Source organism: Nelumbo lutea, chromosome 4 (assembly GCF_056320005.1).
Source record: "Nelumbo lutea isolate HS-2025 chromosome 4, American lotus-T2T, whole genome shotgun sequence".
Classification (NCBI taxonomy): domain Eukaryota; kingdom Viridiplantae; phylum Streptophyta; class Magnoliopsida; order Proteales; family Nelumbonaceae; genus Nelumbo; species Nelumbo lutea.
Window position 1 is genome coordinate 15025187 of NC_142687.1, and position 101450 is coordinate 15126636.

Below are 101450 nucleotides of genomic sequence, written 5' to 3' on the forward strand. Positions count from 1 at the left end.
CGAGCACATGCTTCCAGTTGACCTGGAATGAACGATTAAAAGTCTTAACGGTGTTGGATGCAATGCAGTAAATTGGTTGTCGAAAAAGGATGAGATGGGATGGGATTGGATGGCAAGAGAAAATTTATTTTATTAAATTTATCATGTATTTGGTTGTTGAGATCAATTATCTTAACAAATTTCTTTTCTTGAATACGAATGCTAAAAAGCATTTGCCAGAGATGATAACATACATTTGTCGTAGATCTAACGTAGGGTTTTAGATTTGAGACACCAATATACATTCATCGGAGACAACTACCGGTTGGTTCAGCAGATCTAAGACATATCTAATATAGGGCTTTAGATCTGAGACGACTGCTTCAACAGAACTAACACATGATTTTAGATCGGAGACGACAATGATGGGGTTGTGGCCGTTGGAAGGTCGGAGCTCAGAGATGATGACGAAGACGATGGGGTAGTGACTGTTGGAACTTGGAAGCCTGGAGCTCAGTTAAAATGATGGAGACATGCCTCTCGACAATATTTTTGCACAAAGCTTTTGGTATTTTCGTTTTTCAACGGGGTCCACCTATCAAATCCCTAAATTTGTAATATGGTTTCTTGTTGCATCTCACTATTTCACTCAAAACAAATGTAAGAAATGAAGCATGTGAAGGGAGTATTCTTCTTTTATCTTCCAACAGACTATTAGGGTTCTTCTATCCTTCAAAGTCCCTCAAACGCACCCATGTTTGGTGGCACCAATGGAGAGAGAACATAAAGGTCATGTTCATTATTTATCCGGGTAAGTGATATTCAAGAAAATAATGTTTTCAGGGTCTTTATGTAAATCTTAAAAAAATATGTACAGATTTATTAATCAATGGGATTTGCAATCTTATAAATTGTAAAGTTGGGTTAATTTTACATCTACAAATTTACCTTCTAATCGAATAGGATTTTAATTATAATAGATGTAAACACGAATTCCAATAAAACATATATCTTTTTTTTTATCAAATGTTTGAATGCAAATTTGTATTAAAAAATATATTTTCTATTGATGTACTTTTACCTATATATTAAAAAATATATTTTCTATCATTTATCCATACATAAACGCAGCCTAAAGACTAAAATAGCAAATAGTGCTTAAAAGGGAAACAAGTTATAACTAGAAGTACACAAAGTTGGATACTTGGAATTGGAAGTTTTCAATTGAAATGAATGAGCAAATGGATTATCTTTGTTTTTGTATTCGGATAACGCTATTATGCAGGTAAAGGATTCCTGGGCAAGAGTTACATCATTATATGGGCAAATTGCAGTGAGGAAAAAGTAGATTCTCTCTCTCTCTCTCTCGTTTGAATAAACGTCTCAAAAGAAAACTATTTCTTGCACAAAAGTGATCCCTCTTCAGTCCAGTGTCTCTCTTTCAACCGTGACATCCGGATCAGGTACATAACAAATACACACACTAATCAAATATCAGCGATGTAGCCAATAATGTGGTGCCCAACTTCTAATATTTTAGCGTGAGGACAAATGTGTGACTGTGGTATCAGTAGTTCCACTCCAACTCCAACTGTCTTAACCCTACTAAAGCTAAAAAGAACAGAGCATCTCTACGCAAACTCAGCACAGATCCCCAAGTAATTGCAATATACATTGTTGTAGACATAACAACCAGATATTTAATAGAAGAAAATAAAATATAGAAAGGGTCAACTTTTTTGAACAAAAAGAAAAAGATCAACAACAATCAACTATTAACTTTTTGAACAAAAGCAACTTCATGTCTGTTCTGAGTAGTCAGCAGGAGCATTTTTCGCAAGACAAATCGTCAAATCCTGAGTTTCTCTCAAGTAAACAATGGTTCTGTAGACCTGGCTCACAAATCATTCCCACTACTCTCATCTGATTCCCAGGCTAATCAGCAGACTTGGGTTAGGCAAACCTATTTGGATGATAATAATAATAAGATTATAGCTGAAGTGCTGAACCCCAATAAAAAGCATAAGCCACAGACCTATTGAAGAAAAATGAATAAAACTAAACTAAAGAGGAGAAGCCACAGACCAAATTTCGATGAGGAGAAATTTGGGTCATTTCCTCCCTCTCTTTCGTGTTTATCAGTTTGTAGTTCTTTTTGTTTTTCGGTTTAAAGCATCCGTAGCTATTTGGTTACTCTCAAGTCGAAACTCAGATGAATGCATAAAGGACCAAGAATTTTAGAATGCGAAATAAAGCAGTAGATTAATTAGGCATCGGTATCAAGCAATGAAATGCCTTGACCCCTGCATTTCAGAATGCAGCAACATAAGGTCCGGTGTTCAGCTCTTTGACTGATGATCAACAGGGTTCTTTCCTGGTTATTAGTATTCCCAACCTCTACCAAAATAAGACCCACCAATCTACACATCCTACAGTCCAAAGTTGAAACTGCATGAATCTCGGCAATTACATCTGTTGATAAAGAAGACAAATGGCTTTCTTGCCAGTCTGCTACCAGTACTTTAAACTTCAATTCAAGCTCACAAATCACTATTCGGTTTTTTTTTTTTTTCCTGAATTTGTACTTCATGTTTGATCATCACCCCATACAGAGAGCCTCTTTCTTAATAACAGGTCGAACAGAATACGGACTCAATTTCTCCTTCTAGTTTCATTCAATGCGTTAAGCCGATCAATTTAACCCATATTCAAGGCAAATACTAGAATGGGAAGGGGAAGCAGAACACACGCTATAAAACAACATTGCAACAATATTTCATTGGTTTGTGATGGTCCGCAAACTGGTGCTCCCAGTTGGAGGATAGTTCGAAAGTTGGATTGATGAGGTCGGTTGCCACGTCATGTAGGTTACCATCTTGGACCTTGGTCAGGTCGGTGAAGTGTTCTGTAGGAGGTCAGCCCTCCAGCCGAGGTCCTTGGTTTGTTCCTGTGAGGTCTCCCGTCTGCTCCACTAAGGTAGGTGCCTATGCCGCGTAAGGCTATGTTCCTCATCAGTCCTATCTGAGGTGATGCTGGGCACTCCTCTCTTGCTGTGCGAAGTGCATTTGAGGTAGATCCGAGGTGAATCTGATGTGTGTCTAAGGTGCGTCCCAGGTGATTCCGACTGACATGGTAAAGATACATCACCATCAACATGACAACAAGGTGTTATCCAACGGATCAGAAGTGCCACAATGTGCAACATTATTGAAGGGCCAATTGCCCCTCATCATTTTGTTTACTAAATTTTTATAAAAATATTACATTACAAAAAAAAAATGATAAAAGAACAAATTATCCTAAATTATCTATAATTCCTATTTATCCTCTCCCCCATTTTTTACTTATATCATCTATCAAAAGAAAGTTTGAATTAAAAAAAAAAATCAAAATTATTCAAATATTCTAACAAAATTATATAATAACTTTGTACTAACAATATAAATTATGATTTTTTGGATTATTCAATTTAAATGTTATTCAATGTTTCAAACAATAAAAATATAAAATAAAAAAAAACATTATTTAAATATTTCAGTAACTAAATATCTTAAGTAACAAAATATTAAAAATATCTAAATAATTATATAAAAAATATTTTATATTCTGTAATAATTTTAAAATAAATAAAATTCAAATAACTAAAATTTTAAATTATTTTATATCTTTTTAAATTCTTAAATAACTGATTAGTTTAACTAATGAAATATTTAACATAACTAGATTTTGAATAGTTAAAATAACGAAATTATTTAATAAATCAAAAAAATATATATTAAAAGTAGAAAATTATTTATAATATAATATCCAACTTAATAATAATTTAAAATTTAATTAATAGTGAAATTATGTAATAATAGTATAAATCATAATTTTATGGATTATTAAATTCAATAAATAATTAATATTTTAAATTTTAAATAATGATATTTTTTAATTAACTAAAGAATAGTGTAAATTACTAATTTCACTTACATCAATTAATAATTCTAGAAAACAACTTTTGAAAAAAAATATATTTATTATTAATAATTTTAAAATCTTTATCTATATTTATTATATATTTATCTATACTAAAATTAATATTTATTGTATTGTCAGTATTTATTTATTTATTTGTGATAAATATATTTTCAATAATTATGTATAAATTTATTTTTGCTTTGTAATTTTATAGAAATTTTTCAATATTTATTTCAGATTAAACTATTTATTGATTAATTTAATATATTTTTAGTATTTATTTTATTTTTTAATTATTGTATTTTTATTAGTTATTTATTGTATTTTCATCATCGATATATTTTCAATAATTGTATATTTTTTCTATAAATTTTCAATAGTTATTAGAGATTAAACTATTATTATTTATTAGAGATTAGATTATTATTTTATCTAAAATAAGGAGTGTTCATGGGTTGTGATGTAACCGTTTTCGGCCACGTACCAATGTTTTTTTATGTAAAATTTTTTGGCAAAGTACCTTGTTATTCGACCCGGTGGTGGCGTACCTTAGTGACGAGCTACTTGGTGGCGAACTGCCTGGTGGCGAACTGCCTTGGTGGCGAACTGCCTGGGGGCGAACTGCCTTGGTGGCGAACTGCCTAGGGGCGAACTGCCTGGGGGCGAACTGCCTTGGAGGCTAACTCCCTGGTGGCGAACTGCTTGGGGGCGAACTACCCGGTGGCAAACTCCCTGGTGGCGAACTGCCTGGGGGCGAACTGCCTCGGAGGCTAACTCCCTGGTGGCGAACTGCCTGGGGGCGAACTGCCCGGTGGCAAACTCCTTGGTGGCGAACTGCCTGGGAGCGAACTGCCTTGGTGGCGAACTGCCTGGGGGAGAACTGTCTGGGGGCGAACTGCCTGGGGGCGAACTGCTCGGTGGCGAACTCCCTGGAGGCGAACTGCTTGGGGGCGAACTGCCTCGGAGGCTAACTCCCTGGTGGAGAACTGCGTGGGGGCGAACTCCCTGGTGGCGAACTGCCTCGGAGGCTAACTCCCAGGTGGCGAACTGCCTGGGGGCGAACTTCCCGGTGGCGAACTCCCTGGTGGCGAACTGCCTGGGGGCGAACTGCCTCGGAGGCTAACTCCCTTGGGGCAAACTGCCTTGGTGGCGAACTGCCTGGGGGCGAACTCCCTGGTGGCGAACTGCCTGGGGGCGAACTGCCTAGGGGCGAACTGCCTTGGGGCAAACTGCCTTGGTGGCGAACTGCCTGGGGGCGAACTCCCTGGTGGCGAACTGCCTGGGGGCGAACTGCCTGGGGGCGAACTCCCTGGTGGCGAACTGCCTGGGGGCGAACTCCCTGGGGGCGAACTACCTGGGGGCGAACTCCCTAGTGGCGAACTCCCTACTAGGCGGTCAATGCCTTAGAGAATGTTGGGGCTCCCTGGTGCGGCGTAATCCGACTGCCCTCAGCATGAGGCGGTCTTCTTTCCTTTGTAGGCTGCGGGAGATGAGGGACCTGCGAGAACTTCATCTTTTCCTCCTCTTTGTAGGTGGCGGGAGCTGAGAGACCTGGGAGAACTCCATCTTTTCCTCCTCTTTGTAGGTGGCGGGAGCTAAGGGACCTCCGAGAACTCCATCTTTTCCTCCTCCTTGTAGGTGGCAGGAGTTGAGGGACCTCCGAGAACTCCATCTCTTCCTCCTTGTAGGTGGCGGGAGTTGAGGGACCTCCGAGAACTGCATCTCTTCTCCTTGTAGGTGGGGGGAGCTGAGGGACTTTCGAGAACTGCATCTTTTCCTCCTCTTCGTAGGCGGCGGGAGCTGAAGGACCTGCGAGAGCTGAATCAGAGGTCCCGGGGGTACTTTCCCGGTGGGGGCTCTCCGATGCTTAAGTTAGCACTCTTATTGTAGAGAGCTTTGAAGATAATATGAGAGAGCTAGAGAGCAGGGTTACTTCCCTTTTCTTTTCCTCCTCCTCCCCTTTGAGGGGTGAGGTATTTATATACCGGAGTCTTTGCGGGTTAGGTGGGTGAAAAGCCTCCAAACGGTAAGACTCGTCGCATCCGGTCAGAACCGGGGTACGGTGGTGAACTCCTCGAGGTCGTCAGGCTGGCGCTTGTGTCAGGCGGCTTGGTCGGCGCCTGGGCCGGGTTGTCAGAGGGGTGCCTAGGTCAGTCGGCGGGTCAGTGTTTGGGCCAGGTCGTCAGGACAGCGCCTGTGTCAGTCGGCGGGACAGTGCCTAGATCAGGTCGTCAAGCTGGCGCCTGTGTCAGTCGGCGGGTCAATGTCTAGATCAGGTCGTCAACCTGGCACCTTGGCCGGATCATGCGCTAGGCTGGTCTAGGTCGGCCAGGTCGCGCAGGCCATGCACAGTTCGCGCAGACCGTGTGCGCGCCGTGCAATTCGTGCGCGCCGCACGCAGGTCGCGCAGGCGCGTGTCAGGCCGCACGCAGGTCGCACCAGGCCGGCCAGACACGTGCCCGGGTGGGTCACCAACTTCGTAAGTTTGTTGGCTGGGTGTTTTCCTAGTTGTCACGAGGTGCCATGTGTCACAATTTTACTGGAGGGCCAAATCTGCCCTCATCAGGTTGGTTTGGCTTGGTTAAAGGCTATTTGGGCAACCAAATCAACCTAATTAGGTGGGGAGTTGGTTACCTATAATCGATTGGCCATCAATGAAAATCAGCTTGGTTTGGGTCAATTTTTTGTTTGGTTGTTCAATTCAAAAGATTTATTTAAAATTTAAATTTAAATTAAAAAATTATAGTGGTATTATTAAATATATATATATATATATATATAATTTAAATTTGTAATATAAAATATTTTAGACTAAGAAATATGGGAATTTTACCACTTTTTCATATTAAAGATTTATATTAAAAATATAAAATATTAATATTTATCTATCATCAGGTCATTCAATTTTGGTCAATTTACAAATGGTCAAAGAAAAACTGATCCAAACTGGTCGGGTTGGAAAATTGTTGAGCCAAACCAACTAGAAATACTAGAAAACTAACTAACTCGGGTTGAATTATTAATTATTTAAAAATTAAAAAAAAATCAAAACAATTGTATACTTTTATGTGTTTCTATTATTTAGCTTCCACTTAATAAATTTCGTATATCGCATGGGTCCCCACTAGTTCATGAAAGTTTTTTAGTATGGTGAACCTAGCAGGCCCAACTCAGCCCATTTATCCAACCCAAGTCCAGCCTAGGCCCAAACCCAATCCGAATATAACAATTTTCAGTTTGGACTCAAGCCCTAGGTACAATATTTAGGGTTGAGCCTAAGTTGACCTTAAACTCAACCAAACTCACCTGACTTGCACCCCTATGATATTGGAGAGACATGATATTGACCAAACTTGTAACCAATGTTTAAATATTGATAAACCAACGTGCAAAAAATTGTGTATCAGGTGTTTTGATGTTATAAAACATCATTTTTTCTATTTTTTTCCTTTGAGATTTTAACAAGGGTTGATTTTGATAATATTTAACATTTAAAAACATGTGCTTTTTGAAATGTTTTAATTAAGAAAAAGCCATTTCAGTAACCTCCCGATATGATACAATATGACCCACCTGTTGAAATTTTAAACCTTGCTGTAACTAATCAGCCGATATAATAAAAATGGTAATTTGTAGTATTTTATCAAAATTCATGGGAGTTTTGATTGGTAAAAACTTTTCCAATATCGTCTTTTTGCAGCAGTACAGATTTTTTAAGAAATACTAAAGAACCATTACTTTCTTGTTGTATATATACCAATGGTCAACCTAATGCTAATTCTACACAATAAAAACATTAAAAAAGTGAATGAAATAGGCCAATTAGAACACCTCTCATCTCGAAGTCATTGGATTGGATTAGGGTTAGATTGGAAGTTCTGCAACTTTTGGTTGGTCAAGATGATGCTAGTTTCCTTTTACCTTCATAATTCTTCTTAAGGTGTGTCCTTTTTTTGGATTTTGAAAGGGGAAAAAGTGGTCAATGGGATTTTGATTCCCATTGACCAAGAATCTATGTTCATTTTTTATATTAATGCTGAGATTAGGAAAAGTTTATTTTAGTAGATATCACTTACACAGGTAAGTGATACCCATCTCCTAGGTGGGTGAATATCTTTTCCATTAGGGGGAAAGTTTTCAACACTTGAATGGGACAAAAATGCCCTTTTAAATAATGGATTTTTATGATTAAAATGGTCATTTCCTTTTTTTTACCTATGAAATAAAAGAACATGGGTAATTACACTTTCCCAGGTCAATGTTTCCTTGGAAAAACTTACCCAGGTAATTGCATTTACTTGGGTAAATATCTTATCGAAAAGCGAATGGGGCCTTAAGTTGGGTTGGAAGTTGGAAAAGTCGGTACGTTAGTTGGTTTGTTTTAGGAAAGACGTGGATTTGATTCATGTTACCATCGGCTTTAGGGAAGGGGTTATCAGTGTGGTGCTACACTACTCAGTGATCTTTATGGGGAATTCAGGTGTATATCACCAAATAGCAAAAAAAAAAAAAGGTGGCCCCAAGCTACTCAAGCTCGGCTCAGTTTCAACCGAGGGGGTTATCAATGTGGTGCTACACTACTCAGTGATCTTTATGGGGAATTCAAGTGTATATCACCAAATACCCAAAAAAAAAAAAAAAGAGTCAGTCATAGGGGTGGCCCCGAGCTACTCATGCTCGGCTCGGTTTCAACCGAGCTCGAGCCCAATTTAGAGGTTTGATTAACAAATGAGCCGAGCTCGAATATATATATATATATATATATATATATATATATATATATATAATTTTTTAAAATATATAATAAAAATATTATAATTCTTATTTTTAAAAATATTAAATAAAAAAAATTATATATAATTTTTTTCTCAAATTGAGTTCGAGCATACATTGGCAAGCTGAGATTGAACCTCGTACTATTTGGCTCGGCTCAGCTCGAATCCACCCCTAGCTAGTCATAATACCTCCACGCCAAAGAATGAGTACAAATATCTCTTACTTTTGTCTCTAAATCTGTGTTTTGTTGCAATGCAAATTTGGACGCAGTTCAACTTTGCTATCATTTAATTGTATTTATTATTTGCATTTTTACTTGATACAAATTTTTTTATTTTTTGTCTCTTCTTTTCTCATTGGCTGTGCAAATTTCACAACCCCAAAGTTGATGCAAAATTTGCACTACCTTCCCACTACCTCAATTCTTTTTCTTATAAGTAGGGATCACATCACTTTCATCCTACTGTGCTACATGTATTCTCTTTCATTTAAAGCGAAGGTTACTTCATTTTACTTGTAACAAAAAAAAAAAAAAGCCAAACTCAAATTTAAAACCAAAGTGAACCAGAATATACATTCAGCCCTTTTGCACTCGAATGAACTTAGACTAGCGCAAATGGAACCTGTACTGCAACCAAACGAAGCCTAAAGAAAAAGGATAACTATTTTTTTATAAGGTAGGAAGGTATTTGGTAAGAGAAGTCTGATTCCTCGATTCCACTTCCTCACATTGCCACATCAACCCATCTGACATGAATCATATTCGATAAGTCAATTCAGAAAATTCCTGGGAAATTTCACAAAACTCCCAACGAACTTTCACTCAAACCGCTATTTTTTTTTTTTTGTTTTCTATCAAACCAAACATGGCTTAAATAAATTGGCCACTCCCGTTCTTCATATTTAGAGGCAATTGTTAAATGAAAGTTATTGAAGTAATGTTTTTGAACTGTTGTTGACTTAGGTAGCTGAATCATTCAGCCAAGAAATCAGTTTCATTTTATCTCAAATTCAGTCTTTATTCAAAAACTGTTGAATTGGTAAACGAACTTTTGAATCATCAATCTATTCAATAATTTTGATTATTTTTTATTTTTTATTTTATTTTCATTAAAACAAACCATTACATTCGAACCGGACAGTCAAACTATTGACCCAGAAGCCAATGGCCAGAATATTTCTGATTTCAAATCGGTTTTTAAAAACATGGCAGAGTGGCAGAGGCCAGAAAGATGTTATAACTTTTAGATAAAATACCATATCAACATTATTTCGCCCAAATTTGGCGATTCCCCAAAAGCCACAAAATCAATTAGTGAGGAAGTAGAAAGCAAGAAGCAAAAAGCAAGATTCGAGGAACCAATATTCATCTTCCCAAACTGCCATATAAAAAGTAGAAAAATCATGTTACCAGACTAACACCAACCAGAAGGCGGCAATTAGCTTGTTGCCAAGGTCTTTGACCGGTTAGAGCGGAGACTTGGGAAGAATCTTAAATACATATTTAAAATCCAAAATCATGGCCATGTATCTCACCAAGAAGTCGCCTCGTTTAATTCAAGACGGGCCCATGATAATACATCAAAGGTTTTAATTTAAGGGTAAAAGATTTAAGACTTCTTTTATGGCTGACGAACACCTCCCTTGATCCGTTTGACCATGATAAATGTATTAGGGTAAAATATATTTTTTTTTCTTAAAGTTTCTGACAATCATAAAAATTTCTCATTTAATTTCACTTTATCAAAAATCTTTTCTGAACTTGTAAATAAATCAATAAAAACTTCCCTTCAATTATTAATTCAGACGGAAAACCTTAGATCGGTGCATCAATATTTTTAAAATACCCATTTTGCTCTTTTATAAATTTCTCTCTCTCTACTGACACTCTCTCTAGAGTCAAGTGACGCTATTTCTTTACACTTTCTCCCCCCATCTTCAAAAGCCACACTTCCCCGTTCCCCACTTCTACGTCTCTCTCTCTCTCTCTCTGAGCCTTCAAATGCTCCATTTTCCTTGACGTTATGAAATCTCCGGTAAGCTTATGCATCGGCATTACTTACGACCAATCCAGCATCCAGTAATGGCTTGATAGTGCCAAAAGTAGAAAAATATTTTTTGTTATAATGGGTTTTGCACCAACTTGAGCACCACTGATGAGTTGTTGAAGCTTAAATTAGGGTTTCAGCAGATGGGTTCCCATCATATTAAGGTTTTTTTCACCCTCTACAAGTGCTGCCGCTGAAACAACCGAATTGAAGCAGAAAACAGAGGACCAGTCTTAAGTCGGGATTTTCAACATACCTGAACTGGTAGCTCCTAAAAATGGCTCTGACAATCTTTTCCCTTTTTCAAAATACAAATTCCCCTTCATGAGTGTATCCCTATTCCCATCCGCTCCTCCCCTCTCTCCATTATAACTTTCCGATTGAGATTTCAAAAATCAAAACACAGAACCCTCCCGTTCTCTTTGCTTGATATTAAAAATGAAAAACATAATAAACACAACCCCGATTTCTTCACCAAAAAGAAGCCAAAAAGCATCCACCACCCACCATTACATATATCTCTCCCTCCCTCCTTGTTTCATCATCTCTCATGCTTTCTCATTTTTTCCGGACAACAGCAACGGATGCCATCTCTCTCTGTGAGTAAAACAATAAAGAGAATATCCCTTATAATGCCGGTGCATAAACTTACCAGAGATTCCATGACGTCGAGGGAGATGAGGCATTTGAAAGCTCAGAGAGAGAGAGAGAGATGGGAGACGGGCGTAGCTTTTGAAGCAGGGGAAAGAACGAATCCAAGTGTGAGGAAGCAGCGTCACTTGATTCCTACAGAGAAGGTAATTTACAAAATGTTTATAAAGGAATATATAAAGGGTAAAATGGGTATTTGAAAAATATTGATGCATGGGTCTAACGTTTTTCATCTAAGACAATGAAGGGTGGTTCTAATGGAGGTTTTTGTTAAAGTGAAATTAAAAACATTTTTATGATTATCAAAAACTTTAAGAGACTCTTTGTTCGAAGCCAAACCTGAAACCCCAATCGTGATTTGGTTGTCTCTTCCAACTCTGACACACTCTTTGCGGTTATGGTTTGGAAAAAGGAAGAACAGAGAAGCAGTCAGGAGGAAGTTAGAATGAGAGAAGATGATTTACAGAAAATGGAGTTTTCTTACAGACCCAGTATCCATCTTGGATTCCATCGTTGCCACTGTGGAGTGTGGTCTTCGTGAACTACCTTTTCGTCGATAGCGATCCATTCGTTAAGCCAGAGCAAAGGAAGCAAGAGACATCATCATCATCCACAAAGTATACAAATGGGATGACAACGGTTATGCCTTTAAACCATTCGTTTGAAAGACGGAATACATGCAGTGATGGACGGCTGAGATCTTGGCGTACCAAATCTGCATACAAAGAGAAAAAGAATGCACAATATAGGATTGGAGACACTATCCCATGGAAGCAAAGTGCCATAAATGCTAATAAGAACATTGAAGTATAATTGTTTGGTTGAGTGAGTCAATCACTTGGTCATCCAATCTAGATCGGGTCAAATGGTCAAATGGATATCCATTGACCCAATAAGAACTGGAATTTGAATCCAGAATAATCCAAAGTATCTTCATGCATAAAAATATTTTCAAATAAACAATTAAATAAATTTATTTTTATAGAAAATAGATAAATAGATAATAATTAAAAATTAACGATTGTGTGTGAGAGTATTGCACGAAAATAACCATAAAATAATCATCTTCCATCAACATGTCGCTTGTCACATGGCCACCGGATATTCTAACATGTTGAGTATCAAACCAGGGCCTATGACCACTCTACCAATACCATTATGCTAGGCGTGGAGTTGCAGCTCCTAACATATGATTAAACAAAGTCGAAGTTTCAGGACCAAAGCTTTCGTTGAATCCTCCATGGGTTGTGTTCAAAATCCTGATTAAAGCCTTTATAACTGGAATGGAAAATATAGGTTTTTATTCTTCTTCTTCCAAAACAAAAAAAAAAAAAAAAACCTAGTAGTCTCTTAGCACCTAACATCTCCTCTTTCATTCTTTCTTCTTTTCCCTTGCTTCAATGAAGGGAGAGGTTCTCAAACCATCCCATCTCAATTTTTTCCCTATGTTAAAATTTAGTGGTTTTATTTAAAATTTTAAAAAATAATAAAGGTTAAAAACAACTTTTTAATTGATTCTATTAAACCTAACGGCATTCTATTAATTCTGCCAAAGGAGATTTAAGTCCTATCATTAATCCTAGGGAAGGTGTAAGTAGTTATCAACAACCTCAGGGGAGGTTTAACTCTTTTACGCTTAATTTAATTGTGGTTGCACATCAAAGTTTTTATTGTATACCCCATTTGTCTACCAGAAGAATATAAATTTATTTATTTATTTTTATTCATAAATCATAATTGATAACAAGAAAATAAGCTGAAGCTTCTAAACAGTGAGAATACTTTTTAGGCCAAAAAAAGCCCATCAGAGCATGCCTATGGCTAAGCCCGGCCCAAATTTGTTAATTTTGAACTAGTTGGTTAGGTCAGGCTTAAATCGCACTTGGGCTAGGGAGACAAATGATGGTGTTTAGCTTGTTTTCCAGGTAAATAAGATAAGGACCATTTTAACCATAAAAAATCATTATTAAAGAGAGTAATTTTGTCTCATCCAAGTGCTAGCAATTTTTCCCTCTGATAGAAAAATTAATTATCCACATGGGAGATAAGTATCTTTCAGAGGGAAAGTAAATTTTCCGTAAACCTAATATAAATTTGAACAAAAAAACATGAATATCTTAGTTAATAAAACCAAAATCTCATTAATCAATTTTCCTCCTCTCAAAATCCAAAAAACAAACGGGTCCTAAAATGCTTTGCATTGTGATGTGTATCAAACTATCTAACAGCAGCGTTAAATCATAGCCGGCAATGGTTAAACATGTTCAGTTTTCGAAGATACAAAGTTTGTACAAGTTTCTCCTCCTTCACTTTCCTTTCCCTGCCCTTTTACTTCAATCTAAACATAACCTAAGTATTTAAATATTGTGTTTTTTATTAAAATTTGTTCTAACAAATTATGTTATTAAGATCAGGGTTGGATTTTTCTACTTAAACGATTGCTCAATTTGGGAAGGGTAGAAAAATGCAAATATAGACATATACGTATATATATTCTTCCCAAACCTGTTCGTTTACTCTGAAGTCTCACATCTTATAGTGTAATAATTACATTAAGATATATATTAGTATTGGTGAACTTTTTATTTCCTCTGAACTTTGAACACAGAGAATATTGTTCTTAATTCTAAAAACTATCAAATATCCATTCTAACCCCATATATTAGAGTTTTTATTTGTTTTTCCTTTTTTGCATTATTGGAAAATAAAAAGTTGTATAATTACACTTTAAGAGATAAGAGATAAGAGGAAACTGATGGTGTGCAATCTGAATGCTCTTAACTAGAGGGCAGCTTGGACGTTGGTCCTTTTAGTTGGCAAGTCAAACTGCAAGAGAAGAATGCTAAAAGGACTCAGGGTGGCTTACTCTATCTGAGTGCTCTGATGCTTAAGTTAGTAATTGTGTACGAGTTAAATGCTTGAAAGCTAGAAAGTTATTGAACAATTAATAGCACATACCTTGTCACGTTGGGGTTGGTGCTTTTATATAGGTGAGTTGTCGTAGGTCTTACAAAACACCTCCAAGATCCCCGATCTGTGCTACTAGGAATTTGTTCCACACTTGGAGGTAGACTTCGTATGAGCTGATAAGACTTATCGAGTCCTGCCCGATCCGCGCATAATGAGGATAAGACTTATGAATGTACGATATAATCCTAGAGATATCGGAGACAACTAACATACTTCTAAAAGTGAGCTATGTGTTACCTCGGCAAATCGGACCACCATAAGCTGCTTGAACCTCGGTCTTGACCAAGGTAATCGAGCTGACCTAAGTTGCTAAAGTGGCAGGAAATGCTGAATTATCATTCAGTCAGCATGTCACTTCTATTTATTTATCCGCATACTAGAAGGTTTCCCTAAGAAACCAACAACCATTTTTTAAATTAAAAGAGTCCTCTAAAGAGTGTTTACAAGTATCAACATGAACCATGACCCCTACTCTTACTTTATGTACGGCAATATAGGGACCACACTAACGGTGTTGCCTGCCAAAAACAAAACCCACCTGTCACCCATTACTAATTTTCAAATACATTGGCATCGACTGATTGATTCATTCATCTATCACATGGAGTAACAAGGTAATAAAAGGAAGGGAAACTAAGGCGGCGTTTGTTTTCAATTTAAATACCGATGGGTGTAAAGCTTCACTTCTCATCTATGGGTGTTCCTTTGGCTTTGGGGGCATCCACAAGCAGTCAAGCACAGCCACCATGAGCCGGAGTTTTTTGGGCTGACTCCATCGTCCATCGATCAGCTATTGACTTCCTTCTCTTCCTTTTGCCGGTCAATACACGAATTCAGAATTTTCAGACTCCCGTGTGTAGAAGGCAGGAGGGGCCTCTTTGCATTGCCGTTTCACCACACCCACAAATACACTCATTAATTTAATTTTTATCTTTTAAAAGTCAAACTGTCCCTTAAAAATTAAGGCTCTGTTTATACTTTGGATTGGACAGAGATTGACTTTAATGTTCACAAGACTATGTTTACATCTTGATCCTGTTTACACCTTCCCCAATGTAAGGCTGTAAGAAATTGTACAAACAATATGAATATGGGACAGGATCTGCTCCTCACACACATGGGCATCTCACAAACACATCTACTATGCATTGGGAACATCTCCCATGTAGTATGAGAGATGTTCGTGATGCATGGTAGGATGAGCGTGTGAGGCACGCTGTTTGAGGAGTAGATCCGATCTCAGTAAGCACTGAAGCCGATTTCCTTTGAACGAACAGGGTGCACGGCAGGTCCATTAACCATGTCATAAAGAGCATGTGACTCTGTGATTTTACACCTAACTTGGTTCATTAACCATGTCTCTGGTTCAAATATTGAATCTTATCCAAACGCAACCTAACTTATCACACTCTCAATCTCTCCTTACAAGAATAAGTATCTGGGGGCCATCGCAATTCGCAAGCATCATCGTTTCTAAGTTGAGAATCGAGATGCATCGACTGAGCCTTCTCGTCATCGTCTCGGCCTGGTCAAGACAAACATGCAGCTTCGAAGCTTCCCCCACATCAATTATTCAACCAAGCTCGTCGTTCCCCCAATTGATTGATTCATTGATTATAAATTCCAATTCCTGTTTAATTGTACGTTGAAAATAAACCGAAACCCCAGAAACTACCCTTAATTTGAAACCTATACACCATTCATTAAGACCCGAACAATCAGAAGAGGAGAAAGAAAGAGGATCAAACACGTCATCTTCCTTTGGCAGGTAGGCAACAAAGAACAAACCCGTCTTCTAGTCTTTCACCCTTTTCTTCTTGTCTTATATTTGTAACATTTCTCCGTTACTTTAAACCACCCAAAGACTCTGGATTATTCCTCAATATCCCATACCAGTTTCGTGATTCTCTCTGCTTGGTTTTGCTGCGTCTGGGATCTTCAGATTAAAGGGTGGTATATTGTATTATCATGGAGTTCTTCAACAAAGCTCGGGCGATTAGACTCCGAAGCCACCTCGGGAAGTACCTATTAGCCGACGACGATGAAGAAACGGTTCGGCAAAGCCGTAATGGCTCCAGTCGTAAGGCGAGATGGATAGTGGAGATAGTCCAAGGGAACAGCCACCTGATGCGACTCAAGAGCTTCTACGGCCAATATCTGACCGCCTCCGACGAGCCCTTCCTCCTGGGGATGACCGGAAAGAAAGTACTCCAGACAACGAAGTCGGACGCGTCGATTGAGTGGGAGCCCATTAAGGAAGGGTTTCAGGTGAAGCTTCGGACACGCGGCGGGAAATTCCTGCGCGCCAACGGTGGTACTCTACCTTGGAGGAACTCCATAACTCATGATGTTCCTCATAGAACTGCCACTCAGGACTGGGTGTTGTGGGACGTCGATGTTGTCGAAATACCGGAATTCGAAGCCCAGTCGTTCTCCGATTACCAATCACAGCTATCAACTCTCTCTTCGCTCTCGCTGTCGGATGATGTGATGGGTTACGAACCTGGTTCACCCGAGTCCACGGCTTCCGCCGATCAGATTCCAAAACAACTAACCAGCTCGTGGTCGACGGTCTCAGCGACTGAGTCCCTCCAATCCGCATCTTCGAAAAAGGTTAGATGTCTACTCTCTCTCTCTCTCCATTAAACCCCTTACTGTTTACCTTTTTTTTGGATCTCTCAAACAGTACATTCTGTCGGTAGAATCAAAGAGAACCTCTTAATCAGGATTCAGATAATTCAAGAATTCTGATAGAAAGCGCATTTATGGCTTGACTTTATGGAAACTGGGCAATAAATTGCTTCTGTGTAACAGCCGTTACTGTTTCATCTATAAGAAGCCATTACTATTTCGACCACTACAGTTATTGCCGGTAGCTTGATTCAGTTCAGCCATTCAGGAAGGGAGAGGTTGAGTTGAGTCCACATCTCTATTAATAAGGTGTTAAAAAGCCTCTGTTAACATTTCCTTTTCTCGAATTTTCTTCAAACCCTTGCCTCTTCTCCACCCAAAAACCCTCCCCTCTTCGATTCTCATTAGACTCTCAGCAGCCTTCATTCAAGCAATGAATTAATTAAGCCAAGTAAGTGATTCAACTAACCATTTAATGAAGAAGAAACCGTACCGAATCCGATTGCATAATGGTGTTTTGAGTGGGAGGTAACAAGGAAGAATAATCTGATTGTTTAATAGAGGAAATCTGGGATTCAAAGGGTGTCTTTTAGGCTGTGTTTGGTTTGGTTGCAGTGCAATATTTTATTTGCACTAGTATAAATGCTTGGGAGTGCAAATAAAAATAATGCAAATTGTGGTTTAATTTTGTGTTTGGGTTTTATTTTATTCTATTTCAGGTCTTATTTTATTTCATTTGTACTGCAATCAAACAAAATAAAATAAATTGAAATAATTTGTATTATTGGCTTTGCATCACTTTGCAACCAAGCACAGCCTTAAGGGATAAATTTTCAGTTTCCTAGTTCTTAAGAGACTTGTTTAATGGTAGTAGTTTCATGGTGCTGGTTTGGTCATTTTAATTGCCCCAGTTATTTTGGGGCATTTAAGAAACAGATGTCATAAAATGAGTGTGGCCCAAATGAAAATGTTGTGAAGTTTGTGAAACTAGGAATGGTAAAATTAAAAACAAAGCCATTAAGAATCAGTTGTAATAGGTGATAAAATGAGAAAATGTAGATTGAGATGATTTGGTCACATGCACAAATACCTTTCAGAAAAAGTTCAGTTAGAAATTGAAGAAGGTAAAAGAGCTAGAGGTAGACCCAAAAAAGTTTGCATAAAAATTATAAAAAATTATTTAACGACCCATAATTTAACAATAGATAATGATCATGTTAGGAATCATCACTAAGATCAGAGACTGGATGTGCAAAAGAAGAAGAGGTGAGAGGGCCTTAGATGAAATCTCGTACTTGAAGCTCCGACAGTCAAGTTAGTGTTAAGAAGAGAAAGGTCCCGAGACATCTGATGTGTCTTAGGTGCAATAAATGTGTAGAATGAATATATCCTTAGGATTTCATGGTTACTTTTATATATGTGGGATTGTTTGTCGTTTTGATCTAAATGTGGCGGTAATCCTTGAGACACCTATTGGAGAAGGAGAAGATCAACATGTCTCGACACGCATGGGAAAAGTCTAGATCCCACCTTCTCTTGTGGCTGATGAGGTGGATAGTGTGATGTTGAGTGGCCATTGTCATCGATCTCTACACATGATTCAACTTGACAATATGTGCTTTTACCAAGCTGAACTTAGACGAATGATGTCAAGGCATTTCAAGTAGGACCGAGGTTGGTGGATTCTGAGGTGCCACCTACGCTTTGTTTTTTGCCACGAGTCAGGATCTTAATAACAATTAGATTGACATGGACATGATACTAAATATATAGAACAGAATGGTGAAACAAGATTCATGTAGCCGGCACCTTAAAAGATGGAGCATGGTTTATATAATGAAGAATTGTGGGAGAATGACTAATGAATGAAGGTGAGAGATAAGCCAATGGTTATTACGATTCTTTTGATTGAAGCTTGGAGTTTTAAGATTGAAGGATTTTCCTTCAAAAATCGAAACATGAGTTGGACAATGTATATGAAAGGGATGGCAAATGCTGAAGATTAGTCAACTAGCATACTTGATTTGTGCACAAAGATATTAAATGAACCACACTATGGAATTGGAACATAGTTGGATCGAGCTGGTCGGTTCTGACGTAGGAGAGAAATAGAATATTTGAATGGCAAATGCTATGGTGGGCAAAAAGGGTTTTTTCATATGGCATGAAAATAAACAGGAGCCAACACACAAGGAGCATTTGAAAAAAATTTTTGACACCTCTCCTTTAAAATACCTCCAATCTCTATTGAAAAAGATTAAAAATCATTGAACATGCCATCCCACAGCATATCTCCACCGTATATTGGAAATATCTCCCATTTCCTCCGTTGATCGCATGAGAGATATTCTCAATACACGACCTGGATGTGCTGTGGGGGCGGAAATGTGAATCGGCATGCTTTCTGCCACACCCCCACCCTCGCCCTCGTGAATTGGAATGCCTTCTGCTTACACCTTGATACAATGCGTGATGCTACGAAGGTTACAACTTACAACGGCCTCGGGTGAGATGGAGCGCGTGACAACCTTGTAAAATCTAATTCCTTCGAGTCTTCGAGCAAAGTTAATATGGCATACACTATGAAACAATGTAATAAGTGGATCCTGATTTGTCATTTATAGCTGGTCCCACACAGAGTTCTATATTTACGGTGTATGTAATCCGAATTCATAGGGCCAAATCTTCTTGCGCTGAGAGGAACACGTGGATACACGTCAGTTTATTTATATAAGTTGCATAGATAATCGTAATTGGTCACGAGGAATTTTTGTTTTTTTTTTTTTAAGTTGTTGTCACATGGGATGGGACCACCGTATACTAGGCCAATTCGACGATCTAAGACCGGTTGGGCACGATACCTCCAGAAAGATAAATAGGAGGGAAGGGAAATAGTCCTTTTCACGGTCAATTTAAAGCCACGTCGCCCTACTTTGAAACATGGGAGACGTGGCCTTTTTATCCATCGTCAAAAGGACCATTCCCCCCAGCATATTCTTTCATTTTCCGCAAGCGAGTAGAGTCTAGAGAGAGAGAATGGGGACAGAGCATAGCGGAGGTCGGAGGAGTCAAATGAAGACTCGAAGGAAGGTGGTGAGAAGTTGAGAACTAGAACCTCCAGATAAGGCCGACCTTCTTCCTCAATCATTCCGCCCTCCTTCACTCTTTGTCAAACCTAACCCATCATTCAATTCCTTGTCCGGAGACGCGTTTTCTTTTTCTGGGGCATTTACATGTATATATTATATGATTCGATTCAGGCGACGAAGCCTTGATACAGATTTTATATATATTGTTATTTCTGATTCTGATCATTTCTGTATCTCTGCTATTTCCTTCATCTCATTTGGTACGTTGCAGTCTTGAAATGGTTGGTTTGTATTTATTTTATGTTATTTCTCTCGCTCTCTCTTATTCATCGTCATCACTCATCATATCTAGGATCTCGCCCACACTCATCTAATAATTCCTTTTCTCTGTTGGTATCAGAATGGAGAAATGGAAATTTTCCACAAAGCCAAGGCTGTTCGTCTCCGAAGCCACCACGAGAAGTACCTCTTCGCCGAGGAAGACGAGGAATCGGTGTCCCAAAACCGCAACGGTTCGTCTCGGAACGCCAAGTGGGGTGTTGAGTTCGTTGAAGGAGGGAACTATGTTCGTCTCAAGAGCTGCTATGGAAGATATCTCACTGCCTCTAATGAGGCCTTCCTTCTTGGGATGACCGGGAAGAAGGTTCTTCAGACTACACCCAGAAAGCTGGATTCCTCCGTCGAGTGGGAGCCCATCAGGGAAGGGTTTCAGGTTAAGCTCAGGACTCGCTACGGCAACTTTTTGCGCGCAAATGGCGGTGTTCCTCCTTGGAGGAATTCCGTCACTCACGACATCCCTCACAGAACTGCAACTCAAGATTGGATCTTATGGGAAGTTGATGTCGTCGAAATCCATATCGATTCCCCCGTTCATCCTGCACAGACTGTTCCCCAGTCTGATGATACCTCTGATTCCGAACCAACTTCGCCTTCATCCATCTCGATTAAATCCAATAAATTATCAAAATTAGAGGTTCGTCTCATTTGATTCTTGCAGCATGCGCAGTATATAGATTTAGTACCTTCTGCAATCGATACTGACTTGTTAGTGGTTTTCTGTTTATTTCATTGCTTGCAGTCGAGTACTTATTTTGATAATTCACCACCAAAGCCTGATGGTCGGACAATCTACTTTCATATTATGGATGAGAATGGAAATGTTGACGAAGCCATTGAAGGTTCTTCGTTCATTTTCAAGGGGATTGGAGTGCATGAATTGAAGCAAAAGTTGGAGGAAGAAACAGGGATCGAGGACATCATCGTGTGCTCTCGCAACCGATTGGATGGAAAACTGTATCCCCTTCGCCTGCAGCTTCCACCCAACAATGCTGCCATGCATGTCGTTGTGGTTCCACAAGCACCAAAATGTAAGTTCTTGCTTTTCCGCTTGACGCTTGGAATTAGTGTATCATTTTGTGTCTTCCTCCATGATTCTTTGAGCTCAGCTCTTTTACAAAGGAATTATTCTGCAACATATGCAGTTTGACCATGATGAAATGGAGATATACACACATAACTTCATGTCTTATTTAACTAAAACACAATCCCAGGATTGAATTTCACTTATGCTACAGTAATCTAGTGTTCTTGATATGAGAAAGGTTTACTATATATAGCAAGTTGATTTCTATTCTAGCAGAAGAAACACCACTTGAATTTTTAACACACCAGATTATTGGATCATTTTTTAATTTCAAGAAGGCTTGCCTAAGGGAAACTTTTTGGTTTTTCACTCTTATCTTGCTTCATCTTTCTTTGCTCTTTTATGTATTCACCACAAATTCACCTTACATTTAGATACTGTAACCTTAATCTTGCTGACTGATCAAGTGATGATACTTGAATTTGATGGTATTGTCTGTCTTATGACAGTATGGTAGGTAAATTCTGTCTGTGCCATCTGGTCAGAGTGAAAAGTGTTAGAATCTTCAAAATTTACATCTAACTTTATTTGGGTTAGGACTTAGGAAATTGTATGCTTACACTTACATAGGAATTCTTACAAAATGGCTCATCAATGACTTCTATCATCAATACGATGATTCTAAGGATTGACGGAGAATCTAGATCATGCAGATGATGTTGATTCAGACACTAATGACTATTAGATTCATAGGGCAAGTTTGAATCTAACCTTTTATCATGATTTCTGGTCTACAATTTCATAAACTAGAGAATATAAGATATGATGAACAAGTAAAATACTATTGTGATGATTTATTATAATTTCACAATCTTGTGGTTTGAATTTTTGAATCCCATCCATAATTTAACAAGTTTATATTATTTTTTATGCTGGACTGCAGGAGCAACACATTTTGCAAAAGCACAAAATTCAAAAGGAGTTTAGCTAGACATCATCTCATGTACAAATACGAAATTACAAAGTTTTTCTTTTTTTTTTCGGGTTTTTCCCTCTTCCCTCTTAGCCATTGAATTACCAAACGGAAGTAATTAGTTTGTCATTCATGAAAGATTGTAAATCTTCTATATCTTGGAAGCCGTAATGGAGGAGGATTGTTGTAACCTTTTTGCAAGATTTTTTTCCTCAGTGCTTAATATGTAGAAGATTGATGATTTGGTGAGTATGATTCTCTGACTTAGATTTATTCTTTTCTTTCTTTTTTTTATGGCGCCTCCTAGATGAGGGCGCGTATTGGAGAATGTTGATTGATCACAGCGTTAAGGCATAATTGAAAAGAAAAGAAAAGAAAGAAAAAAGATAGCAGTCTCTGGAGCTAACCAATCCAGGAACAAACCGAATAGTCTTGTGGCTCAAAAACTGCTCAAGTGGGTTGCATGCCGCCATGCTGAACTGCTTTATCCGGCGGCTATACTTTCCAGAAACTAGTCAAATAGCTCAAAGCATAAGATTCAAAGACTGATTTCAACCATGCCAACTCCTGCTCGTTTTTCAAGCTTAAGTATTTTTTTTTTGTTTGATAGGGCATGGAGCCAACTTATCAAATCCTTTATATCTAAGGTTATGTGATATGTCATGAAAATGGACGAATTAATAAGAGGTCACAAACATCATCCGCATTACCCCATATATGGGGTAGTATTTCAGAGACAGACATAACGTCAACATCAGAAATACTTCGCATTTACTTTTTCCTTTTCCATTTTCATTGGCATATGTAAAAACTGTACGGTACAGTAATGAAACCCAAAGGGCCGTTGATATTTTTCTATGCACAAAGACCTTAAATTGCAACTGATAACATAAAACAATCTCTGATAAAAATCTAGCTCCAATAACCGGTCTTCCCTTGGGTAGTACTGCTGAATCCTTGAAACATTCTGCTAGTGACAGTAATATTCCAGTGAGAGAGACGAGCACAATAAGCTCCTTCAGCCCATTCATGCCAAGCAACAATCATATTCCACTCCTTCAACAATGCCTCCTTATTGGGAAAACCAAGTAAAAAAGAAAAGCCATGAAAACAGAAGAGATCCAACAGGTTGTAACAAACTTTTTCTGATGCAGATGTTGAGGCTCAATTCACTATGCTTCGGGGTTTCAATCGTCTGATTTCCTCAAATAAAATCTCTTTTAATACACTGTTTCTCCGAGAGGGGCCAACTGCTCCTACAAAATCTTTTAAACTGGCTTCAAAACTTTGATCGCTATTGAGAAAAGAATTGGACTTCTGCCACATTTGTGGGATTGACTATCATCAGCTATGCGTCACTATGAACAGAGAATGAACACTAAGCCGAACACTAAGCCACACTAGACTTGTAACACCCTGGTAGAGCAAGTACTGAGTGATCTCCAGGTAAGAGTTAATTTACAGCTTCAAAGAAAAGAACCTGAGGTTGTAAATGCCCTCTTTCGCACATGACAAGAACATCATGCCAACTGCCAATTACCTGCATGAATAAATTTCAACCATATAACACAAGTGGGGCATAATTGATGGGAAGAAATATCAGAACATAAAGATGTCTACCTTGACAGTTTTGTCATCATACATAATCCATCGTTCATGCTCATGACTGTAGGCAAAACAGTGATAATGTTGCCCATAATAGCATACCTACAAATTACATAAACAATAATCAGAGGGCAAGGAGGTAAATCGATTCTCAATAGGTTACCTCCAAAATATACAGAAGAAAAAAAGCACAGAAAAGATCAGTTTGTTTTAATTATTTGTTACATTTTTGGTTTAGGAGGTCACAACATTTAAAACATCAGTCCAGCAGAGGATGTATCACCCAGGTGAATATCTCATCTCCTTTTGATCTCAATGAACTGTGTCATTCCTACTCTTTTTCAATCTAAGAAGTTCCATGTTGACCCCAACTGCTGGAGTTAGTAATGCATGTCAAGATTTAGCTTGAAAAGGAAAGCGTTCTCTTAAAGTTCAATATTTCTTTTGATTAGATTTTTCAATGAACTGTGCCATTCCTACTCTTTTTCAATCTGAGAAGTTCCATGTTGACCCCTACTGCTGGAGTTAGTAAAGCATGTCGAGATTTAGCTTGAAAAGGAAAGCGTTCTCTTAAGGTTCAATATTTCCTTTGATTAGATTTTTTATATAGCCTTGTATGCACTCTCCAGGCATTTCATACTTTACCAATTGCTTGGGAGGAAAAGCAATTTGTTTTTGTATGTATTTTGCCGTGTCCTTTCCTTCCCCTTTTCTGTGGGAATCAATAGGATCTTTAATCAATTGTCTTGTTCCTTAGAATCAGCTGTATGGATAGTAATCAGGAAATGCACAAGGATTATTGCTATACTGTGCATGGCATTAACCATTATTTGTAAATGCACATAGACAAACAAAAGCAATAGAATACATGGTTTCCCATTAGGAGAGAGAGAAGAACTCTGAAATGTAGGCTATAAATTTTTTTGTGAATTAAGCATTTCTGAAAATAAACTTCCCATGATACTCAACTTAGAGAGTAACAAAATTATTCAACCACAACACCAAACTCCAACCACTGAGCTACTAATTGAAAAGCTTTTATTTCAGAATCTAGAATAAGTGGAAAGATCCAGGAACCTAGCAACTAGTATGTCTATTTATTGCTTGCAAAAGAAAAGAAGCTTTAGGTCATCTTAACCAATGGCTGATATATACTTTGAGGTTAAGCTTACCACTGAAATTAGGCAATGTCGATTCCCTGGATCAAGGCCCCGGTACAAGACACCGATATCTAATTCAGTACTAAGAGCTGCTAGTGTAGCAGATATGTCATCCACACTCTCACTGGTATTCTGCCAACCTAGAACTGCAAGATGCAAATGCCAACAAGACGGTTGCATATTTCTTGAAAAGAAAGCACCACTAGTCACAATTCACAATGCAAAATTGGCAAGGTTCCAGCACTTTATTACCTGTTGTAAACACATGTGGAGGGCTTGAAAGAATATGATGGATATAGTTGAGTTTACCACAGCCTCCTGCCTCTGGATCACAGGCTAACTGGTGATTCATCTCCACAAGCTTCAAAAGCTCATCAAAAGAGCTATCTGCACACATAATCTGAGCGATGGGGTATTGTTTAGTCACTGTAATAGGCTTAAAACAGGTCAACTTTCTAATGCTTGAACCGTAGCAACTTCAAAGTCAAGTTCCAAACATTAGGATGTATTACATTATAACAAAGACAAGGGTGATTAAAGTAGAACATGCCTTCATTGTTCGGAGAGCACTGGCATTGATGTTGTGAAAAAATGAAGTGTACTTTAGGTGTCTGGACTCCACTCCACAGCTGTAGCAGTTCATTCGTTCAAAAATGTCCATCCCAAAAAGTGTATGCACTATACAAGCATTGCTTGCACAATCCCACAAGCCCAAGCAATTGCTTTCTTCTGAATCTACATCTGAAGCGCCTGAACCAGATGTAAATGATCGATGAAGGCAGTCAAAAATTACTGCCAATACCTCAGAAGCATCATTCATTTGCCCCTGTCAATTAGAAATGCATTTATCAGCAATTATTAAACTAAAAAGAACACTATTCCTTAACACCCAATGTCTATTTTGTTGGTTCTGAAGGAATGATTGAAGATGCAAAGTCAGATTAAAAAAATGCTGCAAGAGACATCAGTACTTTCATCTGGATTTACCTCCTGGAAGAAATTACTATCAGGATACAAGTTGCTCAGGGCAACTCTCAAGCAAGTAGGAGCAACAGCTTCTCTTCGTGTATCTGTGGATGCCATGCTCAAGGCAGTAAAAATATCATATAATGCACAGACAACACAAGGATCTCCTACATGCACATGAGTTGATTCTGATCTCCTCAAGAACTCATCTCTAAACCGCCTTAAGTGCCACAAGGACTGTATTCCCAGGAAAGAGTTGCCATTTCAGACAATTGAAGAAAAATAACAAGCAGACATATCATAGAAATGAAAAGAATGGGTAACTCTGAGATATGAAGCCAACCTGTATAATTACATTCAGAAAGCAATTGTATTCACCAACTTCGTTTTTCAGCCCCATCCCAAACACATCTGTTCCATTTATGTTGTTGACCATGACATCATTAGGTGAAGACCCAAAATCTTCCACTTGTAGGGAGGTCTTTTGAGGTACTCTTGGCCTTGGAACATGGGGCAAATTTTTATGTGCTTGAAATGTGTCTGGTAATAGAACAACAGAAGTAAATTATCAGAATGCCACCAATATTACTTTGGGCTGCATGAAACAGGTTAAGTGACAACAAAAGTGATTGGCGCCCTAGTAACAACTATTCTAACACAAAAAAAAAAAAAAAGATTATTTTAAATATTACAAATTCAATGCTTGAGCTTGTAGATTAGAAAGTTCCAGTCAAGCATGTACAACCAAAGGTAGTGACAAGGATGAGTCAAATATTTCTCCTAGTCAGATACTAGTCTTTTAAATGGTACAAGACAATAAATAAACAAGTAGCAAACTAAAAGGCATTGATCAATTCACTGGAATGTGTCTCTTGATGAACAGACCAACTTAAAAAGAATGGAATCAAAAATCATTTTCTTTAATCAATAACATGTTATTTCATTAAAATTTAGGAATACAAAATCATTTAGCTAGCTAGCAGCTAGCAAGATGTGCTGCACACCATCACTCTGGGCAATCACTATAGATGTTATTCATATTTAATACAATACAAAGTTTTTCTTGTCCAATATCCATACTCATGAAATGTATTCTGGAACAAAAAGAACAAAGAAAGATTTGGTTTCACTGAACAATTAGTAAATCGATCAAAGAACCAGCTCAAAAGCATAACTAAATCCACGTAATTCCATGTATATGGTCGTAATTTCATATAATGTGATTAGGCTTAATTAGTTGACACTATAACTTTAAAGTGTTACATCACACAAAACAGTAAAACAATGAAAGTTTGCAAGTGTTAAATTCTGAAACTAACTTCTTTTGGTTTTTTTAATAGGTGGTAACCATATTATATATTTTAAAAGAAAGTATACAAGGTGCCTACTGCAAGAAAAAAAGGGCAAGGAAAAATAAAAAAGACCTCTCTACCAACTATCCCTCCGTGTGCCTTAAGAAGAGCCAAGAACAAGACCATCAAAGATACACAAAATGAACCTCACAGTAGAAGCCTAGATACAATAACAGATGACCAAACCACTCACCCTACTCTAAGCAAAGCCAATCTTACCTCCCCCCACCCCAAAATAAAAAGGTTATCTCCCACCCAATCCCCATATAAGCACTCTCGAACACTTACAGCCTTCCTCCAACAGCTAGAAATGATTAATTGAATGCCTCACAGGAAAATTAATTGGGTAAGATCACCTCCTTCCTCTGCTGAAGACTAGTCTTCATCAAATCTATAATTTTGATTATTGATAGAAACATTCTTAAATATTCTTCAGAAATTCTTGTAGGGACGATGTTTTTCTTTTTCAGTTTTGGGTAAAAGACTTAAACATCCCCTGAAATTTCACCTAAATGCTGAAACGTACCCTCACTTTTCAAATTGGACTTAGACATCCCCTCATAGATAACATCAGCAGACAAACTTCCCATCTGTTAACTCTCCATCTTTGTCTGTTAGATGTGGCATAATGATCTGTTTAAGAGAGTAAGAGACGGAGAGCTATTTCAGATGTGATGTTCCTCTGTTGAGCCCTTCAAAATTCATACTTCTGATTGCAATCCCTGATGGTAGACAGCAGACAACATTGTGGTGAAGCCATAATAAAAATAAGAAATTTAAGTTTTTGGATGCTGAATTTGAGAATAATATGCAGATGTGCCTTTAGCTTCACAGGAGACTGTTGAACCTTCCAGTTGTATGTTACTCATCAGGCATTGGATGCCAGTATCATAAATAGCAAAGTCAAGAAAGAAAGAAAGACCATTTTAAGTACTGCACTTCATGTATATGTGTAAATTTGTGAAACATGAAACTGAAGGAAAATGACGATGAGTTGCACTGCTTTTTGAATCCTTTCTTTTTCAGATGTTCTTGTCTAGATAATAAGTTTTTTGCTCCTCTCTGCTGAGCCTTCTTACCACTGTAGGGAGTCAAGATTTTTGGTAAATATACACAAACAAATGTGAGCATGAAAGGTACCCTTTTTCAGTTAGAATTTTTATTTCAGATTATTTTTCATTAATTTACAGACAAGGAAGATAGATGGATTAGTGGATAGATGCAGCACAGTCATCAGTCAAGTTTTCACCATTCCAAGGTTGAAGATGATGGGGTTTTTTCTCTCTAAATTAGTTAGCAACCAAGCCCAGGGTATATTACTCATTTTTCTTTCTTGTCAGAGATAACAGTTTATAAATCAGAGGGGAGGTCTAACTCTAATTTGAAAGTGAGGGGATGTTTCAGTGTTTAGGTAAAATATCAAGGAAGTCTTAAAGTCTTTTACACTTCAATTTTTTATGTTTCAACAATATCTGTGGCTTAATCCAAAATATGCATGCTCAAGCATGATACCCTGCTATAAAGGTTAACAAGCATCTTTTTCAGATGCTCAAGCATGATACCCTGTATCTCTATTATTCTATCAGCTTCTTCAGTTCTGTATTTTACTGAAATGTTTTTTCATTAACACTCAAAAAAATGAAGGGGGAAAAAGAATAAAAAAACTGGAACACGAGATGACAAAGTTGAATGTTTTGGAGCCCCTAGCATCTACCACCAAAGGATACAGATAAGTATAATGAGCAAAAATTGCAAAACATGTTTTCCTACAAAATCCTAAAGAAACTGTATACAGTATTCCATTCAACATGAAATACACACGTGAAACAAGAAAAAAAATTGTAAAATTGCATTACCAAGACTTTGGAGTACAGCTTTTTGAAGGTCAGCTTGGAACCTTTCCTCATCATCCTCTTCTGCATGTAGCTGTCTCAATGTTTTTGTTGCATTGTCTCCAGGATATGAATCAACTAATTTTCCCACAAAGAAAACCATGTCATATTTCATCTTTTAAGGGCATATGATTACTAAGATTTTCATATAAATCACAACAAGATATGCAATCTCTTAAAAACAGTTGGAAAATCTCTTCGAGATAAATAACATGACATGGAAGATATTGGTAGCTAAGGTGCTTCATTTTATGGATTGATTAAGCAATAAAATATTATTTAAAAAAATACTGGCAGTTTAATCATATATTCAAAAAGAACCAGGTCTACCTTAAAGGGATCCTAATAGCCAAGCAAAAGTCACCCTCTAATCTCATACAACAACATTGGATATGTCTCATCCATTTCCAACTTAACATGGCCAATAAACAGTATGAAGTAATATTGTGGAAACAACCAAATTACCAAAAGTTGTACTTGCTTTATGTAGAAATTATACCAACCCGACAATTGAAGAGGGAAGAATATATTAATAAGAAAGCAGTGGGGGAAGGGAGAAAGGTGTGGGAGGAAGGAGAAGGGCGGGAAGAGGACCTTGTCAAGGAATAGTGAATGGAGTTGCCTGAAAGCTAATGAGGGAGGGGTGGGGTGTTTGAAGGTGAAAATGAAATTTATATATTGGAATGTAAGGGGACAGGGAGAATGAGGGAGAAGAATTCTTGTGATGTTTGCTGAGATACATACACCAGATTTTGTTTTCTTCAAGAAACGAAAGTGGAAATTGACTTTAGCATGAAGGTTGAAGTTGAACTATGGGGTTATAGTAATGGGGAGTGGGTGGAGGTGAACGTGGAGGGCCTATAGGGTTTTTGGTGGTTACAACAATAAAGCTTGGACTTAGGGGATAGTTTTTCGGGTAAGTCTTGGGGTTACAAATATGTAACTTGGATGATCTGTTCTGAATTGGTGTTTCTCTTTTGTTGTTATGTTTGTAGGTTTTTCCTCAACACCTACCCAGTTTGTGCTTTGTTTTTTCCTTGTAATGAAATTTTCTAATGTTTACTTATCAAAACAAAAACATCTAAGAAATTGAAACATGAACATAATAATGAACTCATTCAAACAATATAACAAGGAATAACAAACTTTGTTTTTGAGCCACTGTCCCTAGACAACAGCCTGAAAAAACATGCATCACAAAGCATGTGAAGTGAACCTCAGACCTCAAATGTGAAACACAGATTTACAGTTCAAAATAAACATTGCACAAAAAAGCACTATGCTAATAATGAGTTTCAAGATTAGGAGAGGGGGGAGGTTGCTAGCCCCAGACATACTTGGGTGAAACAACATGCAAATTATTGAACAAAAACAATACATAAAATATGCAAAACCTTAATTAAAAAAATAATAATTGCTTTAGTTTTATTGGCATAGACCGAAACACATAAACATAGCATATAACTATATAAGACAAATTCAAAGTCAAAGAGAAAGCAAACAGAAATGGATTGTACAAAGGTGCTTAAAGCACTCAACAATTCAAGCATGTGAAACTCTCAACCAGGCAGTGGAAATTTTTTTTTTTGGTGTCAGTGGAAATATTGGACATCCAAAAATAGGAAACATGCCAGGAATGCCATATGAAAATATTGTAAAAATTATTGACATGGTGGAAACATTGTGAGATATACAAAAATATAGAATGATATTCTATGAAACGATAAAAGAAGCACAGGAACAATTTTATAAATTATTGTCTTGTTCCAAATCATCAAACAAAGCTAGGAAACAAAAGTTAATAGAGAAAATAATACACTGCAAAGTTGAAATTAAACTTTACGAGTCAATATAATACAGTGTGTTGAAGCAAAATGTGAACTCATAGAAAGTGCAAGTAGTTCTAATAGATCAACCAAATAACCTATTACACAAATAAAACGAAGATTCAACTTACTAGAAAGAATTTCAAACTGGATCAAAGTGACAATCTTGTCATTGAGCAGACAATTATACTGCTACTCCACAGACACATAGAGACACACCAAAAAATGTATAATCAATCAACTGGACTAATTAAAAGGGGAATGAATCAGGTGGCATTCATCAAAATTCATAGGGGTTTTGATTGGTCAAAGCTCTTCCGGCATCATAGATTTACCATATATGTCAACTCCAGTATATCTTTTGTTGGTATCCATGTTAGACGTCTTGCATTCCTAATCCCAAGAGCTTGAAGCCTTAAGGGAAGTGGTGGGCTGATGGGCCCAAACAATATAATGTTGGGGTATGGGCAAAAGTATCAATATGTACCAGTGCATATTGTACAATATGGATATCAGTTTTGAACCCACCGATATATAAAGAATTGGTTGGTTTCAACTATAATAAATGTTATGTGACTTCCCTTATGATCTACTCATAGATTAGACTCAAACTCAACTCAAGAAATCCTTATCCCAACTATATGGGGTTGGCTAAATGAATATTTTTTTTCTCAATGGATGTTGGCTACATGAAATCTTGCTCCACCACTCTGCTACACTCAGTCTCCACTACTTTAACTCTTGTCTAGCTCTTCTAAAACTTTCAATTTGCAGCAGATCACTTCTTAGATGTCTTCCATACACAAGAAGAAACTGTATTAGCCTACTTTTCCTCATTTTATCACTTAATGGGGCCACTCATAGATTCCAACAAATATGCCCATCTCTATTCATATCTTTTTTTTATTTTTACCACTCATTTATCCAAACATTTGCATCTTTGCAACACCCATTTTGTAGACATGCTTCTTTGCTGAGCAACACTTCTACTCTATACAACATTGTTGGTTTAATAGTCATTATATAGAATTATCTTTTAAATCTGAGTGATATTTTCCAGTCACACAACACTTCAAATGCACCCAAAATACCAAATCCATTTTGCCAATCCTACTCTAATTATATTGACAACATCTCCATCAATATCTCCATTGTTATGAAAAAACAAACCAAGAAAACAAAAGAGTTCACATTGAGGTATTACTTGGTATCTAATCCTAACTGTACCCAAGTTCTCACTCTTGTAATTCTTAACTTTACTTTGCATCTATTCTCCTCTAGCCCTACTTATATCTTAAAACTTTTTTATCCTAGAGCATCTCTCAATAGATCTAATTTTGCATTAAAACCCCTTATAGTTTTATCAATATATAATATGCCATCAGCAAACTATATGCACCATGTATTAACATGATTAGTCAATTCATCCATGACTATCCTCCAAAAAAATCAAACTCAAAACTCATATACACAAATACCTGCACTGCAACCTGATGAAAAGATCTAGACAAAATGGTAAATAAGCAAGCAAGGGCTTAAATATGAAAGAAACATTTACATGCTTAGAAGAGATCTAGACAGAATGGTCTGTAATTTTAATTTCGTTATGCTTTCACCAAATTTTTTTCTTTTTTTAATCTTTTTATGAACGGTAAATTTGTAGCATTAACCACAAAAAGGAGGGCAAGAAACTTCAAGCTTACAAAGCATTTTACATGGTTAATGCATTGGAACCATGTAAACCTATATGCATGTATCCTCCTCTTTATTATACATGAAAAAAGAATTGAGGAAGGTATCCTCCCACCGGTTCCTAAATGATCATGAAAGGAACCTTCAAAATCTTCAACTATCAAAACCCACTGAACCAGTAATGTTTCAATCTTCCCCTTGAGGGCATCAGAATCTAAGCTCTTTTTCAAATATGTTTTCACCAGATTGTTGTGCTCATACATTTTGAAATTTCTTAATTTGATGATGTTCCCACCATCTTTCATGAAAGCCTTAGCAATGATTTAAAAGGCGCGCCTAGGCACACAGGCGAGGCACATTTTAGGGTATGCGCCTCGCCTAGGTCCTAGGCGCAGCCCTTTCAAAAGGCGCACACCTGGTGCGCCTTGCAACTCAGCCCAGGCATGCGCCTTTTGAAAATTTGATGCTTTTTGCTTTTTTTGAACATAGCGGCTGACCAAACAATCCGAGAACCCCTATTTGCTAATGTTATTCATTCATTCATTGCAATAAAATATCTTCTTAAAAGGCAATGAAAGTTATAAGTTCATTATTTTTTGTGTGAGAACTAAGAATTTAACACCTAACATGGACTTGTTTGGGCTTGCCTCAAGGGGCGTGGCACAAAGGCGGCTCGTAGAATCAAGAATGTAATATGTTCTACATTACATTAGCTACTTGAAGTAAGCAATTGAGTGAAAAAAAAAAAAGAGATTAGAGGTTTTACATGCTTGAAAATGTTTTATATGTTTGATTTTTATTTTTAAATTCTCATTTGAATATGCTTTACATCTTATGCTTATGTATTTTAATTTTAGATAATAAGTTTTTTAAAACATTTATAATTTATTTTAAAATTCAAGTTTATATTTTTAATTAATATTATGTTAACTTTTTTTTGCATTTTTTGATTTTTCTGACATTTTTTTTTTATTTTTTAGCATTTTTTATTTTTGCGCCTTGCTTCAAAAAGGCGCGCCCTTGCCTTGTGCCTAAGGCGCAAATTGACCTCTGCGCCTTTTTTGCGCCTTGCGCTTTTAAAACACTAGGCCTTAGAAGCTAACATTTAAAGAAGCTAAGTAGGAATTAAGAATCAGTTTGTATATCAGTTCCCTTTTACCACTAAGCATTCAAGTTGGAGGCGAGAGGAATTCAAACATTTAAACCAAAAGGAAAATCGGTTCTATGAAGGGATTTAGGAAATACTTTTTCCTTTGGCTTTCAATCCACATAGGATCAAGAAAGTCCATATCATCGTTCCATATACTATATGTGAGCACATCGTATACCATTCTCTCGTGAATGAATCATGCTCGTACACGTAGATATATCACTTTTCTTAGAAATAATAAATAAAATGAAGGCCCTAAAACGGAAATCCGAATCTTATTTTGGGTTCTGACGCCAAATGGCTATTCAGAATTCAATAGTGTTGGGGCTTATGAATCATTCAAGATGTTAGCATTTTACAACAATACTTCTAATTTTGTTTACTGGGGCTCTGCTTGCTGAATATTTCTCCTCATGCATAAGGCAATTCATGTCTCTGCAAGGAGAGAAAATGAGCTAGCGGGCTATTTGGGAAAGTGTATGGGTTTGGAAAGAGGAGTGTGCTTATGCTTCTTTGGGCTAGTTATGCATATCCAGATCACTTTTTTAACTGCTTTTGTCTGTTTAAACTTTTGCATAGGCTTTTGGGTCTATTCTGGTGGTACCATCACATTTCTAAAATCTTTATAATTTCATTTGTTATTTATCAAAAAAAAAAAGGGCGAAACTGTGGGAGTACCGTATAAATATTTCCTCTTTCAGGCATTCATGGATGCAGCTCAATAAATTCCACCAAGGTCAGAAAAAGGGGCCCAGGGAGAGGGAAGAAACAGATCTACAGCACAAAATAAGATCATACTCACTATTTCCACTTTGAAGATTCTCCAGACCTCTAACTTGCTTTTTGGTGCAATCCTCGGTTTGCAAACTCAACACTTCACCATTTTCTTTCTCAAATGGCAAGCCTCGAGGATTTCCATCGAGAGACTTGGTAGAACTATTACGCCGTTTACTTTGCCTTCCTGCCCGTCGATCAGAAGGCAAAGCACCATTCTCTGGATTTCCTTGGTTGGGTAAGCCTGCACAAAACAGATAATTGCAAAAATAGCTTCCGATTAACACAACCCTTCTAATTAACAAGGAACTACATAAAAAATATGGACAACAAAAGTAATAATAAGGAACCAAATCAATTAAAGTTAGAGTTTTATTATAGGAGTGCTAACCTTGCCTAACTTGGCCATGAGAGTGACCATGTGCTTTCTTAATCCGCTGAATTCCAGAGTCAGTAGAGGATTTACTTAGCATTGCAGTTCCTTCGGCATTGTTTGCAAGCATCCTTCCTGAATCCTTTGGCACCCCAAATGCCAATGTATCTTGATTAGTGTAAGGTCCACAAGGCTTATCTCGGTAGCTTAGAGAGACCCTCCCAACCTGTGCATTCAGTAGCATGTCATGCTTCACAGAGTATTTTGTAGAGCAATCCAATTCAACCGCCTGATTTTCCTCAGGTATAAAAATTTGAGAATTAGAACCACCACGATCTGTTCCCTTCCAACTAGTTGGAGATCCATCAGCACCAGGCAAGCATACTGGCTTAGAATGTCTCAATTGCCCATGTGCATTTTTATCAATAGCACTGCAGTCTGAATCAATGTACATTCCCTCTGCTGCTACATTCTCCATTGTTGTTCCACTAGCCTTCCTTTGTTGCTCCGCAAGGTGCTTCTGTTTGGCCTCATTCTCAATTTGCCTTTGATACTCTAGTGTTTCTTCAAGCTTTCTCTCCTCTGCTTCAAGCTCAATCCTACGTCGAAATTCCTCCTCCTGTTGTTTCAGAGCATCACAACTTACAGAAACAGCCTCAGAACCTAGATGGTTCTCATCTGATGCAACCGGAGAGTAACTGCGGTGAAACATAAATTTCTATTACACAACAATATGGTAGTCATACTAATACAGAACAGAAAAGGATTCAGTATCTTCAATAGAGTGCATAGTTATACAAATAAGAGGCAAAAGAGGGACATACGTCTGTTCCTCAGTTTCCTGATGGAGAAGCTGCCCGCCAACACCAGTAGCCTGCAAAGTTCCAAAAATGTCAACACTACACTATAGAATAAGTTTATAAGATACTACGGTCCTAATGAAAGAAACAGAACCACACCCGACACAGTTAAAACCTTTAAATCCTTAGGTTTTCGGTAATCCTTGCTCTTTTTCTTATCCTTTGGTTTCTCCTGTAGCTGTTTCAAATGATCACCTCCTCTACTAACATTCTTCTTAGAATCAAGTGCAAGTTCAGCTAAAAATGCTTCTCTTGCAGCATCAGACTTCTCTGTAGCATCTTTGTCAACCAGCTCTTCCAAGTGTGCCTGGAGAAGATAGATAAAAATAGAGATGTAAAATTATATGCAAAGATGAGAAATATAACCTTAATCCATAAAATTAAACCACATACTGACCCTCATGAATGACTTCACAAGAGGCAACACAATTGCCCGGTAATCATGGGCTGACAAAGGCCCAAGCTTAAGCTCCAACTGTTGCATGCCAGTGACATTCCGCATGATCCTTGCATCAATTTTGCTGAGCTGCAGATTTAAAACAGTAAGACAAAAGAGCGGAGAAGCTGTCTTCTGGTTTTTGTTTTAAAGATATAACTAGAAAACAAAGACCAACCTCTACAGACAACTGTTCTTTTTGTTTCTGAATAGCCACTTCTATGCATGTGTCTGCCTGATGCACATAATCCTGCATTCTCCAATCATCATCTTCTCCACAATCCAAGTCACATAAACGGGTAGTTACACCAGTCAAAGGTTCCTCATACCCAAACTGATTAACATTAAGATTTTGTGCTTCTTTGAGGACATTTATTATGGCATCCAACTCAAACCTACTGTTGATAAGAGTGACATCATTATCCCTCTCAACAAGCTCTTCTTGCCGCTTCCTCAGGACTGCCTCGTAACTTTGAGAGGCAAATTTCGTGATGTGTTCCCTTTTCTTAAACTCTTCGAGGCACAGACTCTCAACTGCTTGCAACGCTTCCTCATAGCTCAAATGCTCACATTTCCTCTCACACAAACTTTGCAGGAGGTAGAATTCCTTCTCAAGCATTTGGAGTACTTCCATTCCTTGATTTGTTTTCTCTTCTCTTAAGTGTGTCCATGATGTCAATTGTTCCCCACTTGATGGACCTGTAAATATCCAGGACAATAGAGCATCACCATCCGGTGGTACCCCGTCTCCACGATCACGAATAAGAACAGGAGTTGCTGCAGAACCATCATCTGCAGCACTATGGTATCTAACTGGAGTAAGTTCCCCTTGCAGTAAACGTTCGTCCAAAAGGAGAGAAGAGGAATCACCGGTAAGAACAATTCTCTCTTTAAGTTCAGAGCCTGGAGTACCACCATGTGTATCATCCCCAGAAATATTCTTCTCAGAATATCTGCCTAAACCACAAGAATGAGAAAGCTCCTGCAAGAACTTAAAGATTTTCCTAAGCTGAGAGGCCCCTAAAAAGCATATGCACAGTGGTGTTTGGTCCAAGCCATGGTTCAGAATTTGAGAACCCGGAGCAAGACTCTGAAGCTCATCCATCGTGTATTGAATTACCTTGTTAAGATGGCTTGCAGCAAGATATTTATGTCTCAGAAGCAACTGGAACATACCATGAATTCTTTCTAGGAGCTTTGCACGCTCAGAATCATCTGATAATGGCCAACTCTGTGCAAGGTAATATTCCTTCGACCACCGGTTCCCATCATATTCCCTTAACTCAAAGTTGGAAAGGTCATCATGGATTCTGCTTTCCAGATGAATACCATTGCTAATTTCCCCTGCCTTGGACTCCTCATCTGGTTGTAACTTCTCCTCACCAGGAGAAGAATCCCATGTATCTTTAGAGCACCAACCATCATCAAGACACTCCTTATTCCCATGTTTGTGGTTCCTGGTATCAGATCCATCCAAGGCTCTAGGCGATTGGCATTTCAATTGATCTTCCAGCATGTTTAGTGCAGCAGGGGCATTGATAGGTTTCCATGAACCATTGACAAGCATTTCCAGCCAATCAGTGTCAACTTCTTGAGGTAAGACTGATTGCAATTTAGGCGATAGGTTCCCCATGTGCTCCCGCACAACATGCTGCATGTGCGAATCACAATCAGTAAATTTTTCATTGCAGCGACAGCACGACCAAAACTTCCATGTCTTATGGGACTCGGCAAAAAATAGAGCTTCTGATAAGACCTCAGACGCCAAACCATCCTTAGATGAACTAAAATGAGCCTTGAGATCACGAACACTTATCTCAAGCAAGCTTTGTTTCTTATCAAGACTCATAGAATTCCAATAAGATCGAACTTGATCCATTCTGTCTGCTGAAGAAGAAATCTTCCGTAAATTTGCATACTTGCGGCGCTCTCCAACTCGATGGGATGACCCAGAAGACGATTCCGAAGGCTTCTCCTCGTCATTCTGGGATTGGGAAGAGCCAGATTTCTGTTGCAATAACCTCGCAGCAGCAACACGCACCTCAATCTCTTTCCTTCTTTCTTCAGGCGTCTTAGTGGCCTTCTTGATCTCATTGGGCCGCCTAGTTTGAACCAGCCTGACCTCCATGGGGTCTTCTGGTAGCCGTCTCATCGGAATCAAACGAAACTTCTCTTCCCCAGTCCCATTGCCGAGATTCTTCATCCACGTAGAAATAGAAGCAATGTTTGATTTCTGAATGAGCGAACGAAGTTCCTGCTGCACATGGGCGATCCGAGCCTCGGGTGTAGACAGCTTCTGCTGGCTCTCATCCTGCAAGCTCTCTTTGGCAGGATCAACAGGGTTCAGAATCGAAAGCGCCCGCTCACACTCCTGTACAACCTCCTCATAGCCCTTGCTATCGTTGGATGCCTCGTACAGCAGATTGGCATAGAAGTGGGCAAACTCAATTGAGTTGGGGGAGAGCAAAACAGCGCGTCGAGCAGACTCAATTGCGTTCTTGAGGTGTCGCTGCTTGGCATTGGGGTCCTCAATTAGGGAAGCCACCTTGACACAAACAGTCCCCTGGACGCGGTGAAGGAGAGCAGAGTTCTCATGGCGGAGACAAGACTCTTTCATCAGTCTCAAAGCCTTGGTGTGGTTTCCTCGCCGAAGAGCGGTGAGGGCTCGCTCGCATTCGAGCTTGACCGCAGAGTACGACGAAGCATCCAATTGGACGGTGGCTTCGATCTTACTGGAATCCTGTCTGGAGTCATCAAAGGGACCGAGATTCGTCGAACGCTCCTCTTCGGCGGAGCCCAAACCGTCGGCAGCATCGGTAGGGACCACCGTAGCAGGAGCAGACGGTTTGGAGCGCGGAGCAAAGTTGCGCTTCTTATGCCCCATTAATCAATTCACGGTGCATGAATACCAACAACACCAGAAAGATATACTATCTATAGAAAATGAAGACCCTTTACTTGATGAAACAATCACATAAATAAAATATATATCTAGTCTATAAAGAAAAGGGGGAATGAAATGATGAAGCTTGAAGTTTGGAGTCTCGCCTGGATCGTCGGCGATTGATTAGTTGCTGTGATCTCTGTTTTGCAGCTCGTCTCTGTATGTGTATAACTCCCCTCTCTCGCTCTCTCTCACGGTCTCACCTACCAATAGGTAGACGGTGAGATTGAGATGTTTTCTGTTTAACCCTTTTGTGTTTTGCGGAATTATTCGCTTGCGGATGAAGATGATTCAGAATCGACTCCACCCACACTTCTCCATCTCTCTATCTCTCTCTACTCTATCATGACCCTTCGATAGCAAATCCTACCCTGTATCAGAGCGGGGACACTAAAAAACCCAATTTATATATTAGCGGAAAAATGCACATGTTTTCTTTTCTGAACGACCTTTTTGATAATTGATATTCCTTTGCTGTACGGTTTCCTCTTTTGCCACGTGGATCGTTAACCAATCTCCACCGTTCAATTAGATACAAAACCAATTGACGGGCCAGAACACACGTCATGAGGTGGCCCCTCATTGGACGTCTAGATTCCTTTGGTGGACATCCATCTAAAGAAGTAAAGATATGTATCACAAGGAAAAAAAAAACAAAAAACTAAACGAGTAAAATAAAGAAAATATGATGTGACCCTTCATTTTCTATTTATTACTAAATTTCTTAATTACCAAAAAAATATTATTAATTTCTTGAAAGAAATCTTTGATTGCGTCATTTGTTTGACAATAAATGTAAAATAATTATTATCTTAAACTTAAAACTCGATAATATAAATTCTCATTATTTTCTTTTACAATATATTATTGAAGAAACTCTGCAACCAGAGTTGACTGGTACTAGAAGATCACGAAAACTACATATTAGGGTTTGTTTGTTTTTATATAAAATGAAATGAAAAAATTACAATGGAATAGATTAAAATATTATTTTCTTTTACAATATTCTAAATATGCTTACATACACCAATATATATAGAGTTTTTAAAATGTTTAAAAGGTCTTATAATCTTTTCCCAACCCAACTCTATGATCACTATAAAATCAAAAAAAGAAAATGTAAAGAAAAAGAGTAAATATCGATCATATCGATATAAACTGATACCCATGTTTAAATATATTGTTATTTTAATTTTTAATTTTTGACCTCAACTATCATTTATGCCTCTTTTACCAAACTTTATTTTTGTACCTTTAGGTTTGTTTTAGTATACATCACAGAGGAAAATAGAGTTGTTATCATAGAATGAACAGACAATATGATTCAAATATAAAATAACTTGGAAAGTTTTACATTGTATCAAACAAATCAATGAAGATCATTAGATCACTTTCGTCCTCCTCCCTCCACCTTGGATGATTCACTGGAATATCAAAACGGGCGAAAATCCCTTGTTGACCAATCTTAATCAATCAATTTTCTATGCTTGTTGCTGCTGTGGGAACTAATAGCCAGGACAATTTAAGCTTGTTTTGAGAGTACAGAAAGTTCTGTTTAGCTTGACAGAAAATAGGAAAGAAGCAGAGAGTTGAGGGAAGCTCCTTGATAATTTTTGTGAAATTTCTGGGTAACTCAGATAAAATGCGGGCAACTGCCTAATTGGATGTGCTTCTTAAAACAGAGTGAAAACATTCTTAATTTGGCACTATAAAATGAAACATTCTCCCCCCCCCCCCTGGCACTGACCCAAACTGTACGATAAAGTTATGAATTCTGTGGTGGAGCGAATCGTAAAAACCCCTAATTAATATCATTAAATTAGATTTTCCATCTGAATTTTGCATGCCGCCAAGCATAATAATATAACACTACTTGAGGAAATTATGTATACAATCAGGAATTCAATAAACTTTTGGAAAAGAGGAAATACAATATACAACCAAAGAGTGATTCACTAATGGCTCACAACAAAGTGCACAATTCATATTGAAGAACACCCTCTAAGATTATTGTTGTTATTTATTCGAAAATTAGTTTTGAAAATAGTATTGCAATGATGCATTAATTTAATCATAAATTTCAGCTTTGCCTGATTTTCAAAAAATCGGTTTATGCTTTTTGGAGTACATTCAATTTCAAAAGGAAAATCCTTAATCATTAATGCAAATAGATTCATAATAAAGCTGTCTGACTGGAAAGAAAATAAAGAGAGAAAAAAGGAAGTTACATGCACCCTCTCACTCTCTCAGCAACACAATTCTTAAGACCTTGGACTTTCTCAGTCTCAGACTCTCAGTCCATAATTTAAAGGAAATGGACATCATATGAACAAAGAAAAAAGAAGGATGATTAACCTAACCTTCTCATCTGAGGTATACATTTTTCCCCTACATTTCAACATGGTAGATAATTGTATAGACATGAAAATGATGAATTATGACCCCTTTTAATTCCACAAAGCCATTCAAAATAACAATAGTTTAAGTAACATATGCTAAATATGGAGGAAACAACTTTTCCTCTTTGCCAAAATTGCATTTATGCTACAACAGAAACACAAAAGCTCATTTCCTACAGCAAATGCATCCGCTCCACGTAGGACTGCAACAGCCATCTGCTGAGAGGCTCTCCACACCCCACAAAGCAGCCCGAGTTTCCATTTTCAGTAAAGAATGGGAACTGAAAAATATTGAGAAGCTCCTGTACAGATTGTCTAACCAGAGAAGATCCAGTTACCCTGCTGCGGCGGCCCCATCCTGTTACAATATCAATCCGGCTGGGGCTAATGCCAGATGAAAGCATCTGCCTTCGGAACCAGGCAAGTGTCCTTGACAAAGCTATCACAGCAGTTCCATCTGACATGACATGAAGGTTGATAAGCCAATAGCAGGATCTTTTCTCCCTCACTACATCAGGGTAGACATTCTTCTGTGCAGCCACCTCCCACACCGATCCTGCCTCCTCCTTGAGGCCTGATTTATGAAGGAAATCTATAACCGCATCAACAAGTCCCCTCTTGCTCTCCCTGTCCTCACTATGCATCAGGTCTAAGAAATTGCTAGTATGATCACACACATTCCTCCCATCTGGGCCTGCAGCTGGCATGGAGACTAGGAAAGCATGAGCAGGGTGGCCAGTGATTGCCATAAGTTGACAGCAAAAGTTCATGTGAAATGGTGACAGTGTCTCTGTACAGCAGCTGAGAAGCAAAGTATATGTCTGCAGGGAGGGTTGCAGACCCAATCTTAGCATTCCCTGCAGCACATCATAGGCATCAAAGAACTGGTGAACCCTCAGAAATGCACTGAGTAGGGAATTGCATATTGGGACATTAGGGCATAGACCAGCATCGAGCATTGCTTGATACCATCTTTGAGCCTTGTTAACATTGCCAGCCTTTCCCCACAAGTCTACCAGGAGACCATAGACAGGTTCATCAGGTATCCAATCCTTCTGTTTCATCTCTGCAAATACAGCCTCTGCTTCTTCCAGGTACCCACAATGGCCAAGGACCTCCATTACAATGCTGTATGTCACCTTATCTGGCTGAAACCCAGCAGCCTGCATGTCCCGGTACAGCTTCAATGCACAAGGATAGTTCCTTGCCTTTGCCTGCAAGGCAATCATTATATTGTATGTGACCAAATTAGGAACACAACCCTGAGCAACCATCTCACAGAACAACTTGTAAGCAGCAGCTAGATGGCCAGCTTTCCCAAGGCAGTTGATCATTACACTGTATGTAAAAGTATCAGGAGAGAGACCTGTCTCTTGCATCCTTTGATACATGTCCATTGCAACATCAAGGAACCCTGCTTTTGCATGGATGTCAATGAGAGTGCAGTAGGTAACTCGATCAGGTTCACACCCCACTTCTTGCATTTGGTAGAAAACTTTGATAGCTTCGTCCATATAATTGGCACGGCCATAGCTATGGATCAGACGGTTATATGTCACCACGTTTGGGTGGCACCCATCCTTGACCATCTCATTGAGCAGCTTATTTATGGTACCAAAATGCCTGGACCGTCCAAGGATCCCAATCATTGTGGTATAGGTATGTTCATCATGCTTGAAACCAACCTGGTGTTTCAACCAGTAGAAAAAGCCAAGGGCAACTGAGTGATCTTTTAGCTGTTTGAGAACTTGATTTGCTTGATAAGCATCCAAAACACAATTGAGATTACTAAGAGCCTCTTCTGCTGCAGGACCCCACTTCAGCTGTTGCAAAATATAATAAGCATGCTCCCCAGCATGCCTGGAGTTCATGGGCTGCCTGGTCAATGGAGCAGTTCCTGTTGGCAATTTTGCACATCTTAGGGACTTCTGAACCTTATCTGCAGGTCTACCTTCAGAAATGCCTCTCACAACATTAACCTCTGGAGTTTGTTCCCTGGACTTTGACTTTGGAATGAAGTGGTGAGAATGGGTCTTTGATCTCTGTGGCATGGACTGCCTTTCATCAGTGGTATCTGAATTAACACTGTGAATTTTGACAGAATTCCGTGCTTCTGTGCTTGGAACACGGTCAAGACTTTTCATTGAATCAGTTTTTTCACCTCTATCTTTTGAACCATGAGGGTAACTTTTAGAACTAGATCCATTTGCAATCTCAATAGATGGTATGCTCTGGACATTGGAAACACCTCTTCTCTGGGGCTTTGCATTTGATGATCTTATGTTGGAGATGGGCTTAGTTGAATCAACCATAAAATTCTGGGACAAGAGAGGCAACCCACTTCCATCTGATTTTGAATGCTTGTAAGTTGCCATGTCAGACAGGAATCCAATTGTTGCAAAACCAGCCCTAACAAAGTGGTCAGTAACAAGAGAGGGTATGCGTACCAAACCATTCTGACCAACCTGAGTATCAACATTTTCATAACTTGTGTCATCTGACCTCTCTGAATTACCAGAAGCATTTACAACCTTTGGGACTGAAGCTGGATAAACTCTCTCAGTCCTAGGATAAACAACCACTCCTACTGCATCTCCAGAAATTGGAGTTCCTGCTTTTGTTGAAGACTTGGATGCTAAGGTTGAAGTCTTTTCTGGAAGTAGAACCTCATTACTTCTCTGCTGCCTTCTAGATATACAAGCTTCATCTTCAGTGCAACTACATGAACTTCCATCTGCTGCACTGCATCGTGAACCACCGAGAAAAAAAGACCTGGCGCACTGGGAAAGGGTACCAATCTGCTTTGTCCTTAACATTATCTGCAAATTTAGATATTTCAATGCTACCATCCAAGGGAGACATGGACAACGAAAATAATAATGCTAGTGATGAAATAGGAGCCTTTTGGTATTTAAGTATTTAACAGGAAAAAAAAAATAGATTCATCTGTTTGCTCAAGCCCCTACCTTGGATCATAAAAGGAGTAACAAGAATGCCAAAATAAACTGATCATAAACGGTTTAATTGGTTTGAAGAAGAATTGTAGTTTCTCTTTGTTTGATCACATGGCCATGATGGGTTTGAACAAAACCTAAAAACCAATCCAGCACATGGAATGATAGCTGTTTTCCCCTTGATGAAATGTCTTACGTTGCATTGCCATCATGATCCCCTGCTTCTGGGCCTCTTCAGTAGCACAGTCATTTCTTATCTGTTTAAATTAACAAAGTTTCTTTGGTCATCGTTGGTGATCAAAAAAAATAAGGACAACATGAAAATATTAAAGCTGATGGATAATGGTGAATATCACACACACTGTTAATTAACATATGAAGCAAGTTATATTCATTCAGATAAGAAGGATGCAAATACTCTTGGTTTTCCATAAGTAATTTCAGATTCTTTAAAGACTTGAGCATTTGTTAGTGGTTCCTTTACATAAGTATTCATCCATCAAAACTTCACATCATTTATCTGGAAAAAAGATAATTGAAGCATTAAAGAAGATTAAGTAAATTCACTTGCAGAACATGCATGTCATACTCATCACCCCTAGGGATAATTCTAAGATATTACACAATTATTTATATGGTTATACCTTTCTGCATCCATAAACTAAGTCTGCCAACAACCTCTCTCTGGTACAAGAGTCAAGTCCCAGAAACCATTTAAAAAACTTTCTTCAGGTAGCAAAGCCATTGTACAACAGATTCCTACTCTTTTACACTCAATCCAAACAATTTCCGTTTGCAACACCATATAACTAACTATCAACAGTAGTTGGGAGAAACCATGCCAACACTCTACTCAATATGCAGGTTCAAGTTTATACTTGCAGGAAATCAGTATGCAAAACAAGACTGGATCCATGAGGTTCTTCATCGTGGTGCAATACACTCTCACACCATAACTGCATCCCATAAATGAACTTATACTACATAATTTGTTTTTTTTTCCTTTTTCAAGAAATGGTAAAATATAATTTCATTAATCAAAACCAGCACCCAGGTACAACAAGAGAATATACACTGGGAATATACAAAAAGCCACTATATATCCACATTAGATACAAAAATAAAAACTTTTCTAAAAAAAGCTGTCAAAAGATCTTCTCCATAATAGTAATTTGAAGCAAACCAAGAAATCAGTAAACCTTTAACTTCCCTGCCACCACTAAATCATCATTTGCTATATTAGAAAAATATGACTGTTCTTTTCACCCCAAATTGCCCAAACTACAGCAGCAGGACACATATTCCACATTGCCTTAACTGCCCTACTAAGGCCATTAAGCTGTGAAGCCTCTAGAAAGTGCTTTGTGGATTCAGGGAAGCAAAGATGAACTCCAAAAGTAGCCAGAATTCTTTTCCAGATAGAAGCTGCATAGCTGCAGTGCAAAAGAGGTGATTAGACGATACTCTGCAGGTCAAACCTAAACGATTTTCTCATTGTCCACTTTGCATCTTCTCTTCAACAAGTTATCCACTGTAAGACACCTATCAAGTACAGCTTCCAAAACATAAAACAGATTTTTGAAGGGGATTCCTTTGCATGACACTTTTGAGATTGGGGAGTTACTTCCAGTTTCGTGAACAAAATAATTGTATAAAGGCTTCACCGAGAAAATGACCGATTTTTCCAAAGCCCACCTCCTTTTATCTCTTTGATTCCTGTTTATGTTGCTGCTATGACATGAAGCCAACAAGTCAGTAAAGGTTGTAATCTCCCAGTTATTCAGCCTTCTCCTAAAGTGAGGAGTCCAAACAGCAGAACCATTAAGACCTCATATCCACAACAGTGGATTCTTTATTTGAGGCAATTGCTTAAAGGGAAGGGAAAACCTCCTTAAGAAGGCCTGTTGCTGCCCAGTTGTCATCCCCAAAACCAACTCTAACACCACCACCCCCCCTCAAAGTTCACCCCTTTTATAAAGTGATCATAAGATTTTTCGGATCCTTTCCACAGGGAACAACCATAGGAGTTAGTGACCGAACCTTGGTGCCAATCTCTGTTCCTTGTATCATACATAGTTCACAGATATCACTCTCCTCCAAGGAGCCTTTGGCTCTGAACTAAACCTCGAGAACCATTTAGCCATTAGGGACAGGTTCATTTCTTTTATCCCTCTCACCCCTAAGCCTCACATGTTCCTCAAAGAGCACACACCATATATATTTTACCTAATTCAAGCACCTGTATTTCATCGTATCAAAACGGCACTCAGATTAAATACCATGAATATCTAATAGAAATTAGAAAGCATCAAAAGGATCTGCCTATCAGATGAAGGCATTAGATAACCACTAGCAAATAAGTGCTAGCTTTTGATAGATCTGTTTCACGGATTCCTCATAGTGGATAAAGCATTCATGCTTCTATTAAACCTTTTGCAGAAGCTCACCCCTTTTATAAAGTGATCGTAAGATTTTTTTGAATCCTTTCCACAGGGAACAACCATAGGAGTTAGTGACCGAACCTTGGTGCCAATCTCTGTTCCTTGTACCATACATACTTCACAGATATCACTCTCCTCCAAGGAGCCTTTGGCTCTGAACTAAACCTCAAGAACCATTTAGCCATTAGGGACAGGTTCATTTCTTTTATCCCTCTCACCCCTAAGCCTCACATGTTCCTCAAAGAGCATACACCATATATATTTTACCTGATTCAAGCACCTGTATTTCGCTGTATCAAAACGGCACTCGGATTAAATACCATGAATATCTAATAGAAATTAGAAAGCATCATAAGGATCTGCCTATCAGATGAAGGCATTAGATAACCACTAGCAAATAAGTGCTAGCTTTTGATAGATCTGTTTCACGGATTCCTCATAGTGGATAAAGCATTCATGCTTCTATTAAACCTTTTGCAGAAGCTCACCCAGGCCATCATAATCCCAATTCTAGTCAAGGCCTATAACCTCAAAAGAATTGTTCCATTACTCTCAGTTCCAGATCCTACTGGTGCAAATTGCATGTTCAAGTAACTTGGCTAGATACTAACAGATTTCATATGTATCTCATAAGCATTCAGCAGAGCCTGTCTCAAGTACGTGTTGTTTGCTGGCCATGTTGCAACCTAAAACAAATATTTTATCTTTGAGTGTTAGTAAAGGGGTTTTGAATTGGTTACTGGGGCTTCACTTCTGGGTAGAACAAGTACAAGATATCCTATTTTAAATTTTTCTTGTACCTCTTCCAAGTAGGGATACATCACAAGGTGAGTGCAAATTATAAGCTGTTCAACACATTTCCCAGTGATTGTTCTCATTCACTCAACATTCTTTCATTCTTTTTTTCTATAAAATGGAAATTTTATTAAACAAAGAAGTATAATGTAAAAAGTAACCAGGGCTGTTCACGGGTCAGGTTGGGTTGGTTTACTGAGACTTTTCCAACCGACCAGACCTGGTCGGGTTACCTGAAATTGAAACCGAAACAGACCCTGTGTTAAGCAAAACCGACCCGGTCGGTTTGACTCAGGCTGGGTCGGTTTGGGTCGGTTTCGGCTCTAAGTTCAACCATGCCCCCCATGTGCCTGTGTAGTGCAAGTTTGGGTTGTCACTTTGAGAATTTATTCTCGCTAGAAGTGAAGACGACAAAAAGAAGACAAATTGATAAGCATCTGGGATTGATAGAATGAGAAGATGGGAGTTGGGAGAGCCAAGTTCGAGTGACGTCTTGAAGTTGAGACTTGAGAACTTGAAATTTCAAATTTTTTATTCTTGAGAGTCAAATTGTATTAGAGATTGTGTTTGAGTTGAGGGGCTAAGGGGGGCGGACCAAGTTTGAATAGAAGTTATCAAGAAAATAGAAAGTCAAACTGTATTTGAAAAAGAAGACTGAAATTTGTATATTTCAAGAAACCTTCTAATCTAAGTAAAAAAGGACACCTAATTCAATAATTCTAATTGTAATCGGTTGCCTATTTGGTGTAAAAGACCATAGAAACTAGGATCCTTTGATTCTTTTCTTTAAACTTTTCCAAAAAAATTCCTTGTCTAGTTGTCTTACAATACTTGCCATTAATGTCATTCCTAACTAGAAGACTAGAAATTAAGTAAAGTTGTAACTAGGATAGAGACAACTTAGTTAAGTAGGAACTAAGTAGGTTGTAAATACTAACTAGGAACTAACTACTAAGTCGGTTCAGTTTGGGTTGGTCAGTTTGGTCGGGTTGGGTCTTATTATGAACAGCCCCAAAAGTAACTAGGTAAAGATGATCCACCATTCAAAAATTAAAACAACAACAATGTAACTCTACCCATTGAATGCAAGTTCTATTTAATGATTTCTAGGGTTTCTTAATGCAAGTTCTATCAATGACCCCCCCCCGAAATTCATCTTACCACAAATTGGGTTTATGAACTATATTGACACTTGATTTGATCTTCTCATCTTAGTTGTCTGTAGTTAAGTTACATTAAAAACATGGCCTTCTTCATATTGCTCTATGACAGGAAAAAAAAAAAGATAAATTAAGAATTTAGGCATTAGAAAGCTATTTAAAACTATGGGAAGCAGAGATACCTACGGAGGAATATAATTAACTGCGTACCAATCTATGCTTGTGGGATTCTACCATGACTGGAGGCGTTAAGGGATACTGAAATTTTTATATTTTCTGTGCATCAAATGTGAAATACTATAATGCAAATAGCAATCAGTATAGAGGATTTAAGCTTTAAAAGGCACTACCTTTTCCATTTCAATATACAATGAAATACATATTAAGTACACATCACACAAGTTGATAAAGTAGATAAATTGACTTCTTTCCAGTATTAATTAAGAGATTATGTTGCAGAAGATTGCAAAAGGCTTAAACTTAAGCTAACAGCATAACAAACGCAATTAAAAAAAAATACCCTGTTTGGATTAATCATAGAAAATCATAACAAAAAGACACAGTTGCGAAAATTTGAGCATTTTGTTTAGCTCTTCTGTTTTTTTACAGGGATAACTCTGTTTCTATCCTAAATAGCGTAATTTGGAATATTCATGTTCTGAAATAACTGGAACTGAGAAAAAAAATAATATATTCAAGGAATAACATCCAAATTGAGCAAAGCAACCAACGGTATTCAAACAATAAAATAGCCCAGATGCAAACAAACCCAGATAGGGAGAGGGAAGCTACCTTAAGATGGCCTCTGGATACATGCGTAGCACGGAGAGAGGAAAAGGGGAGAAGCAATGAAAATACAAAGAAATAGAAGGGGAGCCGACTCTACCCCTTCTCCACCGTCAGTTCCAGACAACTTGGGGCGGCTCTGTGACTCAAAAATCTCCCCTTCACCCTACTTTTTCCTTTTCTAGTCCCGCCGTTGGCGTTGGCTAGTTCCTCCTCCTCGGAGCCTATGTTTTGACATGTCTGTAAAGGCCTACAGGAGCCAGTGTGCAGATGAGCCGAACGACACACGGTTGGGCTGCATCTTCATGATTCATCAATGAATACAACAACGGTGGGGATAGCGCTATTCTAGTGGTAGATATTTAAATCCTATAGGACCTACCGCACTAGATAATAATCTCAATGTTTACTACCCACCCTGTAGGCCGTAGCCAGAGAAATGTTTCTTGTTGCTCAAGCTTGCTGTTATTTATCATTTAACTCTTTCGTTGGCTCTTTACTCTTTGGGCAGCTCGCTTTTCTCCTGCTGTTATTGGGAGATATTCCTAATATACGGTGGGGATGTTCTGTGTGAGGCGCCCGTGCGGCGCAAATGCGAACTCCAGATCAAGGCGATTGATTTTTATGGCCAGGACATTCGGCGTTCAAATAGTGGTGGCAACGGGACCCATGCGATCCTCTATCGCGTCTATGCAGTAGGCGTGGATCCACTAAAAATCATAAGAAAACGCTCTGTTGGACGTCGGATCTCCACATGAATTGATTCAAGCCTTTCTGGTTTGATGATGATGAAATCCGTGGCTACAATTTCATGGAAGCATGAAAGTAACAGATTAATAGATGGCTGCAATTAAAACGCGGAGTAGTACGATACACCCGATAATTCTGATTTCTAACCCCCTATTATTAGCCCTTTCCCTCCCTTTAAATTACATCTTACTCCTAAATTTGACATCAATTTACGGTCAGCGTGGTAGCGTGGTAGCGTCCTTTTACTCTTGATACACCCTTGGTAGCGTGGTAGCGTCCTTTTACTCTTGTGCAATTAATAGAATCTTTATGGATACACACCATGCAGAATTCTGAATTCCAGCCCCCTTATAAACCACATCCTACCCATGAATTTGGCATCAATTCCGGGCCATGATACATTTTCCTTGTACTTTGGGACTATAAAATTCTGATCTGGGCTGATTGGTCATTCTCCCTAGAATCTTCCGGTATCATGTCAGTTTTTATCAAAATTCACGAGGTTGTGATTGGTCAAAACTTGTTCGGTATCATGTCTTCCGAAAAAATTTTAACCAATAAGAAAACCCACGTTCTTATTGACTAAGAAAAAATAGAAAATCTACGTGAATTTAAAGGAGGCATGTACATTGGGTGAAGGTTGAGAAGCTGTTTGGGATGGCTTTTTGGCTTATGTGTTGGTTGACTTGCCTTGATAGAAGCTTAATTGAAAAGTTGATTTTACATTTTTTTAAGGGTTTGTTTTATCTTAACAGATAACCTCTTAACTCTTATTTGTTAAGGGGAATCTTTTAATTTTAAGAGAAAAAATGTTTGTTAGTTTATTCTTATCTCATATGTTTTAAAGTGCAATCATAGGATTTTTTGTTTTTCAATGATACCCCCCAAAAAATAAACAAAAGCTCCCATATACGGGGTTAAAATGGATATTTGATAATTTTCTGAATTCAAAATTCAAAACAACATTTTCTGCATTTAAAGTTCAAGAAGAAAGAAAAGTTCACCAATACCTCTTAATGTAATTATTGCACTTTTAGATGTTAGAATTCATAACAAATGGACATACCCTAAGTATAATTCCGGCTTTCAAATTTTTTAACAAACACAATTTTATGTCATTCTAGGTTTATGGACTAATGGTGAGTGCTTTAGCCAGAAATTCGACGTACAAAACAATAATTATGGGAACGGTTAAGATAAATCATTTCCGTTGTATTTGGTACTATTATCACTTATTCTTAGCAACATTTCAGGTTGGTAAATATAAATTTTATGAGAATATATTATTTTTCCTACCATAGATGCTTAAATGCTTTAAATTGTCAATATAATATTGGGAACTATTGTTGTTAGTTCATAAAACATCAAAGTTTGACTATTCACTCATTTGGAAAGTTACAGGTAAGTGCATTTACCAGGGTTTTTAAAATCAAATCGGACAACAAACCGGAGTCTAGTTCCTAGGTTGAATAGTCCAATTATTCGAATCGAACAAACGACCCGTTCTAACAACAAAATAAAAAAAAGGCTAAAAATCATTGAATAGTTCGAATAATTTGAACACCCGAGTCAATGGTTTGCTAACTTGATAAACATTTTTTTGGCAAAAATCTGGTTTTGGGGAAAAATGGAACCAGTCACTTGATCAATTCTCGGTTTTTCTGGTCTGGTCCGGTTTTCAAAACCATGGCATTTACCCATATATCTTTTTATTTATAAGGTAAATAAGAACATTATCTTTTTAGTCATAAAAAAACCATTAATAAAATTGGTAGTTTTGTCCCCAAGTGGAAAAGTTATTTACCCTTTTATGGGATGGGTATACCCAAGCAAAATAATTATGGGATAATTTGAGTTTAGTCTACCTCATAATTCATAATGCAATTGTATAGTTTGGGTAAATGTCAAGGGAGGGAAAGATCCCCAATTTACGGAGGGGATGTTGTTTATAGGTAGGCTTAGTTTGGAAGGAGTACAAATACAATTTTGTAGAGTACAAACCATGTATTTTGTATGTATTTGCATTATACATATTTGTATTTGTACTATTTCCAAATTGAGCTGTAGGGATGCAAGCCGAATGGGTTGTGGACTGGGTTTATGGTTAACCCAAGCCCAACCCTAAAATTTAGGCTTAAGGCCTGAGCCCGAATCGAGCCTAAGATGAAGCTCGAACCCACTTTAAAACTTATATACCTATATATATATATATATATATAACTTATCTTTAAGCATTTATCTAATAAACACTAATTTTTAACTTAATACCCCCAAACATGGCCTTAGTATTACTATCCTTTTTTTTTTTCTGTTAAAAGGTAATCACCATCTGATTCAAGCAACTGCTTAGCTACATTTTCACATAGCTGTAATGCAGCGGTAAAGTCACCACACTGAATTCCAGGATGAGGAGACCAAACTTCTATTTTCGAACACCTTCACAGCCAGATCCAAAAATCCACAGGATGCATAAAAGCGGCTGGGACTATTACTAGCATAAGTAGGAGGGGCGAAATCAAGTTTTACAATCAAGACGTGTATCTGTTTGACTTCGTAGATGGCCAACAAGAATGTGCAGACCTTGAGAACAATGGGAAGGATTGTTTGACTTATCTTCCTTCAACACTTTGCTATAGAGTCAAATGTACTTATCGTTATGGTTGACGCTCCACGCGTAAGCCTTGATAACGGTTTCCCATACGAATGATATGGTCAAGAAGACCAGATGCTTAATCAAGACCAGAGAAAGCCAAGAAATGCAATTTTCGACTGTATAAGGACCAAGAAGAGGGTCTCTCGATGATGGGCCGATACAGTACGTAGTGTCTGAACGTGAATTTGTTTGAGCTTAGACATGTTCATGCAATCTCTTACAAGGATGAGATGGTGGAATTGGTTGCTGTTTGTTATTACTGCTGCTCTGCTTTTGTTTTTTTCTTCTGATAACGAGGAGATGAGATCATTGAGATGATGGACAGAGATGAGATAATTAGAGGACATAAGTTCTAAACATTTTACATTATTTTATATAAAGGGCCTAAAAACATTCATTTTAACGAATAAACCCCTATTCTTTTTCTTCCACTGCACAGTCCGTCGGTCCGCTATATGCCTTTTTTTTTTTTTTTTTTTTTTAGAGGGGGTAGAAATATCAAATATCTCTCTGTTTTTTTGGTAGAAACAAATATCTCCATCTATTCAGTACTCAGTAGTTTGGAGAATGAACTGATGAGCTTCACATTTGCTCCCTTCTTCCTCCTATCTCGTTTTCCTCTGGAGACTGCTATTATCTGTAGAAACTTTGATGGCTTTCTCTTGTTTGGCAGGAGGAGAAGGTTTACTGCATCAAGCATCTCGAGAGCTCAACAGGTTATACTTTTTTTCTTTTCGAAATAAACCCTCATTCTGTCTCTATATTGCCTCAAATTCTCTCTCTCGGGCCTCATTTATTATTTTATAATTTTTATTACGCTCTGGTTTGATCAAAAGCGTATCTTCTTGTTTTTCTTATAGTAGGCAAATGAACCGCTTTTGGTGGTGGTTGGGGGTGGTGCTGCTGGAATTTATGGTGCCATTAGAGCTAAAACGGTAGCACCCGATTTGGGTGTCTTGGTCATTGAGAAAGGGAAGCCTTTATCAAAGGTTGGTTTATTTCCAACTTGTATAGTTGCATTGCATGAATTGTGTTTCAGCAGAATCTAAGGGGAAGTAAACTCGTCGCAAAAGCAAGCAAAATGACACATGTGCATGGATGGCGGGATCAATTCTCCATTTAGTGGATCCAACTAGTGAACTAGGAGATCTACTACGGCCAGATACAAGTCATTTGGATGATCCTAACCGTTCGACCGAACCATTTATGCCCTTGTAGTAATTTATGGCAGGTCCAGTCTATGCATAGCGTGTTTTCTGTGTTTCTCCCTTTCCATCTGTTCATTAGAATTTCTACTGATTTGTAGGTAAAAATTTCCGGTGGAGGTCGATGCAATGTGACAAATGGACAGTGCACTGATAAAATGGTGAGAGGGCCTGGTTTCCAATTACCTCAAATAGGCAATGAATGATTGATTGTCAAAAACAATCTGAGTGCATGAAATAACTTCTCTTAATCTGTATCAGGCCATTGATACAATGTTCAATGAAATATATCTTTCTATTCATATATTTGAAGTTGGTGCACATATTATTGCTGTAATTCCATCTGTAAATAAACGTTCTTATTATTTTTTTATATCTTTTTGAAGGGCTACACAACCCCGGGGGGGTAGCCCATCCCCCAACCCATGTGCAGGTGGGATTCGACCCCAAGTCTCCACTACTACCTGCAGGAGACCTTACCAACCCACTGCTGGTACTTTGGCATGGTCCTATACTTCAATCAGTTTAGACCTTTTATCCAACCATGAACTCCCCTCACCAATATAAATCAATAAACAAACAAATAATAAGAGGTATTATACATAACCTGTTGACTCTGTTTTCTGATCTGCTAATTCATAAGCTCTTATCCCAAGACAATGCCTTAGATGGTGGTTAACTTTCATGATGAAATGCAAAATGATTTGACCATAGCTATGCGTTTCTTTGGAAATTTGCTGCCTGATGTCTGTCATGCCTTTCATGCAGCAGGCAAACCTATTCTAAACTTTGGACTTCAACTAACTTGTTCTGTTGATCAGAAAACTAACTTTAAGTCATTCAGTCCTGATATTGATACCAAATTCCAAGTTCATGCCCAAGCTCTGTAATGGTATTTTTCCTGTTAGGCACATACAATAACCGCATTTGGTTGATATTGGTGTTATTGATGCTAAGTTCTTGTATCGCTATGAAGAAGGGTAACATGCTGATTATGATGTAACAAACAAGCTCCTCCACTGAATCAAACTTCCAATCATTAATAATTCTAAATCTGGGGTTCCACACAATGTCAAAGTTTGGAAACAATCAAGGTAATTAGCAACTTTTGCGTCACTATTTTGAGCTACTAAAAAAAGGGTCAGAAACAATTCCATAAAAGATCTATTTGTGCACCAAGGGTCTATCCATAAACTGACCATTTTTCCATTATCTATTTCAAATTTTTTATAGTTTATTTTTAAAATATAGGGGTAAGCCTTCCTAATTCCTCTCCACACTGATCACCCATTTAATTGTCTGGCTTGTTCAAGTCCAATATTTTGTCTCTAAGATCAAATGGACAGACTTTGTATTAAAATTGTTGGAAAACCTTGGCCTGTCCAAAAATTGAGAAAATTCAAAAGGACTTTCTATGGGAAGGGGGTGGGGGTCCAAAAAATTTCATTTGGTCAAGTGGGAGAAGGTATGTAGCTCAAAGGAGGGGGGAGGTTTAGGGCTGAGAAGGGTGAAGCTCTTCAACAAAGCACTATAAGGGAAATGGTTGTGGAGATTTGGGCAAGAGAGAGAGAGAGAGAGAGAGAGAGGGAGGCTTTATGGATGAGGGTGGTGGTTGGAAAATATGGAGTGGTGAGATTTGGGTGGGAATCAAGGGAAGTAAGAAGTTCTTATGCGATAAGTGTTTGGAAGGGAATCATGAGTTTTAATCAAGATGTTAGAAGTCTGGTCAAGTTTAAAGTGGGGGAGGGCTCTAGGGTAAGGTTTTGGGGTGATGATTGTTGAACGGCTTGGGGTAGGGAAACTTGTGAGGTGTGCCCCAGACTATACAAGCTGACAGAACAACAAGTTTCTATTGATCGGTGTTATGAGTGGAGAGGGGAGCAATTGATTTGGAACCCAAAATTCAGAAGACCTTTATTGGACCAAGAAGTGGAAGAGTGTATTCTGCTGTTGGAAAAGTTGGAAGCTACCGACATTCCCAGATCCACAGAAGATGGCCTATGGTGGAAAGAATGCAGAGAAGGAAGTTTCTTAGTTAAATCCTTTTACAAGGCATTAATGAGAGATGGAATGGAGTCAGACCAGATAAAATGAGTGTGGGGTAACCTAGTACCCCCAAGGGTAGAAGCCTTTTCATGGCTGGTGGCGTGTGATAGTATCCTTACTTTTGACCACCTGAAGTTCATAGGTTTTTAGTTTGCAAGCTGTTGTTTCTTTTGCAACCTGGGGGAAGAAATAGTCCTTCACTTGTTCTTCTCATGTGGTATGGAAAACTTCATTTGAAAGTTTTTCTCCTTCCTATTCGGAGTGAATGTCTTTCATCCTTTGGTTTTAGCAGAGATATTCTCCAAATGGCCAAAACTCAGAGGAAGCAAGAAAGCTAAAATCCTTTGAAGTTGTATTCCATTCGCAGTATGCTGGTCTATTTGGAAAGAGAGAAATAGAAGTTTTTTGAGGACAAGTCAAAAAGTACTGAATACCTGGTAGTTGGGGGTGATCATGGGCCGGGCTAGGCCCAGGCTTTGCACTTCTATAGCTTAGGCCCGGGCCCAGCCCGACCCGGGGTTCTGGGCCTGTAAATAAGCCCTAGCCCAGGTCTACACGGGGCCAGGCCAGGCCTGATTCTGGGTCAATGTCTTTCATATATAAAACATTACATTATCTATAATATATAAACTTTTATTTTATATATTATATAATATAAAATATTAAATATAATATAAATTATACATGTCATGTTATAATATTTATATATAAAATATATAATATAATGTAAAATAACATGTATACGGTAAAGAGACTAGGCCGAATGGGCCCTAGTATCTGTTCTTGTAGTTTGTTTTTATTTATTTGTTGCTAATGGGCCTGTTATTTCCTTTTTTTTCTAGTTCTTTTTATGTTATTGCCTAGCTAGCCGCCCACTTAAGGGTATACTTGTAATTATGTTAAGACTGAAGTTTAGTAAAAGGATTAGAGAAGGGAGGGAAGAGACATTTGAACTCTTCTTCCTCCTCTTTTCTCCATCTTCTTTCTTTTGTACTGCTGTTCTCTTCTTTTCTTCCTCTTTTCTCTCTAATTTTTTCCAAGTTTACATCTGTTTTAGAGGACTGATTTACATCTTGGTATCAGAGCAGGTTTTTTTCTTCCTTCTTTTCTTCTTTCTCTTTTCCCATACACCCTTCGATTAAAAGAGTGTATGGAGAGATAGGTTCTCTATAGTTTAGAGGATCTTTTGCCTAGTTGGTAGAGGGTTTGGAGAGTTTAAATCTGGCCGGATATTGCCAAGAAGTGGTGTTGTACTGTTTCTGCCCAAAACCCTAGCCGACCGGAGATTTTTGAAGTTACAGGTAAAAGTGAAGCTTTGGGTGTGGCGCTTTGTGCTTGGGAGGTGTCTTTTGACTTCTAAAAGAGGGCAGTTCAGGTTTGGAAGAGATTGGGAAGCTCTGGTAGGAGCGGCTGTATCTTCTCTCTTTCTCTCCAACAACCCGGCGTAGTAAAACCCTAGTTTTCAAGCAATTGGGTATTGGTTTGACTTCAAGTAAGTTTATAAAGACCAAATTCCTGGTTTTTTTTTCGTTTGATTAATGGAGCAATACGGAAGTGAGTTCAAGAAAGTGTCGGTTTCCGGGCTTGGCTCGGTAGATTCCGTTTTGATTGGTGTGACCACAATTAAGCTAGATGGGACAAATTATCTTGCTTGGGCACAATCTATAAGAATTTATGTCAGTAGCAGAGGAAAATTAGGGTACCTCACAGGCAGTAAAGTGAAACCCGAAGAGACAAACCTTGGATTTGAGAAATGGATGCAGGAGAACTATACTGTCATAGGATGGTTGGTCAACTCTATGCTGCCTCGTATAAGTCAGCACTATCTTTGGATGTCCTCGGCCGAGGAGATTTGGGACAGTGTTACTGAAACTTATTCACTGAAGTTGAATGTGTTGAATGTGGCTAGAGTCTACAAGCTGAAAAGTGATGTGAAGAACCTAGACAGTGGGAGAAGAGTGACAATCTACTATTCTATACTGAAATCCTTATGGCAAGAAATCGATGTTATGGGGACAGTTGTATGGGAGAGTAAGAATGACGTAGAAATGTTTAGGAAGTTGGTGGAAAGAAACGGTGTTTTTGAATTTCTTACTGGACTCAACCTTGAGTTTGACATTATTAGGTAGAATATTCTGGCCAAAGATGAGATTACTTTTGCCCAAGCATATGCAATGGTGAGCAGTGAGGAGAGTAGGCAACAGGTTTAGTTACAGAGTCCACTTACAAAACACTTTGCACATACTGGAATAAAGCCGAAGGGTCCAACCGAGAAGGAGTAGGTATGTGAATATTGCAAGAAACCGAGGCATACGAAGGACACTTGCTAGAAGCTTCATCCTGATCTTCTACCTGACCAGTTTAAGAATAACGACAATTTTAAGAAGGGCAGTCAGACAGGAAAGCCTAAGACAGCTAATGTTGCCACAATACCTGAAGGAGGAAGTAAGGAGAGTGAAGAGAAGTCAACCATTGAACAGTTGGCAGCAATGAAGGTAGAATTTGAGAAGTATGGAAGGCTGTTAAATCACTTGGAGGCTATTGTTTCTACATCTCACTCTTCAGGCAACACATCATCATCATCATCATCATCATCGTCAACTTTTGCTCACTCAGGTATTCGTGCTTCTACAAACCACGCTTCAGTTTTAGGTAATCATAAAATCCCTTGGATCATTGATTCTGGTGCATCAGACCATATGACCAGTTTGTCTAACCTTTTCTGTTCATACCATCTTCTCTCTAGTAAAGAGAAAATATCCCTTGCTGATGGGTCTCTTGCTCCCATTTCTAGAAAAGGGGATATAAAGACCTCTGACACCCTTTATTTATCATCTGTCCTTCATGTCCCTAAACTAAATCCATGAACTGTAGTATAACCTTCTTTCCCACTCATTGTATTTTTCAGGACCTACAGTCTCAAAGGATGATTGGGAGTGGCCATGAGGCGAACGGAATATACTTGTTGGACACACCTGATAGAGTTCTTGGTCCACCTCATGGAGTTGCCTTGGAGTCAGTTTTGTCAAAGTCTGTTGACAAAGTCATGTTATGTCACTTTTGGTTTGGTCATTTGCCTCTTTCTTTCTTTGGGTCATTTATTTCCAGATATGTTTAAGGGAGTGTCTTTATCAAGTCTTCATTGTGAGTCGTGTGAATTGGCAAAGCATTGTAGACAATCTTATTCAGTAAGCAATAAAAGATCTATTTTTCCTTTTCATACTGTTCACTTTGATGTGTGGGGGCCATATCATTTGCCTACTATGGGGGGGTTACAGGTACTTTATCATTTTTATTGATGATTACTCTCGTTACATTTGGATTTATCTCATGAAATCCAGGGATGAAGTACCAACTATTATGCAAAAATTTCATGAACTCATTCTCACCCAGTTTAACACCTGGATCAAAATATTCCGTTCTGATAATGCTAAGGAGTACTTTGAGAAAACCCTCTAAGCCTATCTTGAAACTTTTAGGGTTATTCATCAAGGTTCTTGTTCCTACACTCCATAACTGAATGGAGTGGCGGAAAGGAAGAACCGACATGTGGTTGAAGTGGCTAGATCCATCCATTTTGCATCCCATGTTCCTATAAAATTTTGGGGAGATGTTGTCCTTACTGCTACCTTTTTGATTAACAGTATGCCTTCCCGAGTTCTTACCTTCAAAACCCCCTTTAGCCTTCTCTCTCCGGAAGAGGATCTTCTTTCTCTTCCTCTCTGTGTTTTTGGGTGCACTTGCTATGTGCATGTTCACAGCCATCAAATGCACAAATTTGAACCTAAGGCTCATAAATGTGTTTTTCTGGGATATGCCTCCACACAGAAGGGATGTTGTTTTGATCTGATTAGTGACACCCGCTTTGTATCTCGGGATGTCACATTTGCTGAGTCGACTCCTTTCTTTAGTATTCCTCCTAAGGGGGAGAAATCTGAGGAACCCTTTGCTATGTCTCCAGTAGTGTCTCTTCCCGTTCCTTTTGAGTCATCTCATGAGGTGTCCACTTATCCCACTGGACCTACCTCCAATATTCCTGTTCCTCCTCCTCCTCTACCTCATCCTCCTGTAATTCCTCCTCATCTTATTCTCCAAAGGTGGTACCACAGGCACAAATTCAGACATGGGCAAGTTGTTTCTGCTCCTATAGAAGAGCCTCTTGCTCCTCCCATCATTACTGAGGTAACATGTCAGCTTTTCTCTGACCCATCTACTTCTTTCCCAGACCTTGATCTTCCTATTTCTCTCTACAAGGGCAAGCGGAAGTGTACAACCCATTGTATCTCCAAACACCTGTCTTATAGCCTTCTATCTCCTACCTACTACTCTTTTCTGGCTTTTGTTTCTTCCCATGTGATACCCAGGTTTGTACCAGAAGCCTTATCTAAACCTGAATGGAGGGATGCTATGATGGATGAATTTGATGCTTTGCATAAGAACCATACCTGGGATATTGTTGACTTGCTTGAAGGGAATGAACTAGTGGGTTGTAAATGGGTATTTGCCATTAAATGTCATTCCAATGGCTCTATTGAGAGGTTTAAGGCCAGACTGGTTGCTAAAGGCTACACTTAGACGTATGGTATTAACTATCTTGAGACATTTGCTCCTGTGGCTAAGATGACCTCAGTTCGGGTTTTGTTATCTCTAGCTGCTACTTTTGATTGGCCTCTTCTACAGTTTGATGTTAAAAATGCCTTCTTGAATGGAGATCTACATGAAGAGGTCTATATGTCTTTGCCTCCGGGGGTGTATGGAAAGGAAATACAGGGGAAGGTGTGTAAATTGTAGAAATCCATTTATGGTCTCAAACAGTCTCCTCGGGCTTGGTTTGAGAGGTTCAAGGCTGCTCGTCTCCTTTGGTTACATACAAACTCAATCTGATCATACCCTGTTCTTGGAAAGAAGTGGCTCTCTGGTGACTTTTTTGATGGTTTATGTTGATGATATTGTGGTCATGGGTAATGATACCGAAGAGGTCAGTAAACTCAAAAGATTTCTTAGCTCTGAATTTGAGATTAAGGATTTAGGAGATCTTCGATACTTTTTGGGCATTGAAGTTGCTAGATCTAAGGATGGTATCTTCATTTCTCAGTGCAAATATGTTCTTGACCTCCTTGCTGAGACTGGTAAACTTGGTGCTAAACCAGGCTCCACTCCTATTGATCCCAATCATAAGCTTTTTGCTACAGATGGTGAACTTTTATCTGATAGGGGAGTGTTTCAAAGACTGCTTGGGAAGTTGTTATATCTTTGCATGACTTAGCCGGACATTTCCTGTGCAGTGAGTGCTATTAGTCAATTTATGCATTCTCCTAGAGATACTCATTTAGCTACTATAGAAAGAGTTCTGTGTTACTTGAAAGGTACTCCAGGGAAAGTTATTCTATTTGCCAAACATGGACACATGAAGTTGGAAGTATACATTGATGCTGATTGGGCATGATGTATTGATGATAGGAGATCCACCTCGGGTTATTGTGCTTTGGTGGTAGGGAACATTGTTTCATGGAGGTGTAAGAAACAGTCTGTAGTTGCCAGATCCTCGGCTGAAGCAAAATACAGGGCAATGGCACATGGTGTGTCAGAATTACTGTGAGAAGCCAATGATTCTCTATTGTGACAACCAAGCGGCTATCAGCATTGCACATAATCCTATTCAACATAATAGAACTAAGCACATTGAGGTTGATAGACATTTTATACGAGAAAGAGTTTCCTCAAGAGAAATGTGTTTGCCATTTATCACCTTTGAAGAACGGTCGATTGATATTTTGACCAAGGGAGTTCCAAAAGGGAAGTTGACACACTATATAAGCAAGCTGGGCATGATTGACATCTATGCTCGCTTGAGGGGGAGTGTAAAGAGACTAGGCCGAATGGGCCCTAGTATCTATTTTTATAGTTTGTTTTTGTTTATTTGTGCTAATGGGCCTATTATTTCTGTTTTTTTAGTTCTCTTTATGTTACTGCCTAGTTGGCCGCCCACTTAAGGGTATACTTGTAATTATGTTAAGACTGAAGTTTAGTAAAAATATTAGAGAAGGGAGGGAAGAGACATTCGAACTTTTCATCTTCTTCCTTCTCTTTTCTCCATCTTCTTTCTCTTGTATTGTTGTTCTCTTCTTTTCTTCATCTTTTCTCTCTAATTTTTTCCGAATTTACATTTGTTTTAGAGGACTAATTTACATCTTATACATATGTATACATTATACACAAAATGTGTAAGTTTAAATATATGCGGGTCGGGCTTGAAGTATTAAGCCTAAGCCTGGCCCTAAATTTTGCGAGCCTAATGAGGGCCTGGGCCCGGGCCTGGGCCGGGCTTGAGCACAAAACCCAGGCCCAAGCCTAGAATTTCTGGGTTAGGCTTGTGCGGGCCGGGCCAGGCTGAAATAATCACCCCTACTGGTAGCAGTAGTGGGCAACCTGATTATAGATTGGGCTCTTAGACTTCCAGATTTTGATCAAGTGAAGAAAGCTGATCTATTAGATAATTTGTGGAGCATTCTTGATTTGCATCTTGTAATAGTAATTATTTTTCAATTTGATTCCTGATGTGTATTTGGTTTGTCAACTTGACAACCATTGTTTCTAGATGTATTGCCTTTTTTCAATTTAATAAAATCTCCTTTTCATCCTTTAGAAAAAAAACCTTGGCCTTTCCAAATTCCAAACTAGACAACAAGGACAATACAAAGAGTAGTATAGAGTTGATCGTAGAAGAATAGAATAGAAAAGTAGGAATTAAAAAGATGCAAAAAAAGCCATAGGATCTGGCATCCTTCTATCACTCCCTTCTATGGTTACATCTACCCTATCTAGGTTGTTAGCCAGGGAATTGACTTGATTGAGTAGTTTAGGCTTCTTCCAAAGGAAGAGGTTTCCTAAACCTATGATATGAATCTGTAGGGTGGGTCCTTCTTGAAGGGGTGAGACATCCATCAGATGGACGCCCAAAGATTGCGGAATAAGGGGCGAATTTCAAAAATTTTTCTCTCCCTTCAACTGAGAATCACATTCCCTATTTAGAAAATCATATTTTCAAGGATAAATCTTGAACATTAAACTGAACCAGATCTGAACCAAAAGGAATGGGAGAGAATGATACCTGATACGGAGAAGCAATATCTCCCAACGAAGGTGTTCACGACCAAGGAAGGATCCAAAGACTGCTCCCACTGAAGATGGTGCAGTGCAGGATGGAGCAGAATCAACAGTGTTCTTCCCCAAGAACTCTGTCCTTCGCAAGAAACAGCAGGATGGAACGTGAGCACAGCTCCCTTTTCAATCCTTTCTCAAAGAATTGATGTCAAGATCCAATCTTGACTTCTCCCACAGCTGGAGATCGAACTAGCAAACAGGGCGGCAAGAGCAGGGAGGCGGCAAGAGAGTATTCGCAGGGTGCAGAATTCTCTCTTCTTGATTTCAGCACTAAAGAGGATCTGATGTGTTTCTTGTTCTCTCTCAAGACTGCCGCCCCCTTCCTTCTTTTGTTAACTTGAAAAGATCAGCTCCTAATCCCATTAGGAGGTGCTTATCCAAATCATATTTGGATCAGCATTCTCTTCTAATGATAAGGATAAACCCTTATCTTATCTGCAGATTAGATTAGCTTTATCCTAATCTTATTAGGAGGTTTCTAGATCTGAATCACATTCAGATTTGGACTCTCTGAGTGGATAGGATTAAGACCCTATCCTAACTGCTAATCCATCTCAGAATTCGCCCCTTTAATTAACTAAATTAATAGCCCAATTCGAAATGGGCTTTAGGCCCATTAAGCTTATGTGCTCACTTAACCTTCCTAACTGCTGCCCAGTTGGGCTTCCTTGTATGGCGTGGGACCCAAGCATTGATCTACACATCAACCACATGGGTTCGGCCCAGCCTTTGTTACAAGGCCTGGTCGAATACACTGTTAAAGACAGTGCACCCCCTGAAACCCATCAAATGGGCTCTATGGGCCCAACACTTACCCTAAGTGGTCCCTGGGCCAAGCCACCTTGTAACACCCAGGGACTGTGGGCAGATGCAAGATTAGCCCATCAGGTATTATCTTCAATGGTCTTACACTTAACCTCTCAGCCCATAATGATCATACACTGCCCGACAAGAGAGGACCTCTCCCTCGGCTGCAAGGAACAGTGTTGCACTCTCCACTTATATGGATCCCGGGAATTAAAACATTTTTGCAAACATTTTAGAAACCATAATGTATATACTTTTATATCTCATATAAAATATATTTTGCAAAACAAATCTCAACGGTTGAAATCGGCTGCCGGCAGTCTTGGTTTCCAACAGTGAGAGTGCATCCCCGATCATTACCTTTGTCTGACAAAGGGGCTGATCCTGTCACTATGATCACCCACTCAGATGAATTCTCGGATTGTTCCAACATACTCAGGTTTTGACCCCCGCTAAGGATCTCACTGATTGGTACATCAAAGACACCCCGATCCGACACCTAGTGCAGTATCATAATCGAGTCTAGGGGTCGGGTGTAATTTTCCAGTTTTGCCCATTAATCTCCAAGGTCCAGGGCAATACTGGAAATCTGGTCCAGTTCAAAGATTCAATTAATCCCACACTGTATGTGCCTAGGGTCTCACCCCGGTAGCTGAGACAAGCCACCCCAACCTACTTGGTGGCACCACAGTGTCAGCCTTGTCAGGATAGGTCTCCCCAGACCGACCCACTGGCTGTGAACATTCTAAACTAACACGAGTCTCAATAAGTGTCCAATTTAAGGGTAATACACAGAAACATACCAAGGGAACATGAATCAAATATGCACTTTTATTCATTTACAATAAACTCATAAAGTACATCAATTTTGATCGAAGCTAAGGGCATACAAAACTGTCTAACACTTCTCTGAAGTAAGCCAAGAAATAACCACTTGGCAGTCCCCTCTGACCAACTCTAGAAAGCTAGTAGCTTGAGACTTTGGCCTCATTCGTTTACTGATATATTGTGGTGGGTAAGTTGGTCAACTAGTTAATTGACTAATTTCCTTGCATTCGAGTGTCGGTATAATGGGTCCCATGGAAAGGTCATTTTCTGGAGGGATCGGTTCCCCGGGTTAGGGGTGAGCATTGTTCGGCTAAAATCAAACCAAAAATTTCGGTTTTAGTTTTTTTCGGTTCGGTTAGTTCGGTTTTATAAAATTTTGGTTTTTAGTTCGGGTTTTGGATTAGGAAATTCGGTTAACCGAAAAAACCAAATTAACCAAACTTTGTTATTTATAATATATACATATATACTAATATATATGTTACATATCATATCATAGTTTTCAAGGCGCCAAGGCGAGGCTAGGCGACTGGGGGGCGCCTTGTCACCTAGTCGCCTAGGCGATGGGTTTTTTATGTTGAAAACATAGATCCTAGGGTAGTTCCCTAGGTTCCATAACTATATTTCTTTAATAATTATTCATGATTTTCATAAAAAAGTATAAATTTCATATTAAAGTATAGAAAATCAACATATTCATGAGAAGAAAAGGAAGAAGGAAAATAAAATTCAAAAAATATAGGGGCTGAACCCTTATTTTTGTTATAGGAAAAGAAGAAAAGTATTGGTAGTAGTAGTAGAAGAAGTAGAAGAAGAAGAAGAATATTTGGAAGAGGAAAATGTGCTGATTAGATAAAATTTTAAGTTTTTCCTTGCTTATTAGTTCAGGTTTTTAAGTCTTTGAGGGTTCAATACAGCATTTAGCAATGCTTGTGTTGATTAAACCCTAATATATAAGAAAATAATAAAAATAAATTAGTATATAAACACACAAAATGATCATTTTAGTTTAATAATGTTTATTTTTTAATTATAATCTCAAAAAAGAATGAATAAAAAAGTATTTTATAGTAGGAAGTAGAAAACTGCTTGGCGATTAGGCGAGGCGAGCCTCAAAGGGCGCCTTGTCGCCTAGGCGACGCCTTGACAACTATGTATCATATAGAATATCTATAATATATTATATTATATATTAGAACATATAATATTATATATATTTTATAATTTATAGTTTATATAATAATTTATATAATAATATATTAAATAAATTCGGTTTTAACGGAAAACTGAACCAAAAATTTCGGTTTCAGTTTTACATTTCAAATTTGGTTTAAAAAAAGTTCAGTTTATTCGGTTCGGTTTTTAACCGAATAAATTGATTGTTCCCCCTACCCCGGGTAACCGATACCAAGGATTGAAATGTTGATACGATACGTCCGATACGGGGTGTATCGTATTGGTATCGTTAATGTCTGGCATAGGATATGCTATGACTGGATATGTGTCGTGCCATTCGTGCATACCTTGTCGATACGGGTGTGTATCGGTCCTTATCGCATTGTATCGGCTGATACATATCGATACGGACCGGTATAGAACGATATGCCGTCCACGAAATGCGAATGCGCATACTCTTCTAAAAAAGAAAGTTGGAGGGAGTCGAACTCGCGTCAAGAGTTGGGAGAGCTTAATGTCCGTGCCTATAAACCAACATGCCACTCCTTTTGTGTTTATGAGTAAATGAATATAGTTTTTATTTGTTTATTACATGAATGCAATTCAAATAAATAATACATATTATAGGTAACTCCAACTAAAAATTAAAAAGTAATATTTAAAGTCAGTATTTTATAAAATAACAGAAATAAATAATATATCAAATCCATGTTTATATCAAAATATTATTTGAATCTCAAAAAAATTATAAAAATATAATATTAATAGGAGAATAATTATTTTAATACTTAAAATTTATATATTTAAACATGTAATTTACCTTACTTAAAAATCATATTTATTATTTCGGAAATAAAAAAATCGTTTACAAAATACTCAAGAATATAATCTTAAATTGAATCTATCAAATCTACTAATCTACATTTATACTAAAAAAAGATTTTTAATTAGAAAATTATAGGAATAAAAATATAATAATGGAATAATCATTTTAAAAGTCAAAAATTGTGAATTTGCATATGATATGTATCTTAGATATTTTAATAGATTTGATATATTTTAAGTTGAGATTATACATTTTATAAATTATTAATGGATATTTTAATTTACATAGAGAATTTAATATTTGGTTGACCTTTTTGTTAATGTAATAAAGTAGAACTAGTAAAACCGAAAATAATTGATATAATAATTAAAATATAATAGGAAAATATGTTTTGCATTTTGGACTCTTGATTGATAAATTATCAATAAAATTATATGATATCTATGCATCATATTATATTAATTGTAATGTATTTTTTCATATACACCATTAAAATATACATTTTCTATATATTTATACATTATTTATGATTATTTGACCTTAAATTTAATATTATTAATGTACTATGAAATTTTTATGTGTTACCTTAGCGTATCCACATTTTTCATCCGTATCCATGCGCTTCCAAAGCGTATCCGTATCCAAGTTGTCCGATACGATATGCGATACTGATATTTTAATCCTTGACCGATACTCTCTTGGGGGGTTGGTAAGTTGCTTACCCACCCACCAAAAACATTAAAAATCTCCCACCAAAGTCTTTACCCGAGTAAGCATCGATGCAACCAAACACTGGCACCACAATTTTCCTAGGTAATTCTTGCCCAAGAATCATTTGCCTAGGTAAGCGCGCTACCCGGGTACCAAAAAATGAATGAGACCTTTGAATTAGGGCCACCATTTTTGCTTCAAAGAGTTATCAAAACCAATGGCCCTTGAAAAACTTGATAAAATGTTTCCTTCCCCATCCCTAACCACCCCTCTTACGTAAGACTCATCTGGGTTGCCTAAACAACACCCATCAAAATTGAATTTTAACCTGTCAGCTTCAGGTGGATAGTTTATCTTCTTACATACTAAGGAGAGTTGAATGTGATATGAATGGATCTAACTGAAGATACTTTATGTCCTTGTTATTTTAATCCTACTGGACCAAATTGATAAGTGCTTTTCCCAGTTGCATGTGTTTGGAGGCTATGGTGGAATCCTTGGAAGTTAGAATTCTTAATGAGATACCTGGTAATATTATGGAGAGGGTAGATTTGCAAGGAGGGCGATTTGTGGAGTTGGGTCCGGTGGAAGGAAGAAGAGATGGGAAGGGAACAAGATGCTGGTAGGAACTGTAATAAGGAGGTTCAACTTGAGATCATGTGGAATGATTCTGGGGAGAACGAGATGGTCATGAAAAAAACAAAAGAGCTTTCTGCGGCAAGGGAGGAGTCTAAAGTGATTGAAGAGAGTAAGGATGTAGGCAGTGCTAAGGTGTTTAACAGAAATCAGAAGTACATAACTAAACCTTTGAGTCAAAGGGAAAAAGATGAATCTGAAAATGAAGGGGAAGAAAATCAAGAAGATGAAATTATGCTGGATGAAACATATATAGTGAATCTTTAAAGAGTGAGGCTGCACCTTGCGCCTCCTGATGGGATGCTTATAACAGTTGTTTATCCTTATTGTTTTTAATGAACTTTTACTTATAAAAAACATTTTTTTGAGCAGACGTAAAGTATCCATTCATTCAAAGATAAAGATCAAATGTACAACCAGAGGCTGTACAAAAGAGAATACATAAAAACAAACAGACCTCTATCCCATGAGGCATTGCAAACAGACTTTCAAAATAAAAAAAGGGACCTATTAGAAGGAACTGTCAATATTCAGCTGTATCGCAGACCAGGAGTACAGTTTCCCCACAATTCTCTAACACACTTCATCCTCTTGACAGCTTTTGTTATAAAACATCCTTGAGTTTCTTTCTTGCCAAATCGACTAGAAAACTACACCTGGATTCAAGTTCCATAATTTTTTTTGACTTGTAAAAAAACATATATATTGGACAGATCGGTTGATTTGGACGTGGTGGTGAACAAGGGAGTGGAAGTGAGTAAAACTTTAGGTTTATTCTTTTTAGGGGGAGAAGAATTTGCAAGGAAGATATTTAAGGAGGAGGAAAGGGGTTGAGTGTAAAAGAAGTTGGTCCATGATGGGGATGGGTTCAATTTAGGGGTAAAGGAATGCCAAATTAAATTTGGGATTTTGGGGCTCGATGGGGTGGTTGACAGGGAAGGAAGTAATGGAGTGGAATTCTTGACTTTTGAAAACAATGCTGTGCTGGAATTAGAAAGAATTAATGATGGTGAGCATGTACTTGAGAATTTTAAGAAGAGTTTTAACACAGCGAAGTGTCTTAGAAGATTGTAGTGTCGGCAAACATTTCCGGTTTCAAAAGCTTTTGCAATACTGAGAGGAAATGTGTTTGGAGTGGGGCCTATAAAAAAGTGAAGAAATTCAAAAGATTTAACAAGAGAGGGAGTAAGCTTGTTGCAGCCGATTCTAAAATAGTCAACTGAGATCAAGATTGTTTTGGGGGTGGGAGTGGCTGAAAGTTGTGATTGTCATTCAGATTTTAAGAGTTTTTTTTTTTTTTTTTTGGGGGGGGGGTTTCTTGACTCGGGTGGGTCATTTTATTTTGGTTTGTGGGCTGGTGTTGTAGTTGGGGATCGGGTTTGAAGTTTATGGTCACTTTGTGATTTCCTTTTCAAAGGTTTGGGGGAACTCGGTGGTTTGTGTTTTTGCTGGATGGGTTTGGTCTGTTTGAAGTTCTTGCTATGCTCTTCTCTCAGGTGACTTCTTGTTACCTTTCTTGTGTTTTTCTTTTTTCTTTAATAAATTTTATTTTTGTCTTAAAAAATGGTAAGTGTTTTTCCTATTTGCCATACATTGAAAACATGGAATCCACTGATATAATTTGAATATCTTGTTTTTTAATGATGTCTGAGTATTCTAACATTGTCTTCTAAGTGCATCCAATTAATGTAGATTTTGGCAGAACATTATCCTAGGGGTAACAAGGAATTGCGAGGATCTTTCTTCAGTGTTCATGGTCCATTAGATACCATGTCTTGGTTTTATGATCATGGTGTGGAGCTTAAGGTTCACTTTTTTATCTCTACTCTCATGTATGTGAAACTCTCACTTTTACTTGTTTTGTAATTTTATTCTGATTATGCTTACTTCTACATGTTCCTATTCTGTCCTTAGACTGAAGATGATGGAAGGGTATTTCCTGTCAGCAACAGTTCGTCATCTATAATTGATTGCCTTATGCTGGAGGCAAAGAGGAGAGGAGGTAATCGTGTTGCCAACTTACAATCTGGTGTTATTGGACCAGGAGCATTCATGTAGTTAAAGTCATCATTGGCCACGTGGAGAGTTAATACTTTTTGCTTTTGATTATACTAATAGCTTGGTTACTCAGAAGATCCAAACTATATTCTACATTTTGTAGTCTAAAAAAAAGAAGACTAATGAGATATAAAGCATTAGAGGTAGCTTAATTTGAATGCTTTGTTACTTTTCCAATTGGTAAAAACATTGGTTCACTGGATATGCATGGTATTTGAAAATCTGAAGTTAGTACTATGATAAAAACATCTCTATTATCACATCATTGCTTTTCAAGTGAGTAGTAAGAAACAGTGTGAGAATAAGATCTTTATGTTCCTTATTCTATTTTTGTTACTTGGTCATGATAGAACCTAATGAAGGAAACTTGTGCATCTTCAGAATTATTCTGTGGTTCCATGTGTACTGGTGTTGAAGTTACTGAGTTAGTGACTTCTTATATATAAATGCTATAGATCTGGCTCACATTACTGGTTGGAGAGAGGACGTCTTATTCTGAGCACTGTAGAACATTAATGATGTTTAATGTATGTGGGCATATAATCACCTTTCTGTTTTTTTAATGACATATGCTTTTCTAGTGTGATATCTAAGAAAGATTGCTGCCAACAAGGATGATAATACTTTGGCATGCTTAATCACAGTAGTAAACCATCTCTAAGAATCTAGACAGATCTTCTTGATCAGTAAAAGATCAAACTTTATTGAATTAGAAATGATAAGGTAGAAGTACAATGCTTGCAACAAGAGAGGGCTTGCTGGGGGGTTGTACCCAACACAAGAAATGATAGTCTAGACAGATCTTCTGGTCTCTCTTCACTTTCTATTCTTTTCTTATTTCCTTTCTTTTTCGAAAGAAAAAGAAAAACTAACTGGGGGGTTGTACCCAACACAAGAACTTTCCACTAAGTCCCTCTCTACTTAAGGTGTCTGTAAAGGAGTTTTCTCATATAGGAATCTAGCAAGGGATCGTGAGAGAGAGAATGTTCTGGGCAGTTCTGTGAGAAAGATTACTGGGGGCTCAACACCTCTTTAGGGGTCGACAATTGTACTTAATTTTGGAAAGTTATGCTTAAGTTGTATCAATGAAGTTACCATTTCCAATCATAAAAAAATATAGGAATCTAGCAGAATCTAGCACCTATAATAGAAGCCAAAGCTCTAGCATCCCTGATATGATTTCTGAATTGACAAAGGACCAACAGCTTCATTTTCCATCCAGCTAATGGTTGCCTGCGAGTCCCTTTCCACATTTAAATTTTGATAACCCAATTATCTACCCAACATCAACCCTTGAATGGATAGCAACTTTTCTCTAATTGAGTTTCCAACACCAACAGCACATACGCTGTTTCTAAAGGACCCATCAAATTCCTTACTTGCCTGGGTTTCCATAACTGCATCCATTGAAATTCAATTTCATTTGGTTTTGTGGGTGGGGTAACTATTAAGCAGCCTTACAGTTTCTTCTTGTTTATGTGGATGGATCCCGCTACTTACCTTCCTCCAATGATGTCATCCAGAGTGATTGTCAAATACTAGCCAAAATTAAATTTTAAACATGCATTTCAGCTGACTAATGTTTATCTAAATCCATAATAGTCACAACTTACAGTACCAGAATATCAACTTGTAGTTTATAGAAGTTGTCCTCTAAAATGAGCGTGCACACACACGCACATCATATGAATATTTCTGTACTTCTGATTTTTCAGAGGGTTAGAGCTAGATGGAGACGTTTTAGGGGAGTTAATCTGTTGTATATGTATTTCCTGGTCCCAATCTTGCACCTGTTATCTAGGAAGTGCTGTTTAGTTCCATAAGCATTTGCATCATTTTCCATTGACCCCCCTGCAATGCAGGCCTTCTCAGGTATTAATTTGATAATAACTTTTTGTGAATTCTTAATATGTTATTTGCATTTAATATAGTTGGATATTTTCATTCATGGGATGTATTCACTTTTTCCTTGGCAAGCCATGTTGAAATATCCATTCTTGAAACAGTTGTTTTGCAGACAGGCAAGACAGTCACTACTGCATCTACTAATGCTGGTGGGAAATTTCTTCTCAAGATTGAGAAGCGCACTATAAATTTGGTTGAACATGTTGAATCTGATTACTTATTGATAGCCGGTGGAAGTAGCCCACAGGTTTCATTCACTGTGCTCAATAAAAATGCCAGTCATGAGTCATGAGTTAAATGGAATTTCTGGATTGAGTGGATTTTATTATTGTCACAGGGTTACACTCTTGCCTCTCAGCTTGGTCATTCAATTGTAGACCCAGTGCCAAGCTTATTCACCTTCAAGATTGAGGACACAAAGTTAGCAGAGTTGTCTGGGGTAACATTCTTCATAATTCAGCAACATACTTTTTGTTCTTCACAACATATTTTATGGAAACAAGATATATGTTAGGTGGCTCTTTACCAGTTTACCTCCTTTTGAAGATTGGCATTCTTGTCTTTGACCAATTCATAAAAAATTTCAAACAGAAAATAAAGATGGAAGCTTTTAAATATGAGAGGAAAATAGATAGTTGCAACCTTTACATAATGAAATCCATACTAGTAGGCCCAAGGCAAGTTAGTCCAGCATTGACAACTAGAATATGAGTGTATAAATGGTTGTGTGCTGAAGTTCATTTTAAATTGTTTCTTATGTGTCACAATGTAAATACTCTACAGTATCTGTTAATTAGAAGAGTCGATTGACTTGTCTATGTTTTCAGTTGCTAGTCACCCCTAATCTGTAACATGACTGCTTTAGTACTTAAATCCCTTTTTTGTTGAGATTTTGATATAGCTCCATTTGATTATTAAATAATACCCATCTTATATTTTTTATTGAGATCTGTGACTGGAAATTACACTAGTTTCATGGTAATACTAGTTGCGACTTGTTATCACTTTCATTGTGGGTTGTACAATCATCCTCTTCTTTTCCTTGGAATGGATATTTAAATGACAAGAATGGATGCCACACTTGATCTTAGGGATGCTGTTGTTTTTTTTTTTTTTTTTTTCCGGAGAATTTCCTAATCCATTTCTATAATTTCCATGCTCAGGTTACATTTAGCAAAGTTAAAGCAAAGCTGAAATTAGAAAGCATTGGAAGGCATATGCCACAACTTACACAGGCATGTCTGCTTATATTGCTTGGAAACCTCAGAATGTATGTCTTGCATTGTAACTAATACTTTATTGTTTTAGGTTGGTCCCATGTTAGTCACTCACTGGGGGCTTAGTGGACCAGTGATTCTCAGGTTATCTGCATGGGGGGCACGTGATCTCTTCGGTTCAGGTTACAAGGGTAAGTATGTTTTTGTACGTGCACTTGTCTGTTTTTGTTTATTCTATCCTTAAATGTTATGTTGTTTCCCATTAACAGTTTAACCTGATAATTTTTGGGTCCAAATGCAGGACTCCTACTCGTTGACTTCATACCTGATTGTCATGTAGATGAAGTGAAGTCTATTCTTATTCGACACAAGGATCAGTTTTCAGTTTAGTCTTATTCTCTCATGGCCTACATTAGCTGCAAATGCTTTCTGTGGATTCTTCTAAATTTGATAGGATGGTTTCTTCTACTGTTCTCTTTCTTATTTTTCCTCCATTTTTTTAACCTTTCTCTTGTCCAACAGCAATTTTTGTTGGGCTATCGTGCACAAAACTTGAAAGTTTAACCGTCTTTAGCTCAATGTTGCATGAACTCTCCCAAGTGGATGGCATATCTGTGTCAGACGTGCATCAGAGTCATGGATTCTTGAGGATGCTTCTAGTAACTTTTACTTTCTATCCCTTGGCTTTTTTGACATGAACAGATAATGTACAAGATGGTATGATTTTTCATATCAAATGTGATTTAGTAACAAAGGCAAATGTTTTTGCATGTATATAATGTTAGATTCAAAAAAATATGAACTATTTTAATAGCATGTACTTTTCCATGTGTGTTTGCAAGTCCATGTTTACTCATCTTGTTGAGTCAAAGTCTTGGACATGCATCAAATTCTGACTCCCATGTCTGTGTTCATGCAACATTAGTTTAGCTTCTCATGTATATATTGATATGCTAGATATATGCTATTTTATAAATCTATATATTTTAAAGTTGAATCCCCTCTCTCCTGTGTGTGTGTGTTTTGAAGGACCTCTTCTATAATAATAAACTTGATATGAGAGAGTTCTACGTTCATTTATTTGGAATTCCCAGTTGTCTATTCTGTCAAATAATCTCTCCTTCCTCCTTCAGTATCATTCTGTGATATTGCTTCCTAGAAAGTTATTGAGTGTCAGGGTGCATATTTTGTTTACTAATAAACTCGATGCAACAAGTAGTTCTGTATTTTCTACCTATAGTCTTGCATTTTCTTGTTGTCTGCCACTTTATTTTTTTGATCTCATCTATGGGTGCAAGTTGGGTACCCGGTTTGAGGATTTTACACTGCATTGGGCCCCGGCTTCTGGGTTGGGCCCATTCAAATTTTATTCAAGTTTTAAGAAAATCCCAACCTGACCTTGCTCAAGTTGCATCCCCTAATCTTATCTCATTTAATGAAGTTGTCTTTACCTTAATCATTTTTATTCACCTGATGGTCTCTTTTGGTTTCTGAGTTACTTCATTTTGCCCTTTTTTTTTGTGAACTAACAAGTGTTAGAACCTTTTCAGAAGCAAAAGGCTCTTAATTCGTTCCCTCCAGAATTTGGCCTGGTGAAGAGATTTTGGAAATATATATTGGAACGTGAGGTCATGAGTCACTTTTCCACTGATGCATACATTTGAGCTCTCATTTGGATATTAATCTTTTTTGCATTGTGATGGAATAACTCATTTCATGGTTCATATGCAGGGTTTAAGTGGAGATTTATTGTGGGCATCCATTCCAAATAATTCTTTGGTTTCAGTTGCTTCACTGCTGAAGCAGTGTTCTTTTAGAGTGATGGGAAAGGTATGTCTCCAACCTTCACTTCTACTTGTCTGAATCCTCTCTGATTTATAAGGGAACAAAAAAGTCATATCACAATTTTCAATGAAGGGCCAATTCAAGGATGAATTTGTGACTGCTGGAGGTGTCCCACTATCAGAGGTTTCACTCTTACCACTGCATGTCCCTCATCCCTATCCTCTCTCTCACTAGTCCTTGCATGCGTATCTGCCATTTTTTTTTCTCTGGGTTTCCCTCTCTGCTAGTTTCTTTCCTCTGAACATGTAACTTTTGACTCCCTTTATAAAGGTCTCATTGAACACAATGGAAAGCAGGATACAACCACATTTATTCTTTGCAGGAGAGGTAGTATTCCTTCCTGACACGATCAAACATGTTACTTTGCTTACTTGTTACATGATTTTAAAATTTGGAAGTTTCTGTAGGTATTGAATATTGATGGAGTAACTGGTGGTTTTAACTTTCAGGTAATGATCCAAAATTAATTTAAGGGTCAGGAACAGTTTCCTGTAGATAAATAAGTGAACTATATGAAATACTATCTTAAATTTTTATGTTCTTTTGAACCTTTTATGTTATTTGAACATGTTACTTGGATATGCTTTTATTGCTGCTAATAATTCGTTGGACATTATATTACCTTGGGTCTGCTTTTCAAATTTCAAATCTGCCAATTTTATTAGACTTGGTTACTTTTGATCATCATATGGTCCATCTAATACAAACTGGACAATTTTTTTAGGTCATTCATGAAGGTTGATTCGTATTTGTTTTAATGGAATTTTATTATGGTTTTTTTTTTTGCAGAATGCTTGGTCAGGCGGTTATATTGCAGGATCAAGCATAGGTAAACTAGCATTAAGTGCTTCACTGAAAGAGGAAGCTGTATCATGAAAACATTCACATAATTTGGCCTAACCAGCAGCTGAAATTTTTTAAAGGAACATTGTATATATGGTAGCAACTAGAAATGAGTAGATATTCGGGAACCTAGATGTTTCCCTTTTGTAATCTAGGTAATTTAGTTATGTGCATGGAAGATGAAGGGATGAGAGATCCATCACATGGACGCCCAAAGATTGCGGAATAAGGGGCGAATTTCAAAAATTTTTCCTCTCCCTTCAACTGGGAATTACATTATGATAAATCTTGAACATTAAACTGAACCAGATCTGAACCAAAAGGAATGGGAGAGAATGATACCTGATACGGAGAAGCAATATCTCCCAACGAAGGTGTTCACGACCAAGGAAGGATCCAAAGACTGCTCCCACTGAAGATGGTGCAGTGCAGGATGGAGCAGAATCAACAGTGTTCTTCCCCAAGAACTCTGTCCTTCGCAAGAAACAGCAGGATGGAACGTGAGCACAGCTCCCTTTTCAATCCTTTCTCAAAGAATTGATGTCAAGATCCAATCTTGACTTCTCCCACAGCTGGAGATCGAACTAGCAAACAGGGCGGCAAGAGCAGGGAGGCGGCAAGAGAGTATTCGCAGGGTGCAGAATTCTCTCTTCTTGATTTCAGCACTAAAGAGGATCTGATGTGTTTCTTGTTCTCTCTCAAGACTGCCGCCCCCTTCCTTCTTTTGTTAACTTGAAAAGATCAGCTCCTAATCCCATTAGGAGGTGCTTATCCAAATCATATTTGGATCAGCATTCTCTTCTAATGATAAGGATAAACCCTTATCTTATCTGCAGATTAGATTAGCTTTATCCTAATCTTATTAGGAGGTTTCTAGATCTGAATCACATTCAGATTTGGACTCTCTGAGTGGATAGGATTAAGACCCTATCCTAACTGCTAATCCATCTCAGAATTCGCCCCTTTAATTAACTAAATTAATAGCCCAATTCGAAATGGGCTTTAGGCCCATTAAGCTTATGTGCTCACTTAACCTTCCTAACTGCTGCCCAGTTGGGCTTCCTTGTATGGCGTGGGACCCAAGCATTGATCTACACATCAACCACATGGGTTCGGCCCAGCCTTTGTTACAAGGCCTGGTCGAATACACTGTTAAAGACAGTGCACCCCCTGAAACCCATCAAATGGGCTCTATGGGCCCAACACTTACCCTAAGTGGTCCCTGGGCCAAGCCACCTTGTAACACCCAGGGACTGTGGGCAGATGCAAGATTAGCCCATCAGGTATTATCTTCAATGGTCTTACACTTAACCTCTCAGCCCATAATGATCATACACTGCCCGACAAGAGAGGACCTCTCCCTCGGCTGCAAGGAACAGTGTTGCACTCTCCACTTATATGGATCCCGGGAATTAAAACATTTTTGCAAACATTTTAGAAACCATAATGTATATACTTTTATATCTCATATAAAATATATTTTGCAAAACAAATCTCAACGGTTGAAATCGGCTGCCGGCAGTCTTGGTTTCCAACAGTGAGAGTGCATCCCCGATCATTACCTTTGTCTGACAAAGGGGCTGATCCTGTCACTATGATCACCCACTCAGATGAATTCTCGGATTGTTCCAACATACTCAGGTTTTGACCCCCGCTAAGGATCTCACTGATTGGTACATCAAAGACACCCCGATCCGACACCTAGTGCAGTATCATAATCGAGTCTAGGGGTCGGGTGTAATTTTCCAGTTTTGCCCATTAATCTCCAAGGTCCAGGGCAATACTGGAAATCTGGTCCAGTTCAAAGATTCAATTAATCCCACACTGTATGTGCCTAGGGTCTCACCCCGGTAGCTGAGACAAGCCACCCCAACCTACTTGGTGGCACCACAGTGTCAGCCTTGTCAGGATAGGTCTCCCCAGACCGACCCACTGGCTGTGAACATTCTAAACTAACACGAGTCTCAATAAGTGTCCAGTTTAAGGGTAATACACAGAAACATACCAAGGGAACATGAATCAAATATGCACTTTTATTCATTTACAATAAACTCATAAAGTACATCAATTTTGATTGAAACTAAGTGCATACAAAACTGTCTAACAGAAAAACCACCTACGCAACAATAAAGAGAAATTTGAGGCTTCTAAATGAAGCGGTTGAAGTGGCAAGAAATGGGTCGCAATTTAATTGATAGTTCTTTAGCAGTGGAGTGGTAAACTAGAACTCCTTGAACGATTTCAAAGAGTTGAGCAATACTTTTAAAAGATGAATCAGAGTATTAGAGCCCTCATCCTGCACCCCTCTCTTATACTGCAGTTTGTTTGAATATTCTATACGAAAGAAGGGCCCATGCAACAGTCTATCTGAGTACTGATGGGACATTACTTTTATTTTAGCTTCGAATATAGAATACTCACCCATGCCACTTCCTATCGATCCGAGTTGGATCCACTGCACTTCCGCACATGCCTTCAGTCTACGGCAGGTGTCCCGTTCAACCTGTGGATCCCACCTTGTCCCTTTGGCAATGTGGAAAAGTATACACTATTTGCACTCAATATATCATTAGTTCATTACTGCTTTCTTTGCAATGCAAATCTTAACTGGATACAAATTTCCCACCCGGTTCTGTTTGGCATCTGATTGCAAATGATTTTGACTCGTTGATACAGAATCTGCTATACTTTTTTTTTTGTTTCATTTGCATTTACGTACACTAGGAATTTTTCATATCAGAAACTGATGCAAAATTAGCACCACCTTTCTTAATTCATATGGTTTTTTTTTTTGAAATTGAACACTTAATTTTTTCATCTTAAGTGGAAATCCCAGCTAACATGCCAACTGAGCCACCACTCAGTTGGGACAACATGGTTTGTTTTGTACATCATTTGCAGTTTTACACTGCCCACAAACTGAGCCTTCCGTTTGTAGATGCATCTGTCGGAGTTGTCATCTGCCAATGCACAGTTGGGATGTGAGCACACGCTCCACGGAGAGTTTCATAAAGAAGGTTGCATACTATGGCTTATGGGAGTTGGGCACCGACCTTATAGGTTATAGCACTTGCAACCGCACAATTGGGAATATCTTGACTTAATGAACGGCTGTAAATTCTGTAAAATGGATGTGAGACCACTCTTTGACGAGGAAAATCCGGTTCTATACGTTTTCTCCGACATGCTTGTGTAACAAAAGAAAAAAAAAGAAGGGGATATTGGTGGAATCAGTGGGAGGCCCCCAGCCCCAACAAAATGTTGATGTAACGCTCGTTTTTTTATGCCACGGTTGGAGTCAACTGTCAACATAACAGATAGGCAACAAACACAAAACAATTGAAGTGACAGCCTGAAACTTTGCCCAAATTTTTACGACAAACGATGTCAGGTGTTGCATGGGAGGCTGTGAACTTAGCACTTGAATTCCCATTCCCATTTTCACTTGAAAATGTTTGAATTTCTTACCCGTCCAATTCCTTACCTTACCGTCCACTTCATTTATTGACACGTAATCAATAGGAGACTCGACAATGTCATCGAGCTAAATTGCGAACTGTGGCAGTCTAGTCATCCCAGACGTCTGGTATCTTGCAAAAAAGAATGAACCTATCCATACAAAATTAGAGTTCAGATCTGCGCCCCACCAGGGGGCGTCCCACGGTGCATCTCCGCTTTGTATTGGAAATATATTTCGATGACGATATCATTAGATCTAGTATTGTCATCGGGATATGTTTTTAATACATGGTTGGGATGCGCTGTAAAACATTGTGGGGCGCAGATGTGAACTCGCAAAATCAACCATGAACCACCATTTTTTTTAACACGGAATCAAAATGGAGCTACCGCCTATGAATTGGGTTATTGGGTTGGTAGTTATTTATTTGTTTTTTTTTTAAGTAAAATTATTTTATGTAATATCAGTCATGCTTCTAATTGACAATAATTTTCCAAATTCAGAATTTTTTCAGATTTTATTTTTCTTCAATGTAACACCAATCAAATTGAAGTGTTGTATGATATGTGTTGCCTCTTATCAATTCATCACCGTGCCACATCGGATGACATGCAAGTGTTATATCAACTAAAACATTGTGAGATGTAATGGCTATTGGGGGAAACCTCAATTTGGTGTTTCCTCCAATGCCCCCTAGTTGCTATTTTCAAACAAAATGTTTTTTTTTTTACTGTTTTGAGTAAAAATAGTCTCAAGCAAATAAAAACAAAATTCCTATTGCAATTCAAAATGCCTAGGTGGTGCTGATGTGACAGGATTTCAGCTGAAAATGGCAATGATACCAAATATACCCTAAGTTAACTAAGTGATCGAATTTCCTATATAAAAAGCTAAATTAAGGTCTTAGTCTTTTGTAAAAGCCAAAGCAACACCAGTGCAATGAAACTTCATCACAGAAGGGGGTCTGAACAGATGGGGATATGCCCTGACAATAAGTGTCTTGCAAAGTATGGTTTTTAAAAATTGGTCAGGGGTCCAGTTACCGGTTTGAACGGCCAGCCCATTCTAACAAAAAAAAAATGATTAAAACCGTTCGAATGATTAATGGCTGGTTCAGCGATTTACTGACCAAAATCAACGATTTTGAAAAAAAACAGAACTGATCAGATGACCGATTCCCGATTTTTCCAGTCTGATCCAGTTTTGAAAACCATATTGCAAAGGAAATGCCTTGATAGATAGCCCAGAGTTCAGCCTCTTCCACAGATCCTCGGCTTTTCATCATACCACCTCACACCTACCACCCCCAAGCAGGAAAGGGAGTTAGATAAACATATTGCTCCAAAAAGTACAGTTTCACAAATAATAGACCCCCCATCAGAAAATAAAATAAGTTGAATATGGGGTTCAACAAGAAGAGGGAAACTTTGTTGAGGACCTGCAGGTGTAGAAACTTCGTAAAAAAGAAATTGAGATGGAAATAAATAAATTGTTAACCTGCACAATAATCCAATTAATAGAAACTTGATGGTCTTTAAAACATTTTGCATTACGAGCACGCCAAATATAGTACAAAGCTAAGGAGAAGAATACACTGGGCCCATGAATCTTGGAATATTCAGGGGGGGCGCAAATTACACAATTTTAGAAAAAGGGCAGTTAAAGAAAAGATGATTCATTGATTCCACACCTTGATCACAAAGACCACACTACATTTCTGTAAGGATCAGAAAAAAAGAAGTTTCTCTTTTACAGGGATAATGTTATTTATACCCTCCACAGAAAGAGTTGATATATCTAAATGGAATAGGGAGTTTTCAGATTGTAGCATAACATTTTCTCTGACTGTCTGAAATTAGATTGGCAGAGTGTTGGATCATCCTGAAATAAGTGTATTTAATTGAAAATTTTCTAACCAGATCCAAGACGAGGAAAGTTCCTAAGGGTGCATCCAAATACATGGTTGGATGTGTTGTGCGGGTAGGAATGGCAAAAGGGCAGGGCAGGGCCGGGTTATGTTTGTTCCGTTCACAACCCTGAACTCAAATGCTCACCCCAATGGGGTTAGAAATCCTAACCCCATTCCCGTCCCCATAGGGAATAGGGATTCCCGAATTTGCCCCCCCCCACCCTAGTCATCCCTACTTGTATACATATAATTTTATTTATTTTTATTTTTTAAACATAAACTATCTGGGAGGGGAGAGGCCCCATGGGGACAGGTCAAATTGCCATTTCTAGGTGTGGGGCGCCCGTGTGATGTAGATGCGAATTCTAGTAGTTGGAACCAAATTGTTGTTCTTAACTCAGCTCACTGATTAGTTCCATGCATTTTCCTTTTCCAATTTAATCGAAGAAACCATGAAGATCAGCCAATCAGTCTAGTTGAACATAACCTATGTCTTGGCCGATTCAATCATATCCCATGATCTAAAATTACTAAAAATTCAATAAAAACCAGCTGATTGGTTGGCTTATCAACCGGGTTCGACTATGATATGGAAAATATATGATATCCGTAAAACAACTGATCAATAAATTGGAGTCATAAACATGATAACTAATAAAGTGTCATTGTTCAAAATTTATAGGTGGGTTTTAATTGGTCAAAACTCTTTCCATACCATATTTTTTCCGCATCATAGATTTTCCCTTGCCAAAAAGCCAATAAACAGTCTCAGTTTCGTGAAACTACCTGGATCATTAAATAATTGCAATTTTAAAATACATGCAAGAATAGTTGAATATATGACATTTTATTTTTATGTATGCTTAATTACCATTAGTTTTTTCTTAATCTATATTATTTAATAAATCTCTATTCTATATATTAATTTATTATAAATGTATTTAAAAATATAAATTAAAGGAACATATATTTTTATATATTAATTTATAAATTCCACCACTATATTTTAGTATAATATTTATGCGATCCATAATACACATGAGTTCGATCTATGATTCAATAGTTCAATACTTGCTGAATATTTGGCTAAACAAAACTTACTGAATATCACATGAGGTTCTCTCATTTTTTGGTTTTATGTAGGGCCCAATTCTCTGAGCATAACAGAGAAAATAATAATTCAACACATCAGAATTCGCAACATCCAAAATGGAACCAGTTACTGGTTCGATGTTCCACATTCCCATGCCACCCGAACATCCAACATTGGACAAAAGAACCCGGATCTACCATTAACAATTCGCTACGGACACAACCGCTTCAACATGTTTTGTAGCCGCACATCGGTACTCACAAGACATTGATCGCTTGTTCTTGTACTTCTGGCTTTTGAGATGGGCACACGCTCCTGTTTGACATGCGTTGGAAAGGAATCTGGATCTGCTGGGCACTAGACGCTATCCATTCAGCTCTCAACATCTCAAACATGTTTCGTAGTTCGTACTTGTACGTTGAAAGCTGTGTGGATGGCAAATCCAGATTATTGGAGAAAAACAATGAGCACGTGATTCTCTTGAATGGAACCAATCAAACCAGGTAATATCCCGGATCCTGACTCTCCAGTCTCCACGATAGTCATGTGGCTATACACAGATTCGGGTTACCGGGCTCGGGACCGCCCATATATAGGCTTGTATGATTGTATCTCACGAATGAATCTTGACGGGTTCAAGGATGATTCAGTAGAATTTTTCGTACGAAATGATCAACATTTGATTGGTCCCCCCATCCCATCACTAGGAAATCCAGAAGCATCAAATGGAGAAGATAGCGTAGCTGGAAACCGGAACTAGCTTACAGTCTAGCTTATCAAAAGCTGTACTTAGATGATGTCGTTCGATAAATGGCATGTGCATCCCCCTATGCCAATGACAGCCAAAGCTTCACAGCCTCGTCTCTGCCCTATTCCCTAGCATATATACACATCTGTCCAATCCGTTATCACTACCGAGGATGCGATCCGCCCCTGTTTGATACGGGTTTTCTGTGCCCCTAACCGGGCCAGTGTCGGGTCGAAACTGGAAAGTGTCAAACTCGTGATGGACTCGGATCGTTTTCTCAACACAAAACAGTCGAGATGCTTGAATTACCCTTGTACCCTACAAGGGTAATGAAACCTCCACCGTAACACAAGGAAAAAAAAGGCGTGCATTAGGCTGAATCACAGCAAATCGGAGGCATGCGCGTAGATGAGTCGGTCCCTCAACTCTCGAGAATGAACAAGTTCTCTGAGAAACTTTTATAAGGGACCTTTATTCAAATGGTTGGTGGACGCATGAGGCAACCGTGTAATGGTTTTGCTGTTAATTTGCAGAACAACTCAACTCATCATCATCTCGTGTTCACGGATATTAGAACAAACAAATAGCTTTTTGCGCCCACATTGAGCGGCTCGCCAGGGTATAAAGTTGTGCATGGGAAGGAGGATATCATCATTTCTTCACGGCTGCCTCACATGGATAATGGGCAATGACATTGCGGAGTTGTTGAAAAAAAAAAAAGATTATATACCTTCTGGGTTGTTGATTAAAAAAAAGCAAGAACAAAGAAAGCTTTACATTTTCTAATTCCCATTTGATTCGTGAGTACGGCGAGTGTTGGCTCGCAGGTTGCTAGTGAATTAGGTGGGGATTGAAGGAGGTCAACTGGTAGACGATGACGATTCGCCTTCTCTGCGTCATTATGTTTCTTAGGTTGGAAATCGACTCTCACCCATAATCAACATCCACCTACTAAAGGATTGGACCCGTTACATCACCAACATGCACCAGGTTGAGATTATGATGAAATGTTTGTTGTACGACCCAAAGTTCAAACTACGGACATGAGTATTTGCAGTTATTTTCAGGGGGGTGGGGGGGGCAAGAACCAGGAGCAGAAAGGGAGAAAAAGATAAAAAGGAAAAGGATGGGAGATGCTTGGGTATTTGCATCTTCTTTTTGGCGTTTGCTCTCAGATGCCGTTTGGGGAAGGGAAGCCGCTTGGGCTGGAATCATAAAAGCTCCCAGTAGGTGGTCTGGTGGTGTAGCGGAGACCTGAAACGAAGTCACCTCGTTTTGGTTTGAAATGAACTCATTTACGCTACTCTCTTTAACAGCCGGATGATGGTGTTGTGGGTTCAATTGCCACGAGAAAACGTAATCAAATCATTTCATATCATGTGGCTAGCTACCAAACATGAATCAATCCAAATTGATGCATCTACGTCCTCTTCCTCTGTGGATTGAATGGGTGTGGTATCCAATTCCAATGGGGTTGAGAGGGTGGTTGATGCATTGATGGATGAAAATGGAGTAATTGTTGAGCAGTTAGTTGTATTGGTTCATTTGGTTGTGCGTCACAATCAGCCAACTCTGCAATGACTTCTGGGTAAGGTATAAATGAACCCATTCACCTGTGGGACCCATATGTTTTGGGAACCATACCTTTGAGGGTTAGTTTATTTTAGTTCCTGAGGAGGAGAACCAGTCCCTCAGTTCAATCGATTTGCAAATAATAAATGGGTCAGTTTTGGATGAGATCAATGGCAAGCTACCAACCACAACCGGGAATGGTTTTGGGAAAATGACTTTTTTTTTGTTTAATTTCGTGTGAATTAGGAGTAAAAGATACTTGGAGTATGAGAATAAAATGCGGTGGAAAATAAAATAACCTTAGTTGCATTTAATTAAAGGAGAAGAAGATGTGTGAGTTGTGTTCTCTGTTTTGGGTTAGGCATTAAAAATTATTGTTTCTCGCCAATAAAACACCCTCTCCCCAAACAGTTCACATCTCAGTCTCATATTACCTTCATGTACCATGCAGAGACTCTCCTTCCAAATACCATTGTGAATAAAAGAGATTGTCTCCTTAATTGGCTGATAGAACTGGTCAGTCATTTAGACAGCTCAATCCGGCCAGCACATGGTCAGATTTTTGGGTTTCCTATTTACCTTTGTTTTGCTTACTTGCACAAAATCATTGACTCGGTCAACCATTTGATGGTTCGGGTGGTTGAATAAAACTGATGATTAATTCAATTACGGTGCATTCTGAACATTTATTTACTTTTCATTAGTTCATATTGATCATTGAAAACTTTAACAATAATTACAGATTTAATTATGACGTGATGCTTTATTTCTTATTTAAGTTTTTATTTTTCTTTTCATGGTGTAATTCATGCAACGTAGATTTTGCCTTCAATTTGAATTTAATTTAATTAAAATATCAGTATAATCCAAATTAAATAAAAATGGCATTAATTCACAATGTTAAATATAGAAGAAAAGATGTATGTTATAATGAAAAAAGATAAACTTATCCAAATGAAAAATTCAACTTAACTACACACACAACTTGGATCGGATCAGCTTAATATTGAATAAATCAAATCCTGATTTGATCTGATTAATAAGTGGATTTTTTTTCCTTTTCCAGATCCAGTTGCGATTAATTGGATATCCAAATCTGACATAAAATGAATTAGTTTCAAATTTGAAATGGATTAAATCGAACCCACTTGAAGCATCATGGTTGAACTGTTAATTGTTTTATATAACAAAAATATTCATTTACCATTGCTATTTAATATGATGATATATATATTTACAATATTACCGATTGATCTAGATGATTAAACCATTGGCTGCCACCAGAATGGAAAAGCAATCCCATCTTCGAATTGATTTTTAGAATACTGTTAGCAAATGCTTTAACATCACCAAACAATTCCTATTAATTATCAGTTTATCACGCACGCCACTCACTTTACCATGGTCCATGGAGTCATGGACTTCATATTCTCTCCATGGTCAAATCACGAGAGAAGAAAGCTGTTTTGGTTGAAGGCTTTAAGCCTAACTACAGTAAAGCAGTTCAACCATTACTCACAAAGTTTCAAATCATGAAAAAGAAACGAATTCAATTACTCAGGGTGTAAACAAATTTTGACCCGATCCATATAACCACTGGAACCGGAGTCTCCAGTTGCATTGGAGGATATCGAGTCATACGATTATTTGCCACATCATCTTACCACGTGGGATCCACGTACATGGAGTGGATAAGAAGGTGAGATTTATTGAGCCTCCGTTTGGTTTGTGGGATGGGAATGAAAAAAAATGAATATTTCAAAAACATTCCCTTTTTTCATATTTGTTTTGAGAGAAAGAGGGAGATGGGATGAGAAAAATATGGGATGTGAGATCCCAAAATCGTGAATTCGGGGACACCAAAATAGTGCGACCCTGATGGGAAAACTTGAATTACGATCTCCCTCCTCCCTCTCTCCTCCGTAAGGTGGCAATGATGTCAGAGCACGACCATGTCGGTGGGATCGTTGTCGTCAGAGTTAGAAGAGCACGACCATGCCAAAGGCGGCAGCGACGACCATGTCAACGTCGCCGATCATGACCATTCAAAAGTTTAGGTAATAACTTTCAGGAAAATCATTCGAAACGAAGAAGAAGAAGTTACAGTGGCAATCAATGTTGCCGATCGCGACCATTCGAAAGTTTAGGTAATAACTTTCAGGAAAATCATTCGAAACGAAGAAGAAGAAGTTACAGTGGCAATCAATGTTGCCGATCGTGACCATTCAAAAGTTTAGGTAATAACGTTGCCAATTGCAACCATTCGATGTCAACATCAACGTTGCCTCGAGGCCATACAAATTACAATTGCAATCAGGAATAATTAGAGAGGTTGAAACTAGAAGAAGAAGAAGAGAGGAGAAAGAGAGTGGGAGAGGTGGGAGATGAAGGGGGTCATCGTGGCCTAACTCGCCTCTATTCGTCTCGGATGAAGGAAGGTAAACAGTGCCATTTCAAAGGTGGGAGATGAAGGGGGTAAGCTGTCGCCTAACTCGCCTCTGTTGGTCTCAAACGAATGAGGAAGGTGAACAATACCATTTCAGTCCTCTTTTACACTTTTCTATCCCATTCCATTATTTTCCATCTCACCCGAATCTTCTTACAAACCAAACGGAGCGTGAAGGAAAAGGAGAGGACAGTGGAGGTTGGAGTTGAGGTTGACGGATTGTATCCCGGTCGGGATGGACTGGTCCGACCCGAGAGAACACGTTGTCAAGGAATTTTAATCATTACACGGAGTATCTTTAAGCATAACTTGACCCATCAAACACGCTACGTTTCTGCTTTCTTATTTTCCCAAAAAACAGACGGTACATTTTCCATAATGACGTAATGATTAGATTAAGATATTAATTAGAACAATTAAGATACCAAACTAAAAGGCCTTAAAAAAAAATTAAAAATCCTTTCTGACCATCGAATCCGGTACGTGTGGTGGGGAACCGGTTACCGGCCGGATATTCCTCCTCCCGAACTCGATGAGTCGTTGTCCATCGAGGGCATTTTAGTAAATGCAGCAGTTCCACGTGTTATAATTTAAAAATGATTTTTACGATCAGCCAATAAAGAATGACATAAATTACTTGTAAATAAACAAATTTTTAAGAAGCCAGCGGACAGCCTTTTTTTCATTTTCCTTTTTCAACCCGCGTTTCGTGACTTTCGTCTCCGCCGGAGAGTGGTCGTGCCATGCTCGGCAGCACCACCCCCCACCATAAACAGCGGAAGACGACAGGAGAGAAAAGGGAAAAGCGGGCCTCGTAATACTCACAGTAGAAGGAGAGACTTTTGTTTTGTGGGGTGTGGCGTGGTTCTTCGTGAGCTCTCTACATGGGCAACTGTTACGCTTGTGTGAGAGTACTAAGCTCGGAAGATGACAAAACGTCAAAGAAGAAAAAACGAAGAAAGAAGGGACGGAAAGGACGGAAAGAACGAAGGCCCAATCCTTTCGCCGAAGACCCTATTCGGTTGCCGGCACCGATCCGGGTCCTGAAAGACGTTGTCCCACTAGGCCACCGCACCTGCATCGGTGACAAGTACGTACTGGGTCGCGAACTCGGCCGAGGCGAGTTTGGTATCACCTACCTCTGCACTGACAGAGAAACCAAGGAGGCATTGGCCTGCAAATCCATCTCCAAAAGAAAGCTAAGAACGGCAGTCGATATCGAAGATGTTCGCCGGGAGGTTGCCATCATGTCCAGCCTCCCTGACCATCCTAACGTCGTAAGGCTTAAAGCTACTTATGAAGACAACGAGGCTGTGCACCTGGTTATGGAGCTTTGTGAGGGTGGAGAGCTCTTCGATCGGATTGTAGCGCGGGGACACTACAGTGAGCGCGCAGCTGCTAACGTGGCCAGGACTGTTGCGGAAGTTGTAAAGATGTGCCATGAGAATGGAGTCATTCACAGGGACCTTAAGCCCGAGAATTTCCTGTTTGCAAACAAGCGAGAGAACGCTCCGCTTAAAGCAATTGATTTTGGGCTCTCTGTGTTCTTTAAACCTGGTCTGTTGTCAAATTTGCTGTTTAATTTGAGGGTTCTTTTTCATGGTTTTGGTTTCAAAATTTCAATAGTTCAATAGCTTTGGTTGGTTTATTGAACAGGGGAGCGGTTCTCGGAAATTGTGGGAAGTCCGTATTATATGGCGCCTGAGGTGTTGAAGCGGAATTATGGACCGGAGGTTGATATTTGGAGTTCTGGGGTGATTTTGTATATTTTGTTATGTGGGGTTCCTCCGTTTTGGGCTGGTATGACGGTCTTGGATTTTGTCGAGAGTCGTAAATTTTAGATGAATTCGGTTGCTAGCTTGCAGGATTTCATGTTTTTTCTTCCTTATTTACTTTTCTTAATTGTTTGTTTGCTGCAGAAACTGAACAAGGTGTCGCCAAGGAAATCCTGCGAGGTGTTATTGATTTCAAGAGGGATCCATGGCCTTGGGTTTCTGAAAGTGCTAAGAGTCTTGTCCGTCAGATGCTGGAGCCAGACCCGAAAAAGCGTTTGACTGCTCAACAGGTGCTCGGTAAGTCAATTTACGGAGTATGGTACGGACTCGGTATTCGAAGAATTCATGGATGTTGTCTTCAATAGATTATACTCTGTTTGAGACTGCCCGCCTATTGCATTTCTAAATCTGCAAATCACTTGCGTGAAACACAGACAGTAAATGGTGCATTTACATTTCCCTTGGTTTTGATCTATAGCTTACTTTTGGTGGGCCATCTTGAATGAGACCAGACCAACCAGAAACTGAGCGGAAGAATATATTATTTGTCTGGTCCCAGCAGATGTCTTGGAAATTAGATTTATGGAATGGAGAAAAGGCCATTTATCGAGTAGTTGGAAGCATCTAAACCATCCAGTTATGGACTTGCCCAGAATACGAGAGGATTGAGCAATAAGTTGGTCAGAGAGCTCAGGGGCTAGGGGCACAAAATTGGTTGCACCATTACATTTAATTATTTATTTAATGTACTTCAATTCAGTTTACCCATAAATAGTGGCTTTTGCGTTGGTAGTTTCATCTTATAGATGGTCACAAAAAATTCCTTTGATGTCTATGGTCAAACCATTTAAAATTATGCATTTATAGGTGAAGGGATGATGTTTCTAACTGCTCTCATTGTTTAAGGTGGTATTTGGTACCATTGCTGTTTCCTTGTAGTGTTGCCACCAATGGTGGTAAGAAATGCCTAAACAAACAAGAAATGCTATATAGTGTTGCTACATCTGCTTAGGTGGCAGCAACACTACCAAACATGATACATCACTGTTTTCTCAGAAAACAGTCTAGTGTTGTTGCATGGACGGTTACTAGCAACGTGCTGCATCAGGAAACATCGAATAGGATGTTTTCATATATAGGAGGCAGGTTTCACAAATTTCCAGGTGAGGTGTTTTCCCAATGTTTTCTCAAAAAATCCCCAATCAAACAATACTTTTGACTGTTAAGGTTGAAATGCTTTTCTGGTGCCAATGTGGCACCGTTTTTTGGGAAAATGGCAGTGGTGCCAAAGATAGTCAAGTACTTGGGCTTTTCTTGTGCCTCTCACTTTTAAAACAGTGAAGTGAATATTGACTGAGTCGGTGCACAAATGCACATGAATAAACAATATTACACAATGTACATAAAGACAATAAAGGAGCATAATTATTATTATGGTGAGATGTTGAAAAACTCAATTGCTAGTTATGAATTATACTTCTTTTGAGATAAATTACCAAATTTTCTGTTCCTTTTCCCCTTTGGCAGAACATTCCTGGCTGCAAAATGCAAAGAAAGCACCCAATGTTCCGTTGGGAGATATTGTTAGGACAAGACTTAAGCAATTCTCTGTGATGAATAGATTCAAAAAGAAAGCCATGCGGGTTAGTGTGTAATATCAATGATTTAAATGGCATCTCAAGTTCTGATATTTATGTGTAGATGTGTAGTTAAATTAATACATGCAACTGATTTTGATGTCAATAAAAATACCATAGGTAATAGCAGAGCATTTATCTGTTGAAGAAGTGGAAATCATTAGAGATATGTTTAAATTAATGGACACTGACAACAACGGAAAAATAACATACGAGGAATTGAAGGCTGGGCTTCAGAAAGTTGGGTCTCAATTAGCTGAACCAGAGATGAAATTGCTGATGGAAGTGGTAAGTTCTTTCATATTATTGATCAAACTTGGGGTATTAGATGCTTCATTTACCATGTCTTCTTCCTTGGTTTTTCTTTGCTTGATTATCATAGCATATTAGTGTGTAGTTTGGACTTTATGAGGTAAAGATGAAAATTGTGTTCTCTGTTTGGTTCTCCAGTGATGTTTCTCTTATATCCATCATCACTTTGCATTCTTCATATTATGTGGATGTTTCTGTTTTTTCCTTCATTTATTTATTTCCCAAATATCTATAATACAGCTATCCTAAAAATTTATTTGAGAACCAGCATCTGAAGAACTTCTTAATTTTTTGGGCAATATGATCAACAATGAGAATTTGCAAACTAATACATTGTTTGGTCAATGGAAGGTTGTAGCTGCCTTATAATTGTTAAAATCTTATGGTTTTATGATGCAATTCATGATTCAAATCATGAATCTCAAGGATTCCAATTCAAATCTTATGATTGAATCCTTTTTCTGAACAAATCTCACACTTATAGTTTAAATATTATGATTCAATTGGTGAATCTTGTGATCAATCTTACTGATAAGAAGTCTTGTGATTTGTCTGATTCATACTACTAGAATGAATTTGGTCAGATCCAAAATTTGTAGTTTGTCGTTTCTTTATGTTTTTTATTTTTCAAGGGGCCTTTGTTTCAAAATTCTTAATACAGTAAGTCATATTTGGGTTATTTAAAGGCTTTTTGAAGTCCTTTCAACTTTAATTTTCATCATGTGTTTGTGAAAGAGCCATTATGTTATGGTTTCTAGGCAAAATGTATATTGATCATATCATACTACACATATTCTATATGGAGTATAATTACTTGTATGGCAGTGTATTCAAAGTGCTAAAATCATTTTGTTATATTTAAGTTTTTAGTATTCATCATCATCTAAGCCTTTAGAAAACAGAGATAATCCTAGGATATATGAAATGATATACGTTTCATTTGATTCAACCTTCTCTATGATTTATACAGTTATGATTTTCAAGTAATTGGTTATGTGAATATTAAATGAACAAATAGCTTCATGGTGTGAAAATATATAAAAAAAACTAAAAGCTATAAATTCTAAATTTCACTATAATTTAGTTTATCATGGTACATTGGTACTGACATTTCCAAGCTACTGCTTTCTCTGACTTGTAAATTTCCATGATTCTGATGTAGATTTCAATGTCATCGACATTTGAAGACAGAAATGAGTAACTTATGTATTACACCAGGGTGAATTTTGTGTCCTGATCAATAGGGATTTTGGGTTTTCCAGACTTAAGAATTGAAACTTTAGATGGGTAGTCCGGGGCTTAGATAGACTTTGGTTTATTCTTATATTTATTTGTTTTTGTTTGGCCCATCTGGTACCTTAGTTGGGGTTCTTTTCTTGCAAACAAACTTGGATGTCAGTGGACAGAATATACTTTCATTTTGCTCTTTCAGATTGGTATGGAGATCTTTTAGTTAGTCCAGCTGGAGGGCTGGAGAGGGAAACTTTACATCAAGGTATTTCATGGACCCCAAAATTTAGGAGAAACATGAACAACTGGGAGATTGAATAACTTGCCCCAATGCTGCAAAAAAGTTCAAGAAAACAACCCCAATCAAGCGATTGCAGAATCGGAGTATGAGAAACTGATGATAAATTTACTGTCCAATCTTTCTATAAGAATACTAGCAGAAGGGTACATGCTTCGCACGTATAACTTTTGTTTTGTGCATGGATAATTAAAAAGGTTAAATACAGTACCATTTTACAAAATTTATCAGAGCTCTTTCTCTTGTAAATTTTGATTTTCCATTGTTTCCTAACCTGGATTCGGTTAAGTTCTGCTGATGGTAACATTGAAGGGTTGGAACTTGATCTTCGGAGAAGAAATTGCAAAGTTCCTCAGCACCAAAGAAGTTGTGTTCTTCCATATTCAATTACAGGTGCTGATACGCTTTTTGGGGACATGTTGAAGCAGTCCTCAAATGTAGAGTAGTTGAATTTTAGGGAAGATGAAGCCAGTAAAATCAGTAACTGAGTTGCTGAAAAATACCCAGATGAAGAAATATGTTGGGAGAGAGAGGGGGGGGGGGGGGGAGGGACCAAGCTGCCAACTATTTTGGTGGGTGGATGCAGATCCATGATCCATGCATAACACCACTTTTGACAGAAAAACAGAGAGAAGGAAACAAGAGAGCGACAATGAAATTGAGATTGGAATTCATTTGGGTATTCTTGGGAATAGAAAATTTGATCATCGAGCATGAAACTCTCTTTTTATATGGTAGATAGATTAGGACAGGTTGTGTGGATAGGTGGAGGAAACAGCAGATCATGTATCTTTATAGTGTGCTTGTTGTTCAGTGTTACAGACATATTTCCTTGAGGTGTTTGGGGTCTGTTGGTATTTTCCAGCATTGGTCAGGGAATTACTTAGTCGTTGGCAGATTTGAGTATGCAAGAAAGAGAAACTAATATGGAGATTGGTTCTACATATGATAATATGGTTCATATGGGCTGAGAGAAATGCCCAAGTTTTGAGAACAAGAGGAAAACACCAGAAGAGACTCAAGGATGAGCAGAAGTTTCCATCAAATCATGGTTATCGATACATGGGGAGTTCAAGGAAGGCTGATTCACAGAACTTTCAAATCATACAGTTTTGTATGATCCTACACTGCATAAAATGTTTTCGTATCTTCCTTCCCCTGATGTATGGTCTCTTGTACTATAGACAAGCTAAAGACCATTACCCAATGTTGGTTCCAGCTATCTGGTGTCTTGTGAGGGGTAGACTGGATAAGGTCCTTTTTTTGCACGAAGTGGCTGCTCTCAGACTCAAACCTACCTTCTCACACTCTCAGGTTATTTAGCACAGATGCCTTTCTGAATGATATACATCATGACTTACCATTTCAATAAAGAAATCTTTTCCTGATGTTTCTATGATACATTTTATGTTCCTACTTCCTTTATTGTAATGTTTAAGGTCTGGTTCCTGCCTTGTGTAAACTAGATGCTTATTTTTTCTCATCTGTAATATCAATAAGCTCTTTTGATCTGGTTATTGATAAAAAATAAACAAGAAAAGAAGTGCTAATGGTGAAAGCTTGTAGTCTGTGAATTTGGCTAAAGTTTGAGTTCAGAATTGCTGGGCAGTGTAGCCTGTGATGTCTAATGTTGAGAAGATCATGTCCCACTGCCATATGGGCTCCATAATGGAAATCAACTGCTCAAAAATTAGTTTGAAACTGTGGTTTTACAATGTATATATATTTGAACCTGAAGGGGTTACAGTGTGACCGGCAGTAGCTCCAAATACAAATCGTCAATAAAATGGTGGAACTCCTGTACTCATGCTGAAGTTTGGTACAAGCTGTGTCTTAGGTGGTCCTATCTATTGACAGGTCTTGGTCCTCTAAATATGCAACATGTGGTGCTATGGAGTCCCATATTGCATCCATACACCCTATAAATTGATAAAAAAAAAAAACCATACACCCTATCAAACTAAAGTGTTATGGGGATTAGATAGGTGAGACCTTTGGCATTTAGAGTAAACCCTTTGTTCCTTTGGGCTTTGGGTTATTAGATCTGTGAATGCTATGTCTCTTAACCTTGTAGGAAGGGGTACTTGAGAATTGCACTTCATTAGATATTTTGTTACCAAATTGAGGCCTTGAGGGTATCTTTTGTATGATTTGTAGAGGGATTAGATGTGTTAGTGGATGGGGTCATGATAAAATAATTTGTTTTAGAACTTTAGATCTTTGAAACTTAAGATTTTTTTAGGATGAGAGTTGTTGCCATTTCTTTTAAACTATCACATATTTGGAAAAGGTGTATTTTCTGCATATTATTGATTTGTCATATTATATTACATCATTTATGGAAAATTATTATATTAGGAACCTTCAACTATAATTGCCATCCATATCCATAATTTTATGAACTTTTAATTTTTTGGAAGAAATATTTCACTTCTGTGATGTTATCTTGGTAAGCCTTTAATGTTCAAATGAATTTGATGATGTCCAGTCGACAAAGTTGATTTACTTAATTGAATCTCAACATCTGTGCCATTAGGTCCATTCCCCCACCCCCCGGGGAAATATATCAATCATATGGCTCTGATCTTGGACCAAATGTTGCATTGGTTAGATTGAGATGAATTCACCTCCTGTGAATCTTATGATCTCCCTAATACAGTGATGTTTTGATTCTTCTGAATTTTCTAATTCTCCTCTGGGGAAAAACCAATTTCACTATGTTGTTACACATTTCAGATGTTATCATAATTTAATCATAGTTGAGATATAAAAGGTCATTACCCAATGTTTGGTCTCAGTCATCTGGGGCCGTGGGAGGGTAGACTGGATATGGTCTATGGTTGGCATTTTTTGCACATAGTTGATATATGATTTGGTTTAATATGGTTGTTAAACAACATAAAATTGCTCTGATACCATGTTAAACAACATAAAATAGCTTTGATACCATGTCAACTAACATAAAATAGAATAGCAAATCAAGGAGAAAATAAAAAGGAACAGAGAGAACACCAAGATCTAGCGTGCTTTGGCTTGGTAGCCTACATCCATGGGAGGAGAGGAAAAAGTCCACTATGAGAACAAGAGTTACAACCCTCTCTCTCTCTCTCTCTCTCTCTCTCTCTTCCTCCAACCATAATCTCATACAACCATTAGCATGAATAAGCAACAAACTGGAATATATCAGAATTACACAGAAGATCGTTTTTCTCTCATAAATACATATAGGTCCCCATAATTTATCAATATTACAATATACCCAGTTACAATATTTCGCTCAACAATGGTCATGAAGAAAGCAATATCCTGTATTAGGTTGGGAAAAATACTTAACTATTTGGCTTTGGTTCAGGAGTAAAAAATTGTACTACTGTTAGAAGTTTGTGATCCTGAAATTACTTACTGAAGGGGCTAATTTGGCTAGAGTTGGTAGACTCCAGTTGTCTATAATATAGTTCTTTATGAATTTTGAAGTTAATCTTGTACCATTGGAGTATTAAGGTGATAACTTCTATCCAGGCCGACGTTGATGGGAATGGCACATTGGATTATGGAGAGTTTGTTGCAGTGACGATTCACTTACAAAGAATGGAGAATGATGAGCACTTCCGCAGAGCATTTTTGTTCTTTGATAGAGATGGAAGTGGGTATATTGAAATGGATGAATTACGGGAAGCCTTGACTGATGAATCTGGCCAAGTTGATGCTGAAGTGTTGAATGACATCATACGTGAGGTTGACAGAGATAAGGTATGGCTTCTCTTGACTTGCATCATCTTCTTGATTACCCTCTCTTTTTTAATGCCCCTGATATTTTTATCTCATACTAAATACAAATCATTTTTTTTTGGCAATAGATACTAAATACAAATCATTGACTTGTTCTATTTTTGTATAAATAATTCAGGATGGAAGAATCAGTTATGAAGAGTTTGTTGCAATGATGAAAACTGGAACTGATTGGAGAAAGATGTCTCGGCATTATTCAAGAGAGAGATTCAAGAGCTTGAGCCTCAACCTGATGAAGGATGGCTCCTTGAAAATGGACGATGAATTGGATGGTCAAGGTGCTGTAGTTGGAGCCTGAGGGGATATGATATATTTCTTTTTTGTTCTGCTGAATATTCCATTGCCGCTATGCAAGATTCATCATTGATAAAATCATCACATGGAAATTAAGCCATGGGAAGTTCGAGGTTGGTGACTGAATATGGTTTTGTTGCTGGGCTTCGGTTGCTTTTTCTTGGCTGCAGGAAGCAGATAATGGGAGGTCCTCTTAGTACTGGATCGAGTTGTTCGGTTTTGCAAGGGATTGAAGTGGTCTCTGTGACAGTTCTGTTGGAACTTGTATCAAATATCAAGTTTCCTTGTAAATTTGTCTGTAGTATTTATTTTTTCTTTTTCTTGTGCCAACATGAATGGGGTTTGTTTGGTGGCATTATGAGCATTGTGGAGTTCTCAAATTGTTTGGGTCTACCTTGTCAGATCAGAGTATATAAAGGTAAAGATGGCCCCGTGGTCCTAATTGCTGTCCGGCGCCCCGGCCATCCATTGCCAATTTTCCACTGCATGACTCCTTTGGGCCTTGCCATCCAAACAATTACCAAATTTGGAATGTCAGACAAAGATAACCCGATAATGCTACGAGGGACCCATTTAAGTAATACATAAATACGGCCCAAAGTGGTGCTGGTTAGCGGGTACTGGTCGTTATTACATATAACTTTTCTCAATAAATGGGCCTCATGTAGTCAATGTGTTTTCAGTTTTCATTCTTCACAAGTACAATCTGATTGCATGATTAGACAAATCTTAAAATTTTCACTGATTATTGTAGTAATCACATTGTTAGAAAATTGCTGAAGGTCTGCATCCGATCCAAGGGCGTTGGGACCATCATTTGGTAATGGCCCTTAATTCTATAATTTGTCAGATTTGTTAATTCATATATCATTTAATAATGGATGTTAGAAAATAGTTATTTTCTTTGAAAGTTGTGGGCTTCTGGTGACCTCATTAGTCCAAACAGTCCAAACTTGATGGACGACCCAACGGGAATTTCGTTGGGCTTCCCAAACTGGGCTTAGATTGAAAAAGAAAAAAGGAAAAAAATTCAAACCCAGTCCATTGGCGTGCACTGTTTCATTTCATCCCAGCATTTGTTGACAAATACGGAGCCGAGGGCAACAATTTAATCTTTGGTGTGGTCGGCAGGTTCAACCTGCTGAGACAAAGAAAACGTCAAAGGCCTTGGGAGTTATCCCACCCTTCCAGGGGTGAAGACTTTGACAATTAAGTTAGCCGAGAGTTGTGAGGGATCAAACCAAGCAAGTGAAGAAACTTAGAGCTTAAGTCTGTGTGTTTTTACTTCAATGTGGGAGCCTTTTTTATAATCAGAGTTGAGGAACAGTTGGGAGTGGTTGATAGTAGTTGATGATGGATGGCCAGGATTCATCCGACTGACACCATGTGTCAAGATCTGTAGGTCAGCCAAACATTCATACACCACTTGCCCCCCACTCTCAAGGCCGTAGTGGCCGAGGTCGGCTGGCAAGTTGTGTGAAAACCTCAGCTTCGGCCGAAGAGAGTATGGTGGATTCGTGTGGAGGCATTGGCCTTGGTTGTGGAGCTCTGCTTAGTGACTGTGCGACTGCTGCACCTCCGTTCATGCCTTGTGTCAATAAAGGATCATTCTAGGCCGAGGGTGTGTGACCGCGGCCCGTAGGGTGTAAGCTATCCGCGCGCATTGCTCATGCTCCCATATGAGTACTAATGTCACCCATCATAAGTCCGTACACAAGATGAGCACTGGGGTCGACTGATTGAGGCAATCTATGAGATGGTATGAGGGGTCCGGTTCTACATGTCCTCGAGCCGGAGTCGACAGGCAAACCAGCCCCGTCTCTTGGCATCATTTCATCTTCTGAGGTTGGTGCCACGTGGAGCCTGTTGGTTCAGACTACCAGGTTGGCTAGTCAGCAGCCGTTAGATCAATTGAATATGGGTCGTACATTTTCCTTTAAATAAGGAGGCTGGTTGAGACTTCACCATTTGCTCATAAACCTTTAGTCTTGGAGGACACCTCAGCTTTCCACAACCAGTTCCTTAAACTCCCTTTTCATGAACAACTTTAGGTAAAGAACTGTCCTCGACATGTCAGCCTCGGATTCTAGTCTCGAAGCTTACAACCTTCTTGGTTGGAGTACTCCCAACAGCACTCCTAGTGGCGATGGAAGTGACAAGAGTGACTTTGAGAGCTCCTCTCGGACATCTAATGTCTAGGTGTTGAGGGAGAGGATCGTGTCTCGCGGGGCCGAGCGTGACTGGCAGAGTGCGAACTCTGCTAATGAGAGTACTAGTTCCATGCAGACAAGGGTCGATGCGATAGTAAATGTTCTTGTGCTTCCTGAAGTGGTAGATGTGGAGGAGGCCGAGGGACTTACGGTTGAGGAGCAGGTCGAGGCCAAGCGCTGAGGCGTGACGCTGGGGCATTATCCCCGCTCTGACCTAGATAGCATTCTCGACAAGGAGAAAATTAGGGGTTAGGCCGAGAAGTGCTACATTTCAAAAGACTATAGGGTTAGAGTCCTCTATGTTGGTGGTCGGCCATAGCTTGCTCTCGAAGGGGAGGTGTGCATTCACGAGCATTACCTTCACTTTGAGTTGCGATTTTCCCTGCACCTCTTAATCCCCGAGATTTTTAACCACTACAATCTCACTCTTGACCAACTCGCTGCCAATACCGTTAGGACGATAGTGGTTGTGTTGGTGGTGGCCCATATCTGAGATGTGCTGTGACTCTGAACATATTTCAGAGTTTGTCCACATTAAGGAAGCATCCCGATAGGGAAGGCTTGTGGTATTTCCAAGGCCGACAGGGAAAGGTGGTGGACACCCCGTCTTTTGTCCATAATTGGAAGAAGAAATTCTTCTTTGTTAGTTGCCCCCAAGGCTAGCCTTTTCGATTCGGTTGGGGGGACCCAAATACGCTAGCCGAGAGGATTGCGCCACGCAGCAGCGATGAGGAGAAGGTCGTAATGAATTGGCTTTGGCTCGGCAGGACGATTCATGCCAGACCCTTGGTGATGGCCGGCCTTAATCCTACCCTCCTTGGTATGGATACTCCTGTCGTTTGCTTGTTGCGACATTACTTGAATTTCGTTGTCGCTTTTCTAAGTTGTTTGTTTCTCTTGTTGGCAAAAAATGGACAACAACTGAAAGGCAAAGTTGTTGGAGTCCGCAGCATCCAAGAAAGCCGTCCAAAAAGGAGTTTTCGAGAACGCGCCTCGACATCAGAAGGTGGAGAAAGGCCGCCAGACAATGAGTCGAAGCCAAGGCAGCCCATAAGAATCCAATGGTGCAAAAGCACCCTACAGAAGTGGCCCAAGACCCTCAGGCAAAGAAACTTTAGCTACACAAGTAGCGCCGATCCAAGGGGGCCTCGGGTGGGTCTCACCAAAGGCACCTTAATCCTTCAATCCCCGGGAGGACAAGCTGCTCATCAATTGTCACATCTTTCGGCCGCAGTAGAGCGTTCGAGAGGGGGACTCCCTGTTGGTGGCTGGTGTTAGCCGACAACTAGCGGTTGGCATGGTCCTTCCCAGTGACTATCAGTCCTGGACACAACACACTATGGATTCGGTCCGAAGCACGCTTTTGGACAAGGCTACCGAGGTATGCACGTACCTCTCCGAGTTCGTTATGTCACCGAGGTCTTTTTGGCGGAATATGACTGACGAGTTTTCCTTTTCTATGCAGATGGTCTCCTACTCGGTCGGCCTCTATGACAAGATGGAGGTGCTGATTAAGCAGCTTTGACAGGCACAAGAGGAGATCGAGCGCCTAGAGCAGTAAATGGTCAAGGCCGAGGGGTGGGTCTGTGACGAGCACGAACATTGCAAGAAGGTCGAGGCCGAGGTGGCTGCCAAAAGGGAGCTCGTGAAGGAGCTGAAGTCTTCCCTAGTGTTGATGGAGCGGCAGTTGGAGGAGACGGTCATGAAGGCAGTTGAAAAGTACAAGGCCTCGAAGGAGCACGAGGTGGACGTAACCTCCTTTGCTTCCTAGGCTTACCTAGAGGGCTTCGAGGATTGCAAGGCCTAAGTGTCAAAGATTCAGTCAAGCTTCAACGTTGGCCAACTGGACCTATTCCATTATGAAGCTCAACAATTAGTGGATAAGCTAGATGGGACAAACAAGAACCTGACCGTTGACACCACTGCCAAGGTCGTTGCTCAAACAAGAGGGGGCCAATAAAGAGTTTTCTTGAGTTAATGGAACTTGAGTTTCTTATCA

At 38.5% G+C, this 101450-nt stretch overlaps 5 protein-coding genes and 1 long non-coding RNA gene across 9 annotated transcripts; 3 read left to right on the forward strand and 3 right to left on the reverse strand.

Moving 5' to 3' along the window:
• Positions 1-10776: 10776 nt before the first annotated feature.
• LOC148854112 (uncharacterized) lies at positions 10777-12019 on the reverse strand. Its single transcript, XR_016112447.1, has 3 exons — positions 11906-12019; positions 11757-11804; positions 10777-11552 (listed from the first exon to the last, which is right to left on the reverse strand). It is a non-coding gene; the product is annotated as an uncharacterized LOC148854112 (long non-coding RNA).
• Positions 12020-15725: 3706 nt separating this feature from the next.
• Positions 15726-22695, forward strand: LOC148854113 (Actin cross-linking protein). Its single transcript, XM_088983379.1, has 5 exons — positions 15726-16155; positions 16330-17000; positions 20508-21080; positions 21186-21474; positions 22414-22695. Coding segments are annotated over exons 2-5 (1509 nt in total). The 5' UTR covers positions 15726-16155; positions 16330-16355; the 3' UTR covers positions 22416-22695.
• A 491-nt stretch (positions 22696-23186) lies between these two features.
• On the reverse strand, positions 23187-39851 carry LOC148854114 (uncharacterized). 2 transcript variants are annotated; one of them, XM_088983378.1, is made up of 15 exons: positions 39578-39851; positions 36708-39463; positions 36491-36619; positions 36209-36400; positions 36058-36107; positions 35252-35931; positions 34889-35104; positions 29383-29496; positions 26518-26714; positions 26196-26411; positions 25759-26034; positions 25461-25608; positions 25221-25354; positions 24064-24150; positions 23187-23983 (listed from the first exon to the last, which is right to left on the reverse strand). In XM_088983378.1, the coding sequence occupies exons 2-15, from the start codon at positions 39411-39413 to the stop codon at positions 23897-23899; spliced, it is 5232 nt and encodes a 1743-aa protein (XP_088839504.1). In that variant the 5' UTR covers positions 39414-39463; positions 39578-39851; the 3' UTR covers positions 23187-23896. The 2 variants fall into 2 exon arrangements, with proteins under 2 accessions (XP_088839504.1, XP_088839503.1); XM_088983377.1 differs by having other exon boundaries at positions 36708-39851.
• Positions 39852-41901: 2050 nt separating this feature from the next.
• LOC148854115 (pentatricopeptide repeat-containing protein At1g74750-like) lies at positions 41902-50459 on the reverse strand. Its single transcript, XM_088941788.1, has 3 exons — positions 50015-50459; positions 44839-45083; positions 41902-44691 (listed from the first exon to the last, which is right to left on the reverse strand). The coding sequence occupies exon 3, from the start codon at positions 44686-44688 to the stop codon at positions 42046-42048; it is 2643 nt and encodes an 880-aa protein (XP_088797914.1). The 5' UTR covers positions 44689-44691; positions 44839-45083; positions 50015-50459; the 3' UTR covers positions 41902-42045.
• Positions 50460-53901: 3442 nt separating this feature from the next.
• LOC148854116 (FAD/NAD(P)-binding oxidoreductase family protein) lies at positions 53902-76806 on the forward strand. 3 transcript variants are annotated; one of them, XM_088941156.1, is made up of 17 exons: positions 53974-54127; positions 54272-54400; positions 54485-54642; positions 54718-54777; positions 70503-70616; positions 70725-70812; positions 72875-73020; positions 73111-73212; positions 73937-74008; positions 74082-74181; positions 74292-74374; positions 75541-75618; positions 75722-75820; positions 75908-75958; positions 76106-76162; positions 76243-76284; positions 76625-76806. In XM_088941156.1, exons 3-17 carry the CDS (start codon positions 54589-54591, stop codon positions 76709-76711), a joined length of 1233 nt encoding a protein of 410 aa, XP_088797282.1. In that variant the 5' UTR covers positions 53974-54127; positions 54272-54400; positions 54485-54588; the 3' UTR covers positions 76712-76806. The 3 variants fall into 3 exon arrangements, with proteins under 3 accessions (XP_088797280.1, XP_088797281.1, XP_088797282.1); XM_088941154.1 differs by lacking the exon at positions 54485-54642 and having other exon boundaries at positions 53902-54127; positions 54275-54400; XM_088941155.1 differs by having other exon boundaries at positions 53935-54127; positions 54275-54642.
• A 10762-nt stretch (positions 76807-87568) lies between these two features.
• LOC148854117 (calcium-dependent protein kinase 10-like) lies at positions 87569-97621 on the forward strand. The gene is made up of 7 exons (XM_088986074.1): positions 87569-89463; positions 89563-89706; positions 89826-89978; positions 91209-91324; positions 91439-91606; positions 96678-96908; positions 97066-97621. The coding sequence occupies exons 1-7, from the start codon at positions 88791-88793 to the stop codon at positions 97243-97245; spliced, it is 1665 nt and encodes a 554-aa protein (XP_088842200.1). The 5' UTR covers positions 87569-88790; the 3' UTR covers positions 97246-97621.
• The last annotated feature ends 3829 nt before the right edge of the window (positions 97622-101450 follow it).

Excerpts from the sequence above, each read along its gene's own strand:
- LOC148854113 (XM_088983379.1), top strand. The coding sequence starts at position 16,356 with ATGGAGTTCTTCAACAAAGCTCGGGCGATTAGACTCCGAAGCCACCTC. Across the intron at positions 17,001-20,507 it reads AATCCGCATCTTCGAAAAAG|AATGGAGAAATGGAAATTTT; the intron begins GTTAGATGTCTA and ends TGTTGGTATCAG. Across the intron at positions 21,081-21,185 it reads ATAAATTATCAAAATTAGAG|TCGAGTACTTATTTTGATAA; the intron begins GTTCGTCTCATT and ends CATTGCTTGCAG.
- LOC148854114 (XM_088983378.1), bottom strand. The coding sequence starts at position 39,413 with ATGGGGCATAAGAAGCGCAACTTTGCTCCGCGCTCCAAACCGTCTGCT. Across the intron at positions 25,609-25,758 it reads GTGCTCTCCGAACAATGAAG|ATTATGTGTGCAGATAGCTC; the intron begins GCATGTTCTACT and ends CCCATCGCTCAG. Across the intron at positions 24,151-25,220 it reads GACATTGCCTAATTTCAGTG|GTATGCTATTATGGGCAACA; the intron begins GTAAGCTTAACC and ends TGTAATTTGTAG.
- LOC148854115 (XM_088941788.1), bottom strand. The coding sequence starts at position 44,688 with ATGTTAAGGACAAAGCAGATTGGTACCCTTTCCCAGTGCGCCAGGTCT.
- LOC148854116 (XM_088941154.1), top strand. The coding sequence starts at position 53,987 with ATGAGCTTCACATTTGCTCCCTTCTTCCTCCTATCTCGTTTTCCTCTG. Across the intron at positions 73,213-73,936 it reads AGTTAGCAGAGTTGTCTGGG|GTTACATTTAGCAAAGTTAA; the intron begins GTAACATTCTTC and ends TTCCATGCTCAG. Across the intron at positions 75,959-76,105 it reads GAGGTGTCCCACTATCAGAG|GTCTCATTGAACACAATGGA; the intron begins GTTTCACTCTTA and ends CCCTTTATAAAG.
- LOC148854117 (XM_088986074.1), top strand. The coding sequence starts at position 88,791 with ATGGGCAACTGTTACGCTTGTGTGAGAGTACTAAGCTCGGAAGATGAC. Across the intron at positions 89,979-91,208 it reads GACTGCTCAACAGGTGCTCG|AACATTCCTGGCTGCAAAAT; the intron begins GTAAGTCAATTT and ends CCCCTTTGGCAG. Across the intron at positions 96,909-97,065 it reads GTGAGGTTGACAGAGATAAG|GATGGAAGAATCAGTTATGA; the intron begins GTATGGCTTCTC and ends TAAATAATTCAG.